We start from the raw sequence: 117,959 nt of genomic DNA, 5'->3' as shown, positions 1-117,959 counted from the left end.
ATGTGGAATCAGTTAATCTGGAAATATGGAGAGCGATATCTAGAATTTCTTTTAGAATTAATTTAATCCAATGTGCATTTTACTTTTAGCTTTCAATCAGGAAAACGAGGAGCTCAAAAACACTGTTGGTCAGACTGTATTATCACAAATGAAACATTAATTATTACATCAATTATTAGGCCTACTTCGTTTTCAGGGTTGGACCGTGGATCAAAAATGTTCAAAGAAACAGCAGTTCTCGGCAACAGAACATTCAAAGTCCTGCCCTTCAGTTTGGTACGTTTAAATTGTGTGAGTTCGGCATGAGACGGACACGAGCCGCAGCGCCACTGAGGCGTGACGACCACAAGCGTCTATGGGCTCCGGGATGACGCGGACGGTCTCCCAGCAGAGCCACGCAGAAGACTTTTAGTTTTTTAACCTGAAAAACATCTGGCTTCCCACGCCAACATCTACGCCGCCACCACCCTCCACATGGCGCTGAAGCGTCTGGGAAACATTTGCGTCTGAATTTAGCTCAGGACTGAAAAGCTGGATAAGGGGTGAAAGTAGGAAACTAACTTTCAATGTATACTTGCTGAAAAAGAATAAGAAGGACCTCCACAGTTATGATGACGGCATAAGATATGATAAAGGAAGTAATATAATATACATAAAGGAGAGTGTGAGTCACATAATGGAGTCTGCAAAAGGTTACAAATGAATGTGAAGTTCGGTAATGTCGATAGAATGAACAGGAAAGCTTTACTTTTGCCTCAAAAGATACTCAAGGAAAAACAGCTAGGAGGTGATTTTTGCCAATATGAATTTATCTCAATGCGAACAATTGTTGAAAACATTTTAAATTATAGTCAGATTATGAGTTTGTGCTCTGTCAAACATACAACTTACCTATTTTCACATTTTGTCATGTGGCAGCCACAAATTACAGTGTATGGGTTTTTTTTTTTTTTGTGCTACCATCAGAAAATACATAATTAAAGTAAAGCTGAAGGAAAATGACACGCGTTTCTTAATTTGCATAAGAAGAAACTCTGAGAAGAGTGGAGTACATCTGCATTCGGAAACGGTAAACGGGACTGGACTAAAATTTGATAAGAGGAACTACAACCTGGAGAGTATTTTCTTCAATGTTTTTGTTTCTTTTGTTTTGGTGACCATCTTCCATGGTGCTGACGTTTGACAGTATTTTCAAGGCAAAAACCTTTTTTTATTTTCTCAATTGCATCAAGCAGACGGCCTTCAAAATATTTTTAATAAATCAAAGTCAATATTAATGCTCATAAGTGGACCAACCTATTATATAAAGAGCGAAACATTTTCAAGAAATGAAAAGGGAGGCTCAGCTCTGATGTCGCTGGCAAATTATTATTGTATGAGACTCAACATACATACATACCAAATAACCAACAATCAATCAAAAATACCGTCGTTTTGAATAGTGTCTCATTCAGCTTTTCACATCTAAAGGGTGAATTTCTTTTGCTAATTTTCTCTACGAGAAAGGTCAAATTGGTTTGGATTGGATTAAGAATGTCCGTGAACCACAATTTTAAAGTCTGGCTACGGATTCTCAATTGCATTTAAGTGTGAGCTTTGACTAGGCCATTGAAGTCTTTCGCAGCTTCCCTGTTCTTGCTAAGAAAATGAACCCCTCAGCATTGTAATGCCACCACTGTGGTTATTTTGGAGATACTGTTTTTAGTGTAAGGTTGTTTCATGTACTGCCATTTTGGACCTTGGAGGAAAAGAATGTTCAATTTTAGCATCGTCCTCCCAGATCAATATCTTCCACTAACTTATGGGCCAGTTCTTGGAGGCCTCAGTTCTACATTTTTTTCAGATGTGTATTCACTACACCTGAATTAAATGCTAAGGTTATTGTGTTTTTCCCCCCAAACAAAGTGTTATGCTCATAGGGCAAACTGTACAATTTTGGTGTTGACTGACCAGAATGCCTGACAAATGAGACTTCTTTTATTGTTTTCAACAATAATTTCCTTCATAAAGCCTAGATTTGTGGCTCCCTGCAGCTCCTCCACAGAAATCCATTGAGATCCATTGGTCTATTGGTTGTCAGTTCATGTGGTGGCAGGCAGAAGATACAGGGACATGTGTATCTTTCCTTTGCAACATTTTTTTTGCATTTCAGTCAATAAACTGAATTGCACTTTGTGAGATCTTCAGACCTTGACACACTGCTTTATAAACTAATCCTGTTTCAAATGTCTTTCACACTATATCCCTGGAATGTCCTCTGTGTCCTTGGTGTTCTTCGGGGTGTTCTCTAGTTTCTTTTAGCCTGTAGCTTCAATAGTAACAAAACGTGAAAAATAAAAGAGCATGGGAGTTGTTTAACTGTCATGTGAGCTAAAGTAAAAGGCATTATCAGGTACAAGCATTTTTGGAAGGGAACTTGTTCTTGGGCTTCAGACGCTTGAACCAACCTCAATTTCATAATGCTTCTGTCACCACATGGACGGAAATTAAGAGTTTTTCTGTTAGTTGTTCAGAAAACAACTAACTGATATTTGTGATATTCTGATATGACAGTGACATGTTGCTCCGTCTTTGTCTCATAAAACATCAAGGAGATGGAGACTCTTCTGAAATGGCGCTCAAACTTTGGAACTAAGTGCCTTTGTGAGACACGGCATCCCTGCTTCCTGTTTTAAAACATCTGTTTTCAGTTGCTTTTGATCAGCTGTGAGTTGACATGGGTTTAATATCGTCAGTGTTCTATTTTTGAGTCTTTTAAGTGTCTGTTTTGTTTAAAATGTTTTAATTTATTTATTTTAAATTTTTTATGTACAGCATTTAGGCAAATTTATTATTTTAAATGTGCTTTATAAATTGGGATTTTAGAATAGATGGATGTACAGTAGTTGCCATTTTAGTAAAATGTCGAAAAATAAATCTAATGGTAGTGCGTCCAGTAATTTGGAGTTATTCCAGACCTATCTCATAAAAATGAAGACCAATGAATATACAATTAAAGTACGTATATTTAAAAACTTTTCGCCGGTGGAAGATTATAGTTTTCTGACCAAATTCTGTCATACAAGCATTCATTGTATAAGAGAAGATTTCCTTATCCAATTTACACACAAAGTAAAAAACAATACAGGATGGAGTTTATTTGGAACATCTAAACTAATTTCCAGACGCTTTGTCACTCTTTGGACCCTTTGTCATTGTTCCAATTTCAAAAGATGAAGCCGTCTGCAGCGCAAAGCGTCTTCCTTGAGCGTCGTTTCCATATGTAGAGGCGGAGAACTTTTTTTTGCGCAGTATTCGATGGCTCAGACAGGATTTGTATGGCCAAGGAAGCCTCGCCAAGCCAAAAGCCAAGCTCCAAGCTCACATCTGGTCACGCACATTTGTTATGTCTTTTTGTTTTTCTCCTCAAAGTCTCCGAAGGTAAACTCACAGCGTCGCATGGGCCTCTCTACCAATAGCTGCTGTTTCCATCCCCGACATCCTTGCGCCTCAGAGCGCGCTCCAGACGCCGTCGGTCACTCCGCTGATGCTGTTGCGCAAGATGCGCGAAAACGGTGCTCCAAACCTGACTGTGGTTTTGACTGTGAAATTCCTGACTGTGCTTCTTTGTGGGTTTTTTGTTTTGTTTTGTTAAATTATGTCTCATATTAGGGGTAAGAGCAGTCCGGTGCGGTGAAGAGCGGTTTCTTAGGAGGAGTTTTCAACATTAAAGTCCTAATTGAGGGGAAATATGAGGGAGACACGAGGACACCACAAGTCAGGGTGAACAAAGGCAGCAGATGGCTTTTTCCTCTCCGCTACATTATTTTTTAAGTCACAGAGACACAGAGGCTGTTAAGAGCTGTCCGAGGGAAAATCAACGGGAGCATGTGTGAAAAGAAAAAAAAGCGACGTAAAAAAATATTCAGGTGTTTTTGAAATCGTAAACCTTTAGATGAGCAACATTAAAATAAATGAAAGCATAAAATGAAAGCAACAATGTTAATGATGTTGCTTTTCAGTGTGTAAAATGCAATTATGCAATTTTAGACTTCTACAATTTTTGTTATGATCGCTATCATAGCTGACGCACAGCCACCCGCCAGATTTGAAACAATCAGCAAAAGAAAAAAATGGCATCATTTATTTATTTTAATTTTCTAAGAAAAATAATAAACCTGATCATGTCGTGTGTTTCTGCGTAAAGGCTCGACCCAGTAGTGGGCGTGGTTTGAAACGGAGTCTCCGCCCACAAAGAGCAGAGTCCCTGTCACTGAGACCCAGAACTCTCGTGGTGTGCAAAGGGCGCTGAATGCAACTGAGACCTGCAGGACACGGACAGCTGAGCAGCGCCGGCGCCACGTCTGGTATGTGTTTATATATATATATATGTCACTTTAATGCAATATTCTGTTTAATCGCGTGCAAACTTTGTGTCATCATATTGCTGGTGATTTGAGTTGTTATAATTCTCCGTACTTAAGGCATACTCACTACTGTTGCATAACATGAGGTCATTTAAGTTTGTTTTTTGAATAGCTACCGATATTGGGTTTTTATGTGCTAACATAACATAACATGTTGAACCACACATATAAGCTGCAGCCTGCCCACTGAATTTTACATGCACATGTTAGCACAATAATTCAATCTCTGATTCTGATTCAACAACCATTTCATTTCCTTACTTATTAAACAGAGACTCTTTTCTCGGGGGTTTTCAGTGAATATTTGCTATATTTCCATGTTTTCCTATATTTACAATTTTACACGTTTTTTGTTTTTTTTTAAAACATGCTTTCTGATGTTGACAAATCGTCTTGTTGTTGTTCCTAATTTTAACTGTTGATGTTGGTTTAGAAATACCACTTGCCCTGTTTCTGTCTGCCCGCTCTTAGTGGGTCTGTCTGGGTGTGAGAAAGTCTGACCATAGTTATTCTCACTGCAGCATATGGATGACCGAGTCGCTGTCTGAGAAGCATCGTTTCTGAAGGGTGAGTTCAAGGACACAAAAGAGGTCTCTGTGTTAGACATATAAATGTCCTAAGATCTGTAAAATGTTTGCTCAATATCTTTGGGAAAAAACGAAAAAAAAACGTAGTCTTCTTTCTTTTTTTTAATCCAGATATTAACTCACTGCGTATCTGCAACAAAATCTAAAATTCTTACTTAAGTTTATTACAACATGTTTGTGAACATTTAAGGAAAAACATATCTAGCTGTAAAACTCCCGTTAGAGCTATTACAATACATTTTTTATTAATTTCATTTTTTTTTTAAAAGGCAACTAAGGTCAGATGTGACGGAGTTTTGAGTGTGGATGAAAACTCATAAATTCGGTTTAATATGGCTCCAATTGAACAAATGTCCTCATGTTGATAAGACAAACAGCTCCAAATCATGTTAATATAATCAGAAATATGTAACGAAAAAAACTGTTATACAAGTCCAAGGAAGGAAGGAAGGAAGGAAGGAAGGATCTTAAAATGTATGTATGAATAAAGAATATTTCTCTTTTGTGTGTCTTTTTTCTGCTCAATAAAACTTGTCTTGTGTGGCGTGATTTCTTTTTTGGACGGATTTATGTTGTGATGTAGTTCCGCCCATTTATTTCAATAAATGGGCGGAAATTAAAAGCTGTTCATTTCCGTCTGTGAGAATCTTGCAGCTTCATGAAGGGTTAGGGTTTTTCAAAACAAATGAAGTGCAATTAGCTATACTTAAATGTTGGCCTCACGCTTACGTATTGCATATTCTCTAACACAAACTAAGATGTTGTCGTGATTTCTATTACTTTCTTCGTATTATATTTACATGGACTATACACCATGAACCCAAAACAATGCATGTCGCACATAAAATCATAACAACCTATTGCTCTGACGCTGATGGACGACTGCACGCACGCGTCTCAGTTCACCCAAGCAAAAGCAATTACTGCGCGGCACGCGCCTGCCAGCTGAGGTTCGGGTCAAGGCGCGAGGAGCCGATATGCAGCAACTCCAGAGATTTACTGTCAGTCTTTCAAACAATTTTATAGCTAGGTGAATTTGACCGCACTCAAATAAAATTCAAAATGAAATCAAATAAATTAGGCAATGTATAGGTGTTAGTTTATGTACTATGATGAAACGTCGCAGGCCTGCTTTAAATTCTGAAATAGTAAAGATTTCAAAAATAATTGAAATGGCTGTGTATCTAACGGCTGGATATAAGTCGGTTTCTAAAGTCTTTATGCCGCGACCAGAAACCACGTGGGTCGTCGAAGAGACCCGAACTTGAGCTGAGAGCGTCCTGATTTGAATGTTCCCGCGCAGCAGCAGATGCGAACGTACAATAGACGTGGGGCCCACGCCTGAATACACGAGTGAAATTTGAATAACAGTCGCGCGTTTGACGCGTGCGAGAAATATCCCAGCTTTCCCAGGCTCATGGCGGCCGGGGGGGAAAAACCGTTGACACTCCCCGCCCCTTCACCCACCACCTTTTTTCCAGTTCAATAGGGATTTAGCTCTTGACTGGTTCAAAGTTTGTGGGAAGCTCTTTGAGGGCCGCTGGGAAAAGACTGCAGTATTAACAACACTCGATTAAACACTAAGTTACAGCAGCCATCAGATGCTGCAGCTGCTCCGCATGCAGCTTAATGCTTGAGTCAATATTATTCTGTTTTAGGAGACAGACTCTGACTGTCAAATATGTACAATGTGCTGTAATACGATGCAGTGGAGAAAAAAAACAAGTATTTTGAACTCGCTGGAAGATTCTAGACTTTACTTTAAAAATCAATTGTTTGAGATTTATAATGAGAGAAAGCATGTTTTGGGGTAAAGATACATAATAATAGAATATGTTAACACTTTAGTTGTTCCTAAGTGGACACATTTCCAGTGCAGAGCAACAAAACAGACGGGAATCTATAAAAAACTCAACTTTCTTTCATAGCTGGATGCTATTGGTTCACAGTTACATTAAAACAAACACAGCAAAAGTAATAAGAATATGAGGAAAACTGAATAAATCCCAGCATCCATATCAGCACAAAATGTACAGTATGTGCAAATTGTGCCTTTTATTTCTGATCCAAAAAAAATATACACATATATTCTAAAAAATACAGAAACCTAATGCAAGGAATAGAAGCTGTATGAAAAGTTAGCTTTCATTTGATTTTTTGGGGAGCAGTGCCGTACTGATGTCTGAACCAACACGTTATAATGTTACTGTTATTAAATGTTCTGTTATTCACAGAAGATTGTGTAAACGCGGCTTATTTCATTCTGGTGCCTCCGCTAAAGCCTGTTAAAGGTCCTTCATCATCCACTTCCTCTGGGGAATTGTAACTACCAGACCTCTCGTGGGAATCCCCACCCCTTCCTCCCTCCACCCTGTTCCTTCAAACTTGCCGCGCGCTGTCTGTGACAGTTGGAGCTGCGCAACAGATGGGATAAGGAGGCACGCGCCAGGCACGAGCCTCTCCAAAAACCCGCCACCACCTTCTCCTCCACCTCCCGTCACGCCCACACGGATAGCAGCCGCATCCCACAGAAGCAGTTTGGGCTGGGGGGAAAAAATCAGACTAATCTGACACTCAGAGGCAACACGAAGAGATGAGATGTTGTTTTTGGTTGCTGTTGGTTCAAATATTGACAACAATTTATCAGTAATTAGCGAAAAGAGGCCAATAATATACTGTTCATACGTTTTGCAAAATGGGTCTAATTTTGCACACTTTCCACAGATTTCACTTTTTAATAGAAAGTCTCAACTCAGTGACGTTCACGCGAGCAAACTGCCTTTATTCTAATGAGAAGGAAATGTGTGTAAACCGATATATTTGACAGGTTTTCAAAAGAAAGTCGGAGTCTCGAATCGAAAAACACTTGCATGGTTCCATAAATTAACGCAAATAGCAAAAATTGTTATAGTAAAATGCTATATAACACAAGAGATTCATTGTGTAAATGCATAAAACAGTTTATTGGTCTTTGTAGTGTTGTTACATCCGTGTTTCATCAGCTTCTATTATTTTTCACGGTTACTTTTTACAACACAGAAGCTCAAAAGCTGAGAAACACCGTGAGGGACCACATCTACTGTCCGTTTCTGAGTTTCCTCATATGCGAGCCATGTGTGAAACGGTTGACAGGAATTAATAGAAGCTAAAATGATGACTTGACCCTCAAACACCTTTACAGGTAGAGGCTGCAGGTGCGTGTCAGATTATGGAGCTCTCCTGCCACCATTTGGTGAGGAAAAGTACTACAGTTATAATTACTTCCGTTACAGCACATAGCTCAAACTTGGGCACATACTAGTGAGTGCCAAGATTGGTTCATAAAAAATAAATACATGTATATTTGGTGCATATTTTAAAGCCACATAACTGTAAAAACATGATGGAATATTTAACATAACGTGAAACTTGGTTGGGGGTTAAATTGTAACTGCAAATAGATTAAATTTAAATGCCTTAAACCAATTATTTGCTGTTTTGTTCTTACCTCTGCAATGTATAGCTTTGCTTTGGTTACAATGTCTTACAAATAGTTTACTAAAGTGAAACTTATTTGAAATTAAATGTTAGGCTTCCTCTGTCTCCCCCGTTGGCCTTATAATGTTACCCAAGTATTGGCTGATAAATTTAACAGTAAGCACATCACTGATATGTATTTATTTACTTTGACAAACACAGAATTCAAATGATGAGATAATTTGGCTGGTAAAGGTTTGTAACAGTTTATTATTTCTGAACCCACCTATAGTCTGCCACTGCAGAGTTGGTGGTTTTTCACAGTTAATACTTTTGATATTCCAATAATGGGTTCATAACATGTTATTTTAAATTCTGGGAAAATTGTAAGATACCATAACTCAAATTACACTAATACTCACTTACTGAAAACAATGGAATAACACCTATATGCAAGTTAAATACTGTTAATGTCAATTTTATATTTCTTAGTTCAGGTCAAATCGGTAAGATATAGTGCACAGAGTCCTGAAGTGGCCTAAAGTAACCAATGAAAAAAATCTTACAGGGTCAGGAGAATTATAAATTGTAATCTGAGAGTCTTGGGTGGAAAAATACAAAGTAAAGAAAACTGAATTTGGCTAAACTATTTTATGTGAAAATATTACATCAGTCAAAATGAAGTAGTGATCTGGAACAGAAAGACAGAAGCATTGTTGTTAATAATAAATAAAATAAATCCAGGTAACTTTTTAATACTTCAGGGAGTTGATTGCTTTTAATGGATGTTATTTATGGATGTTATTTGTAAAACAAACAAATAAATAAATAATAATAATAATAATTAGCCTTCTTCAAACTAGTTCCACAGAAAGCCACCAGGTGGACATCTTCAATGTGGAAATCACGTGTGTTTAACATTTTAATGCAAAATTTACGCTGGTGGAGATTTTTGACACTGGATGCTTTGAAAAACACGCCGGTCTTAAATCAGCATTTAGCTAAAGCTGGACACGCATCCCAGCGGTTCATCCTTTCCTCCGTTGAACCGCCCGGGAATTACCGAACTTCCAGCAGCTTTTCCGTTCTGCTCCTTTAATTTGTGAGCCGATTTTCAGCGAGCAGCAACTTGTTACAGGCTCAGCGGTCCTCCCTCTGCTGGATTATTTATCATGCGCTCCGTCCCATGTCGCCATCTGCTCGAAGGAAGAAAAAAAAAACAAAAAAACAATAGGACTCTTCGAGCCACATGATAGGAGACATTAACCAGGTAGAAAAAAAGTAAACACACAAAATATAAATAGTTTATAGGACTTAGAAGATCTTGTGCAACAGGTGTTCAGGAGAATCCTGCTTGTCAGAGCTGAAGCGGATAACTCATTCAGCAAAGCAGAGGTTAGTTCGTACAGCGTAGGATGCAGTGAGTTTTTTAAATCCAGTATGTAAAAGAAGATGATATCTGTTTATTTCTGGGACGGATTCCGCTGTTTATCGTCGCTTTATAGAGACCCATGGAGCAATAACCGAGCTTGTCCGCAGAATTAACCCGGTGACTGACATGTTCAGAGGCTTTATGGACGCAGCGCTGCTAACCCTGTCCGCCCGGTGAACTGAGTCAGGGAGGGGGAGGGGGTCATAGCAGGCAGCCGAGGGACGGAGCCGCCTAACCCGCAGCCGGCTGCAGCCATGGTGGTGGAGGGCGACAGGACGCTGGCGGCAGCCAGGCAGGGAGACGTGCAGACGCTCAAAACGCTCTTGGCAGCGAAGGTTCTCAGCAGCGGCGTGAAGGATGTTCTGGGGGCTTCGCCGGTCCACCACGCAGCCCGGGCCGGGAAGCTGACCTGCCTGCGTTTTCTGGTGGAGGAGGCAGGGCTGCAGGGTAACTGCCTGGCAAACAACGGGGCCAGTCCGGCCCATGATGCGGCAGCCACGGGCAATCTGGCCTGCTTACAGTGGCTGCTGACCCAGGGGGGGTGTCGGCCGGAGGTGAGTAACCTGAACCAGACCTCTCAGTTATGTTTATTCTGACCTGGCGTTAACTCTATGGGAGACTATTATTACTTTAGTCGCGAAAAGACTACATTATGTTTATATAACAGGTCAAAATAGTAGCTCATCAGCTCCAGAGGTACGCTGCTCTACAATCCAGTTCCATTGTTGTTGTTTTCAAACTTTTTGTAATAAGTTAACAACAGTCGTGGCCTCTATGACTAAGACGTCTGTTGGCTTGGCATGATTGGTTGAACAATGTGGTTTAAAATTTTACTCTGAAGAAAACATTTCCACATTTTTGTAAGCTGAAAAGAGTTAACTGAATAGCCAGATTAGACGTCAGATTCCAAGTGGGAATGTCAGAGGTTCCTAACAAAAACTGACCTCATACTCTATAAGACTTGGTGATTGCAGCAGTAAAAACAGTTTATTTGCAGTTTTTATTATTTGTATACCATTAAAACTTTTGCACACTATTTTATATCCTTAAGCAAACGTGTAACCAAGATTTGAAAGTACAGCTTTGGAGAAACACACTATTATCAGCTTGAATTGCTATTAGTAATTATACTGGGCACAAAGCACATACAGTATGTTAACAAACTCCTTTGACTTTCTAACTTGAACTAGAAGTCACTTAAATTGGTTTAATCCCACACCCAAATTAAAGTTTTAATAGTAAATAGACCACAGCATAAAAATCAACCAGCGATTGCTCCTGGTTCACTGTGGTCCGCTTCAGTTCATACTGGGAATTCAGAGAATTTTTTCCCCCACTGCACTGATTTTGAGACATGACTAATCAAGCATGAGCAATTAGTCTTTATGGCTGGTGGAGCTTATTGTCGATGCTTCACAACAAATTTATCTTACAAAATAATTGATGCCATAGTGATTACCACTAAAGACAGTTCAAGTACCACCAGTGATCCTTGCACCATAGTTTGACAACCATGGATTGAGGACATTGGTTTCAAGTGTTAGAGTGCTTGGTGCTGGTTTGTAGCTTACATGAGATTTTCTATTTATTGCTACAAAAACTACTTATGGCATGCAAGCCCCAACATTCTTAAACTATGCAATTTATCTGCTTCCTGTTGAGAGATCTTCTGAACAACCAGTTGTTTGTTGAATATAAAAAATTACTTCATCAATGCTTTTTTTCTTTGCTCTTGCAAAATATAAATAATCACTGATGAATTATGCAGTAACTGGTGGAGTACTATCATCTTACAAGATGTTTACTTTGCCACACTGACTTTTGAAGGTCACACAAACAACCTAAGACACTAGGTTTAATATAACATATATGAGCCCTTTCACTGGGCAGATGGTCATACTGTAATATATGACTATAGAAGTCCATGTGGGTACTGTTGTCATTTGCAGGAAAGCTAGTTATGCAGCCCTGAACTGTTTTAGATACCAGCCTACTTTGACTTTTAAAATTTTCTTGGGTTGGTTGCTTAAATTGTTTTATTGTGTCAAACATTGTCAAATGTTTATATAAAAGTTCTTCAGCATTGTTGTAATTTTGGTCAAGCACACAGAAGAGCGGCTACCCCAAATGAAAGAAAAAAGAGATTAGAAGAAGAATAAGTTGGCACAGTCAAATTAAATAAAACCAGATTTTTGTGTTTAATGAGGAAATTAGCATCTTTTTTTTTTTACAACTTAAAGGGTTCTAGCTAGGGTTTGTGTCTGCAAGCTCGGTATTCTGTTCTACTCTCTGCAGATCCTTTCAAGCTCGGTTAGGCTGATTGGGTAGTGTTGGTAAACAGCCATTTTTAGGTTTGTCTAGAGATGTTCGACTGGATTTAAGTCTGGGCTTTGGCTGGGACACTCAAGGACATTCGCAGACTGCTCCTTTAGCCACCTCTTTGTTGTCCTGGCAGTTGGATTTGGGTCATAGTTGTGTTAGAAGACGATTGCTCACCTTACTCTGAGTTTGAGATCACTCTAGAGCACGCTTTCTTGAAGAATCCTTGCTGTGTTTGCTGATGTCGTCTAACCCTCTGTACAGACCGCTTCCATAGAAAAACACCAAGCAGTACAACATACTTCACAGGTGGTGTTGCAACTAAAGTCATATGTCTTACAGTGCTTGTAGCTGTTGTTTTTAGTAGGCTTTGTTTTTACATGCACTTAAAGTTCTCTATGTCAATCTTTGTTTCCACTGATAATCATAATTTATTTCCTTTATGATGTCCATTTATTTCGATATTTTCATTTAGAACAAAGACAATCCACCAGACCTCTAGACTAAGAACACTGTTTGCCTCTCCTCATTAGTAACACCTGAACAGAATTATACTTGACCTTAAAGAACACCATATCTGCATCTACCATAATCTGTACGTACACAAAATGAAATACCACCAACTAGTGGTGATAAAGATGGCTCCTATAGTTGAGACGGTGTTATCCTGGTTAGAGCAGGGCCTTGTTTTCTATACACATGGTACTTTAGCACTCTAACACTCAGCTGTACTTCACTATACTGAGGTCCGAGTGGCCGCAGAATACACTCAGTACACCTGAGTATGTTTGAGCCTTTAGGGTTCACTTTTTAAAAAAGTTTCATCTTGGTCACATCGGATCAGAAAACTTGGTTGTTCATTGTCTGGCAATTTTTGAAGTGCATTGTGGTGAAAATCAAATGGTTTAGAATGTACCTTTTTGGCTTCCATCTGGCCATTCTACCATAAAGGACAGATTGGTGGAGTCCATTAGCAATGGTTTAACTATGGTTCTCTGATTGCCTTAAGGGATCAACAGAGCTTCACATTAGTGATCATTTGGTCCTCAATCATCTCTCCTCCCTGACTTTGTTTAGCTGCCAGATCTCAAGAGGATAATGGTGGCTCCAATTTAAAAAATATATTTTTTAGTAGTGGAGACGACCACAGTGCTTTTCAAAGCATTTAATGCTGCACAATCCTCTTGATTTCTTCCCCAAAAGGACTGTGCAGGTAGATCTGGTCTGGTAGATCTGCAGACAATTACCGTACTTCAACTTCATTGATTGGTTTCTGTTCTGATATGCATGGTGAGCTGTTGGAAGTTAGACGGCTGTGATCTTTTTCAAATCATTCATTCAACCAACTCTGTTTGAAAGCTATGTTCAGATCAGTTGTAGTAAAAGTCTGTTTTATAACTACATGTGAAGTAGGGTTAGGGTTTGAATACTTTCAGGTGGCACTGACTGTATACATTCAGGACTAGAATCACATTAAAATATGACCATCCTTCTTTGATTGAAACTTACCTTGTTACACAGTCAGATGTTACCATGGTAATGAGATATGCAAAGTTTGATTTGCATTCCTAATACCCCTTATACAGCACTGACAGTGTATAATGAGGGTCACAAAAACAGAATGTTAGCTCAGTTAGTAAACTATGGAAGAGTGCTTGGAGCTACAGTGGTTAAACCCTCACATGATGAATTAAACCCCATGCTGACTCAGTTATAGCATGTGTTTCCAGTACATGCAAATTAATCCCAGTCAATAAAGAGCGCCAGCTTGGGTTTCCAAGGAGTCTTAATGAATATTGTGACGTAAAAAATATAAGCAAATTCTGCACTGCTTTGCATTGTTCTGAAATAAATAAGAGATCCCAAGTAACATGGAAATAGCTAAAAGTTAAGAGTCAATGTTTAGTCTTGGGGTGCAATGAGATGGCTGTGTACTGAAAACACTGATATTATCTAGACAAGAAGACCAATCCATTCATATGTTCATCATGTGTTCTTTCTAAGCATCTTGTAGGAAACATCACACTGAAAATTTGTCTGAAAAATTTGAAATTACTTGGAAATATGCAGCTAAATTTGGAACTGGGTATCACACTTTCTTTTAAGTTTATCCCGATTACCTCTTTTTGTTCATTATTACTCATCTTTCATAAAGATACAGTATATTTTCTGACATCTTGTATGTATCACTGTCCAGTACTATCCTTTAATAGTGATCTACTCCTTAGCAACCTCCATTCACTATATGCTCTTACTATATTTTGGCTCTATATTTCCTTGTTGATGTGTTTATTTTTCCACTGCCCTTTACTGGGTTTGGATGATTTGATTTGAATATCATCCTGTAGCCAGTGGAGCTCTGATCCTGATGTCACTCAGAATATCCTGAAGGAGACTGCCTGGCCAGCCCTTTGTGACTTTAAGCTGAGGCCTTTTGTCTATACTTTTGTCATGCAGTGGGACATTAATCCAATGGACACCAGCAAATCCTCTGAATGGCTCAGAATGAAATACGTTTTTAGCGTGGCCTAGTCAAACTCTGCGCTTAAATCTGACTGTGATGTTGGATTGTGACACTAAACAGGCCATTCATGTTTATAGATCCTCAAATATGGCTGGACTCCTCAGTGATGTAAAACATGAATTGCTTGTAATTTAAAATGCTTGACGGCAGTTGTTGCTACCAAGGTTCACTGATTGTTATGGGACTAAAACCTTTTCACTTAGGAGCCGGTTGGTTTGGATTGCTGTTTGTACTTAATAAATTAAATCGTGATTATGAAACTGCATTTTGTGTTTAATCATGTTATTGATGACTGGTATTTAAATGTGTTTGATGACCAGAAACATTTAAATGTGACAAAAAAAAAAAAATCGGATTAGATCTGTAAAAAGAACAAATACTTTCTGAAAACCACTAGTTTTTATGCCTATCAGAAGTTTAGAGTTAATTTCCAAAGACCCAAAGTTGCTTCAGTATTTAGGGCGGTATTTACAAAGAGAACACTGAAGATATGAAGGACATGCACATCCCTTTCAACTCGGAAGAAAAGACAGTTAAAATGCCATTTATTTAAATATATAATACACTGTGGAAGGAATTCACAAATGAGTCACAAGTGGTAGCGATGTAGAATTAAGTACCAGGTTTAAATCGGATGTGGGATATTCAACATGTCACATCAATTAAAACACAACAGTCAGAGTATGTGAATCAGCTCTGTTGGAGTGAAAAGGTTCAAAAGAGCCTCTGTTTACTGCCATGTTACAGTAAAATTGTGCCAAACAATGTAGAAATTCAGAGTCAGAGCCATCCAAGACCAGGAAGAATTTTAATTGGAACAGGACAGAGGCTGAACCATTTCTGCAAAGCAACTCAGATATTAGTTCCTTTTTTAAATACCTTGTTTCTCTTCATTACACAGGTAGCTGGTTTCAGTCTTTCTAACAGATGTGCCCTGATCACCTAGATGTTACTGGCTTCCACAAACAGATTATGTTTTGAATAAAAAAAATAAAAAAGAAGACTGTGTGAGTGCATGTCCTTTTCAGTTTCTCCATCTGTTTGGATTTGCAGGACAAGGACAGCTCTGGAGCCACGGTTCTCCACCTTGCATGTCGCTTCAGTCACCATGAGATCACCGAATGGCTGCTGAAAAGCGGTGAAGTGGACCCCGGGGCCTCCACCGACACAGGAGCCCTACCTGTTCATTATGCAGCTGCCAAGGGAGATCTGGCTTCTCTCCGACTGTTACTGGGACACAGCCCAAAGTAAGACTTGTCTCTTCACAGTGTTTAAAATGCTTCCTCTTGACGTTACCCATTTCCTCTCGTCTGTAGTGACTTAATCTGGGCAATGTGAGGGATTCCAGAGATATTTTTAGCAGAGGTTACAAATGACTTTGTTTACAGGACTAAGCGGCCAATACCAGTGTGTGTACGACATACAGCAACCCTCCAAAGAATTACACACTTTTTACCGAAATGTGCTTTTTGAATAAAATGTGACGCTTAGCTATACACAAAAAGAAACAGATGAACAGATAAAGGATTATTTTCTATGTTCATGAAGGTAAAAAGTTAATAGCAGGAGATGAAAAACTATTAATTGATGGCAGTGTTATCTCATGGATGCCCTTCCTTCAGGAAGACAAATTCCAGACCAGATGCAGCATCTATGGAAAGAAACTGAGAGAAAACAAAAAGTTAACAGTTGAAACAACAGCAAATAATGCAAATTGGAGAGCAGCAGCAAAAGAAAGTGAGAAAAAGTGGTCATTGTGCCCCAGTAGCATTCTAAGCTTCTGGCAGCATAACTATAGATAGCTCAGGATAGCCTAAGCCAATTTAACTGTAACCTTTACCAAAAAGGAAAGATTCAAGCCTAGTCTTACAAGTAGAGTTCACTAGCCAGGTTGGCTAATATTAGTTAATAATGTATATATTATGTTTTACATAAAAAGTTGTATAGGTTTGTCTATTTGACTGGTTTATTGGGGCACAAACGGTGCCTAATGGTGACGTTTTACTTGGCCAAACAATGGCCAAATGGTCAGAGCTGCTTCGTTGTCTTTCGCTTTTTTAATCATCTGACCAGATCTAGCGTTTGAAACATGAGCTGCACTGATCAGGGATTTTCTGGCAAATACCAATTTCTTGTTTTCTTTAAGGCCTCGCATGCTGATATCAACTTTGACCAGCTGCACTTTTCTTCTTAAGGAAGAAACACAAACTGAGGTGTTTTAACTCAGTTTGTGAGTTTGTCATATGTCCATTAAGCCATTATCCAACACACTTATTAATCGGAGCAAGAAACAATCACAGGAAAGCTTGCCAGTTGGTTGGTACATTCCCACTATAGGCTTCTATGTTTAAATGGAACATGCAATGTGTTCATTTTCAAATATTTATTGAAATCCAGAATATTTGATGCACAAAATTTACTCAAGGATTTTAGCTGGCATTTAAAACCGGCTATAGTTGTAATGCCTTTTTTTTTTACAGCTTTAGAAGAATAATCACATTTATTTTATTTCTTATTTCTAGTACAATATAACAAAAGCATGACCTCTTACTACAAATATAATACACTGATGCCCTCAGAGGGAGAAGGCAGGTTGTGTCGCGTTTTGCACCTCCAATATTGTGTGGATGCACCCCAGACGGGTACATACCTGCTGAAAATTTAATGCTCCTCAGAGACATTGCAGCTCCCTGATAGCTGGGCTCCATTCAGTCCTCTGCGCCGCCCCTCCCACTGCTGGTGTTTACCATCGTCTCCACGGCGACACACAGAAGCACCAAATGGCGATAAGATAATGAGGGAAACAAATGCATTTGTATGGAGGCGCTGCTTTATAGCCTCCAGCCCTGAATGTACAGTGGAGATGAAGTTTAATGTTCAGACTTCAATATGATGTGCAAACACGCATCCCTGAGTTTTAACAGTTATTGCTGTTTCGTTTCTACCTGGAAGATCACAAAGATTACATGGACTGTCTTGGTTACATCATTGCATTTGTAACAAGCAGCCTAATTATAGTGTAACATAATGAGAGTGTGACTGCAGGGCATAAAAGTACATACACTCGAGGTAGACAACAACACCTTGTTGGTGTTTTCCGTTTTCTGCATTGTATTTTGACTTATGTCTCACTTTCAATCATAACAGAATATCTTAATGACAGTAAAAATGCCAACAAAGACATCATTCTGCAGATTTGACAAGAAATTTCTAGAAAATGTTTGGAGTACTGTAATTACTATAGTTATACATGGTCCTGAAAAAGTATTTGCTCCCCACTGATTTCTTCAGTGCTGGCTTGTTTGTCACATTTTCATGTTTCAAAGCATTGGTGTTAAATGGAAATAAGTTTTTTTATATCGCTATGGAAGAATTGTGGTCAACTCTTTTTAGCAAAAAGTTAATTTAATTCAGCCACTGCTTATGCCAAAGCATCTCAGTCAGATTTATGTCCAAATTATGACAAACCCTTTGGGTTTTTTTTCTTCTTTTTCTTATTTTCTGTCATTCAGATGTGTAACTATTGCTGTTTCTTTGGTTCATTATCTCCTGCATAACCCAAAGTATGATTAGGTTTCAGTTCACCAAACACAACAAAGGATCCTAACCACAACTACCTCTGTGATTGGCTGTCATAATAATATTCTGATTCTGAAATGATGTGTTGGGACAGCAGTAGTATTGTTCCACCGTTGTCTCTCAACATAATATTTTCGCTAAAGTCTTGGGAATAATCCAGATGCTTTATTGGGAAGTGTGGAATAATGGGTCTTTGTTGTCACCTCTGGTTTTCGCTTTGGAGATCTCCAGTGGATACAATTGTTTCCCTGGCTCTTCTTTTTGCTATGATGCTAGTGGCTCTTATCGACAGTAACTACACAGGAAACAGGCCGAGAAACAAGGAAGAATATGAGTTTAAAAAATATAAAAAAACTAAAAACTAAAACCTACGATGTTTCCTAGTTTCTCATCTGTTTTCTGGCCTACTCCATAGTGTCACACAGGTTGTATTTCAGGGATTTCCTGATTCTACGGGTCTGACACAAATAGGTCAATCATCATGTTTCCTCCTAAGGCACCTGGAAAGTTACTATAAACTAATGAATAATTAATTAATCTATTACGTGCCTAACTTTAAATCAGATCATTTTCCTCTCCCATACTAAGATACAATTGTTATTTATTAGAATTATTGAAAAAAAGAAGCATTACATGCTCAGGTTTGCAATTTGTCCTGCAAAAGGAGTACAGGATGTAATTTCAGTTGTATTGTTTTGTTTTACTAAATTGTAGATTAGAATCTTGTCCCCAAATCTGACATCAGTTTGTCCCCAAAAATTCAATTTAAATTTCAATTAAATGTTGCACAAATATTAACTTGCAGCGGAGACCAAAACTTGATCCCACATCCATAAACACCCTTTCTGAACAAAAATCTTAGTGTGAAATAAATGCAGTCCTTTTTTTGTCACATATTTTTCCATATTGTCGTGTTGCAGGATGGGTCATTGCATTTGTGTTTCCAGATAGTTTTGTGAACTACGTCTACATGAGCATTTTATCTGCCAATCTCTCCCAGTGAGCCAAAACAAAAAGCTCAATGTGCTGTGCCTGACAAGATAGCCTCATTACAAAAAGTGGATGAATGATGGTGAAAGACTGAGAGAGAGAGAGAGCTAGTAAGTGGGAAGCTGCAGACGTTTTATGTAATCAATTAGTGCAGATTAAGATCTTTGGCCTCGAGTCGGTTGCAGCATGAAGTTTAAAAGGACATCGCTCTGTGTTGAGATAATCCAGAAAGTTAGCCATCTAAAGCCCCATCAGAAGTGGGGACTGAGAAAACATATCGTCTGATGGCTCCTTTTCTCTTGATTTTTCTCGAAATAGAAACTTAGTTAATTGTAGTTCTTCATAGAGTTGACTTTAAGATTAACAAATTTTACACCCTCCACGTGAAAGTAGAGGATTTTAATCTCTTACATAAAAATTAGTGAAAACAGAGTTCATAGAGAATCTGGAAAAAATTTTAATTGTGTTTCACTATTTTCTAGGTCTGGAAAAATATGAAAGAGTAAAATAAGTGTGTGAAAAAAAATATATATTTTCAGAGTTTAGTCTCTTTCCCATTGTCAAAAAGTTGTGTCCTTCCCTCTCTATGTTTTTACTTTTTTCTGTTTCCCCATATAACTTCTACATATGGGGAAACCATTAGAAGGTACAGTATATGTTTGTAATACTTCACTGTGTCCTGGCTTTGTTCATTTCTTAACAAATTACATAATATGTACACGAGATATGTATTTTGTTGATATTTGGCATCATTCTGCATCATTTGATGTTTTTTAATCTAATCTAAAAAATATCTGTGGCAAAAAAAAACCCAAAGACAAACAACATTTTCCTGCTTGTTCAGGTTGAGGAATTGCTGTGATGTCACCAACAGTATAGAATCAGCTGGACTTCATTAGAAAACGGTTTGCTTTACTTACCACGTGGCATTTAATAAATTACTGGTTTAGATATTAATGTACAACAAATAAGATTGAAAGCTGAATGTTTTAGCATTCAGCAGCTAAAACAAGTGACTTCTCTTCACTGCTGGCTCATCAGTAGGCCTGGATGTTGGTACCATGCATGGTGCTTGTGCAACAAAACTTTACTTTAATTGTGCAAATCTCTATTTATTGTCACCTGACTTGAAAAATGTCCCTGCTTTAGAAAACCTGGGCCTTTAGAAACTTTAATAAACTTTCAAAACTGTGCATTAAAACACTTAAAACACTTTTTAAATAACCAATAAAACAGACACACGCAAGATGCACATGTTGCAAGAACATCCATTTCTCCATCAAAACTCTTCATTATTCAATAGGGGGTAAACACTGAGCTTGTCAAAAGCCTTCATTAGCCAGGAGGGCCATTTGTAGGACATCAATTACATTACTGTAATGAAGACAACCTTGGTCTTTGTTACTGCAGAAAGGAAAGGTACAGTGGTCAGACTATTACCAGGGCAAAATGCTCACTGGAGCTGAAATGGAAATATATCACATGTCTCTGACTCCAGTGTGACAAGTTTTCTGTACAGTCCCTGCTGAGGTGGTGCGCCTTGTGTCGGAGAATGGACTAACCTCTTTCCTAACCCTTTGAAATCTACACTCCTTCTTCAGAAGCACCTTTTCACTTCCTAAGCCTCTCCACTTTGAGGAGTTTGATCCTGGTTGCTTTAGTATGTGACCTTTAGCACAGTGAAGTTTTGTCAATAGGATTAGTTAAAGAAATATACTTTTCTCCTTCTAAGAAAAACATGTGAGCGAAACCCACTTTAGTTACATCAATGAAAGATTCATTAACATGCTCACTTCCTGATGACAGAAACACAGACGACTTCCTTTTCTTGTGTTGAAATATTTATTGTCTAATTGTTCCTACATGGAACTTTTCACTTAATCATTCAAAGAGGCCTTCAATGTTTGTTTTCTTCTAACAGACAGTACATATTTATCTTTTGTAGCTCAGAATAAGACTAACTGATATTAAAACCACTCGTTTGGCATGATTTAACTGCAGCCTGTGCAAAGGTGAGACGTAGCCCTTCAGCTTTCTTATGTAGTGGCTCAGCTCCACTTGCAACATTTAGTTAGGCACATTGCGAGTCAAGCAAAGCTAGTGGGCTGATAATCCTCTTAAGTGACTCATTGCTCATTTGTCAGAGTCCAAATAAAGTACGACCTTACGGGATTTAGTCGGGAAGCACTCGTTTCCTCCGTGACATCCTGCTGCGACAGAGAATATCTGGGACAAAAAGGGACACGAGGGCTGGATAGTTTTGATTTGAGAGCCGGGCTAAGGACCTTTGGGGAAAAAAGAAAACAAGGAATGAGATTCAGTCAGGCTTGCCTGCTTGCCTACTTTTAGCAACAGACCAAGGTGTTTTGCACCTACAGTCAGACCGTGCGTACTCGTCTAAAGCTGAAGCTAAAAATAGGGATTGCATGTTGAAAAGCCTTTTTCCAGCAAGGGCTCGTATCTGGAATAGACAGAATCGCTGAAACAACAAGAAAACACACTTTTCAATTATCCTCCAAAGTGTTGCTTGATGAAATGAAATGTGATTCAAGATTATTGTCTAAAGTATGGATAAATCAGTGCTACTACTCAACAATTGAAGTCCTGACAACAAGTATATAAACCACTGACCTAAGGATTTGATGACAGTCTCTAAATGCAGTGAAACCTAATTGGCCTGAACCATCCCCACTGCGAAACATAGTGGTGGCAGGATCATGCTGCTGGAAAACTGGTTAGAGATTATTAGAGGATGGATGGAGCTAATCCTGCGCTCCAGTTATTTGGGAAGTCATAACTCTGAGCTGAGTTTGATGTCAGACCTGAGATAATTTTAGATTCACTCTGATCCTACTACTGTTGATGCGAGGAGCGGCCATATTGAAACACGAAGTCGGCCTTACAAGTTGTAACCAGGGGTAGATGGAGTTGCTCCTAGTTTCTCAGTGGGAAATCCGACTTCGGAAGGCGTTCCAGTCGATTTTTCTGGCAGAAAAGGCAGGATTTCCCAGTACCTAGTACAACTGGAACATAGCATAAATACAGGAAAATCATGGTAGAAAACTTGTTAAAAGGCAGCTGTCTTAATCCAACTCATTGGCCGTTAAAGATAATAATCCAAACAAATATTTTACTGAATTAAGTTGTTAACATGATGCGGTGTGTCTTCCGATGCATTAGCAGGTCAGCAGATGGATTGAGTGGTGCCAAAAGGAACCAGGGCCTCACTCCACCTCTGTGTGTGAGAAAACATCTGCGGTTCAGTCAGCTGTAAGGATCCTTGAGGATTGGCCAATTCTAATCAGGTTGATTGCCAAAGCTTAGCAGGACCTGCAAATACAAAAAAACAGGCCATCACTGAGGCTCAGCAGTTAACTCGCAATCAAAACGTTGTAGGGCTAGGGATAGTGTTCAATTTCGACAAAGGGTCTCTGGGCCAGGCACTTAACTCTAACTTAGGGTCCCTATGTGTCCTACTGATCTGTGTATCTGTGCATGTTAGTGAGTATAACTTGGTGAATGTGGCTGTCATGTAAAGTGCCTTTAGTGGTTAATGTGACTACAAAACTTTAATATATATTCAGTCCATTTACCAATTACACTGCTAAAGGCTTGAAACTGGTGTGGCAATTCAATGACTTTCATTGACCTAAAAGGTGAAGCTGGAGCAACAACGCAGCTGAAATGATGGGTCTAGGTGGTTCTGTATATATATCAAACATAATATTAAATCAAGGGAGCTGAAAAAAAATGCACGCCATATTTCTTTGTGAAAAATGTTGAAAAACTTTGCTTTCTCTCGATAGATTTCACTATAATGTGCTTCTTTGTTGTGGTTGATGACACAAAATCCCAGTAAGTATGATGCGCCACAGCTGCTCTAAATGTTACAACCAGAACATTGACAAAAGAAATAAAATCACTGGTTATATTTAAACCGATATTCTTTTTAGATGTTTAGACATTTACCAGTGCATGGGGGAAAAGCACAATCTTGTTTAAAATAACTATGAAGTAGTAAAGTTTCCCTGTCCAACACCTTTTTAATGACTTGTTGTTAAAACATTAATTTCAGGTCAAATGTAGCAGCAGTTCTCAGGTTTGCTGTCCATGACTTTTCATTGCTTGCGGGTTTTATTTACTTGCAGTGTCGTCAACTCCCAAACTAAGAATGGTGCCACGCCGCTCTACCTGGCCTGCCAGGAGGGTCATCTGGAGGTCGTCCAATACCTGGTCAAGGACTGTGGGGCAGATCCAAGCATCAGAGCCAACGACGGGATGACGCCTCTGCATGCTGCTGCTCAGATGGGCCACAGCACCGTCATCGTCTGGCTGGTGTGTTGACATGCACGTCAGATCCTTTCAAATTTATTAAACACCCAGCATTATTTGTTTCTTTCTTTTTGTTAACAACATATTCTCATTTACACTAAGAGTAGTGAAAACAATGAACACCGGTGAAGTCTGTTCTTGTCTTCTCACCCTGTAGATGAGTTTCACAGACATCAGCCTGGCGGACAGGGACGGCGACGGGGCCACGGCCATGCACTTCGCAGGCAGCCGGGGCCATGCAAAGGTGCTCAGCTGGCTGCTGCTGCATGGAGGAGAGATAGTCACCGACAACTGGGGAGGGACCCCTCTTCACGACGCAGCGGAGAATGGGGAACTGGAGGTGGGGCGATCAGAAGTTCTCTCTTGAAAAGTTCATTTTTTTCTCATTATGTAAATAACAAAAGAAAAGAATGATCTGAGTATTTAAGTAGAGGATGTTTTCATTCTCTGTGCTCTCTCATCCATCCTGGGTTTTACAGCCCGTCTGTTTTGAATAAATGAGGTATAGCGTACGGTTTTTACCCCCACCTCAGTAACCTGCTGTTTTGACTAAATTTTTTTATGGTCAGCCTCAAAGAAAACTCTGCATTGAAATTTTGCTCTTTCGAAAGTATTCATACCCCGTAAATATTTTGCCATAAACTTCCACGGACATCACATGCTTTTTGTGAGATAGACCAGCACAAAGGCTCTTTCTGCTTGTTGAATGTTCACCATTGTGAAGGATGTAAAGTAGTTCTATTCCAGGTGGTTTATTAACCAACTCCACATCAAGTATACTTAGACAACATGAGCTGTTATACCAGAGAACCAAACTATATCATGTGTGAAAATCTGAGGCAGCTCTGCGCATGTGCGTACCGATCATGACTAAAAGTACCGTGTGCACATTGGGACAACAGGTACAAACTGAGTTGTCTGTCACTTTCACTTTCCTACATTGAGGGAAAGTTAAAAGGATACAGAAATGACTTTCAATTCATTTAAGGTACACAACAAGAATGTGGAAGAAGGTGATGAAAGTCAGTGCGGTGAAGGTTTAGCCTCCAGTCTTTCAGTCTTTAGTGGCATAAAGCTGGTTGAGAGAAATTTCCAAAAGACCTTCACGACAGGACAGAATGGATATGACACGATTTAACCAATAATATGGATATCACACTTTTGGGATTTTTATGTGAAATTTTGCTTAAATAGTGTATCATTTTCCTCCAGTTGACACTTATGATCTGCTTTGCTTTGGTTTAATCACATAAGACTCCAGTGAAATGTATTAAAGTTCATGGCTGCAACATGACAAAATGTGGAAAAGGTTTAACAGCCGTGTCATAATCCATACATACTGTAAGACTGCAAGGTTAGAATTTAAAGATGTTTTAGCTTATTAAAAATAGGTAAAGTGAATGTCAGAATTATCATATTCAGCCATTGTGAGCCAATCAGAAATAATTTCTTGTGATGCGTCTTTGTTCAGAGTATGATTTATTTTCATTGATTTCCTAGATGTTTTCACAAATGTTAGGAGGACAACAGTGGTCATGTGACCATCAAGAGCTATGTACTTATTATCATATCAAATTATTTTTATTTTCAGAAATAACATAACAACTTATTGCTCTATTGTTATTGTATTCCAAGTATCGCAAAATTTAAATTGATTAAATTAATATGTTCTTATCTGTTTTTACATTATTTGTTGCTACAATGAGTCAAGGTGGCAGAAAAGTTTTTCAGTGTAAGAAAAATAAAAAAGGATTTTTTTACATGTTATTTTAATGTATTGTTCATTTAAACACCATGTTTAAATTGACATTTCAAAGACAGTTGTCTCAGTTTGGGAAACTGTAAAAATGTATTGTATTTTTTTTCTCAGTGTCTCTCAGCACTGTGGTCCACATTTAAACCTTCTAGATATTCACTCAGCACTTTAAACTGTTCCCACTGTTTGTGAAAGACCAATTACCTGAGAGGTAATTACATTGATGAGTTTGTCATCAGTAATCCAGACTGACTGAAGTTTTGTTCCTCCTCTAACTGACCCTGTCCTCTTTCAGTGCTGCCAGATACTTGTGGTAAACGGCGTGGACCTGGGCATTCGGGACCAGGACGGCTTCACAGCTGCGGACCTGGCTGAGTACAACGGCCACTCCCAGTGTGCCAAGTATCTGCGCACAGTGGAAAACATGGTAAGATCTGTGGCTAACAAGTCCTGACCCCTGATCCACTGGCGAACCGAGCCAAGCTGTGAGGTGATCTCTCTTTGTCTAGGAAGAGAGGTTTGTAATAAAATTCCTCTGGTTTTCAAGCCTAAACACATTTTATTTTTAAATAATTAAATACACTTTGTGAAACAAACCTCTCAGCAATGATAGCAAGCATAAGTACATGATAACGCTGCTTCTGCTTCAAGGAGCTGGACAACTTTCATTTTAACAAACTATAGACACAAAAGTAATGTAAACTGTTTTGGTAAGAAATTTACATCCATTATCATGGGCACATTTTTGGCTTATTTATTTGATTAATGTTTATTTCTTTTCCCAAGTAAATAGCTATGCAACATAAAATTATTTTTAAAAACAAAAACTGGATTTCAAAGATGGTGTAAATTTCCTCTTATCCACAAAGGACTATCACATTTCCAAAGAGTTGAGTTTGGAGCTCTAGGAACGCAGCATCTTAATACTAACCCAGTTTATGCATACACAGCCAGTCTAGATGTGTGGTTGGAACACCAGATTGTGTCCCAGGTTCGCTGCCTAGCTGCTGATTTGAGAGGAAATTGAAGAAAATCTGACATCTTTCTTATTCCATTCGCTTTTGGGCAAAACAGCCCTCAGCATGATGCTACAACAAAGGTGGCACGATGAAGCTTCATCTTGATTCCTCCAGAATATTTCTTGTCCTTGTGGCCTAACAATTCAATATGTGTTTGTCTGAAAGTAAAACTTTTCTCCAGAAGCAGGCAGTTGCAAATGTCAGGTGAGGTTTAAGGTGTCGATTTCGGAGGAGGGCTGCCTTTCTTTGTCAATACCCCCTCCGTCCGTGGCAACGTAAAACTTGCTTCAGCACGTCACCGTGACTCTAGTGTTCAACAAATTTCCAGCTGGTGTCAGGCGCGGACCTCCGTGGTTCCTGGGTGCTCCTGAACATCTTAACCAATTCGCTTTTCTCTAATGACTGTTCTTTAAAATGTCCATTTCTGTAGAAATGGCTCCAACTAGAATGCTCACAAGTTTCCCAACTTGTGAATGTTCTCAATTCTTCTTCGACATTCGCTATGCGAAGAGAAACTAATAGGGGCTATAAGTCATAATCACTGACCAGATTTTAACAGGCCTTGGATTTTCTAAATTAGAAAATACTTTACATCCTTCAGCGCCACTTGGAGAGGTTTAGTTGAATGTATGTATCTTTTTAGACCTGCATGTGTACTTTTGTGCACGTGTAGATTAGAAGTTTAAAGAACCGTGGTATAAAGACTTGCTAGGAGCACACACTTTTTTTCTGTAAACAGTCTGCTGAAAATTGATGGCTTAATTTTTACTGTACCAGTCTGTAGACTGACCGAAGTTGAGCAACGTTAATCAGGCAAAACACAGCAAAAGGTGAAGAGCGTACTTTGTTTCTCACAGTTTCCACAGCACTGCACTAACCTTCATTCTTTACAAGTACTCACTAAAACTGGGTCTTTAATAAGGGACTATTACACAATAAATGAGGCAGTGCAAGTTCATTTACAGGGCCCTCAATATGGCTGCTGTTACATAAGGCAGTGTCTGCGGTGGGGTACATGTGAGGGCAATTCAAACAAAACAGAGATTTAACTCAGTCAGTCCTGGAACTTTCATTGCATTTAATTTAATTGCAGGCATTCTATGAACCCTACTGTACTTTGTTATTTGTGAATCTGACACAAATCTGTTTCACAGACTGAATAGTCTGTGACACAGACTATAAGAAGTAGCTTTCACTGAACTGACTTTATTCCAGGTTTTCCAGCTAACTACTAACTTACTCTTTGACTTACAGCATCCTACATTGCTAGCAAATTGAAGTCCCAGAGCATGCAGAGTAATTATAACAGTGCAGGGGAGACATATCTCCTTTGTCTCATGTTCTCTGTTCTGTCACGAGGGACATTTAGCCACACGAGTCGAGCACTTTGGGAAAAGACAAAAGCCCCAGAGCTGTTCTGATCAGCTGTGAGAAGTTTCACTACTGTGCAGTAATTAAACTCATAATGCTTTTCTCCTCATTTTAATTCACTAGGGCCTGAGAGGCAATAGGGTGTATGAACTGATGTCTGAACATATGGATAATTCATAATGATGAGAATTGTTCCGTGTTGTAAAATAGAACTAAGAATTAACTTCTAATTAAATGAGTCATATAGAGTTGGGGGGTTTTTTTGTTGTTGTTTTTATGTTACGAACACAAATTTCAGTATTACCGTAATTTGATATAATCCAGGCCAACCCAATGCAGGGAATAATCTTGAATTGTAAGAAAAAAATTATGCATGGTGGTCAGCTCCCTTTAATTTGGTACCCCTAAATAAAACGAAGTGCAACCATTTGCCTTGGATTTACTGGTGTGTAATTGAATCACAAATGAGACAAGACTAAAATTTTCTTCAAACAAAATTCCTTCTGTGGCTGAAGAGTAACACTGCAAATCATCCTAAACACTGTGAAGCATGGTGGTGGCAGAACCGTGCTGTGGAAATGCTTTCTGTTTGCTGGAGCAGAGATTGAATTGATGGAAAAATAGTCATTCATTTCTAGCGATGTGCTTGTGCTGTAATCCGAAGTGTGGTTAAACGCGCTACTTTATGTTGATCCATCACAGACAATCTCAATTAAACCTGTTAAAGTTTGAGTTGGACAAAATCTGAAACAGTCCAACGGGTGTGAGTGCGAGCCGCTGTACAGTGACGCTTTCTTTCATAATCCTGCGACAGAGTGTGGAGCATCGGGTTCTGTCTCGAGACCCTTCGATGGAGCTCGAGTCCAAGCAGCCGGACTCGGGCCTCTCCTCCCCGAACACCACCATGCCTCCAGCCAGCCAGGCAGCGCCCTTCGACATCGGCTCGCCGTCCAGCTCACTGTCCAACTACGACTCTGCCAACTCCAGCCAGTCCAGCACCGGAGAGAAGAGAAGCAGCCTTACAATGTCTCGAGGACCTCCCACCCAGCTAAACACAGTGGCACATCAAGGTCTGTGGCATTTTAAACGACGGGATTAAAACTGTTATTTATTTGTCCATCCATTTATTTAATATTTTGCAATGTTTCTGTTTGGTTACTGCCTTCAATTTACACAGTTGTTTCACTTGGGGACATGTCAGGTGCTTTATATACAGGTGCTGCACCCTAGTGGTGTGTCTACATAAATTTAGTTCTATGTAGTAACTCCAGTCATTTTTCTCAGTCACACTTAAACCGCTTACAAATAAAAGGATCCCCGATCTCAGCTTTACTGTGCAAATTAAAAACCGGTACCGGTGCGTAATATTTGCTTGAATTGTTGTGAGACCGCCATCTTCTTACAGGTGCATCAGAGGCCGCCATTTCAGACATGCAGGCCTACATGGACATGCTGAACCCAGACATCAGCGCCGACACGGCCAACAGGAACGAGATCAGAGCTGATGGTGTTCCCAACCCTCCGCCTCCTCCGACTTATCCTCCTCCGCCTCCCCCTCAAGCTCCTCCAGATCTCCCTCCAGCTCCGAGCTACCCGGCGCCTCCGCCCCCGCAAGAGCCTCAGTCGGCCGAGTTCCTGAAGGTGAAAAGCAACTTGCGGCACGTGGACAGCAAAAGCAGCAAAAAGGAGGTACGAACGGTGTTGGCAAGAGCCTGCTTCCAGTTTTTCAGTAAAATTTCTGGACATCAAAAACAGACATGTCCAAGAAATTATATTTTCATTCTTTTTTTTTTAATCACCAGCATATGCTTTACAGAGAAACCGGAAGAGCCGTGTGTTTGTCATAAATTGGCAATTAGCTGCTCCCCCGCCATTGGGTTTAATGAAATGGACTGCAGCTCTTCTGTAACAGTGGGCCTTCTCCGATGAGCCAACAACGATGTTATTGTGTCAGCACGGCTAACGAGGCCACAGAAGATGCTTGTTAGCGAGCCGGGCCTCTGATCTGACACATTATGAAGCCCGATGTGATGGGTTTGATTTGAATTACACTAATTAATCTGGCCACAGATGACTCAAACGTCTGAAGAGGAGCAGCAGTATTGAGAGGCAATGATATAAATGTCTCTTCTGCTTCTGCTGGTTTGCTTATACAGACTTTGTGGAGTTGTGTTTCTGACAGAGATGTAAATGAGTTTATTTAGCAATGCAGCAATGGTTGATCTGACTCTGTCATGAGAAATGCATTTTCCTGATTGTCGTCATGCCATGTCTGGCACTGTAGTTGTCAGATGAAGCGTTTTACGATTTTTCACTTATTGGTGTGTTACATCCAAAAAGTTCAACATGTCTTATTTAAAATTTGCTGTGGCAGAGCAGAAACCAGAAAATGCGACATTATTTTCAAATTATTTCACATATAGAAATCTGGAGAGCGTTGGTATTCTTTCCTAAAAATTGTCTTTTGTTGAAACTACAGCTGCTGTACTTTTAGGGATCTGCCTTTGGCAGCTTTGCACATGTGCATACTGAACACATCTTTTGTCCATTATTCCTTTCATAACATCCCAATTCAGTCCAATTGGGTAGAGCGTGTCTGTAACCATTAATTTTCATATATCTCTTCACTGTCCAACTACAACTCCAGTCAAAGTCAGTACTTTGACTGGACCATTCTACCAGAGAAATATGCTTTGCTCTTAACCAGGGATGCCAACATACAGTCATGAAGGACATGTGTTCGGTTTGCTGTAGACGTGTCCCTACTTCGACATCACTGATTCAAATGCTTCTAAGTGCGTCTTTATTTTCTGATAACCAACTATCACTTGAGTCAGGTTTCTTGATCCATCTGAAACATGCACTGATCTATCTACGTCTTCCTGTTGAAGTTCTGGTTTTTGAATGCAGGCCAAAGAGTTCCCTGTTGGTCTGACCAGAGGTTCTCAGTTTACATGCAGGGCATGATTTTAAATGAGACCTGGCTCTCAGAGATTTCACCTGGTGATATAAGATTCACAAAACACATTTGCTCAAACTAGTAGGTGTCTTGTCAATTGAGCTTTGGATCTTTACAGGTAGAGTTACCACGACCCCAATGGCTACTTATTTGGCGGTTACCTGGTTTGTCAGTTTAGTTGTATTTTCCTGCTTTGTTTGGCTTGCAGCTGGTCAAGTTGTTTGTATTTTTAGATTATGAATTTAACAGTGATCTGATATTCTCAAAGGTCAGGATGTTATTTTCTAACCTAGTTTTACTTTAACCTTCTTTACAACTTTATTCCTAAAGTGCCTGCAGTTTTCCTTGGATCTCATGAAGCTGTTTGTTTTCTAATATTGTCTAACAAACATCTGAGTCAGAAAAACTGTATTAATACTGAGATTATGTACGTGTAATATTTTGTAGTTAGATTACATCAAATCTTCCATTGGATTTTATCTGATGGTGCCAGAATAAAGAAGGGTGAATATATATTTCCAATTTGCAGATTCCTATTTGTAAAAAAAATATTTGAGAATAATAATCTTTTCCCTTCTACTTGACAAATGTGTGCTGTTTGGTGTTGGTCTGTCGCATAAAATGTTAAAAAAAAGGTTCCATTGAACAATTTCTAACAAAATTCTTGTTCTATATTTGATTTACTGGGTTAATTTTTTTCTCATTTGTACTTGGATAAAATTGTTAGAAACGATACATAGTCTTCGGTTGATAATGACTGATGAATATTTTTATGCAAACAGCAGGAAGCTAAAAGGTTGCATAGCCAGCTGGTTTGAGGGGAGAAAAAATGTGCTTAGGCATTGGCAGGGTGTATGCATCTGCACTGCAAATAGATCACATTGCAGTTATAAATGGTGAGTCAAAGTTTTCCCATAGAATGTATCCATAGTGAGCTCTTTGTGTGTGTGGGTGTGCATGTGTGTGTGTGTTTCTGTGTGACCCTGCAGGGGAGATGTTTAATGAAACTCTAGTGTTGCCCCCTTTCCCCTCCATGCCCAGGTGATCAGCTCAGGGCGTGCCCCGGCTTAATAATTTAGATAAGGTCTGGCTCTCAGAACACAGGCACACACATGTGCACAAAAAGACACACAAATTGGATCTCTGTGTACCAAACAGTGAAAACCAATCCACCTGCATGCTAACACTACAGTGAGCCTCAGGTGGATTTTGTTGACAGCTCCGTGCTCGACTCATTTGTCTGCATTTGACTCAAAGCAAAGGTTTATTGTGCAGCATACAAACCACCCCTAATCACCACGACTGCTACGCCTGTCCGAGTTTTAATTCTTTGGAATGCAACCCATCAGAAGATTTTTATTATGGCAGTATTCCTGCTGCAAGTGCAATTCCCGAGAGGTTTTGCACCTGCACCGAAGGCAGCACTGAATATTCTGATAATCCCAAAGCCTCTCAGGATTTGCGTGTGGCGAAGGCAACGGCCAGAGGAACACATGGGAGTTTGTGTTTTACATAAGCGGAACTGGGCAGGGTCGGGGTGTGGTCAGTCAACGGGACGGTGGTGACATCATAGCCCCTGCTGAGCTGGCCCAATAGGTTATTGATGAGGCCTGTGGGTAAAGTGAGAGGTCCAGGTAGAGTGACAGGCGTAGACTCTGAGCAGAGAGAAGGTGAGGCGCTGGATCTGGTGACAGCTGCTCTCCGTCGGCTCCGCTGGGTTGCGCGAATGTGGCTCGGTCCAAACTAGAAAGCCGCTGAAACAGTGGACTCCTAACAGTAAGGTAAAGTGTGTTTGCTTCTCTGAGGAAATTTTTTCTTTTTCTTTTTCTCCTCTCACTGCAAAGCTTGTCTCCTTCCAATTTGCATATTTCAGCTGTTTTACGTTTGAGCAATAAATCAGACTTGTTTAGTTTTTCCTGCTTAAAACAAAAAGCTTGTTTTAAATTACGCATATACATCGGAAGAGATCTTAGTTTATAACGCAAATTGCCTCCCCGTGTTTGACGACATGTAAACGTGCATATCCGACAAACAGACTGAACAAACTCGATATTGTTCTGTACGCTAATAAAATGTAAAAACATGAGACACATGAACAAAAGCGAGATATCACTTCCTGCTGACAGACAGGTATGTGCGATGAAAGGAAAAGGAGTCGGCGTAAATGAGAGATTGGGGGGAGTTTGGAGGGAGGGGGGGTTGTTGCAAAACACTTTGTACGTTTGCTATTGTCGACCCGTCTCCCCTGGGGACGACGATCCATCTGCATCTCTCCGGGCTCGCTTTACCCCGCCTGCTGATGAGTGCTCAGGGACCGTTTCTTTGACAGCAGACAGGAGTCAACACAATTAAAGAAGCTTGTAGGAACTCGGGAACACAAGAGTGCACAGGAAGAGAGAAGGTCAGGGGTCAGCTGTCAATTATTTCTGCTCACGTCAATGTCAGACGTCCCGACACTTGAGGTGCTGGTTTGGGTTAAGTGAAACAAAAAAAAAAAAAAAAAGAAAAGAAAAGTCCAAGTTGTGTGCCAGCCTTTTGGATGTAAATAAATACAAATCTGTTCCCGAGTCTTGGATTTGAAAGGCAAAGCAGCTTTTTTTGCTTTAAAACTTGCATATCTTTTTCATGTTGGTGTTCGAAACAGATTTTTGTACCTTTAGAATTTTTTTGTATCCTTTTTTTTACAAAACTTTTTTTTTTTTTTTTTTGAGAAACACAGACATGTAAAGTATGGGAATCAGGAACCTTTGTTGCATAGCTATGTTCTCAGGCAATAACTTTATGCAAATTTCAAAGCTTTTTGCATGAAGGAAACATATTCAGAAACCAACAAGAAATAGAACAATTTTTTACACTGGCATGTGAAAATGGAAAATTTTTCCCACTGAAGCTTTTAAGTATGTAAAGCCTGTCAGGTACATTTTGTACGGCAAAAACTGTGATTGAGAATATTTGATTGTCGTGTTATCAGAAATCCAGATTTCTACACAAATTTAAAGCAGAAAGTGACATTCCTATAACGAACGTAGCTAAGTCAGTGATCTGCTCTCTCCTTCACTTCATTATAAAATCTGGACGTGGCCCAACAGGCTGTGGATTGTGAAACATAGAGTGGATGCCAGGGCTTTACATGGGCTAAATTAGAGCCTTGTTCTGCTATTCAAATAAAGCAGCTTTGGTCCCCACGAGAGAGCTAATCCAGCAATAAAAGAGAGTAAATGCACTGTACTCTGTTGGTGTTCAGCTTTCCTCCTGCCACCCCCACACATTCACAAACATGGACTAATTTTTCACACAGTATGAAAAACATCTGGGGAAAAAAAAAAACCCATACATGGGGAGTTTTAAACTGACATGTATGTTTCTCTTTTTAAATCTGTGAAGCACCTGACTCCTGGGGAGAGCCACGAGAAATTGCGGCGAGTGGATTCAAACAGGAAGTCGAGGAGCTTCAACAAACAGCCCAGCACTGGGGACTACTACAAGAGTCTGGGCAACGACACGGCGGAGCCCCGTGGGAGCAAAGGCATGGCGCCCAACGAGGAGGCAAGTTGAAAACATCTAAATGCATTGAAAGGGCCTCAAAACAAGATTTCTCAAAGCTCCACTCATGCGGATGCAGAAAGTCCACGTCATTTCTGTTCACTGAAAATGAAAACATATCTGTTTAGCATGTGTTCTGTCAACGTACAGGGTAGCGTGGACATGCTGTTGCTGCGTGAGGTCAGTTTCGGGTGTGGTTTAGCTGAGCGAATGCGCATCGGCATAAGGTTACAACACTGACGGGCCGTATTTGCCTGAGCGTTACCACTCTGTGTGTTACGTAACCTTTTACTGTCTTGACCTTTTATTTTCCAGTCTCCAACTCCTCATTTCCACCACCTCTTGTCTCCGCCCTCCGTGGAAATGTTCTATACAGCCGTCATTTGCTAAACGAATGACCGCCACTGGAACGATGGGACCTAACATGAAGCTTCCTGTAAACGGCAACGAAAATCTAATTTAAACTTTTTTCTATGAGTAATAATTTATTTCAGTACATAAAAACAAATATAGTTTTATATAGTAGGATATAAAAATAGATTACATAATGGAATGGATCTTTTTTTTTTATTCTGTACAGTAAAATATTCCTAATACTTAAATACAAAAGTGCAAAGTGTATAGTTGTAAAAGTGAACGCATACTGATATGAATTATTTTATTTAGTATTTTAGCTCTAAAATATTGTACAGGTATTATTGATATTGTTATTACTAAATGTGAATTTACACACTCGAAACAAGAAAGAGGCAAATCTGATAATTGCCAAATTTAAAAAAATCTAAATAAAATCAAAGTAACTAAATTTAATAACACATATTGAAAATTGTGCTATTTATTTATTAAAGCCCCTAAACACTGCCTGTAAAATTGTTTTAATAAATTTTATTCCAGATAAATTACACATAGAAAGTAATTTAAAAAACATGCTTCTTTGTCAGGCCTCTGTTTCTGGTGTATCTTTGTGTTTTATAGCAAGAAATCCCATAAAACAAAACAATTAATTCAAAATGACAGGTTCTGGTTAAAACTACACGTATGAATATATGCAGTTCCAAGTCTTAATTTGGGTTCATCGATAAATACTGAAGCATTTTAATAAATGACTGCTTAAACCACCTGTTTGCATCCACATAACTTCACAAGCACAAGAGGATGAATGAATGAAGTCAGCTGGAGTCAATGATCAATGTCCCTGGAAAGACCCGACACTCCCACGAGTATCAGGAGTGGTGGGTGTTTGGGGGGGACACATGCTATAATCCACATTGAGCCAATTAGAGCCCCAGAGGGGCCCCTCCCTGTCTCCGAGGACCCCAGCAGATGGAAGGGCTAATCAAGGGAACCGGCACGTGCCGCCATGACCCATCTGGATGCCGTCCCCCCTCCCAGCTCCTCTCCTCCTCCACCTCAACTCCCCTGGGAGGCCTAGAAAGTGAGGGGAGCAACAATGATGAGCACGCGTCTGAGGCGTGCCGGGGCAGGGGGAGGGAATCCAGTTAGATGTCACAGTCCATTAATTCGCCTCCAGCTGAGTTCCAGCATGGTTTTGGAGCGTGCCGACGCGTGCAGAGCTATCAGTTGCAGTGGCAGATGGTCCATTCGCTCCGTTTTCCATGCAGAATTCCCCCCTGTGGGATTAGGTCATATTAGCTCCTTTATACGTGTGAGGGTATTGTATCTTTATGAGCTGGTTAGGAAACAAGAACAAGGCGTACATCTGTCCCCGGCAGCAGCTTTTGCAAGAATTTAACAGTTTTACACCTCATACCAGAAGTACAGGACTTTCATCATGCAGGTTCAAAATATGTTGATGTTTTTTCACAACCAAGGCATAACTAGTTATACTACTTACTACTACGTACTACTTATTTAATCAATATGAAGAATTTGGGATGATGGGGATTTATCATAGTATTCATCATTTGTCATGATTAATTTCTTATAATACGATTTTATTTAATTGTTGTCACAATAAACTCCAATTAATGATGTTTAGAAACCTCTAAAACTGTCGGGATTGTTAGTTTTACTGTTTTCTCCACTGTTTGTTTGATGCATCAATAAATTTGAAAATATGATTAAATGCTGTTACTCGGCGCAGTTTAGTGACACAAATCACACTGGTGTCCTAAAGAAGTGCATTACAAATGGGAATGTTTTTCAAGGGCCGTCTTTGTGTTTTTGAGGCTATAACTGCTGCCTCAGCAATACACTTACCTGAAAAAGAAATCATAAATAGTTCTTATTGTCACTTTTATTGTTATCGCAATAGTGCCACAAAATGTTGTGATATACTGCAAGTCCATATTGCGCACTCCAATAAACAATCTAACGATATCAGTTCTTTACTAATAAAAATTCAAAATCAGCTTTGTGGCTGTGCCATGAGAAATGTGAAAAGCTGACTGGGAATTTCAATAAGACGCTCCAGGAAACGATGATTACTGAAGATCTTTGACCAACAATAAACCATAGGAAAGTGATGGCTTTAAGGATGTGTCATGTCATTGACATCATCTGCGTTTTCCTCCTCTTTCCTTCAGGGTTCGGTATTATTGGAGGAGCCTACAGAGGGTCCCGCCCCCACCTCTGAAAATGGCACCACAGAGGAATCTGTGTCGCCTCCACAGCCGCCTCCACCGCCTCCTCTCCCCCCCAGCAATCCGATGCCAACGCCCCCTCCTCCTCCTCCGCTACCCACCGGGGCACAAACCACCCAGAACAACGGCAACACCGCCCCCAGCTCCACCTCCACCGACAACAGGCGCCCATCTTCCTCATCAGGAAGTGAGTGCCTCTTTTTGTTTTTCCTCAAGTCTCTCCACTTTTTTGTTTGCATACTTTTACCATGTTATTCCTAGAAAGCGGAGAGTGTATGTGTGCAGGGGTGCGTGTGCGTGTCTGTCAATTTATCCAATTTATCACCCCAGGTGAAGATGGGCGGCGTTCAAACCCAGCCTTCTAAATAACAGATTGTAAATTAACGATGCGGGCGTCCCGTTACCCTGAGATCTGGTTTAGAGTTCAGTTATTTCCTTAAGTGACCCTCTGCCCGATATCGCTTTGTCTCACTAACTCACTAACCTCGCGCCGCTCTGCTTGTAGGAATCGTTAGGAATGAGAAGTTACTAAACCTACTGCTTGTGAACAGTCTTCAGTAGCTGTTGCAGAAATATGAGGTGAAAATCCAGATGTGACACGATGCTCGAATGTAATGGCCGGATGAAGGAAGTAATTCATCCATAAAGCGAACGTAAGCGGAAGAGTAACAAGATAAAACTATCACCTTATAAAATAAAATAAATCGGGCTATGATTGAATTTGTCAACATGCTTTTGCCTCCTAAATATTTCTGTCTATTTCTCTTTCATTACATCTTTTCACTTTCACTGTTTCCTCTGCATGTCTTCGTCTTTTCTTCCTCTCTCATTCCCTGACGCGGTTTTTCCTCGACGCTCTCAAGGCGGGAATATCTCTATGTCCCACCCAGACAGAGGGCCGCTTAGACAGATGAAGAGTAAGTACAAACTGAGACTTTCACCTGCTAAATGTCAGGATCTTCCCAGACCCTTAAATCCACTTTAGTACCCTCATAGATGCACCCATGTGAAAAAAAATTCAGACATTTTTTTCTTGGAGCAAAACGTCTTTTAATTGCATTCGTTCTGCTCATTAAGTAAAACATATGAGCAAAAAAGTGGTTTCTGAGTGGAGGAATAGTTTGGACACCCTAACTTCTCACAGCTGCTGTTGGCCTCTTTCGCTGCGACAACCTCAGGGAGATGCTTCCACCAGGTTCAACATCAACCTGAGGAAACTTTGTTCCACTCCTCACCTTCAGCTGTGAGATGTGTGAGAGTTTTCCAGACCGTTGAGCCCATCTGAAGCAACTTCAGAACATTTCAATTTAATCAGGATCCTGACTCGGTCCAGGATTTTTACATTTATTCATCCTCAGACAGTATTTTGTGGATATACTGCACAGTTTCTATTTATTCATCTGCCTTAAGAACCCTATTCTAGAAGTTCTGCCTCTGAGGTAACTTTCAATCTGGGCCTTTTGTTTTTCTTGGAGAGTAAATGTTTGTTCCTTGTGCATCTTACATGAAACTGCAGTCTGCTTTTCATGTAGCAACAGTTTGCTTCAGGTTCTCTGTTGGCCACTTTGAGGTTTTGGGGATTTGTTTTAGCATCTTGCAGTCTGCTCTCAGGACGAACTTGGGTGTAGTTGCAGTTTTTTCGAATGTTCTCCACTTGTAGACCATTGTCCATATCGTAAAACGTCTGATTTCAGATTCTTTTGGAGAACTCTAAGTCTCTTATCAGAATCATAAGGTGCTATTATCTCCTGTTGGAGATTGCTCTTGTAAATATGACTTGTACAGTTTCAGGGTCAGGAAAAAGGCCACTAACAAATTGTTTTTTATCCTGGAAACAATTTGTTTGGACTTTTACCGTAAGATTAGCGCTTTAGAGTTTTATTTTTAAAAACCAGATTGTTTCCTGAAGCTGTTTCTCTAATGAGCCCCAGTGAAAAAGCATCAGCTAAGCTGCTTTGATGCAAAAATAGGCATATTTAAAATACAGTAACCGTACTCCCCCCCTCCTGCTTTCTCTATGTGAAAAAATGTCACTACGTACAATAAGTGTATGTATACTGTTCCTTTTATCCTTTTTAAAAAAAATTCCTTTAAAGTTTATATATATATGTTGTCTGTACTCTGTAGCGTGAGGAACAGAAGTCAAATTTCTTATTTGTGTGTGAAAACCCTCTGAAAAGATTTTATTCTGATTTTAACTCCAACTTTGAATAGTCAATAGCTGAATCTGTTCCTTGACAGATAATGCATTTTTATTACATTTTGCAAAAAAGCTTCTTCTGGTTTTGTTGTTTATCTATATCACATGATGCATTTCTGTTGAGTATCCAGTGCTAATTTTTTTTTAAAAACAAACAAACATACAGACTGTAATAGAGCAACCTAGTTGTTTTCACATGACTGAATTTATTTATTTATGTTTTGCACTTTTTTCCTCTTGTTTACTAAAACGATCCGACCAGTGTTCCTGACTTTCCCAGTAAATGTGCTGGTTTTATTTTATAGTCACTGGAATTAAATAGTTTTAACGTTTTAGACAAAGAAGCTCCTCAAACTGAATTCAAAAGTTGAGTTGGAAAACCATGTGACAAAATAAGAGCTAGACGGATTGTCCACAGAAGATCGTCAAATATAGAGCTAAATATTTACAAGAAGAAACCATCAGTTTTGTCTTTTTCTGAAGTGATAAATTAATTATTTAGTCATTTTTTTAAGTCATCATCTGTTTTATTCATAGCGCCCTCCACATTTTATTGTAGTTTTATGATTTAACAGAGAAAAAAATAAAAGAATCAAATTTTTTAATTGGATACATTTAATTAATCAGCAGAGGACAATATTCTGTGGTAAAAAATAATTGTTTTATTAATAACTTGTTATTGCAGCATGCAGAGTTAGGAGGACGGTAAAGGAGGTAAAAAACAATGTTTTAATTGTTCAATTATTCAACTTACAGAATTGTAATTTTAATGTGTATAATAACAATAGTAAAGTACCTCAATCTAGATAATTTTTTTTACATCAGACCACTGGAAGTGCTGTATAACGAATAGATTATTTAATAATCATATAAGTCATACGAGGCTCAAACTACTTATTTCATTAATTTATCTATAATTTTCTCAATAATCAATGGGGTTATTTTGCACACTTTAATTTTATCCATTTTATTTAACTCATCTATCACCACAGTTAACAAAAACTTGAGAGATAAATATTTCTCCCATAATGATGTACAACGAAACTATGAAATGCGGTTTTGTTCTAAAACCGAAAGGAAAAGAGGACGTAAAATGGAAATCCTTAAAAGAAGGATGATTTTGAATGATTCCAGCTTGTGAATAAGCACATCTTCTTAAACAAGGATATATTCTTAGCTTTAAGGAAAAAGGAAAACTGGATACCAGCTGCAGTAAAGTGTTAATTACTTGATTTAACATCAGATTTGTAGTACTTACACTTTGTAACTTCCTTCTGTCTGGTCTGACTCGGCTCCTTCTGTTATCCAATAAATTAAATACCCATAAACTGCTTAGACATAAAGAGGGCTGTGTCCCTATTAATGTGTCCTTTCTTATAGTCATAAAATGAAACCATTCCAGATCAACAAAAAGCTGAAAATGACTTTACTGCTTTTCTTGTTGAGGTGATGCGGAGAGGCAGGTGGCTGGCCGGATAGCCTGCATAGTTTGTCAAGCTCTTTTGTTCTGTAGTTCTTTACCGCAGGAAAGAGGGGGACAGTTTTTACACCCTGCATCTTTATCTCAGACGCTGGAAGGAGCAGTGTGGTCTGAGGAAATATAGGATTTGTTTCTAGCCTCTGATCAGACAACAAAAAATGTCACATGGAGGCCATAGAAATGAAGAGCCTTGAATAGATATGCTGCGGCTGCTCTTTAACAGACTAGATGCATATGTTGAATTGCTGCCTTCATCACCGCATGAATCCGTTTCATATTGTAAATGCAAGCGACTGCAACATCTGGTGTCATGTTACGATTTATGTGCCCTGCATTAACCGGTCCGACTTTTGCTGGTCCATAAAAAATTTTGGGTTTTCGTTCAGGTCTGACCTGCCAGTTTTCTATTTTGTCTTTGGATTATAACAGAATATTTTTTATAAAATTTAAAAATATGTTCTGGATGTTCTTTGACAAAGTTTTGAATCCAATAAAAATACAGATTTTTATAAGATTATCTCCATTTAATATTTTCATTGAACTCTAGTTTTGCTGCGTTATAAATAGTATTGAAGATTATGGCCTCTGATGATTGGTGCATCTCTGTCCTTTCTGCCACCTCCTGATAAAATTCAGGCAGATTGGTGGAGGCATTGTGATAATTGAAAAAGACAAACATAGTGAGGAGAATTTGCAATTGACATTGTCATTGTAATGTTCAATGATAGCATGGTAATATCAGATTCATTTAAGCAGAATGTCTGGGACCCTTAAATGGATAAACCATGACTTCCAGTTTGACTGGGCTACATTGAGTCATTTCATTCAAGTGAGGCATTTGTTTGCTCATCTGCTTAGTCCAAGTAATGGCCACTAAAAGGTTTGTCACCTAAACTTCCCCATGTCTACTTACTATGTATTATGCAGATCTAAAGTGTGAGTCTGAAGTGAGAGCAGGCTGCCCTGCGTACCGAGATGTTCATTAGGTGAAGCTGTTTCTCTTACATTGTGCACCTGTCACTCCTCCAGCCTTGTCCACATATCACTCTGACCTGCTGAATCCCCACCCTGTTTTTAAACTGGCTTTAACTGTCCGCAGAGACACAGCTGCTTTATCAAACAGATGCACCAGTGTAACTTCAGTGTGATTTTTAGTGCGTTAAAGCTCACCTTGATATGGACTATTAACGGTCCTGGATCTTTGTAATAACAACCTGTCAGGAGAGGCATAAGGTATGAGGTTTTTGTCATCATTCTTTGTTTTGAATCTATTTATATTTAAATAGCTTAGCATTTTGTCAAACAATTTCTTAGCCTTTGAACATTTTTGCAATTTGTCAAAATACAACCACAAATGTTATTAAGCTTACATTGGATTTTATTTGACAGACCAGCATGAAGTGGCCAAATAGAAAATATTTTATTATTATTACTCTAAAGATTTTTAAATACAAATCTAAAACTTTTGGTGTACATTTGTTATCAGCCCTCATGAGACAAATTATTTGAAATACCAATTTCCAAGCCATGTCTCTGGTAGCTTTGAAAGTCTTAAGTCTAGCTGTGTTTACTCAATTGGATTTAGGTCTGGACTTTACCTGCACCATTCTAACTCACCCAAACACTTTCATCTACACCACTCCACTGAAGGTTTATGGTTGGTATCTTGTTGGAGGGGGAACCTTTCTGGTCTTTTGCCACCTCTAAAAGATTTTCCACCAGTATTGCCCTTTACAAAGCTCATGTTATCTCTGATCAGCCTCCCTCTCTTGGTTGAAGCACTACCACATCGTGAAAACCGATGTAGTGGTGGTTTAGCCTCTCAGGGTTCCTGTGTTAGCATTTTATTCCCTGGTCTTCTTTGAACTCGCTTTTGCAGTGCTAGTTTTAATCCACATATTGCATAATGAACATTTGAAGAATTTCATTTAGAGTTATTGAAGGAAAGTAGCTGAAGAGTAATGCATGTAGCACTTTACAGATTTTTGAAAACCATACTTTTTCTTCTGATTTATGTACTACTTTGTGTTAATCCACCAATTAAGCTTCTGTAAAGTACAGTGAAGTGTATGGTTGTAACTTGAAAAGTTAAACAGATTCAAACACCGTATCAACTCAAATCAGCTGGTTCTTTTATTCCATATTGTATATCCCATGAGATGTAACAAAATGCCAAGTGAACTGTGTGCGAGCTTTGAGAGGATTGGTTTGGCAGCGAGTCGACTGACTAGCCGACGATTTGACGGCCTCTCTGTGTGCGTGTGTTTGTGCGTTAATTCCTGGCCAGCTTTCCAGTGGCTTGCTGTCACTTTCAGTTACTGGTGATTCCTTTAGATTTCCCCCAACTGTAATGATGGGTCTTTAATAGAAAGCTGTTCTCTCCTCCTACATGGGAGAAAGGGAGCGCAAGCGAGCGTGAGGAGGGGTGGCACGCTAGCCAGTCTTTGTGTCCGTCTAAACCATTGTGGTCGCCTCGACAGGGAACACTTTTACCGAGGGACTTTTGTTTTTATCCATTCTGCAAATAGAAGCTGGGTAAACAATGAGGAATTAAGGACATTTCCTACATTCAAGGCTAACGTTCTGTAAAACAGGTGAGGCTGTGACTGGCTCTTTGGATCCTGATAAGATCTCATTCATACTAAATTGAAAGCAGTTTTGAGGCTTAAATGAATTAAAGTGTGCTAAACTAGATATTGGTAAATAAGAGTATTATAATAACCCTTAAATATAGTTAAGGACAAGATTGATTTGATATAATTATTAAATTACAAAAAATGTACAAGAATAAAGCAATAGAAAATCTTTTGTGTAAAAGTTTTTGTTTTTTATTTTTACCATGAATATATCTTTCTCTCACCACAAATGGATTAGTGTCAGTGAAAGATGAATCTAAAGGTTTTTTTTTATCAAGACAACTGACAACTTTACTACACATGCATGTTCTTATAATTTCTATCATAATTTTATTTTATTTTTTTCTGATTAAAGCTAGAGATGGACTGATTTTTGTGTTTTTTTTAAATCTGGCGTTAGTTGAGCTTTGACTTATCAATACTTATTTTAGCTGATTCAAATTTCTCTTTAAAAACTATGATGACCAGCATTCAAAAAATTTTATTTCCAGCCTTCCTGGTTAAAATTTTAAACAGGCTTTAGCAACATATTGTAACAGTTGTGTTTATTCCCTTGAGAATGTAAATTATTACCTCAACTTAGATTTCCAAAATCTAGCTAACATTTCCAAGTCTATTGTGTTGAAAAGAAGCAGAGATTAAAAATCAAATGAATAAACATCTACTTATAATTATGAGATGAGCTTTATCTAGTAAAGTTGTCCCCACATAACTTCACTTGTTTGCCAATTTTATGTGGTGGACAGTTTTTTTTTCCTGCCCGAAAACCTTTAAAAACAAAGCCTGTTTTATTTCTGTGTTGTAGTTTCCTGTTAACAGCTGACATGCCTCTGCTGAAAACATTTCCCTTTTAAACATCTTCTTGCAGCTTTTGTTCTTCCTCTGGTATCTTTTTTTTTAACACCCTGAAAGTGTAAATGGATAACTTTGAGCCTTTTTCTCAACTTCCAAACTAAAGAGCGTTGCTGTTAGCATGGCCTGGTGTGGCGCATTTCCAGACTGAAAACGATAGGATTTTGATGTTTCCAAATGACCTGCCAACGATGTTGGCAGTCTAGTGGAAAAACATCCTATTCTAGTCTTTTTCTAGTCTATTTCTAATTAAACCAGTGCTGTAGCTTGCCCAAAACAATTCATTGGTTTTGTTTTTTTCCACTTTGTGAACCGAATCAAAATCCCTTCTTCAATGTAGAAATACCCAACGTACATAGAGCATGCGGTGATAAAAGAGGGAGGGAGATTAATTTCTTTCTTCGAACTAAAAAAGCATAATAAGTGTAAAACGCTGCTGTTCAAAACAGGAATCAAATAATTATTCGCTAGCTTTGATATCCTTCTTATTAGCATTTCTCTAAAACTCTTTTACAAGCCCTTAGCAAACCGTATGCATTGTATTAAAAAAGGAACATTGTGTAATTTGTAGCTCTGTCCTGATTGTATCCCTTTAGATAAAGGCATAAAGTAAGTTTGTAACCAGGTTTTGTGTTATGGTTGCCTTTTAATCCAAGCTTGGTCCAGCTGTTGCTAAGGCAACAGTGATCTAATCAGACATGTCTCAAGCGGACCCACGTACAGTATAAATGTAAACCTCAGAAAACAAATATGCATGTCCAGCTTATCCATGATGACCCGACTGACCTCCCATCATTGTTCAACATGCTCCGGTTCAACATTGTTATCTGCCTGATTGGATAAAATATTTAAGCACTGAAACGCCACCCAGTGTCTCTTTTCTCTTTAGTGGATCTGTCTCGCTCTCATCCGTCTTTCTACCTGGTTTCACTCGTCCGCTCTCTCCTTTTGTCCGCAGGCACAAAATCTTTCAACATGATGTCCCCCACCGGAGACAACTCAGAGCTGCTGGCAGAGATCAAAGCCGGAAAGAGCCTCAAGCCCACGCCTCACAGTAAAGGCTACACCACTGTGTTCTCCAACACAGGGACGACGGGCAACAATGTAGGTCCAAAGCTTTTTGGCACTTTTGAATTCATTTACAAGATGAATGATACAGAGCCACAGACTCCAGCAGTTCAGTAACAGATATTACAATTACTTTGGATGACTGTGATGTGTAATAAGTGTCTTCATCTCCTTTAAGGGAACCACCACACCTCCAGAAACCCAAACATCTACCCCACCCACCAAACCACCCTCCCCTCCACAATCCAGCCCGCCCGTCACCCCGAGCTCCAGCCCCAGCCCCAGTCCCAGTCCCACTGGTTCCAGGAACATGTCAGGCTCTGCGAGCTACGAGCAGCTGTCCTCCAACTCCATCGTCAATGGGGACGGCGGAGCTGGTGCGGCGCAGCCGGAGTCGGAAAGGAAGACGAGCCTCGCCGACATTGAGGCGCTGGTGCCCATTCATGATGAGCAGGGGAAACCCATCCCCGAGTGGAAACGGCAGGTGATGGTGAGGAAGCTTCAGGCCAAGATGCAGGAGGAGGAAGAGTACAAACGCAAGGTAGGTGTTGTGCCGGACTGCTGTGCCCAGATGACAGGTGTTTTGACGTCTTTCTACTATCCCTTTTGTGGTCTCTTAAATTTGAAATAAAATAAAAAATAAAATAAAATTGGCTTGGCATTTTTATAACTACGATGCAAACGGGATGGATAGTACTTTGAGTGTTTGATGTTTTATGATAATTTTTTTGTTTGTGCATGAAGAGTGTAACTGAATCAAGATAAAAACTACTTTCTTAACACCAAAGAAAAGGTTTTATCTTAGAGCAGAAGTTTCAAACTCTAGCCCTTTGGGGCCACTGTCCTGAAACTTGTGCATATGTTTGTGGTTCAGAAGCCCTGAATGAACTAATTGGTCATTAGCAGGACTGGGTTGGAGCTGATTGCATGCTGAGGACAGAGATAGTTATTTCATCCATGTGAGTTGGACCAGAGAAGCACCTAAAAGCAGCAGAACGTTGACCTGCCAGGGCTGGAAATTGAGAACCCTCTCTTAGGCAGTTAGAAACTTCTTAAAGCAGATTCCAGTTTAAATCATCTTTTCACACATCTCCTATCAACTGATAACATTCAGCATTTATCTTTTTGTCTTCAATAGCTTTGACTTGTGTTACCTTTAAGTATCATTAGACATGGTACTGATTAGAAAGTCATACAGACACAATCTGAACACTTGTTAGGCTCAGATAACATAACAAAGACTCTGGTTATATACAAATTAATTATTTCTAACTTATTAATTGTTAATTGCAAGCACAGGTTGCCACTTTTGCCTCTTGCATAATCCAGCAGGAAGAAAATTCTCTTAAATGTCATTCTGTGATACATGCATTAGAGTTTTTTTTGTTGGGATAGACCAACATTTTATCTTATAAGGTTTAATTAAATAAATCCATATGTGTCTTCTCATAAACATTAAATAAAATACAGGTTAGAGCCTTAACACATGTACTTACCAGTTATCAAAGTGTTTTTTTTCCCCGTTTTTTTTTACTTTTGCATGACTTTTTTGTTACTCATAGACGTTGCTGAGATATTTTGAAGTGAAGTGAATTAAAACTTGGCTACATCAGCTGTCACATCATCAAGACACATGACCAAACTATACACAGTGTGAGCTGGTCTTTTGGTGATGGCCTTCTGTGGCTTCAAGTCCTTACATGCAGATTCAGTGGTGTGATGATGGGCCCCATTCACACTACAGGTCAACCAGTGCCATCAAAGTCCCTAAAAGAGCATTTTGACAATGATAAAATGTTTATGTACAAAAAATGCTTAGTAATAGTTTAAAAGTTGAGGAATGTTGTCTCTTGTTTTTGCTTTCATTTCATTTGATTTTAAGACTTTCTAAATATTTTTACCAAGGTGGCCGATAATACATTGCTGTAGAGTAATCTTTTTCCTTAGGCAATGACCAATACAAGCAGTTTTAACTTTATTGCACTGTTCACACACCTAATACTGTCTTCTCCATTGCTGGGAGGACTGACGTGTCTGTTGTACCTGTAGCAGGGCCCAAATAGGATTTGATGGTGTTAGAATAATAGTTTGTATAGGTGTACAATGTCCCGAAGGACAGCAATAGAGACGTGGGAACTTCAAAGCTGATTTTGAGTTTCTGCAAATATGGTCGGTTCAGCATTTAATTTTGCTGGTTCATTCAAAAAGAACAATGGTTTCTCTGTTTGCTTTGATTCTAAATTACAGCACAGAGTTTAATGCCAGTAATGAGGCTGTGCCATTGCACCACTAAATCCATGTAAATCCTGTGTGTTGGAATGGATTTGCTCTGAAGCGTGTTTGAAACAAGGAACTTCCTGCTGAAGGAAACCCTCCTCCCTTCTTTTTTTTTTCTTCTTGTCCTGTCGGTCTCCTTTGACCTCTGATTTAGTTTGCGTCAAGTGGACACTACCAACCTCAGGAATGGCACTACTCCCACGTCCACAATGCCATTTTAGGGCCGTTTGGGGAGTTGATGACCGAAGCTGACCTAAATCGAATTGAGAAACAAATTGAGAACCTGCAGGTCATGCACAAGATGTCAGAAGTTGAGAAGGAACTGGAGGAACTGGAGCGAGAGCTTCACCAGCTACTACCAGTCTCTGCTGCTCTTAATCAGGAGTATTTCTCAGTCAATCCAAAACAAGTGCATGGACAAGCTGAAGATCTCCCAGCCTGGTGCAGCAAAATCTCCATTCTGCTCAAGAGCATGGCGATCCTCCTTGCCACCCTTGGAGGCAAGGAGATAGACATTTTAGATTTTATTCTTTCCGGAAATTCTCAAGAAGAAGCAAAAAATATTACTGCAGACCAGTGTCAAACATCTGTTGGCACTGGAAATATTGGGCGATCCCAGTCCTTCTCAACAAGAGAAGACGTGGAAAGAGAGATAAAGCAGTGTGGAGTTTCTGTGAAGAACCTGAAGGCCAATTATGAGCTTCAAACTCAGACACCGTCTACAAATTACCCATCTGATAGGGTTTACAAACGCAAAATGTCACTGCCAGTGGTTAGTGAGTCAAGTTATAGTCTAGAGCCAACCAGCAATAGCAGTGTTCCTTCCTCTGCAAATACAGTTCCTGACTATAGAAGCAATGGGCCTTTGCCACCTGTAGAAGAATCTGTCTTACCACTTGTTGAAGAACCAGTTGTTACTGTAGCCTATGTTTCTCCGTTGTATGTCTCCTCTGAGGCAATGGCTCCAACAAATATTAAAGAGTTCAACCAGGTTCTTTCTTCAGACCCTGTTTTAACTGACGATCACCTAAAACGAAGCTTGGAGGTGCAGACTGATCTAAGCTATGTCCAGGAGTGCATCGAAATGAGGAAGGAGAGGATCGTCCTTTTGTTCCTTGAACACTGGAGGAAGTATACCATCTCAGAATCTTATCGGACTAAGTACACAGGCAGGAGGGGAAACTACTTGGATGTGGGCTGTGAGGACTACAGCCAGTTCAATGCTCAAATGGGTGATGAAATGCACAGTGAAGAAGATAAGATGATTATGTTTATGAAGTCAAAGCAAGTGGTTGGCAATCTGATTGGCCACTGGAGATCAATTATGAGCCAAGTCCCGTCACGGCAGATCCGGAGGCTAAGTCGGGCCCAGATGATCTACTGGCCGGAGCACTTCTTGCCACACTTCAACGGCTCCCCTGTGAGCTATGAGAGCTTAACCCTTGACCTCTTCATGCTTGGATACTTCCAGTTACTTGAAATGAACATGTCTCGCAGGGAGCGGAAGTTCCGCCACCTCTTGTGCTACGAGATGTTTGACCGCCTTGGCAGCCACAAGTGGGAAGTTATAAGACAGTTTCACAAGGAAGTGATGGTGGAAATCGAGAGTGGGAAACGAGACTGGGTGGATGGCTTTGAGGACATAAAACTCAAGCATTTCGGAGACGTGGCTGATGGGGGAGGTGTGATGACGGCATCTCTAAATTCCGTATCTCCTGAAATCTCTGCACTGCATGAATCCCTCCCACCTCCACCTTTGCATCCTCCCCCACCTCCACCTACCTGTCCTCCACCCCCAACTCCAAATCCACAGTCTACAACATCTGCAGTGACAACACAACCATCTCCGCCAGCCTCCCAATTAGATGTTCCTCCATCAGTATCACCTACTGCTGCCGAGAACGGTGTGTCTGACAACAGAACTTCATTGGAGGCCAATGCTCCAGAGACTGTGACAACCAATGAGCAGATGCCTTCAAATGAGTCTGGGATTGTATTGGAGAGGGACCCAAAATCTCATGCAAAAAAAGTGGAGGTAAAACAGAACTCCGTGGACACTGCGGGATCAGAACCAAAGAAAGACCTTCTACCTGTGAAAGTTAGATTCACAGAAGAACCACGCGTTGATCAAGTTTCACCCAGAGATGAAACTTCTGAGGATGCGATTAAAGTTATTTATGAGCTCAAAGAGTTCAGCAATGAGGAAATTATCAGATACATCGACCGAAGCTTTGCCTTTTGGAAGGAGAAGGAAGCGGAGCTTTTTGACATCTAACTGCAGTGTCCACCACCAGAGATGGTGCTGGATCTGAGAGGCTAATCTGCACAGTTCAACCTACCGAAAAGGGAAACTAATCGGGAGCGTTAGCATTTAGGCCATGTCACCTAGGGGATTAAACTACAGCAAATAGCCTTCATTTGGTTGTGTTGACATTCCCATTTGTATATGCTTGGATGTAGAGACAGAGCTGACAATTTATTCTGAACTGAGTTCAAGTGAGAACATTTAAATAAAGAGCTTTAAATGAAGCCATGATCTCAAGATAATCTTTAAATAAGAGATTTGCCATTTACAAATGTGATTTGTTTATTCTGTGTTGTGAATAGTTTGTCCTATTGTAGTACTTCCATCAGTCGCAAGACACAAATGCTTGAGCCACCAATGGCCCCTCTTGTTATTCTATCTAATGATAATAATAATATGAAACTTCATTCCTGATAGTAACGCCAAGACCCCAGCTGATTGGCTGACTGCTGAGATGCACTGTCCAATCACAATTGAGAGGATGTTCAGTAATAATCCAGTGATCACATATATGGGAGAAGCTCTGCCATGCTCTATTTTTCAAAATAATCCTTCCCAACATTCAGTTAATCATGTCAGTCATTAGTCTGCAACATGACTAATGAAAACAATTGTAATTTCTGAAATATTAGGAATAACACTCATTGAACACATTAAGTATATATTAGCTCACTTGTTTTACTAAAAAAAAGTCCATAATACAGAACAGCCAAACAGATCATCACCTTGACAGAAATGTCAAATTGTGATACACTATTTTTATTTCTAGTCACAAGCTTAGTTTAAAATAATAGTTTATTGTGTTTGAAACTGTAAGTTGTATTTTCTGAGCTCTCAGCCAGACTTCGAGGATAACCCCCCTGAATTACAAAAAGGAAAATTGCAGCTCTCCAATCAGCCTCAGGTTCAACATCATGTATACATTTAAAATCATAGTGAAGGTCAAGTTGAAGGTATTTAATTATACTTTAGCACATCTGACAGTTTTTTTAATCATTTCACCAATGGCATTAGGAGTTCTTTTTAAAAAAACCATTTGTTAACACGTTTCTTTACTGTTTGAAGTAATAAAATGGAGATAAATACATGTTTATCAGTGTATATTGCTACCAGTAGTTTGCATGTCTGTTTATTTGACTTATAACTAGAATATGATGAGATCTGATGTGGCATCATTTCCAGGTCTGACTTTCAGGACAACAAACAGTATGCTGCAATAAATCCTGAATAAAATCCACCTGCAGAAATGTACAAACCAGGCGTGAAACAATGAGCTGGAGCGACAGTGTAGCCGCAGTAAAATCTGTGTGGTAAAAACTTTCTTTTTTTCATATTGTCCACATCTTTGTGGTTTTGTCTTTTTCAGAAACTCTATCTAAAAATACAAACATTAAGTTCAAAATCTGTTTTGAAATATATATAAAAAACCATATAATTTTATTCTTGATAGAAATTGCTCAATGAGTTGGTTGTTACTTTGACACTCAGATATTATTGTCCAGGTTTAAGAGCACTTTGTGGTTTGTGGTAGGGAAAATGATCTTTAAAATTTGATAACAGATTTCTGTGTGCTAATATAAGAATTTAATATTCAATGCTCTAACTCTTGAAACATTCAAAATTGAAGATTGTATAAATTCCTTAGTATTTATGGGTTTTGGTTTGTTGTTTCTGATATTAAGATGTGTTTCACAGATTTTTTTCACATTCTGGAACTGAATTGTGTTTTTACCTGATTTCTACGTTACTGTCTAAAATAAAGTTTATAGAAAATGTTTGTGTATGTACAGGTTCTAAATTGTTTTCCCCAAGCACTGCCTAGTAGGGGCAAACCTCAGTTCCCTCACAGAACTGAGGTTCTGTGAGGGAACTGTCACTCTGTGACTCCAGTGACAGAGATCTTTTAGACACTCGGTTCCTCCGTGTGAAGTCCTCCAGTGATCTGCCAGTGGCTTCGATATTCTCATAGTGTCTATTCTGTGGCATCAAGATTACCTTCATGTAACCCTCTTAGTGCCACCTGCTGTCATGCTATCCATGGCTTACAAGAGCCATAAGGAGGTTACTGTGAATCTGCATCACCTCACAGCTCAAAAGGAAGTCATTCAGGCGGTCGGCTAAATGCCATTTGCTTTTAGGAGCTACATTCACATTCATCAGTTTGTGTACTGATTGCTTTATTTTAAGGATTACAACGCCTACAGAGTCTGTACTGATAGTAATCCATATTAGTTGGAATGATAAATTGCTACAGAATATTGATTATAGATCGAAGTTGTAGGACAATTATAAAACAGTAGAAATGAGGATTAAAGTGGATCCCTGCCCAGTTACAGCTCACAATTCACTGACTTTTCTGTGGAACGCAACTCCAAATTATTTGCAGAAAATCTGCCTGGTCACAGATATATTTCTTTTTGCAGCACATATCTAAAATGTTCAAAAGAAAATGCAGCTTGGGAAGCTCAAATACATGGAATCAGTCCCACTTGACATGCTAGTACTTGCACCTGGTGGCTGCACCGCCAAGAGTGGAAATAATGAAGACTGTCTTCGCGTGTGCATTAGTGATAGGATAGTTTCCATTGTGTGTTCTGTTGCATGTTGAGGTATATTTTGTGAACTATATAAAAATAGGCAGTTTTAAAGGGGCGTCATGGGATGTTCTTGGATTTTAGTTATTCACAGGCAGCAGTTGTTGTCCTTAAGCCCCATCATTTTAGGGAGCCACTGTATATGTAATCTACATAACAGTTTAAAAACATCTAAAACACTACAACTATTATATGGCATTACTAAGTAATAAATATATAAGTATATTCATATTTCAAGGAGCTACTTAATAATCTTTTAAAGTGGTCCTAATAATTAGATTTTTTTATTTTATTTTTGTCCCCCCTTCACACCAACCTGGGCCCGTATCTCAACAATAGGCAGGCAAACTGTGGATGTTCTCTGAAGTGTCATGGGGAGGTTTCCTTATTTATGTATTGGATCATGAGAGTTCCCTTTTTTGTAGGGTGATCCTTTCATCGTATTTAGCCACTAAAAGGCATGAGGAGAAGAAAAGACCCTACACTCCTCGGAGAAGCATCTAATCCAGGCCAAATTTTCAGCAAATAGATTTTTTTTGTCAGCTATACTAACATTTTAGTGTATGTTCTTATGTCTATGTTTTTCTGTCTTTGGGATTTTACATTGATTCAACTAAAAAAAAAAGGTAAAAATGTTTCAAGTCCCTTAACAAAAGAGAATATTCAACTTCTACTGGATTGGAAATTCTTTATAAAAATAAAAAAAACACACATAAAACAAAAACAAAGACCACAAAAGTCTAGAGAGAATCTTTGAAAGACCATCAGAAAGATTGATTGAGATCAGTTTGAAAAATGTTTAAAAAATAGCCTGTGTTCATGGAAGCAAGATATAAATTTTATTTTTATTTATTTATTTCAAACACAATACAAGTATAAAATCACACACATGAACAAGGAATGCAAAAGATACATTTTGCACCACAATAATCTTAACATGCTCGAAAAGGAAGAAGTAAGAAACGTAAGAACTCCTACCCCATAAACCTGAAGATATGAAGATGTTTTGACTTTGTGTGTTAACCCAAGATAACTGGTGCTCCAAAAGACAAACATTAACATTACAATAGTTCTTGTAGTACTGCTTAAATATTAGAAAGTTAACCCGCTCTTTTTAGTACATGCGGACTATAACTTTATATGCATTTTATTTTAAATTGAACTAATATGAACATCAGAACTGAAACCACTAGCACAAATAAACTGCTGTGTTCAGTCTTTTACACAGCCAACCCAATATTAAATGACCAGGGAGCCATTTTAGTCCAGCCTTAGCACAGTTCACCTTTGACCAATTTATTTTATTTTGATCAAATTCTAAATAAATAAAACAAATTTTTAAAAAGATTTCTAACAGCTTCTTTTTTTTCTTTGTAATAATTCCCTAGGGAATTATTAAAAATTCATGAAGCAGGTAATGTTACCTGGAGTCACCATAGCTACAGCGAAATCCTCGAGTAAAAGGATTGAGAAAGGAAAGGGTAACGTATCTCAGGCGAGGATGAGAAATCTAACACTGCTGCCCTCTCCTCTCCTCCTGTTCCACCCTCTGCTACAGACGCAAAGAGAAAAAAGGATCCAGTTACGTTTATTTCTCGATGCAAACATTCTGTAAAACAGCGATGTGATCCTTTAATAGCCTTTATCGTATTCCGAACAAAAACATGAGAGGAAGTAGACATTGTGAGGTGTGTTTGCTTCTGAAAATTTATCCAACTGTTTAAAGAGGGGTCCTTTGTTGAGTATTGGTCTTTTATAATGGCCCTTTGTTTAGGAAATTGTACTTGGAAATATGAATAGACGTTGGATTCATGTTTCATCACAGTTTCTCCCTGCAGGCGTGTGCCTGCTCTTTCAGCACGGAGCAGGGATTTACCAGCAAATACACACATCAGCAGCACCACTGATAGTCTCACAGATTTGCCTGTTTATTATCACTTTTGATTCTGTTAATTTTACAGCTACATCAAATCTGGAGTTTGTTGTTTTCCTGTTCAAGATGTCCTACTTTCTTTTTTTCCCCTAAGTTTTAGCTACGGCCAAAAACATAAAAAACACGACTGTTTCATAAACAATTGAATGTCACATGTATTTGGAGATTTTACAGGCCGTCTGTTTAGCATGGCTGGTGATCCTTAAAAATAGTTTGGTGGTTATGAGGTATACAGTCAGAGTTTAAACGCCACAACTGACCGATTTGGGTCCCCATTTTTTGCCCCCATCTCGGACCCTCTCTGTGTCCTCACAGGCTGAAGAGGAAGCACAGCGCCTGGCTTCAATGCCAGCCTGGAGGAGGGACATGATGAAGAAGAAAATGGACGAGGAAAGGTGAGTAATAAGGCAGTTGTTTTTTAGTTGTTGTTTTTTTTTTTTTTTTTACAGTGTTTCACACTCTTAAGTTCTGGAAGTGTTTCTAAGACCAATATGTAGCCGCTTCACTTCACTTCACTTCACCAGTTTTCTCATTGAAGTAGATTGCAGCCTTTGTTGCTATGACATCAAACAGCAAAGTCCCATTTTGTTCCCGAGCTCAGCCATCCATTCGTTTGCTTTAATTATTCAGCCGTGTGTTTCTCCCTGTGATCTCAAGAGACCTGGCCAAGATAGTTGCAACACAGGTTGGATACAAAGATCACACAGCTGAGAAATAAATTGCACAGTTTGTACTGACTTTTCTCCAGTGATGTAAAGCTCTGTAGATGAAGTTCAGAGTGAAAATTTTTTCTGGCACTCATGGAATTAGCATTGCTACATTTCCTTCTTTTTCTATCAATAAGAAGGACACACTCAGAATGTTTTCAAATATGAATCACATATCTGAGCCTGAGCAAGTTTGCATTAGCATTAGCAAGAAGATAAGTGAGAAAGCACGGTTAGTAATAAAACACAGTTGATAAATAATATTCAACACGCAAAATGCAGTGAATGCATTTATATGTGGAATATCTACATAGTCAACAAAGCATGATTCTACAAATTTTTGTTTTACATGACAAGAAACCAAGTTTATTTCTCTTCAGGAGTTTTCCTCTCTCTAAAATCCCCATAAGAGCTTAAGCATTTATTAGAATGTTATGAACAAATTCCTTAAAAGGGAAGTTATCATGTAAATAAAAAATATCTTAAGTATTTTAAAGTGGACATCCACTCTATTTGTGAACTATTTCTTTTTCAAATGATTTCAGACAGTGCTGACCGTGCTTTTTTTTTTAAGTTGTGAGAATTATATGTTTTGCTTTCTCTGCATGTAAATGACAAGCTCCTTGATGTTGTTTATGTTATTTATATCCTTGTACCCCGACTCTATTCAAGCAAAACACTCCTGACAATCCTGACCTCATAAAATGTCTGTTTTAAATATCAACACAAACTAAAAAGCAATGATTTTTCTCATTCTCTGGCTGCATTAAGTGTTCGTGTTAAAGCAGAGGAGTAATGTAGTCACTTGTTCTCTTTGCATTGCTAAATTCTAGTCAAATTTGCTTCAGCTTCCCCCTAAGGAGGCAGGAAGTAGAGACGGTGGAAAGCTGGAACTCTGCTTATAGCTCCTTATTTGATGACTAACTCCAGGATGTTCATGTTTTTAGTAATACCTAAAAGGAATTAGGTATTCCTAGTTTAGGAATACCTAATTTAGGTAGGTAGGCACTAGTTAGTGCTGCAGTCATATTCTAATTTTGGATAGAATGACTTTATCCTGCAGCTGTGTCTGTGTGATATTAAACTAGCTTGTATAATTCCTGTTCACTGTTTCAAGATATTTACACCTTTTCTCTTTTGTTTTTGACCTCCTGATGTGACAGGGAACAAAAAAGGTAAGATGTTCCTTTTACTTCACACACTAATGATTTTAACATTCAAAATAAACTGTTTAAATGGATTGAGGTGCAAAACAAATGAAATCCATTTTTTGTTTGCAAATTTGGGTAGACACGTTGAATGTCGAATCAAAAATAATGACCTTATATAAATCACAATGAATGAATGTTACAGACATTTACAAATACTGAGAGAAATGCAGATGTTTCTTCACGGTATAATTCACAACACAAGAAGAAATAATTCAGCTGGTGTTTAAGATGCCAGATCAAATCTGGATCTATTTAAGCACAGCAGGTTGAAAAACTAGGTAAAGTGTACTATTCTTTCAGCATTATGTTAGGGATAGGAAAACAGAGGATTATTACAGGAAATGTTTTTGGAGTGCACTATCAGCTGAATGTCTTAAAGTTGAACAAAACTCTGCCTTAAAGCTCTTCCCTATGTGAACTTTGCAACTTGCTCTGAAGTACACTTGCACAACACGGAGTTGTAGTTTTCTGTCATTTGCAAACTCAGCAGAGGTTTTAAGCAGCCAATTAGAAGGAACTTACAATGAATGATTAATTTAGAGGTCAGCCTGTAAGTTATTGACATTAACATTTATCCATGCATTCATTCTACCTAATGCAGTGCCTTCAAGAGTTCATTTTTGGCTTATGGCTATTTCTTTCGGTCAGCACTGTTTACATGAAGAAGGTTGACAAGAAGGAAATGTGGCCTGCTGCTTTGCAAAAAAAAATGACTCATCCCTGATTTCTTTGTCATTTGCATCCTAGGAGCCAGACTTTGTCTAATTTGCAGCTTTGGGCTGGATCCCTGCTCCTTTTCAGTCCAAAACATTATCGCTACTCATCTGTTATATAACATACCACAGCTGTATTTACACAACAAAAAACATCTTTCTTTAATTTGGATTTTAAGAACATTTCCTGTCACAAAGATGAGATGTGTACACATTTATTGAGTGGCCTTTATTAAAAATACCAAATGGCAACAGAGTTTTGACAGATTCAAAGCAATGAAACAGGACATATTTTCTTTTAGGAAACTTTAATCCTGTGGATGCAAGATACAAAGTAATAATAAACAAAGATTTTAACTCTTAAAGAGTACCTGACGTTAAATATACATTCATAATGTATGCGTACTCTCAGTTTAGTTCAACTCTGTCAAAAGTTGTTTCTGACCAGGGATTAGATTGCTGAAAATTTGTAGCTCGTGTGGCATTTTGGCCCACTGTTAAATCTCTTATATTGTTGAACAAACTTTAATGTTGGCCCATACTAACCTGAGAAAATGCCAAAAACAGTTTTCAAGTGATGATATCATTTATTAAGAAGAAAAACACAACCAACCCAACCCAAATTGGTGGTGGTTTTTTTCTTGGAGCAACACTTACTATTAAGCTGTTACACAACCGTATTATGCCAAATGGTTTTAAATCAGCCACATTAAACATGTTTGAGGTAATGTCACAGCACCTTAATAGTATTTCAATCTTTACTTTGACTGGGTTTCTCCAAAAATTACAATGAATCATTAAATTCAATGTAATTTAATGAATTTAAATTACAATGCTGTACTAAATTACAATAGTACAGCCATGGCAAATACTATTTCCCACGGCTGTACTATTCAGTAATTGTGTAAAACATAGAAAGAAATATGTACAGTATATGCTAGCAATTAGGTAAAATATTGTGCTGCTTTGTTAATCAAAATTACAATGCCATCCTAATTGCTGTTTGTGACCTTTGTAGAAAAGCAGAACAGCAGGCCAAACAGGCAAAGGAGTGCGAGGAGAAGCAGGAGCTGGAGCGACTACGGACCATGGGCTACGATGAGACCAAGCTGGCCCCCTGGCAGCGGCAGATCATTCTGAAGAAAGGGGACATAGCCAAAAAGTGAACTGGACCGTTTTCCCTGCAGCGTTCTGCGCCCTCGCACACTCGGTCCGAAATGTCTCCCTCCTCCATTCTTTAACCCCACGCCGAACGGACAGAGGTGAGGAGAGCTCGTCTCCACCCCCTCCTGAAACTCTGTTGTGTCACTCTTCGGGGCCCCGCAGTAACCGAGGCCCGCTTCTGCGGTTGCTGCCTGGCCACACAAGCTCTGAGACTCGGCTCGGGGAAACACAGCAGAGTTGATCCTACACCTCTTACTAAAAGTCTCATGGACACAAATGATTGTTTAGCAAAGCATTTCTGACATGCACTGACCCTCTTTTTTTCATTTTCTTTGCTAAGGCACTTGTTAAAGACCACTAAGACAAAATCACAGCTGGTGTATACTTACATTTCTACAAAACTGCTAATTATTGGATGATGTGTCACGTAGGAGATTTAAGTTTGTTGGTAGATGAAACAGATGACATATGAGGCTGTTGTTGCTAAGAAATTGTCTATTTTTCAGACTGTAATCGAAAGAGAAGTAGTTCAGATATATAATTTGTAATCAATAAGCACCCAATTAATAAGAACGAGCAGTGTCCCATCGATGTTTCGTCTTAGGCATAAGATTTAGTGTCAAGCTCACAGATGCACTTATTGTGCCGTTACAGGATAGTTCAGCTGTTTAAAGCCGAGGTTTTCTGAGAAGGTCATAAACAGTTGATATCTTACCTGCTTTAGATACCCATCTCATTCGCTTCATTTTGTATAAATCATGATTAGCTGGTCTAGGAGAAGGTACACTATTATACTTTAAATTATCATTACGTTTGGATTAAAAGGTTGTTTACACACAAATGAATGACTGAAGGTAGTGTGAGGCGCCCTGGGGTCCTCTGGGCCTGATGAAGCGCTTTACAATTACAGGCCATTAATTAAACAGGAAGCTGAGGTTGGAGGACGTGCGTTACCAATAATCTTCCTGCTGGAAATCCAACAGAAAATGTAAAGCATCTCTGGTGACATAAAAAGTAATTTTTTAAGGAAATGCTTTGCATGTTCCACGCAGTTCATTTCCGACAGGAAAATCTTTGATAGCAGACCACTTCCTACCTCTGTTTTCCCATGTAAATATTAATCAGATTCTGTTGAAATACCCACTCAATGCAAATAAATAGACATTAATCCCTGTGACTTCTGTGGGCAAGATATTCATTTCTTATGACCTCTTAGTAGAGCCTCCATTAAACCTGAATTATCCCTTTAATATTCTGCCAGTGTTTTGGCAGAAACTACCGCCGGTTGTTTCACTTATATTCCGCCTCAAAGCTAACAGTTTATTGATGTTCATTCGACAAGGTCATTTTCCAAAGAGTCTGGAATAATAATAAATAGTATAATTTTAAATTAACTGCTAGTAGCTCTTGTATCAGAAAAATAAAACCAAGCTCAATTTTATTAATATAATGTTTTAATGTGACCGGAATGTCAAACTACGTTGTTTAATCATGATTGTGAAATTTTTGTGAATCGCTGCATTATAAGAATCAAACATGTTTTTAATGTTTAATAACAAGGATACCAGAAATCTAAGATGGAAACCCATCTCCCCAAAAAATAAGACAAAGCGCTGCGATTTACAGCAGCTGTCTGATCCGAACCCATCCGCTTGTTTCTTGCCTCCGTCCCACTGAGCTGCAGGATGAATCTTTGATGAACAGATCTGCTTACACATCACAGAGTCCACAAGCGGGCTCACTAATGATAAACTACACTGCTAGCTAGCTGAGTTGATGTGCTTCAGCATGTTCAAAATTAACACTAACCAGTCGCATATATAAGATGAGGAAGACGTCTGAAAAAGTACTGTATGATTCACTTTTAGACATTCAGAGATCTTTTGTCCAGCCTGAGAACTATTTCATCATTTATTCCTTTCCAAATTTGAAACTACTTTTTTACAATCCATAAAACATTAGAACGGTGTTAATCTGTTTAAAGCAGTGGTTCCCAAAGTCTGGGTCAGGACCCCAATATGGGTCCTGAAACACCAAGTGTGTGGTCTTTAGATTATCTAAAGAACTTTAAGTTAAACTAAAAAAATAATTATTTGTTCCATTTTTTTTACCTTAAAAGTTATAATAAAAAAATAAAGATAAAATCTGTAGTTGTTAATGGATAAAAAATAGTGTAATAGTTAAGGCTGTTTTGTAGCTACACTCATTAAATGGGTCATTAGTTATGTTTGTGTATATCAAACAGCGATGCGATAATTGTGTGGGTTAGAAACTGAAAAAAAATGGGGTACACTGGTTTGAAGGTCATTAGAAAATAAATATTTTGAAATAGAGCTCTCATTGTTGCATTTACATTTAATGAATTTCTTTTCCCTTTTTGTAATCTCATCATTACAAATAATCTCTTTAATTCATCTGGTCGGGTTTGATTGATCATTTGGAAATATTCTCATCAGATGCCATATGATATTAAAATTTAAAATAATGTACGTCATTGCCATTTAATTTTCTATACATATATTAATATATGAACTCTGTACATAGTGACCCTTAGATTTTATTTTATTTTTTTGTCATTTTATTTTTTCCAGATTTCATGATATTACATGTCCCAGCCTCGCTTGGATGTAGAATGTTGGCTTCTTTTCTTGTCATAATAACTTCAGACTGATAAAAATGAGCAGAATAAACCTCAGATCATTTAAACGTAGCCTGTGTGTTTCCATTGATTTATTCCTCTGCTTGTTGAGATGTTTTTAAAATTTGTTCTGCAAATACATTTAGTTAAATTTATTGTTCTTACAAAGAAACAACAAAGTGCAAGAAAAGTAAAACGCTGCAACATAATTCATCCTCTTGGAACAAAAAAGTATCATCCAAATGCTTTTTACAACACTGTTTCTCACACCTACACTTTCATGCAAGTCTTTTGATTAAAGTATGAATAAATTTGCACATCTGATCCTAACTGTTGGTTGTACAGAAATTTTACTTGCACTACAAGATTCAGGTAATTCATGCAAAGTTAAGCTTTGCATGAATTAACTTTGCATTCATGCAAAGTTAGTTAGTTGCAAAATAATAATAATCAGACGTGTGCCATACTAGAAACCAATTTTTGGATAGTCAGCTACATTCTTGATGGAGAATTAATGTAAAATTAAATGTAAAGTTTAGCTGCTAGATGAGCTGTAGCTTCTAAATGTAAATCTAAACATCTAATCCTTTGCCAAAGAAGGCACAAAGCAAAGTTTGTGTGAATTAGAAACATGCAGTGACAAAGTAGGGACACCAGGTTCAAAAAATATCAGGGAATTACATACAAAAATAAATAATCCAATATATATCGCAGAGGTATCCAAAGAGTGGGCGTGTTTATTAAGATTATTGTTAGATTGAGTTTCTGCAGTGAAATCCTAAAACATAAAAAAAAAAATATGGAGTGTAGTACATGTTATTTAACACCAGGGGGTAACAAAGAGCCGTCTTTTTTACTAGTCAGGTGAGAACAGCAAACAAAAAATAGTATTGACATTTCAGAGGTTAAAGTTAAGACATATTAATGTTATATTTTTGAAATGAGAAATTAGAGTAACTGGAATGAAAGTCAAATTCCATTTTTTTTTTCTCTAAAGCGTAATCCTCATTGTTTGTCGTCAAGTTGCTGGCGGGTTGTCAAATAAGCTTCATCTAAGTTGTCGAAGTTGCTTCCTGTTGGACTTGTTATTAAGAAAAGCGTCGCTCAGCGGTAACTGATTGGCGCTCACCTGGAGTGACGTAAGCAGAAGAAAGGCAGAGGAGCGAAGGAGCAGCGCGGCGGAGGAATACAGCCGCGTATCTGCTCAGTCTGACCGCTACAGCGCCAGCAGCAGCACCGCCGCATGACACACGCTCAGCCGAATAACAGCTGGAGTTTGAGGTGCACCTCTCACAGGTAAAGACGCTTTGTTTTTAACTGCGTGTCAATCCGCATCTATTAACCAGGGGAATGTGAGGCGGACATTTTTTCCCCCTTGCCACAAACTAATCCGTCTGTGTCGCGACATTGAATTTGTAAAGTAAGTACTGCGAGTTAACAGGAATTTCGCATGAAGCTACTAGTTTATTTACTTTCAGGGTTAGTGCGGCATGAAAACTGCGCTCAGATCTAATTTCCAGCTGTATGGTTAAGCATGGCTGTCACAACATGTAAAGAGGTGGGTTGTCTACTTAATAATAGGTTTATGAATCAGTTCCTGGCTGAGCAGGCTGGAAACATTTATTAGAAACGGTGTGAGTTCATTTTCTTGTAACTTTAAGACAGTGGAAGGAGAAGTTTTATATGTGTGTGGGTTTTTTATGTGAGTGGGAGTGAGACATGAGTCACTGGTCAAGTCCCTTCATATGACTTTGTAACTTGTTTCCACTGAAAACTTGGTCAGATTTGAAAATGCCAGAAGGTCTCAGAAATTTAAGTTGAAGATTATTAATACATCTGTTGGTCCATACATTATTTCAGTGGCAATCCAGGTTTAATATCTTACATTTTGTTTTGCTTTTCTTATTTAGATTCCCCCTAATGCTGTAGGTGCTGAAGAACTGAGGAGACCCGCAGGAGGACACCATGTCCCACAGTGAGTCAGACAACTGCACGGACAGTAAGTCCCCTAAAATAGAGACCCTCTTCTCCACAGAACTTCATATATACGAGCCAGGAGATGAAGGCTACCAACCGAGAAGCCTGCGAACACTCCAGTCTGAAACAGCCACCCCACAGGAAGACGAGGTGGACAACCTGGTGGTACCGGAGCAGGTCATTCTGAGAACAGAGACTCCTGCAGCACAGAAGCCTGAGACCCAAAAGTTGATTCTGAGCACAGAGAGCCCTGCAGCAAAGAAGCTAGGTACCCACCAGCTGATTCCCAAGAGCTTAGCGGTGTCAAGCCGACCCAAGAATCGTCACCACACCACCGTGGTGACCTTCCCAGTGGGACGGGAGAATTCAAACAGCGAAAACCACAGCCGTCACTCAGCGCAGGGGCCAGAGGTTTCCTGGGACGACTATGACAGCGATGGAGACGGGTCTGCCTTCAGGAGGAACCGCAGGAACAAGTCATATCGGGCGGCGGTGACCAGCCTGGACATTGATGCCATGACATCCGAGACAGCACCTAAAACCACTCTGAAACCCGTTGATGAAAACCGAGAAAGCAGTCCTGGTCCTTCTCTCAGCAATAGACGCAAGGTAGAGACAGTCAACCAAAATGTTATGAATGAAACAGAAAATGCTTTTTTCCTCCTTATTTTTGCCACTAAGAAGTTCTTGTTAAAACTTAAATTCTAGCCACAACTTAACCCACTAGAGAAACTTTTTATTTACACTGTCTGTCAGCTTACTTTTACCCTAGCAAATGGGAGTTGGAGGTACTGATCTTCCAACAGTCTTGATATTTAAATACTTTTGCTTAGAGAAACTAAAAACTAATGTGACGTTTTATTGCGATTCGGACCAATTCGTCAATTTAGTTTCGCTCTACTCTTCAGTCACAGCCAGAGTCGTCAACAGCGCTTGTGATGATGTTGAATTTTTCATTTCTCACTGGACCAGAGATCCAGAGTTTGTGCACGATCTGGAAAAGTCTCTAATTTAAGTATTTTCCAGATCTAGGTTAGTACAGCCAGAAGTTTTTAGACGATACCCCCCATTGTCACAAGGGACGTATTCTTTAAACTCATGGTGAACTTTTGTAATTCTACTTTAAAATGAATTAAAATCTAAGTATAGAAGGTTTACATAACATGTGGAAACCATATGTATTCTAGCACAGATCTCTGAAACCTGTGCTAGAATAGATATCTATTCAAGTCTGTGACTAAAACCCATAATTCATGACTGAAATAAAGTCTGTGCTGCTGTGTCCACTCTAGCGATCCCTGGGCAGAAAGAGGAACCAGCGTGGATCATTCAAAGATGGTATGTCCACTCATGAGTCACTCTTGTCTGCTTTTTCTAATTCGGGTTCCCGGAAAACAAATAGATTGGGAAATAACTGAAATGTGACGTTTTTTTTGTGTGTAAAACTTGCTCATTGCAAACTTCCTTGAACAGAAAAACTTTCATGGCAATCTGAATTTGGGTTGCCATGAACCCAAATTCATGGGTTTTCAAATTCATGACTTTTCAAGTCTCTGAAAAGAGCTTGAGGCAGCACAGAGGGACAGAACTGGAAAACCGTTCCTGGCATGATAAACACTTGTTTAGTCCTGAGTGGTGGATACTTGACCTTTCCCTTCTGATTCTTCTTTGCTGATTTTAGGAGTTTTAAAAGGTTTTTCATTTTCTAATATACTTTTTGAGTCAGCTGCTCCAAACTAACCGAGACATGTCTCTAAAGAGCCTTCAGAACTGAATTTTATTAAACTGCACATGGCGTAAGTAAAAACATTAAGCTCCATTGTTGTTATTAGCCATCCTACAACTCGTGTTTTGACACTCGTGGCTGTGTTTTTGAAGTCCTTGAGACCTTATGGTTTTCTGCTGATGGCCGTTCCCTCCCCAGCGACACCATGCCTGTACCAGGAGATCAGAGAGCGCGGCCTGGACTCCACCCAGCAGGACGAGCTGCTGGAGGACTTTGTTGTGGTGGAGCCTCCAGCGGAGGACCACGGCATCGTGATGAAGAGCTATAAGCAAGCTCACCTCACCTGGAGCCAGTTACCTCAGGTGAACCTTCAGATTTGCAGAGTAAATCAAGTCGAGACTAAGAACTCTGATAAGAGCTTAACTTAATTACGCATTCTTCTACTTATCAGTGTTTCATATTTTTGCAGAAATGCAAAACAGGTTTGTTTTCTTGATGTCAGACTGTTAAAAATTTATATTTTGACTCGTATTAAAAGCACTTTTATTTGAAAAATCCAGGCAAACGGGCTGGGGATTCACGTCTGATTTCTGCTTGTGTCTTTTAAAGGTGCAAGAATCTGGTATTCTGTCAACAATCACACCTCAGGAGAGAAAGAGGCAAGAGGTGAGATTGTGTCTTAAGTATTTCCTGTACTGCCTGTCCTGCTGCACACAGCGGATGAATTTAGGTGTTACATATTTTCTTGTGCACAAGGCTCTAAAAGGGGACGCGTCATTGTCTCTAAAACGGTTAATTTAAACGTTTTTGATTTTTCTTTTTTACATCGTTCATATATGTAAAATTAGATAACATGAGTGAAACAAATTGCCGTGTTATATTTATTTCAGATTTTTGCAGATATGCATGGGCCAGTTACCAGCATCAAATCGTTTTATGATAACGTATTGTTTTTTTAAAAACGCAAAATTCTTCCCTCATTCTGTAATCAGAGACTTTTTAATGAGGTGTTTAAAGAACGTGTTAAAATGAACAGGTTTTTTTCCCAGAAATGTGGAGCCAATAGAGAGGAAAGCATCTTTATCCATCTGTTGCTGAGCACTGGTGTTCAGCTGGCTGCAAGCCGTTTGGAATTATTTCCAGTCACAAAATAATACACATAATACTTGTGTGAAAATTGTTTAAAGGTTTCGTTTTTGAGTTTAAAAATGTTAATTTTTAAACTGTGAGAAACATCTGGACTCCAGGCTTGTTTGAACCGGCTGACCGAAGCTGTAGATCGACCCAAAAATAAAACTCACAGTGGTAGCAATTGTTCATTTTCTTTTTAAAATGCACAGATTTGTAAAAACCGTACTTGTGGGAAATCTTGTCCGACTCTCGAGCGATATTTGCAGAGTGTCAGATTGATGTTAAAGCCAAAAATAACCGATTAGATCTGTTATCCTACATCTGCAGATAATGTCTGTTGACAGCAAGTTCAAACTTATTCTCGTGGTACCCAAGAAGCACAAAGAAACAGAAGTGGGTAGCCGGCGTTCAGGAAGCGTCTGAGTGAGAACTCAAAACACAACATTCCTCACTAAAGCAAAAGCCGAAACTGTCAATTTCAGCAACGTAAAACTTTGTGTGGGTGGATTTTTCTTTTTTGCAATGTGTCCTCTCCACTAGCCCAAGATGCTAATACCAAGGTCCATATTGTGTGCTGTGCTCTTGCTGAATAAAGCCACACCCTGCCTGTGTAATGGTGCTTTTACAGCCCTCTAAACAGGTGCTTGGTTTGCTGTTTGGGACCTTCAGTCGTCTCACGCGTCCTGTTTTTATGTTGTTTTTGTTAAAGAAATGTGCTCAAAAAGGGCAACCGTGCAAGTATTTCAACTTAAAAAAGTTTTGGCGCATTCCTTTGAGGTTTGAATGTCATTTGAGACAGAACATTAAAATGTCGTCTTTATGCCCTTTGGTCCTCTCCGAGCCACCTGACCTTTAGAAGTAGAAATGTTGACCAAGGTGTGTTAGGAGCATGTGATTTGTCTCCAAACAGTCTCTGTGAGCCAGAGTGCCCTGCAGCTATCTAGCAGCTAAACACCGTTTTGCCATGACCTGAAACATCCAAATGCAGAATATAAGGTTGCCTTTTCTTTAGGCGTTGAAACAGGAAGCTGAGAAAATTGCCAATCACGCAAAAAAAACAAAACAATTAAGTTGAAATGAAAGATTTATTGCAACATAATTTTGGTTTCACAACACTTGGTGTGTGTGTGGTTTGTTTTACAGGCCATTTTTGAAATTATCACCTCAGAGCACTCATACCTGCACAGCCTTGGCATCCTGGTACGTCACTTCAAGAACAGCGCAGCGTTGAAGAAAACGATGACGACGACGGAGCACCACCACCTCTTCTCCAACATATCCGTCATCCTCACAGCCAGCCAACGGTGGGTTGGTCTTCATATCGATTACTGTACTGCATAAGTGCTGTTAAAGACATACTGTTTTCTTCTGCTTCTCTTTTTTTATATATATATATAGTTTCTTCACACTTAAATATATCATTAAACAGATTTTAAGATCTCACAAAATAAAAAACACAACAGTTACAAAATACAGTTTAGAAAATGTGATTTAATATATTTAGAGAATACAAACCTACCTCGCCATATGTGAGAAACATTTCAAACTGAAACCTAATCAAGCCAATAAGCTTTTGTATTAACTGTTAGTGAGACTTTTACATTGCAGAACTTTTGGCCCGCTCCACTCAGTGGAACTGTTTCATTCAGTCACATTGAGAGGCTTTTGAGCACCAGCTGGTTTAATGTCATCCCACAGCATTGCAGTGGGATTTTCGGAGCAGAGTTTGACTCTGTAAATCCAGAACCTTCCTTTCTTTCTGAGGCATTCAGAAGGGGACTCTCCTGGCATGTTTGAGATTATTTTCCAGCAGTGTAACCCCAGAGAACTTGACCTTGAATTCATGAAGTGATGGCGGCAGACTCTCTTTAAGGATTCTCTGCTAGGCAGCAGACTTTCTACTGGTTATGCCAGTAGTCGTCTGGTACCTGAAGCAGCAAAGCAGTTTGTATTAGTTTTATGCCGGATGTAACAATAAGCACACAATCCAGAAAGTTCCACTTTTGCCTTTTTTTTTAGACCCTAAAGCCTACTTCTTATTAGATTTCTTGATCCTACACCAATGAGGTCTAGGTGTGGCTGATGAAGTTGAACCAAAACATGTAGTTTATCATAATTAATGTATGATTTAATTGAGAGAGGTGATTATATTACTACATACAGTAGGCCTACGATGGTTTGGACGGCTCTTATTGCTTAGAAAACTGATAAGTTGATTTACTGAAACATTTTTGATTTGGCAGCGAGAAAAAAAAATCTGAGGAATTTGTAAGGGAGCAATTACGTTGTGATGCAGAATATTTGAAAATGAAGTTGAAGTAGCCGTCAGTTCTCAATGTTCATCAGCGTTCGGATGGCCTGATAAGAAAGTGAGAAACAATAGACCCAGCGAATCATGCACCATTCACTGAGTGATTTTTATGTTCTCAGCTGAGGATATTGTACCAAGATAAAAGGAAAAATTTAAAAAAACGGTTGATTTGAAGTTTCAGGAAAAGTATTTGCCCTCAGCGTGTCTTTAGTATCCTGTAGGCTCCATTAGCGTGTTCAGACACGCTGGCCAAACTAGTTCTGCCGCTCTCACTGGTACTCCTGAGCTTTGAAATGATGATGTTTACACTGGCATGCTTTGTTTGTTGTTTCGTACTTCAAGTTGAATAAGAGTAGAAATTCAGAACATTGTTGTGAATGAGAAGAGAAATACATTTTCTCCTATTTACGCCCTAAAGAGTAGAGCGAAACCAAAGAACAGAATACCTTGGAAGCATCTATGGGGATAAATTAGAGAGACTTCCAGTTTCTGTGTGGGAAACTGTCGAGTAGCTGGGTCCTCGGGTGGGGCTGTTTTTGTCTTGGTGTCATTTTACACATTTTTGTTAGAAGGGACAAGACTGAGAGTTCTGTCTGTTTTTTTAGAAAGCCTTTAACAGATTGTGATTCTGTAAATCTTTTAGTCTTTATTGATGTATCGCAACAACTGTCAAAAACTGTTGTGACCAATGTCATCCCAGCCGTAGCAACAGTACGAGCTTTAGTTGCTAGCTATTCTTTCAAACCAATGTATGTAATATTAAACCTTGAGTTACACAATACATGTTGAGGTTTATAAAGTTTATAACACACCTTGAACTCTTTTACATTTTATGTGCAATTGTGAATGTCAGTGTGTTTTATTTGGAATTTATGTGATTTAAAAATTTAAAAAAGTAGTGCATAGCTGTGCAAAGAAAGGAACATGGTTCATGGTTTTCATATTTTAAAATATATCTACATCACTTTCAGGCTTATCGTTGATTCTGAATTTAACATGGTTATGTTTTTGATCCATGGTAGCTTCAGCTCTATCAAGACTTTCTCGTCCTCCAGCAGTTTTAGTCCCAGGACTGGCTTCATCCATCTTCTCATAAGCTCAGATCCGGGATGGTGCGTTCAGGGTGATCGGCTGCGTCAGTAACATTTTGGTCTGATCCGAGCACCTTCTCCCACATGCTTTCTGTCTCGCCCTCATGGAAGATGACCATATCCTCCTAAACTTGACTTTTGCAAGACATCCTTTGCTCAACACCCAAACCACAGGTCTCCTAGTAACTCATGTAGGCCCTGAAATTTAGATCTAGAAGTGACCAAACCATTAGGAATAAAACTGCTGTGTCATCTGCTCTGCTGATTTGTCTGTAGAAGAACCGAACTTCATTTTTGCCTCAACATTAACCTGCCTCTTTTACGAATTTTAGCTTCTTTACGGATCTTGAACAACGTCACAATGAGCAGCTGGTAATCCGGGACATCAGCGACATTGTTAAGAACCACGCAGCACACCACTTCGCTCCTTACATCGTCTACTGCTCCAACGAGACCTTTCAGCAGAGGACGCTCCAGAAGCTGCTGTGAGTGGCGGAACAACCTCGAATAAGCCAATGACTTCATGCAGCGGCGCATGAATTTGAGCTGAACTTAATTTTCGTTTTTCATTTTTGTGTTTCACAGGAATAATAACTCTACGTTCAAAGACACCCTGAAAGAAATTGAGAGAAATAGTGAATGTGGAGGCCTTCCCATGTTCTCGTTTCTCATCCTGCCCATGCAGCGTGTGACCAGACTACCACTTCTGCTTGATGTCAGTTCGGTCTTTACTTTTGTCGTAATTCTCTAAAACAAGAATTACTGTGCTCTTCTTTTTTATTAGCAGTAGAGCACAAGAAAAAAATACAAAAAAAAACGTAACATGGATGTTAAGTTATGTATAAAAACCATAAAATTAATTTTTTTGTGTGTGAGAAGAAATGATCAACTATACATACAGTACAATTACAAGATTTTTGCACACATTGGTGATGCATTTCTGTTGACAATTCTTGAATCCTTCAATGAACAAAACGTTTTGCATGTTTGTGCATACACTCTTTCTGCACTGATGAAAATTCACTCACTTCAGGCTGAAAAATGCCAAGATATTTTTATTATTATTTATTTAGCCACAGTCAGGTTGGTTTGGATCATATTTCCCCGTATAATAAATGTAATTATCATTTGAAAACTGTTTTTTTGTATTTATCTATGTTACCTTAGATATCATTTTTTGGGGGGACTATTTCTGTCATTTTTTCTAATAACCCAAATTTTGGGAAAGGACATCTAAGTTTTTGTATTCCACTGTAACATATGTAATTTGACTATGAAGCATTTTATTTATTTTCTTCTGTTTGTGTGCTTGTTCATCCTCAGACAATCTGTCAGAAAACTCAGGACCAGACGGCGGAGTACTTTGCTGCCGTTTGGGCGCTGAAGGCCATGAGCAAGGTTCGCATGCTAAACCAATTCAAAGAGCCACCGGGTCCACGCAGGTTTATCCGTTTTGACAGGATTCTGATCACTGTTTGTGCTACAATTATCGTGTGAACAGTTGGTCACTGAATGCAACGACGGAGCAAGGCGGATGGAGAGGACGGAGCAGATGTACACCATCCAAAAACAGATGGAGTTTGGAAAAATAAAGGTCGGACGTTCAGCCATCACTGTGTTGTGAGCAGCTCGATTCGGATAAGTGTATCCATCGTCGTCTTGTCCTCGCAGCCATTTCCCCTGGTGTCAGCATCGCGATGGTTGAAGAAGCGCGGCGAGCTGGCCGTCTCCAGCGAAGAGCTCAGCTTGTGGAGGGCTTTCACCAACAGGAGCTACTACCTGTTCCTCTTCAACGACGTGCTGATCGTCACCAAAAAGAAGTCGTGAGTGGCAGTCTTTTACAAACACAAAGCGTCTTCGAACCAACACTCGTAATATTATTAGCATACATTTGGAAACTGAGTCGGAAGGTGTAAAAAGCTTTTCCAGCAGCCGAGAAAACACAAATCACAAATTTACGTTAAAATCCTAAACATTCATCTATTTTGTCTGAATTATGAGTGCTGTTCCTACAAAAAGTAGCAGAATATGTGAAGTGAGTTTAAAAATTATTTTACATAAAAAAATACAATAAAATCACAGAAGTATGACATGAATTTGATGCCCCTAATTGAAATCCTGTGGAACCAATTCATCTAAGTAGTTTACAAAGTTGAGCTGAGTGTAATCTGGCCTCAGCATAAACACATCTATTGTTGATAGGATAGGTTACTATTAGCGATGTGCTGCACAACTCTGCCCCTTTGTCACAAACTAAATACAAGATGAGTGAAAAGATGCTTTGGTGAGACCAAAATTGTCCACCTTTTTGGCCAACAGGCTGAGCGCAAAATAAACTGAGCTAAATGGACATGGAGCCACAGCTTCACTTGAGTATTTTAGATCAAAACAAGCGTGTTAGAATGGCCTACTTAAAGTCCAGTCAAATCTGACTGCAAATTTGTGAGAAGACAAATGCTGTCCATCCTTTCTGATTGAGCTTGAGCTTTCTGGAAAAGACAAATGGGCAAAAGTGTCTCTCTAAAAGTCCAGAGTTGGTGCATCAAACACCTGGAAGGGATGCATAAAACTGTGCACTATTTCAGAAACTTTTTCTTTTTGCTTTTTATAATTTAGCTTAATTATGTTGGTAAAATCAAAGGAAAGCACATTGAAGTTCAGATTGTAGCAGGACAAAATGTGTAAAAAGCAGAATAAGCACTTGTTAGCTCTGTGTCCCACAAAGTGTGGATTTATGAAAAATACACTTTGGTATTTTTTTTTTTTTTTGTATCAGAAATTGACTCTTATCACACCAAACTACAAAAAAGTGGAACATATGGAGCAACTAAAGGCAACATTTTAAAGCTGATAGTCTTCCGTGGATGTTTTGGTTGTCTTGGTCCCCTGTGGCGAGTTGAACAGTTCCAGCTGCTTCCAGGGAACATCGGGAAAGAGGAGAGTAAAGGGACAGGGAAAGGAGTGCGTGCATACCTCAGATTCTTTATTCCTGCATTCAGCTTGTCAGCTTGACTGACTTCAGCTGTCTGTTTTGAATTAGGGAGGGAGAAAACAATGTGAGCTCAGACAAAGAAATTGCCCACAACACTGCAGTCATTAAAATGTCTTTAAGTCATCTCTGTGACATCTGTGTTCAGGAGGGAAAAATGTACAAGTCAAGGCTTTTTAGGAGAGTCGAGAAAAATGTTGCTTGCGCCACGCTGTGTCCTGTCTGACGTTACTGTTTTGCAGTGAGGAGAGCTTCGTGGTGTTGGACTACGCCACTCTGGATAACGTCCAGGTTGAGTTTGGGGAAGACGCCGATGTACGGACGTCGCCCAGCAAAAGCAACTCCAACTACCTTTCCTTTAAACTGCAGATGAGCAAGAACAGCGAGGGGAAATTAGAGCAGATCTCTCTGGTGGCTGACTCCAGGTACTGCAACCCTTATGATTTCTTCAACTCCTGCTGATAACCAAACTTTGGCGGAGGGCCTTCTGAAATTAAGGCCATCGTTTTATCCTAGAATGATTATCCACAGATCTACAGAGTGAATAATACCGATAATATCAGCTGAACAATTCCTTATACATGTCCACTTGTATTTCTTAGAAGCCACATATTTTGTCTTTGGCTCCCTCTGTTGACAACATAGTAGCTGCAGTTCGAGATAGTGTAACATCTGTGGTTCTTTTTTACGAGAAACAGACTTCATTGTTATTCCTGCGCTCTCTTTTGCCAAGGGTGGACCGGGCACGATGGATCACTGCTCTTAAAGAGCAGAAGCAAGAAGGGGTCTTCACTTGCACAGATGGTAAGAATACATGCTTTGATTACAGATGGGAATTTTAATATATAAATATACTTTCCAAGGAATCCGTGTGAAGTTTCAGCAGATGATTAGTCTGTTGTTATGCAGATTATGAACCCCTTAAATCCTAAACAGATGGGTAATATGCTTTGCCTCATGGAAAGAAAAAAAAAAGAGTTGCATTCATAGCAAAATGATTGTTACTCAGTTCCACTTCTCCCAAGCTCTCCGCTCCAGCATTACGTCTGCTCCCAGTGGTTTTGGTGTTGGTCCTTTTATTAATATGTATTCATTTTAACGGGATGCTTTTATTATATCATTTCAATGCTGTTAATGTTTTATGGCTGTCACAGTGACACTATTTCATCTTTGAAACATTCTTCCCTACTTAAAAAAAGATTACAATTAAAGATTAAAAACTATTACACTAGACTATTATGAAGGAAAAAAATAATGCATAAATGTTTGGCTATGGTCGAAAAGAAAAACTAATGAGATGCTTTGTAGAGTTGCTCTTTTTAGTTTCCAAGGATTTCCCAGCTGCTCACACTGCTAAAGGTGTCAATACAATTTATTGACCAGAGCATCACTGTGGATATCAAAAAAAAAATTAAAATACTGGACTAACTTAAACCCAAATGGTGCCAAGAAGAAACGAACTTCAAACAACTGAAAGCTACTATTAAAAGGAGCTGATTCTCTCTGATGTCCTCCATTAATGCAGTAATTCATTCATAAGAAGCTTCAATGTATTAAGTGCATATATATAAATATATATGCATATATGGACATATGTTTCATTAGTGTGACATTACTGTATTTAAAATCCTTGTTTATTTAGTTATCTAAATTACCCCATATAAATCCTGAAAGAATCTATAAAATACACTTGTTTCACTTTTTCAATTAAATTGCAATAGAAATGCACCTGCTAAATTGATTCACCATCAATCAATGAGTCATTTATCTCATAACGGCTGACATTCCTGTTCAACGGGAATGTGTTTCAGGTTTGCCGCAGTATGAAGTCACCAAAACGCACATGCCTAAAGAACCAGACGAACTCGGCCTGCGACAGGCGGAGGTCGTCATTGTTCTCCAAAAGGAAGAAGGTGAGGCCGTTGCAGCTGGGCTCGGTCTTTACGTCGCCTTCCGCTCGTGTCTTTTGAAATGAACACAAACATCTTGATTTGCCTAGAGTGGTGCTATGGGGAGAGGATGCGGGACGGAGAGAGAGGCTGGTTTCCTGCCAACTGCGCCACGGAGATCACAGATCCCACCGCCATGGAGAGCAACGTGCAACGAATGAAGCGTTTGCGTAAGGAGACCAACGTCTGAAGCGGCTGCAGCACGCCACTGGAATAAGACGCTGTTGAAGGCTAACACACACATACACTGCACTGCTGACGAGTTACTCTAAGCCCTGGAAGTCCATTATCACAGACATTCTGTTCCCTACGTAGCATAATGTGCAAACACCGACCTCACACGAGATGTTGGGGTTTGTTCCTCCATTTTTCTGACATTTCTTCAAATGGTGCCAAATGTGGTTGAGTATAAAGGAATGAAGACAAGGTCAGATCTTACAAAACGTGACACTCAAATTTAAACATCTACTTCATGCTGTAAAAAAAAAAAAAAAAAAATCTGATAATGTTCATAGCCTGTATACTTGTGAAAAATAAAGAGACTCCAAACAGTTTTCCTGGTTTCTGAAGATTTATTTGAGCTTGCATTTTGTTAAAATGTCTGAATACATAAAAAGTTATTTAAAAATGTCAAACTGACCAGATATCAAATTTCATTTTTTTTTTTCATCTTTAAAAACCATTTGGTGTAAAAACTTAGGACATATTTAGAAAAACATTTGTTGTTTCCCCAAACTGTTTTGTAGCTGTCACATAAAAATAATGGGAAAAGAAAACACAAGTCTGCATAGATTCTGCAGGCAATCAGTGGTAATCTGGTCAAATGCATGGTGCAAGCTTGTGACGGTCTTAGAGTCAAATCTTTATTGCTCAGATCTTGGTTGATGTTTCTTCTTGTTGACAAACAAAAAACTGTAAAATAAAAAAACAAGAACAGGAGGCAGAAACTGAGTCCAACAAGGGCTGCACAAACATTCAACATGGTTGACAAATGTGTCAAGTGGAGAAAAAAATTAGAAAAAGAAAAGAAAACTCACCCGGACGATGGTACAAGATGGTAGGTGCCGGTGTGCAGGTCTTTTCCTACTCAGCCCCACCCTGCTGGGCCTCGGGAGCGGACGTTTTCTCTGCAGATGGGTCACCTCCTGTCTTGGCCTCTTTGTTTTCCTGGCCGGGTTTGCCACCGGTCTGTTGGCGTCTGCGGCGGTAGTTGTAGTTACGACGGTAGCGCCGCTGGCGGGGCTGTTGATTCTGGCCTCCTTCGCCGCCCTGATTCTCCTTGTCTTCCTCGCTGTCCCGCACTGGTCTGGGACGGGGGGGACCCCTAGGTTGCGCAAGACAAAGTTAAATGTCAAGTAGAAAACCCCCCCCCAAAAAAACAACACCACACAGTTACACGAACAGCATGCAGTTCTAGAGACATGTACAACACACAGCAAGCAATTTCTGACGATAATGTCGCTTTTCTGGTGACGTGCGTCGTTTACTGGCAGCTTATGTGAGATTCTTTAATGTCATTTTTTTTGTTAGTGCAATCAAACTTAACACCAGCACATGCAAAGCGTTTCAATCCTGTTACCACCATCCTCTGCCAATAAAGCCCACATGCAAACCTTGGTCTGAACCTTGGTCGGAAGCCTCTGTAGTAGTTCTGCCTCACTGGTTTGTTGCCCTGGTCTGGACCTCCCTGGCCTTCGTCACCCTCACCTCCCTGAGGGGCACAAAGAAGAAACCGAAACAAAACAAAAAAATCCTTCAGAACTTTCAGAGGAGAACATGGTGACTTTGTAATGAAAATGTGGAACTTTGTGTCATATCAATTTTGCGGAAATGTAGGGCCTATTTGAGAGCATCCAAGACCCCCGATACACCAAGATTTGTTGATCACAACCACGTGATTGTTAAAGAGGAGAGGGTGGAACAAAAATCAGGAGTTCAGACTTAAATTATTGATCAACTGGGTGCCTGCTTCAGGAGAGTAGCCCTCTGGCGGCGTACCTCAGTCATCTCTCCGCGTGGTGCGTTGGTGTACGGGGGCCGACGGCCGTAGCGTCTACGTACAAAGTATGGCGGGTAGCGCCGTCTGCCAGGGTAACCTGGTCTGCGCTGCTGTTGCTGCGAGTCTCCTTCGGGGGCGTTCTCTCCCCCCTCTCTGCTCTTGTCGCGTCCTCCGCTGCCGGGCTCGCCTTCGTCGCTCTGGTAGTTCTCTGGGTAGTCTCCGCCGCGGGGAGGGCCCCTCCTTCGTGGATAGCGCCGATAGCGATTCCGGTCTGCAGCGTACTTGCTTCCCTGGACTGCGACACCTCCTGGGCCAGTGACGTTAGCTGCCTCTGCTCCCTGGATACATTGGGACACATTTTTTCAGTGATGTGATGCTTTTTTTTCTATAAGCAAAGGTATCAACTCTACATTTTATAGAGAAATAAATAAATCAAAGAAAAGGTTACCTTTTCTCCCTCAACTACGTCAAATTCCACAGTTTCTCCATCTCCCACACTGCGGAGATATTTCCTCGGGTTGTTCTTCTTAATGGCCGTCTAAAAAAATAAAGAGCTTGGATGAGAACTTTGTGTAACTGTGAATATATATGTATATATCTATATTTTTTTAAAGGTAGAAATAAAGAAGCTAAAACATACCTGGTGTACAAAGACATCCTCCTTTGTATCATTCCTAAACAAAACAAAACAAAAATCATAGAAGTTAGTGTCCTGTTGAGCCACACAATGCAATGTCTCTGTAAACGGACTTGAACTAAGCCAGCAAGGATTAATGTAGTACTGTAGGTGGCGACAGTATGGACACAAGCAGAAAACATAATCTGGTCAGCTCTGTGAGCAAAGCAAAACTCTAATAGGATTGAGAACAATCTTTCAGCCACTCGTAGGCATTATATTAGAAATCTCTTGGAAGAACGGGTGGGTGGGTGCGGGCGGCTCTCGCTTACCTATTGATGAAACCATATCCATTCCTGACGTTGAACCATTTGACGGTACCCAAGACTTTTGTTGCTGCAGGGAAATTAAAAACAATCTAGATTATTAGACAGCCTGATCTTCTTCTGGCACAGAGTTAAAATACACCTGCTACTTATTGAGTCCAATTAAAACATTTTGATAACAGGTGACTGACTTATGAACAAACCTAACCAAGGCCATGCATTATGTGAACGTTATATTTAACTCCCAACTGCCATTCTTATTATAGACCTGGATGCTTGGGAATATCCGGCACCAGCTGCTCTTGGAGTGAGGCATGAGCCTAAGTTTGTAGAGGGAGAACCCAACATGTGTTCATTTAAGGATGTAATATTATACACACCTTAGTTATGGGCTGTTTAGTGAAGCATTTCAGTGACAGACTAATACTAACAGCCATGATCGCCAAGTGTTGACCAGTGTTACACAAGAGCAGCCACGTTTCAAAAAGCAGAATATCTACTTTCACTTCTCTTCCCCCCTCCATAGCTAACATTTTATATATCCAGATCTTTACCACTAAAATAGACTTTTAAGAATAATTTATTCTATCAAAAATAGATCCTCCACCTCCCCTCCCAGCTGCTTATAAATATAAGACTGGATAACTCGCCTTCAAATGTTACCGATTTAGTCTAATCTCTTGCCTATTTACATTTTATGGGCTAAGGAGGACCATATATGGAACATACACACTTATTTATGTGTTTAATGGTGTCTAATAAAATATATTCAAAATGGTCCCGGAACATTTTCTATTGAGTCAAGTATAAAAAATCTTATATCTTCCTAAACATTGCCTTGGGTTTAAAAGTATTGTCAGGGTGCCTATATTAAAAGAGTGTGCGCTTTTATTTATTTTTGTTCTGGTCCACATGAAAATGATCAAATCTTTACATCTACTTTACATTTCCTCCAGTCTAGTCGTGTTCACTCGCACATTATTGTTTAATTGTTTGGTCTGCCGTCGCCGAGCTAACGTACCCTTCTTGTTTAACCTGATCTAAACACAACCCAGGATCTGAGTGGTCACACGTGGTAGAACCGTACCCGGATGTGTTAGCATAGCAATGTAGCTGAAAGAGGCTTTGAACCATGTGGCTGGAGTTGAGCCAGCAAACAGAAACTAACATAACAAGCAAGGCAACTTATATTTGGGCCGACTTTTTATTTAACAGGTAATAAAAGCGACTCGATATGTTACGCTGGTTTGAACGAAAACACCACCAAAGGGGGAAATAAGTGGAAACCCACGGCGGACATCTTTTGGGGGTGGCCTTTAAAGCCTAGAAGGTAGCTGCTATTAGCCGGCTAGGCTAGGGATAGCATCTTTAGCTCGGGTGATGAAGTATGTAGGCCAGACTGGTAGCGCAGAAAATCGACCTAAAATGACATGACCGTTGACATATATACATATTTATATACGTTAGTAAACTGCTGTTAATCTGGCATTCTGACCAGTTGGAAGGAACAAATTTTTGTGTCGTGAATATTTTTGGATAAAATAATTCAAAGTGAAACCAGCAGGCTGTTTTTCGAGTGAACAAAGGGATGGTTAAGCAGCTAACATTACTAGCCTGTGTAGTCGATGTGAAATAATAAACACAAGCTGGCAAAATTTACTTGTAATTATCTGCAGCCGTTAAGCGTCAACCTCCGGGCCGTTAGCCCGCAGAACCTAACGTCTGCGAACCGTGTTTCCGTTTCCACATGAACACGTTGAGCTCTGGTAACGGCTACAAACGTTTCCCAACGACCGTCCATGTGACGGCCGACTGGATGGACGAGTCTGCCGAGCGGATATCTGACGCAGGGAGGCCGACGAATGCACGGCTCGGATCCTCGAACTAAAGCGACGAGCTCTCGGACAACTGACAGTCCTCTGAAAAATGTTGCAACAGATATGTGTCAAACGGCTAGTTTCAGAACTCGGAAAAGATTTTCATAAAAAAAAATAAAGCTACGGCAAATGTAACTCTTAAATCTCCCCCGACACTGACGCTCGGCTACTACACGAAAAATATTTTTGACATCGCCGAAGAGGAAAATACAAAGACTAATATGATGCCAACATTCTAAATAAAACAGGAAAAGTAGAAAACGGTGGTTATGTTCGTTACATTTCTGACCATTCTGTTCGGTACCGAGGAACTTAACGTTTATGTCCCATTAACGTTACATTTAACGGCAGTCTGTAGTGGTGACAGTGGGGATCGCCCTACTGTAACAGAATCCACGTTAGCAGCCTAGTTAGCTCCACTAGCTTTGGCAGCCTTACCGATGACCTTCTTATCCCCCGCTGAAGCTGCGGCTGCCGGACTGGATGGGCTCTCCACATCCGCAGCAGGCTGCGGAGGTTGTTGTTGTGTCTCGGCCTCGCTGCTCATGCTTACTACTCGTTGGTAATGGCTTCAGCCGGCGGCGGCTCTCTGCTATTTTTCCCGGTACTAGATGGTAACCTGGGCCGGCGGTGGTGGGGGCTTACTGCCTTCGGGCTCTCAGCTTTCCTCTTTCCGCTCCCGTTGCCGATCGAACTGGGCAGAACGTGTAGATGTGCCGGGGAATGATCACCGTGGAAGTCCCGCCCAACTCTTCCTCTGATTGGCTGGAATGTGTGACGACTAACATAAAGTGTTTTTAATTGGCTAGTACAACTGTCATGAAAGGGTTTCCTAAAAGGAGATTATACTTGAAAGTTTTCCAACACTCCCTACATATACAAATCAGGTAAGGATGGCAATAAGGAAGTGTCTGTCAGGTAGTTTTGCAGCGTTGTTTATACGTGGTACAATAATTGCCCAAACTCTTAAACTCTTGGGATTAAGTGAAGCTACTAACCACATTTAGAAACAGTACAAAACCAGACATTGCATGCACAAGTAACAGAGAAAACAATCTGCACAAAAGATTTTAAAGTCCCTTTAATTAATGATAGGATTTACCATCTTATAAACAGCCCTTAAAATTAACAGCTATGCAGCATTATGAAGCATCTAACCACAATACAGCCAAATCACTTAAACTCAGTATAAACAAACTATCAAATTTATCACAACCCTTGAAGTTTACATTTTGTCACATTACCAGAAACATAAATGTATTTGACAAGGATTTTATGTGGTAGACTGACACAAATTGTTAGCAGGGGTTCTTAAATATTTCTTTCAACAACCTATTTTGTTTTTTACACTCTTCTGTAAAGGCCAGATTTGTGGAATGCACCATTAATTATTGTTCTGGGGACCGATTCTTCTCACATGAGCTGTGAATATCTGCAGCTCTTCCAGACTAACCGTGGCCTTCTTGGCCAGCCAGGTAAGGTGAATGGCAACAGTTGAGATGTTCAAAGCATTTGATTTTTCCCCCCTCAGAATTCTGCTTTAACTCCTCCACCACTTTATCCCCTGGCCTATATAGTGTATTCCTTGGTCTTCGTGTTAATGGTTAATCTCTGATGCTCTCTTAAGATTTTTTAAGCCTTAATAGGACAAATTATAATTAAACTCATATTTGGAGTACAATTTCAAATTAAATGACCTCTAAAGGCAATTGGTTGCACTAGATTACATTTTGGAGCATGGGAATAAAATGGACCGACTGCTGTGTGCAGACTTCTCTGATTTCTTTCTAAAGAATTGTAGAAACTTTGCAAATTAAAGAGCTTACTAACGTGTGCTACTTTGTGTGTGGCTTTCATATAAAGTACATTGAAGAGCTTGTAACAAGACAAAATGTGTAAAAATTCAAAGGGTTGTGAATACTCTTACACGACACTGTAGCCACATTCATTCATTCATTCATTCATTAACAGACTGGAGTTGCTCAAGATTTTCAATCCATAAATTTAGTCTGCAGAACATATTCAGCCCAGGCTGAATTTTTGCATGCTGCTTCTAACATGTGTTGTACTTTCTTAAATCTGTTGTAGTGATGTCTTTGACTCCAATGAAGTTCCTAACAGAGAAATGGGAGTACCCATCATAAGAGAAAGGCATTGCAAAAGTAAACAAAAGCTGACATAACTCAGAGTTGATAGAATGACTTAATGACTTAATTTTTCCACTCAGTATAAATGATAAAAGTCAGCCATCTTGTGTGAGTTGAGAAAACTTCCTTTTTCTCTAGCAAAGAGTGAACAGCCAATAGTACCCGCTTACCCTCCCACCCCTTCACAAACATTGTCATGGTAATTAAAGCTCCACTGGCACCATTTACAAGCAAAGGCCGACGTGTGAAGCTCTGCTGTAAACTGCAGAGCTCCGCTCTCTCTCCCACACACAAAAATGAGCCTCAGAAAGCCTCCCCATGGAGAAAACCTCCTTTCAAAAAAAAAAAAAGAAAACCCTCTTCCTGCCTCTATAAGAAGAGAGTCTCCATCTGAAAGGATCCTTTTGTGCCAAGAGAAAGATGTTCAAGAGGAGTATGGGGGAGGGGGGCTTGAAGCTTGGATTTGGCTGGGATAGAAGGGGTAGCCATAAGTTCAACAGAGGATTGCTTGGCACTGGAGAGCGTGCTCTAATTTGCTCCATGGATAAGGTTGACATTAATCCCGCATCTCCTCAGAGTACAACTTTACACCTTTGTGTGCAGCTACATATCACCCAAACACCGAGATCAAGTTCATAATCCACCCGGGAAAGTTTTTATATTCCGATGAATTATAGATGTGAAAGAAAAACTGCTTTGAACAGATTAACACCATTCTAATGTTTTATGGATTGTAAAAAAAATATTTTAAAATTTGGAAAGGAAGAAATGATGAAATAAACCAGACAGAACATCTAAATTAGAAAAGTACAATTTATTGCATTTTTTGTGTAAAAAAAGAAAAAAGAAAAGAAAGAAAAAGCTCATTGGGGCTCACAAAATGTATTTTAAAATTAAACATCACATTTCTCCACACTGAGCGATGAGGATCGGCAGTTTTGGTTTGTTGTTGGGTCCAGTGGGGACGTTCTGTTTGAGGGGAGAATAACAAACTTAGAATTAAAACTAAATCTAAAAAGCGACAATCAGCATCAATAATCGGTGAAGAGTTTGTGCCTCAGAATCATCAAATTCGTCCGGGACAGAAGGAACATTTTGAACGTTTCAGCGAATCTAACGTCTCATTTCTACAGTTCGCTATTTTATGGTCGGCATATTCGGCATGGCTGGAAACCTCAAATTTTTCTCTAAATAGTCAGAATAAAGTAATTATTTTCTGCTAAAACAGCTTCTGGTCTAGAATCATTCAAAGTCACAAATAAAAAAAAAACATCACTAAAATGGAAGTAAAAGAGAATTACCATGAAAGTCATGAAAATTATTTATAATCCACCCAAGATGAATTTCAACAGTTTGAAGGCAAACAGTTTAACAGTTGCATGTTTGTTGTCCAATAATATTTTCACATTTATCAGATCTCAAGTTGGCCAATTAAATAATTCTTTGGAGTCTCGTTATAACTGAGAATGTATGATGTCATCTTTTCATTTTAGGTAAACCTAATTTCACGGGTTTGATGAAATTCATAAATTTTCATTACTTGGACATTATATTTGAATGACTGAATGACCTGGCACCTCCTCCGATTATGTGAAGAAAATGTGAAACTGAAAGCGTTCCAGCAGATCTGCTTTATGTTTTATGTAGTTCTGTTAAGGTAAAATATTGTCTTCCATCTCTCTTTGTCAGAGGAATACTAGTGAGAAAATTTATTGTAAGCGTAATATGCTTCAAAAACAACAGCTGTGTACTCAGGTCTTTTTTTTTTTTTTTATATGTGTGCATTTTTAAATTGCTCAGTGATTCTGTTGTGACATTCCTTAAAAGTAAAATTAGTCATTTTAGCTCTTTTTTTCTGTGATAAAATTATGTAGTGCAAACAGTGCTTTTGATCATGCAGATGCATTGGTATGGGCACTGACACACAACACAGCTCTTATTGGCCAGAAACTTGGCATATTTACGTATGAAATCCAGTATTTAATTTAAAAAGATGAAAGACAAAAGGCACAAAAGTGAGTAAGTATTTTGTGAAGTTTTACCTCAATTTTCCTCATGATCAGAAGACCATCCACCACTTTTCCTAAAACAATCAAGAATCTGGTGTAAGCCTGACTGGAATTATGTTTGTGTAAAAAATGATGAGCGCATAAGTGTTAATAAGTAAATTTTGTAAATTGACTCACCAAAAACAACGTGCTTCCCATCCAACCAGTCACATTTAGTGCAGGTAATGAAAAACTGGCAACCATTTGTCCCCGGTCCACTGTTTGCCTGAATTAGAAATCATTTGAACAGAAACATTACCTCACTTAAATGCATCAAATTAGCTTTTCTTTCTGCAGAGGATGGAAAAATAGTTTAATAGCATTCACCAACACACATACCATGGATAGAAGTCCAGGAGCAGAATGTTTCATTTTGAAGTTTTCATCTGCAAATGGACCCCTGTAGATGCTGCAGATACCGGTACCATCGCCCTTTAGCAAAGGACAAACAGGAACTATTTTAGAAGTCTGTCTAGATAAAAAAAAAGTGTAATTCATTCCAGAACCACAAGAGGGAGACAAATTTCTTTTATCCAGCTCAGACCGAACTGTCCTCTTTCTGTCCTAAGAGCAATCTTTATTAATTAAGTTGTAATCGATACTGACTCTAGATGGGTCCGTTTCTGGAGTAAAATGTGACATTTTAGCAAATCTTCTAACAGAGTGAATACAAAATGGGAGTAGTTCTTGATATTTTGATTCTGTAATACAAAAAAACAAGAAGAAAATTGGTTGAGTTTTCTCAACCTTTCAAAAAGTGATGTTACTGATGAATTTCAACTTTTATATTTTTAGATTGAGTAAGTTAAGCTTAGCACACATAGGCTAAAAAGGATTCAACAGAAACTCAGTGAACGTAGGTCAATTCAAAGACATATTCTATATTACATACATGACAACTATGACAATTACTATATGACAACAGTTTTCCCAGTGGATTATACACAAAGTTGGGGTATTACTAAAGGAAATCCCATCGACACGGTCAGGGTTATAATAGGTTTTACATCAATACTCTAGTAATGAGCACAGTGGAAAACAAAACAACAGAAAGGATAAAAACCTGGGGTTACTTATGCCTTAATTAAAACCTTCCACACAAAATGCAAGGATTTTGAACCAGAAAATAGCAAGTGTGTGCATGTACTTACATTTACAAAGTCTCCACCTTGAATCATGAAATCTTTGATCACCCTGGAGGTAAACAGAGAAAAATGTGTACTAAAAAGGTGAACTAGGTTGAGCTGCTTGATTCAAAGAGCCTTCAGTCAGAAAACCAATGACTATGACTGTAGATCCGGAGTGAATGTGAAAAATAAAAATAACCAAAAAGATTTAAATTTAATATTCTCAAACTTCACTTTGTAAGACAGCTTAGATTCCCAATGAATACATTGAAAAAAAGCATAAGAACTATTATAACCCAATAAGACCTGGGTGCATAAGCCTGAGGTGTGGTCTTTTTCTTCTGTTTCAGTATAGTTTAACCAGCAATCATTTGGCTCTGTCACATACCTGTGGAAAGTGCAGCCTTTGTAGCCAATTGGAACGCCATCCTTCCTGCAGCGCAAACGATGGAGAAAGAAATGTAATTTAAAAAAATTCAGCCAGAGTGGTCCAAAATATGGTTTCGGTGCCTTTTGCAGCTGTTTGAATAATTTTGTGTGAGTCTGCAAACTCACAATGAATTATTATGGAGCTGATATTATCTATACCATTGTGTCCGTTTATGTTGAGCTGGTAAAACTGAATTTTTTTTTTGATGGGAATGAAGATACTTGATTGTGTCACAGAAAAGTCAACAGGATCACTATCTTAAATCAGACACTTCTTACTTCACAGTTAAATACCTTACACTGCTGCTCTTTTTGTTAGGAGTTTCTGTATTGTGTCTTAGGAACATTCTTGTTATATACGACGTTTGAAAAAAAGGCAAATTAAAAAAGTTAAATTAAACTTCAGTAACCTCAAGACACAATTTTTGAACATAATCAGATTATTAGATTATCTGATGAAACACTGTTTGTTGAACAGGATTCATTTGGTGAGAGGTTCTTCATTTCTGTATTGCCTTTTATATTAAATGAAGCCAAAGCTACATTGACTATAAATATACGTATACTATTATTCTAACCCAAAGATATCTACTGGTTAACCAATTGTTTTTTGAGGATGATGAAAGAAGAAAGTAGAAAATGCTTTTTCCCTGGCATCAAAAATAAACGTGTTGAGTTGCTAAATGCTCTGGGGACTGGAACTGTGCTTTTTTAGTACCAAATACTCCAGGTGGGACTGTGTGCTCTATGGAAAAAGCAGTTGTATGAGCATTGACAAACAGGGATAAAAAAAGTCACCTTCCTAAAAATAATGATTTAAGTCATTTTTTGCCAAAAGTGAATTTGGCCAAAAAAATAAAAATAAAATTAAATATCAGATTTTCAAAAATGTTCACCATGAGAGCCTGCTATTTTAATAAAAGACGAATTCCCTGTAAGGCCTTTTATATCATTTACCTTTAGAGTTGCCAATGAATGCATGCAGAACCACATGGATGTGGTGTTGTGTCGTGTGCGAAGCTGCCTTACCTGAACTCTCCAGTGCAGAACTGCCTGTGAGGAAGGGATGAAAACATTAGCAACAAGTTTAAAATCCACTGCCTGAATTTTGTTCACATATGTTGTATACACCCAAACCACAAGCAATGAATTACAGGGGTGATGTGTTACCAGCTTGTTCCTTACCGAAAGTTCTCAGCAGTCTTTGGAACCACATCAGCAAACAGCTCTACCTTCATCCGTCCGACATCCTGCCGCACAGTTGAGATAATGTTGAGTGAAAGGATGAGACAGCAAATAAAGCTATGGCATTGAGTTTCAGTGGATCTCAAAAGTGTAGATATATCCCCTCCATCTTGTACAGGTCAACTGAAAATGTCGAAAACGCAGGTATAACCCAGCCGTGCAAATCGGCAGCCATTAAACTCTGCAAGTCTTGATTACAGCAGCTTTTGATTTAAGTTCATTTTTTATCTTTTCCTAGGTATACTGCCAACATCTATTATAGTTAATCTGATTAAGTTCAGCTACCGAGCAGGTTTTTCAAATATTTACAGCCTTTTTCTAAAGTCACAGTTTCAGAGTAGTTACAATGGATCAAAGTAATCTCGCTACACAATGTTATCAGTAAGAAAAAAAAAGAGCAGAAAATATCCCTTCACCATGGTACCGTGAACACAGCTATCAACAATTAGATACAATATTGCACAACAGGAACATTATGAATGCTTCTCTAAAACTGATAAAAAAACATCTGAGAGAGGTGCCATAGTGGTGTAGGGGTAGAGCACAACCCGCATATGGAGGCAGAAACTCGACAGAAACGTGATACCGTGACCTCGCTGCTCAGGTAGAAGACTGCGTCTTTGAAAAAAACCCTAGATCCAAAATTAATTATTTGGCTTGGTTTGTGTATCCAGTAACTGTGGCTGTAAGTAACTCTGAACCTGGTTTGTTCACCTATTGAAAGAAAGGATTGGAACGAGCTACAGATTCCCAAGAAGTCTCTGATAATGTTGACGAAGGGGTTGCTCCTCCACTGGCCTGAGAAGACAACACAGGAGTTGCTGCTCCAGGCAAACTCTCATCTCAACTGCAAGACTGAGAGCGAGTGTTTTTTTGTTGTTGTTTTTTTGTATATGTGTGCTGGACTTGTTATACACATATACAACAAGAATGGGTCACTCCTTTATGTATTGTTTTAAAATACAACGCCTCAACAGTCAGGGAATCATTAACAGGGGTGGAGCTATCTTTCTAATAATCGGGCGGTGCCCTAACCTATTAATCATTACTCCGAATTACTAATTCGGTTAACAATTGGCTTTGGCACTTGATAATAGTTATAAAAAAAAAACCAAAGTAAATTTATTGTGGCACAACAAACCTCCTTCTCTCAGTAAGAGCAGTGAGGATGAGTTGTGGCTGGATCGTTCAGCGTGACAATGACCTGAAACCCAGAGGGAGGGGAACTAAGGAGTGGCTTTCTAAGAAGCACTTTGAGTTCTTGGAGCAGCTGAGCCCGTCTCCAGACCTGAATTCAATAGAACATCTTTGGAGGGAGCTGAAGCTGAAACTGCTGCCAGCCTGCTTTTTTACATTCTGTCTCTTACATTTCCTTCAATGAAAGATTATTCAAAGATTATTATATCCCCCCACTGTGACTGAACATGAGTTCGAAACATGACTGCAATATCCTATTTTCTCCACTTGTTAGGACTTGGCAGTGGCCAAACAGAAGCATCTTCATGCAAAGAAAATATCCAAGTTGGGTTAAATCTTACAAAGCCTTGTTGAAATGCATTATAGTCTAAAATTAAACTTTTCTCCACAATTCCAAAAGGTACGTTGAACAGAGAAACTACACTATAGATCACCAATAGAGAACTGTACTCAATAGTGCAGTATGGTTGTGGTATCATCATGATCCAGGATTACTTTTTTCAAGATTGAAGTGGGGTTTTTTGTGGAGGTATATGACTCTGCAAACAATCAATAACGTCTGATTAGAGCCAAAACTTTTAGATGTCTGCTAGAAAGCTAAAGATAAGAAAGGACTTAATTTCTGAGCTTCACGGTAATTCAGAGTCTAGAATTAAACCCAACAGACAAACTGGATTCACTTGGGGGAAAAAAGCTGTGGACAAGAAACGTCTTGAAATTGTGATAAATTTGTACAATTTCTTCAAAGAATTGGGGAGAAATATTGCCCTGTGAAGAAGTGAGATGGAACTACTTCCGATTCAAATGCTGAATTTCAATCAGAAACTCGACAAAATACTTTGGTGTGCAAACTTAAACAACCAGCTTATTGAAGAATTTTAAATTTTGACCTTCTACCAGATTTGTTTGTCATACACTAAGTGTTAAAAGTACAAGAACTAGTTGCAGATACCGGCCGCCGCAATTAAAATGACATGTAGGAGAATTGATCAGTTCTGATATAATTTACAAGCCATAACCGATAACCTAAAGAACACGTTACTGAAAAAACCCAACAGTCTTGACGTTAAACTTTAAAACATAACATATTTGTTTTACTTTTTTGTACATGTGTGTAGAAAAAAAGCAAATGTATGGGGCAGCGTAGTTCTCTCTTCCCCAGGAAACTGGACAATGCAGGACAGCCATGGACATCCAATACAATGTGTGTGTCTGTGTGTATAAATAAATTCACACAGAAGTACGAGCACACAAAAAGAGATTTGTCCTGACGACATTGGTGACAACCCTCTCTCCACTAAATGCAAATAACTCAGACAAAAAAGCTATTTGATTTCCTACTGCTGCTGTTTAGACTGTACAAAGCACTTTAACGCTCAAAGGCAAACGCATAAAGCAGATAAAATGTCGAGACGGAACGAATGTCAAACACGGCGCTTCTGATCTGAGTGAGGATTTTTCTGACCACGGTCTGACGTCCACAGAAGGTAGGACTTAGTCACCTTACATTAAAGACAGTTTTTTGCTTTAAAGAAAGCCGATCTTCTGACGACAAAAAGAATTTCAGGATGTTCTGTCTCTTCCTAGAAGTAGGATAAAAGGAAAAGGATGAATTTGAGAAGAGGCAGCAGGTGTGCTGTACCGAAGGGCGAACAAGAGTTTCACCTATCATGCTGCAGAACTCAAACTCCAGGAATCCTGCCATAGTTGCGTCCCTACTTAACAACGCTCAAAGCAAAACAGGTAGATTCCCACAGAGAGCAAACAAGACACACAGAGCAAAAACAACTTAAGGCAAAACTGTTGGGACAACAATATTTCAAAGAAGCAACCGCAGGCTTCCAATATTCAAAACTAGTCTCCTTTCTAGGAATTATGTTGTAACAATAAAGTAATTGTGCAATTGAATGTGCACACAGGGAGTGACTTCAGCCAGGTAGTTATTTTTGATGACATGAGCTACAAACTACAGGAAGAAAAAAACAATCATAATAATAGAGGAGCTACTTAAAGCACATTTAGAAAATGGCAGGCTTCCTTGAACACCTGAAAGGTGTGTCCCTGGATCTTTTGCAGCAAAAATGAAAAGGTGGAGCCACAGGAGGAGCAGTTTTCAAGGAAGCTACTCCACTCGAGGACAATATTCACAGAACAGCATGAACAGCATCCTGCTGGACGGGCTTATCTGCTGAAGTTCACTGAACTAAAGAAAGAATAACCCTGGACAGAAAGGTACTCACCATTTAATTTTATTATGACATTTATTGCCTTTCATAAAGCGTCTTGAGTATTTGCTCTGCATGAGGCAAAGGCTAAAATTTAATGTGTGTACAAGACAAGTATTGCGATACTGGTGTTAAGAAAGGATTGAAAGACTGTATCCAAACAGCTGCAACAGGGAAAAGTATAAACGCAATAAATGCAGATCTGATGGCAAGGGACACTGAAGGGCATTTTACATGCATAAAACTAAAGAAAAGTCTGATTAATTTTTTTTTTATTGTCTCAGCTAGTTTCCAGTACAACAGGTTTAAAAAGATAAAAAGCAAAAAAAAAAACAGTAACATCGTTTAACAGCTTGAAGTCAGCCAGGATGTTTATTCACATGCTAATAGCAGATATTTTCTAACAGAGGAGGAAAGGTAGGATTTCTGCAAGTTAAATCTGACGTTCTAAAAAATTTCCGGACAATCGTGGTATGACTTTGTAGCCTAAAGCAGGGGTCTGCAACCTGTACAATCCAAAACTAAATAAATGCCATTCAGAGCTGCAAGTGATACATGATCATTTACAGAAGAAAACTTTTACTTTTTGACAACCGTGAAGACATTTGGTCAAATACTGTTAATTAGTTTAAAGTGGAAATAAGTTACTCCAATAAGCTGGTAGTTGAGTTCATAGTTAGCTAAATTTATGACTAATTTCATGCTAACCATGGTTAAAGTTTGGGGGCTTTAAAGTTTGATCAGTGAGACACATGTATTAAGAGGGGTCTTTGTCATATTGTATTTGCACAAACATGATTGAGTGAGCACTGTTAGTAGCAAACTATCTTTACTATCAAACTTAATTTTTCTCTGGTAACCTTGCAAGCAAGAATTTAGGCAGTTAGAAAAAAGTAAACAGCTCACGAACACTGGATGTACTTTACATCTAAGTATTTGTTTATTTGGAAGACACATAGACATATGTTTTTGGTTAATAAAATAATTTTTGAGTGTATCATTAAGATATGGGCATCAGCTAATGAATTTTCCTTTCTTCTATGTCACAATTACAAAAATGTTTAGAACGTGACATTATGAAGAGTGTATTAGCTAGTAATATATTTTTCTGGCTGTTATATTTACAGAAACAGGAAGGCAAAACAGGGCAATGTGTTGGTACAAATTGATGAAGGGATTAACTGAGCAATTTTAGAAAAGTAACCATTGATAGCAACAATCATAATGGCTCCTGGCAATAATGTTTCATAGCAAACTACATCAAATAGACATTTTGTTGAAGGAGTCGGTGAAAGTGTGCTTTTTAATTCCCCACACAGGCAGTCTCTTTTCTTCAAAGAGATGTGAGAACAGCTGAATGGCTAGCAACAAATTCCTTCAGACATGGCTGCCTGCCAACCTGCATCACATACGCATAACTCTCAAAACAAAACAAAAAACATCAGCAAAAAAATCAATGGAGATAAAATCTTAAGAGGCAACTAAATAAAATTGAATACCTATACTGATGGAAGATTTAGGCATACCAAAATAATTTTACGGCCTAAATTTGAGATGATTAAATCCAGGTTTTTTTTAGGATTTTGCTGTAAGTGTATGCAAGCAAAAAGTTAGTCAGAGCCAATCTTAGGGAGCAAGTTGGTTTTACACTAATTTCTCGTGTGTCAGCAGGTCAAGTGTACCACAAGACTGTCGCAATGGTTAATCACAACCTGTCTTAAACGGTTGTGGTGAGGAACGCCCAACAAGCAGCAATCCAAGGACCACGGACTACAAATGACAAATGTATCTGATAATTTAGGGCCAAAAGAGACCTCTTATATTTGAGACGTGAAAAGTCAAATTTCAGTTTAGATGGAGGGTTTGGTATGAGCAAAGCATCAGAATCAATATTTCTTTTGGACAGCTGCAACGCTTTCTATAAATTACTGAAAAAGTTTTTAATATATAATAAGGTATCAGATGAATAATCCTGTAAATCCTGATTATAAAATTGTAAAGGATGCTGGTTAAAAATTTATTTAAAAAGTCAAATAGGGGGGCGTGCCGTGGTGGTGTAGTGGATAGCGCGACCCATGTTTGGAGGCCTTGAGTCCTCGACGCGGCCGTCGCGGGTTCAACTCCCGGACCGGACGATATTTGCCACATGTCTTCCCCCATCTCCTTCCCCGTTTCCTGTCAGCCTACTGTCATATAAGGGACACTAGAGCCCACAAAAAAGACAAATAGGGAAAAATCTTGGGCTTAGCAAAGAAATACCCTGAGGCTCTCTTGCTATAAATAGTTTGTACAGAATAATGCTGCTGTGTTGTGTAACTCAAAGTGCTATACAGAGATTAAAAACAGAAAGACATTTAACCGCAAGAGAAACGGAAAGAAATTATCAGAAGTGTACAATCATATAAACAGACAGAAAAACTAATAATTTAGAATCACGAGGAATTAAAAGTGAAAGGTACCAATCAATAACAGAATGAGGAATTCAATTACTGCATTAAAGAAAACTCACACTGTAGGCATCAAAATTATTGCCTGTTTTTGGAATAAATAAAACAAATCAAATTAAACGTTCACGCAGAAAATTCTTCCTGAGAATAAAAACACTGGATCGGTAATAAAAAAGACAGATCTTTACGTCTCTACTGTTTATAAATGATCAGTTTTTGTTGCTTATGATCTCCATTAGACTGTCCTTTCTGACTACGACATAGAATAAAGTACCTCTAACTCAACAGTATTTTAAGTCTTAAATTCATGAGAAATGCATCTAAGGATTCTGTTTTGTCCTCTGCAGATTTTCTTGGAGCACCTTTACTCCAGACTCGTTGCATAAATGTTTCCGGAGTCTTCCTCGTCTTTGGAGGACAGTCTAACTGCGAAAATGTTTGCCATCATCGAGCAGTGGGATGAGGCGTCCAACCAATACACAGACGTCACCAAGAAGTACTTCATGCTTTTGCTCATCAAGTTTGGACTGGAAACAGCTGTGTTTTACTCATGCAGCCCGAAAAAGTATATGTACTTTTTAAGCGCCTGCAGCCTGTCCGTTTTGCTGGCTGATTTTCTTCTTACATTGTTAATGGGAGCTGCCTGGTTTCTCGGCCCAGAGAAGTCATTGCCGTCAACCTGCTTCCTGTTGGCTACAGCCTCAACAACATACGGAGCTCTGCCACTCCCTATGTTGATCCTCGGCTTTATTGACTACTGCTTAGACGACACCTTTATGAGCAATGTCTCAGTGTTATGGAAAACATTTAGAAATGTAATCTTGACCATGGTGGTTTGGGCGGTTGCTATTCATAACTCACTTCACTCTGATTATGCCAGACTGGTGGAACTGGATTCTTCGGGGGAGATAAAGGTGCTTCTCTGTAAAGTGACAGAGTCAACAGTGATCACAACCTTTACTTTCGGACTTTTCATGGCATGCCTACTGACACTGGTGCCATTTTGGTCCAGAATTCCCCAGTGGTTGAGAGAAGTCGACAGGATGCTTGAAGCACGGGAGCAGCAGCAGAACATGAGGAGCGATCTGCTCCTCACTTCTACCTGGAATCCCAACCCAGAAACAAAAACCAGACTGGAGGAATATCCCGAGGAGAACAGCCTGACGAGGCCTCCTCTGTGGTTCAGCATAACACTTGGCTTTATATTGTTCTGGATGCCATATCTTGTGATGTCTGTCTCTTGCCTGATCTGCGGACTTGGAGTACCCACACACCTCGGAGTAAACCTTCTGTGGTTGGAGTGCTCCAACAGCCTCCTGGTGGGTTTGGTGTTCTGGGCAAAGAGCTACACAAAGGGGCCTTACAGCAGTCTACCAGAGGACGTGTGCTTATGGCAGGTTTACTGGCACTTAAGCAAAGATATACGACGGTCTCTGCCACCTACCGCTGTGTTTAAAGCACCATGTGAAAAGAAGAGCAGTTCATTTCATGTGTAGAAAAAAATAAATAAATCGCCCAACAACACAGCAATGCAGACTAAATGAAAGTCCTCCGGCATATGAATCGATCAGTGATCGGACTCTGTGGTTGTTACTCCATCCTGCTCGTGGCTGAATGTTACAAAAGCTAGACTCAGAAACGAATCTCCACAGATCGTCCTCTCCAGAAGCCAAGAGGTGATAAATTGCAGCTTTAAATGAACTGTTAACTTTTCACTGCATGCCTACTGATACTGGTGCCATTTTGGTCCCGAACTCTGCGAAGTTGATCTTCGCAGCAAAATGTTGCAACTGTTTACTGTGCACGGAGGGAAATTTGCAATGACTACAAAATGTAGCAGATCACTTTATCTTCTTTTATTTTAACTTTATGGACTCTACTGATACATGTTTGTCAAAAAATAATAAAAACATTTCTGAAATATTGCCTCTTTTAGTTATATTTACCATAGCATACTATTTATACTTTAAAAGGAGTATAAATCATTTCTGCTAACAGATTAAGTTTTGCGATGCAAAAAATGAGCATGAGGAATTTTGAAATTTTTTGCACCTTTAATGAAAGATGTATCCTGTATAATTCAACTGAAAAACAACTCAGACCGAAAGGATAAAACAAAAAATAGAATATTAGGGATTAACAACATGTGTGCTTTAACAATAGTATTGGACAATATTAGTCATTTTTTAGCATGCAGGTGTTGGTTCAATAAGTAAAACTGGATTAATATTAACAAGCTATCTTTTTTTCCATCTTGTTGCCATTTGCCTTTGAAGGGAGAGGCTGAAGGTTGGTCATGTGGCAGTGATGCAACATTGAACTGCAGCAGTGATGATATCAGCAGCGTGATTGTTTTTTTCAAGGTGTCAAATGGGTAGTAAAATATATGTAATAACAATAAATACTGCTTATTGGCCACATAAGCAATATTATACCAAATAGCGGCTCATGTTTTTATGTTGGCTCATAAATATATAGAAAAAGTTGCAACAATTTGGTTGCAAAAATGTGCACAACCTTAGCACCTTTTGATTCAACTTCAGTATTCATCTTATGTCGTAAAAGGCTGTACGTCCCACATTTTAATTTGGCAATACCTACTACTCCCGCTATCATGCGAAAGTTCTCAAAATCTCTATTCAGGTGAACCTAAAGATTCTCTGTCAGATTTACTTCTGAACTTTAGCTCGGCGATTCCAGAGAGGTAAGCTTTCAGTCATGAAGACGTTCTTCTGTACATTTAGATGTAGTCTTGCTACGATGCAGAAATGTAAATGTCCTTGTTGCCACAAGGACCAGATGATACCGCTCCTTGTTAAGAGCAGTATCATCCCTGCCACTCTCAACCACAACGGAGAGCGGTAGGGATGAGAAACAGTCAGAAAGCTGCACTTTTCTGGTTGAACAGGTTTGATATATTTTATGTTAGGTGTGTACCCAAAGGTTAAAGATTATAATTAAAAGAAAAAGCGGTTATACAAAGTCAGGCTGTGCACACCTATACTCCCAGGCAATATTTTATATTTTTATTCATTTCTCTTGATAGATTTTTACTTTTCATTTGACTTATACTAGACAAATTCCACATTAAATTTATTTTAAAAACCAAGGGTTTTAATGGAGGGGAGTGTACATTTTGATAGACACTATATTTTGGACTAGATATTACTGACAAAATAAACAAAAAACAATAAGGGAAAAAAACACAGTGCTTTATGAGATTTAGATACAGTTTGAAAATGGTCTACAATAAACTTTGACAGATCCTCCAATAACTTTTTATGTTAGTGTGTGTTGCTTTTATCCCTCATCCAGTTATTAACTCCACACTGTATTGTGACAATATACTGTGCAAAATGTAAAGCGCCGAGGTAACAACTGGAGGTCTGGACTTTTCACCCGACTCAGCAATCGTCCAGGTAAGTTTGGGCGGAAGTTGTATTGTTGTGCCCTGATCCTAAAAGTGTCACCAAAAGGTCAAACGGCTGCTACACAATGTATCTTATATATCCCAAGTGTCAAAGTAACTTGGAAGCCAAAAGTTAGCCAAACAAAATACTTCATCTCTAAATAGAAATTTGCAAAATCCCTTGATACCATAAATTCATTAGGAAATCAAATTAACAGTTCTTTTTATGATACATAAACTATATTTTAATGCGTAGTCCAACTTTTCATATATATGTTTAGAACACAGTGATCTTAGTGCCAGACTTTATAGAAAATTGTTTTCTTAAAATAGTTGACTTTAAAATAAATGAAAATAGATAGAATTTAGTTTTGTGCAACTGTGAAAATCACAAAATGACTATATTATAGATGAACTGATAAGGCTGTTCATGGAAAATACCATTTTTAAAAGCGGTATAGCCATTACAATGGAACAAAACTGTGCTGCAGGTTCTTGGACTGTTCTGTTTTGAATCTCTCAAAACAGAAACTGAGGAATTACAAGATTAACTTCATTTATGAATTAAACAATATCTCCCAAGCAACAAAAGTGAATCAAGGTGCAAGTGGTAAGTTGGTGCATATATTACCAAAACTGTAGGAGGTTTCCATGCATATATTGAACAAGGACAAACAAAACTAAATGTTTCAACATTTAACCTGCCCATCACCAATAAGAGAGAATCATCAGCCGACTTGATTGGTAAATCTCTAGCTGATTATTAATAATGTTCGCTCTAGTAGTAATTGATCTTCTCTTACCTGTTTATTTGAATAAACCTTAATGTATACATGCATTACAGGGGATTACAGTGACAAAGAACAGGGCAATGAAAGCTACTACTAGCTAGGGTGCTGTATAGCGACTCACAGGTATAGTGTCTAATAACACCTTGGAAAGCACATTTACCTTTGAGGCAAAAGTTAGTAGAGCCTCCAAATGTCTCGTTTTTTCATGTGTAACTATGGACACACAACTATAGCGCTGACTTTGTCTGCTTCACACAGCTACATTTAGCTCAGCAGACGAGAAACTGCTAGAGAAAGTATGTCGGGCTCTCGCTAATTGTTGCAAAAATACGCATAGAAACTGAATTAGAGTAATTTGGACGCATTTAACGCAGACTAAAAAAGCAGCGTTTCACAACTTAACGTGTGAAAGTCACGTTAAGTCGAGGCCGGTGAATAGCAGTGACGTCGACTCAACGTTAGCGGGGAACTTAAACTCACCTGTCCTCCTATGGTGATGTCGAAGAAGACAATCGGGTTGTTGGGGTTGGAGGGTTGAACAGACATTTTTTTGTGCTCTGCTTGCTTTATTAAATTAAAAAATATATATGAAGTTCACACATGAATCATTTGAACGGTCCGAGTATACAGCGCATGCGCAGATGAAACAGACGGCAGCTCACGAGAGACAGTATAAATACTGCGACTCAAGAGACGAGCGCGAAAGCGAGCGCTTTGCACCAGGGTGCCCTCTAATGGTCACATAAGGTAGCAAAAGTAAACTTAAGGCAAATACACTTAGTAATTTTGGGGAAATCTAGAAGCACTCTTTCCAAATAAAACTTAAACTCCATTAATTTGAATTAAACTTCATATTATTCAATAGTATTTACATGACATAACTGCTGGGGTTTCGGTAAAAATACATAGTTTGGTTGCAGTTCACTTTGAACTCACCAACTTGATTATCCCTCTGCCTGCAATTTTTAAAAAATATTTAAAATGCTGCATGTCTTTCCCCAGCTTTCTCTCCCAATTTCCAATGTTGATCAAAAATAAAAAAGGAAATTAAGTAAAACCAGATGCAGTGGACATATTCTCTCACAAGTGCAGTTTCACGCAAGAAAGGAGGTTGTTCAGGATAACTTCTTACACATGTATCTTCATTTGATGCTAGATGAAAACAATTATGATCATAACAAAAGGAAGCACTAAATGTATTGTCAGTGTATTGTCAACATCAAAGATTTTAACTTTTGCTCTGTTTACATTAAAATGCATATTGGGTTTAAAAGCAGTTTCACCACTCAAAAAAAGATTGTATTTTTTTTGGAAATATTTTTATTTTCATCATAGAACAAAATTCTACAATTTAACTAAATGCAAAGGAAGCTTCACAAAAACTGACAAGCTTAAGATTTTATAAAGCTGTACCAAACCATGGTCGAAAACATTTGTCAATAAAGCTGGCAAAAGACTCTAGGAGGCTAGCAGGACACTCATTGCTAACAACAATCAAAAAGGTCTATGAAATGAGTTCTATGTGAAGTAATAAGGTTTCTTGACATTCACGCCATATTCAGAAAGGGCAAGTGTCAGGTCCTCCATTGTCAGTGTGTACTTTTTATCCTATGGGACAAAAAAAAAAGGAGAAAAAAAGAGGAGTCACAAAACAGCCATCAACATCCTCCATCAGCATCATTGAAAATCTTAAATTTTAAAGTGCTACGTTGGGCCTCACCTTTGTCTTACTCCTGGAGCTTCCGGAAGCAGTTCCCTTCATTTTGCAGTACTGCAGGGCATCGTTGGCAATGTCTGAGATAAACTTCTGAGAAGCAAGGGAGATCAGGCGGATTCTGCAAAGATACCAAAGAAAATCATTACGTTTTTTTGCTAATCCTTGCCTTCAATGGTTAAAAAGCTCACAGGAGTTGTGTTCAAAAAACCTCAAAGCTCACTGCATATTTAAAGACTGAGAAGAAGTTTGTAAATCCTTTGTTTTAAATTAATCAAATCTAAAATTGGAAAACAAATGGTTTAGGAGTTTTACAGTAGAAAAAAAATGAAATAACGTGATGTATGGTAAATATTTTGGGAAAAAAAACTTTAGAGATGTGTATTGTGTCTGCTTTTACTTTAGATGCTAAATTAATTACTCCAGAAATACAACTCTTGAGGGATGCAAAGCTTCTCCAATGGCAACTGTAGGTGACTACAAATAGAGAACTAAAAACTCTACAACCATATTATTTTAGTTCCACTAATCATTTTTTAAAAATCAGATGGTAAATTCCCAATTTTCATCTAATACAAAAACTTCTTTAGCAAGCAAATTTACTGCTGACAACAGCAGTAATAATTGTTTTGGGTTTTTTTTATAATGGAGCTCAGGCCTTAAACCAAGAGCCTGAGATCTGAGTGACAAAAGATGCAGCCAAATTCCTGCAGGGAATCCCAGCGTATTGTACTCACATTCTTGGATCAGAAGCTTCAAAGCCTGCCCTGTTGAGGTAGTATCCTGTAACTGCATCAGGAATCTAAAACCAAATGTACAAACAACAATTTAGCAAATGTATTTACACAAGACCTGAATGAATTTAACTTATGTAAAAAACATGACAATGATCACAGGGTGCATCTTCTCAGATGGGATCATGAATAAATAACCATTGCTGCATGCTGTTACTCTGCCATGATCAGCCCACAAATCTGCTTGGTTTTGACCTTTTACGAGGATGTGTGTTCTCGATAAAAGCCGACTGTCTTTACCGTGGGAGTGTAATCCTCCAGCTGCATGAGGAAATCCGCCAGAGGTGTGGTGGAGATGGCAGGCCTTATGTCTCCATTAGTGATTCCGCTCGGAAGGTAAACCCCGTTAGAGACCGATGAGTCTGCGGACGGCGTCGCCACAGCGGCTGAAGCTCCAGCTGGAAGTTAGAAAGTTGAAAGAAATATTTCAGTTTTATTTTTTCTAAAGAAGCAGGAGGAATCTTGAAAATCAGCTCTTTTCATGTCACAATTAGCAGTTGGCCCTTTTTAAAGTTTATTTTATCCACGTTTAACACATTTAACTTTACTATTTGAATTTGCATCTTATCACTTGTAACTAGCTTTTTACATTATCCATTTAGCCTTTTTTTTCCTGCAAAACTTGTATTGATGATGCTGGGACTTTTTGGAAATATTGATCTCTAACTGTATACAATTATGGAGCACAATGTTTTACTTTAGATAATTTTTTCTTGCAAATGAATTTGTTATACTTTTATCACCAATTATTATGCCAAGAAATTCACTCCATCAAAGCACACTTCATGCTGAAGCTAATTCATTGCATTCACTTTGACATGAGAGACCATTTCACTGCCTCAAATTAATCTGGAGCATAGTTGGTCAGAACTAGTTCAAAGTCTAAAATGCTTAAAATGGTAAGACTTGAACTGAATTCTTTATAATTATGAGAGATTCTAGAAAGTAAGTTTATTTCTGAAACTTGCTATTTTGTTGTTTGATTTAATTTTTCCCCCTTTCATCTATCTTACATGGGGTCCAGTTTAAAACCAAAATAGCTAGAAAGGTCAAACCTGTACTGAATCTTTCTACACTCAAGACAGATACAATGAGACATTTTGTGAAATCTTTTTAGGAACTCGTCAAATCTAAAATGATACTTTCTGAATATAAAACCACAATACTTAAATATTAGTAGAAATATTCTAGACTCTCAGATTCTATAAAAGACTGAATTATTAAACCCTTATTCGATTTGTAATAAACTCAAAATTTGCTATGGAAAGTTTCTTTGGGCTTCTTATCTTAAAAACTAGAATTAGAACAAAAGTTTCAAAATGATCCGTGTGGACTGTGTAGTTTTTCCAATCTGGACGTTGTTCAATTTATTTTCAAGCCAAGTGAAGTACATCAAAATAGTAAAAAAAAAAAAAAAATAGAGAGAGAAAGGTTTTCACAAATCCCACATTTCTAGAATGTTTATAAAATTCTTAGTTTCCATTTAGATGATTCATTTTCCCTTTGTAATTTAAAATTGTTACCTTATTTCAATCAGACTTATTCTACTTCAAGTTGATATTCTGAGCGTTTTAGATTTCGATATGTAGGACAGTTGTTGGAATAAATTCAGGTTTCTGTAAAGCTAAATGACTTCACAAATACATCCAGACTGATAAACAAACCCAGTACAGCACAGACAACATAAACATTAGCTTTAGTTACGAAACGTTACCATTACTCGTCGCTGAAGGGATGCTGCTGACGTTCGTCGTTGCATTGTCATTTGCGATGCAGTTACTTGAAGTTGAAGAGGTCGTAGCTGGGACTCCACTTGTAACAGACTGATTTACGTTGTCTATATTCATGTCGATTTTTGCTAACTTGCTAGCCCTCGGTAAGCTAGCTCGGGAAGGCGTCTAAAAACAGAAAAAAAACAACAACTCTGTGCTATTTAGTTGCAACCCTAGTTCTTTATTAAAGTTTAAGAACTGAAGAAAAAATATTTGACAAAATCAAAATAACATAAGCCAGGTCTTAAATAGATTTGTCTGCTGCTGCCGTTTATCCGAAAGCTGAGGTCATGCTACAGTTCTGTCACGTGACCACCCAATTAGCATTTGCCGGAGAAACTCGAGGTTTTGTCGAATTTAGCCGAAGCTTTCTAGAGGTTGCGTTTGTGGTTGTAGAAATCTTGGCCTCTTCCACTTAATCTATTTGTTTTTGTTATAATATATATATATATATATATATATATATATATATATATATATATATATATATATATATATATATATATATATATATTTATATTTATAAGTTACAAATAGCGTTAAAAGTAATTTTTTTTTTTATCATAATCCAATAGATTTTTGTACATCTACGACCAAAAAAACAGAAATTTCATTTTTAGATTATTATACTCTTGTACAGTGCATGCAGCAGACAAATGTCGTGGACAAAGTAGGTGGCGTCAGGAAACAAACGCCAGGAAGTAGTAGGAGTGTTTTGTCCTTATATTTTCATAGTTGTGTCCTTTATTTGCAAATGTGGACCAACGCAGAAGAAATCTAACAGGACCTGAAACTTTTATGGGACAAAACAGGTAGAAAGACCAACTTTGTGTTAAATTAACAACATACCAGAAAATGTAGTGTGTAATTTAACAGGCTGCGGATATGCCTCACTTCCTCCTGCATTTGCCAGCAAAGTTTTAATTTTTTTTTTTTACACTTTCCTACAAATGACAACCAAGCTAAACAGTAATGTAGTTAGCAGTAATAGTACCTTTGTAAAGATTTGGTTCGTTGGTCATTGGATCCGTTCATTTTCATACTGCCGGCACTTAAGCTAGCTAGTACATGTATAATGACGAAAGGCAAGTCAGACTGGGGGGAGGGGTCGCCTAATTTTTTTTTGGTCAGTAAGGGAATCATCAGTAAATTAACACACAGTTGTATCTCTTTGTAATCAGACCCGCTAAAATCATTCGTGCAAGTAAGACTGCGTGAATCTTTGTTGGACGAAACAACAGGCAAGGGTGGAGGTGTTTGCAAGCTTTGCTGTGTGTGACAGTTCACAGGTGTCCAGTATGTATTCACCTGTCCATGTGATCGTGGTGGGAGCTGGTTGTCGAGGAGAGAACTACGCCAAGTTTGCTTCCATTCATCCTAAACGCATGAAGGTGAGGAGAGAGCCTCTTGTTGACTCATTGTTTGGTATTAGTGTTTAATAATAAAGAAATTTTAAAAATTGAAACTTCTGAGAGAAAGAAAATGCCTTAGTAGCTGCAGTAACATTGAATATTAACTTGACAATGAAAGCTGCTCTTGTAAAAACAATTTAGAAATGTTTATTGATAACTACTGGCTTCTGCTGTTTGATTTTCTACTTGTAACAAATAGGGGAGGGAGGCGGGGAGGATTCATTTAATTTCACTTTATTGTCCAAACTCGTATAGACATGCACAGAATTGAAATGGTCCAAACAGCAATTTACATAAAAATCTAAAAATGCAGTAAAAACAAAACACGGAGAGAAACGCAGCTCTTCAGATAAACATAGTATTGATATAATAAGTAATGTAGTGAGAATAAAACAAACAGTATAAAGAGTGTGGCCTGGTATTTAAACTGTCCAGTTAGTGTCCAGGGTTTTGGAGGGCAAAACTCAGATAAGGAAAAAAGGGGAGAGCTGGGAGGGAGTTCCTCATTCTCCTTCCAGAGGGCAGGAGACAAATACGCAGCTGGTAACTTCAGTTGTCTCTGCACCACCAGGCCAGTAGACTCACCTAGTAAAGCAAAGTAAGGTATAGTAGGGGGCCGAGAACACATCCTTGAGGACACATGTTCAGATTGATGGTACTTTTTTGCCGAATTGGACAACCTGTCCGGAGGTTCAGCAACCAGTTACATAAAGAGGTTTTCAGTCCCAAACTGTCCAGTTTCTGTATCAGCTACTGAGGGATGATAGTGTTAAATGTTAAAAAGCATATATAGAACTGGAAATATGTTTGAAATACATTTCTGATTTGAAACCTAGTAAAGAATCCTTCTTCTCTGGTCTACAATGAAACGTTTAGGTTGTTGCTGTGGCTGATCCGAGAAAGTTTGCCCGCACCAAAATGCAACAGCAACACAAAATTGAGGATAAAAACGTGTTTGAAGGTGAGTATTTAATAAATCTGAATTTAAGGGATTTTTTTTATGATAATGAAATTTACCATTGTTGTTTCCTTTTTAAAAAAAATAGACTGGAAAAGCATAGTTGAACGAGAGAAGTTTGCAGACGCAGTGTTAATTTGCACTCCAGATCGCATTCATAAGGTGTGGATACATTAGGTGTGTTTATTTGGAAAATTTCTCTATCATCCATGGCGAGGTTTTTGTTAACAAGTTTGTGTTTCATAGGATCCTGCTGTTGCCTTTGCAAAAAAAGGCTACCACATTCTTCTGGAAAAACCAATGGCAGTAAGTGTTTATTAACAACAATAAATAAATAAAAAGGTCTGCTTCATAGCCCTAAATTAAATATTCAGTCACTGTGGATGTGTTTATAGTTTATAATTTTCATTGTAAAATAAAATTGCCACTTATTTTCCCCCCTACATTTTAACTCTTGCTCTCATTGTAAACCTTTAGACAACTGCAGAGGACTGCAGAGCCATAGTGGAGGCTTGCACTCAGGCTGATGTGATGCTGTCTGTGGGTCATGTTCTTCGATATGATCCACTCATTCACAAGATCAAGGTAGTTTTGTAATTAAAATATGGGAACTTTAGCCCATTCAATCATTTATAGTTTTTCCTGTTTCTGCTTCTGTTTAGTTTTGTTGAACAATATACATATTTGTAAAGGTTTTAAAGTAGTTTTTGAAGGTTTTTGATTTATTTCTAGGAGCTTATAGATGCCGGAGTTGTTGGGGACGTGATCCACATACAGCACTTAGAACCAGTAAGAATGCAAACACTGGAGAAATATTCCCAATCCCACACAACCACATTTCCACACTGTCACCTATGTACTTTGTAGGAACATTTGCGAATAAGTCAGGAGTCACCTAATTGCATGATGGGTAAAGATCAGTGTGAAATTTGGAATACCTTTTGAACTCGTTGGCTTCTTTAGATTTTAATAAAAGTAATTTAAATCTCTGCTTTGCATGTGGCACAAGAAGACAAAAGCATCATCCGTTTCAAAAACTCTCATTCTAGGTCGGGTTTTATCACTTTGCCCACTCATTTGTTCGAGGGAACTGGAGGAATGAAGCAGAGAGCTCTTTTGCTCTGCTGGCTAAATCGTGCCATGATATTGACCTGATTCACCACTGGGCTGGAGCCCGCAGGTAAGCAAAAACCAGTAGTCAATGATAAACCAGGGTTTTTTGCTGCTCAGAACATAACACACTTTTGGTCCCCTAGCAAATTGAGCAATATACTGACATATTATAATATATTAGATGCTACATTTCAAGTTATCTTGTCACTATTTACACCACTTCAAGTTTGGGGGCTTCATATCTTGAAGATAAATCATTACCTTTCGTCCTTGACAGGTGTGCAAAAGTGACATCTTTTGGATCTGTTAGCCACTTCCGGAAAGAAAATAAGGTGTGTCCACTCTAACAGTAATTGTGCTCAGTTTATATCTCAGTTTATATCTTTATGTCTGTTGTGTTATCTCTCTAAAAGCTGCTTATGTAGAAAGCAACAAACCCTGTCAAGCTTTTAAAATTGGCGCACTTCTAATCTGTTTTTCTAAAACTTTATTGATGATTTGTAGTTCAATCTCTGTAGACTTGTTTGTGTTCCATGTGTATGGCGTGTACTTTCTTTTTCCTGATTAGTTCATCTGGTTCTTTATACTTTTTCTCCCTTTACTCTTTTCTTGATGTTAAGCAAAAGTTTTGAGTTCTGTCCCTGACTCCTTCCTGTTTAAAATGAAACAAACTGTTTCTTTAGCATTGCAGCTGCTGTGTTCTGTAAATACCAGTAAAATTAATCTTAGCTCAGTCATTTTTTTCATCAGCCAACAGGTGCTGGAGATCGTTGCGTCGATTGTTCAGTAGAAAGAAACTGTCCGTACTCGGCATGCAAAATCTACGTGGACAGAGTGAAACAGGTAAACATAATTCACGAATAGCTTACTTTATTATTGCAGTAAGGAATTCTTCACTCTCTGTGCATGTTCTAAAAAAAGTGTACGTGTATGTATTTGTGCTAGGGTCACACTGGCTGGCCGGTATCAGTCATCTGCCCAAACTCACTCCCTGACGTCGAGTCAGTAAATGAAGCACTGAGGAGTGGACCATATGGCCGATGTGTCTATGAGTGTGACAATGATGTTTGCAGTAACCAGGTTGGGGAAACTTCTCATTTCCATTTAACATTGTACATTACTTTCCCAGTATCGCCTATCTAAAATATTTTGTTACCAAACTCCAGTGTCTAACTGGACTCCTACATTTTGAAACCTCAAAAATTGTAGCAAAAATGTTAGATAACTTGAGTCCATCCATCTTTTATCTCTTACTTTTGTTTAAGGGAGAGACAGGATTGAATATTGCGCAACGTATCCCTGTATTTCTATTGGGAAAAGTCAGAGACTAACATAAGCCATGCCGAAAAATCCTTCCCAGACATTAGAAGCGCTCAGGCAGCAGGACGGTTTCCAGAATCCAATGTTTTTTGCGTGGCCTTTCAGACACCAATTTTTCTGCTAAAACCAAGATTAAATGAAATCTTAGGGACATAATTTTACCAAGTCAATAACCAAATAAAATCACAACCCATTTTAAAATTTTTTTTTTTTTTTTACCCCTCCAGGGGGTCTTTTTTTGTGGGCTCTAGTGTATGGAGTGAAAATAGTGTCAAAAAGATTAGTGTGTGCGTAAAATGATTTGTGCGTGCGTAACAGGATTTGTGCGTGCGTAACAGGATTTGTGCGTGTGTAAAACGATTTGTGCGTGCGTAAAAAGATTTGTGCGTGCGTAAAAAGATTTGTGCGTGCGTAAAAAGATTTGTGCGTGCGTAACAGGATTTGTGCGTGCGTAAAAAGATTTGTGCGTGCGTAACAGGATTTGTGCGTGTGTAAAAAGATTTGTGCGTGCGTAAAAAGATTTGTGCGTGCGTAACAGGATTTGTGCGTGCGTAAAAAGATTTGTGCGTGCGTAACAGGATTTGTGCGTGTGTAAAAAGATTTGTGCATGTGTAAAAAGATTTGTGCGTGCGTAACAGGATTTGTAAACCTTAAAAATAAAATACATGTTGAAAAAATACACACAAATCACCTGGTACGCACACACAAAACTGCAGTTACACACAAATCCGGTTACGAGTGCACAACTATTTTTGAGACTCATTTCACGCCTCGGTGGAAGCTCCAAGATTTGTGTGTAGATGGTGCGTTTACATGCTAGTAAAAGCTGGGACATCTGAGTTTTCTTCGGAACTGTTTCTTTTTTCCACAGTTCAATACATATTTCTCTCTTTACTTGTCTCGTGGCTTAGACATATTTTTGTGAGAGAAAAATACATATGTCATTACACCCACGTCTACTTTTTAATACTATAAGATTGTTTATATATGAATCCGCATTTGGGACCTATCCATCCATCCATCCATCCATCCATTTTCTGTTCACCCTGTGTCCCTAATGGGGTCGGGAGGGTTGCTGGTGCCTATCTCCAGCTACGTTCCAGGCGAGAGGCGGGGTTCACCCTGGACAGGTCGCCAGTCCGTCGCAGGGCAACACAAAGACATACAGGACAAACAACCATTCACACACACACCCCTAGGGAGAATTTAGATAGACCAATTAACCTAACAGGCATGTTTTTGGACTGTGGGAGGAAGCCAGAGTACCTGGAGAGAACCCACGCATGCACAGGGAGAACATGCAAACTCCATGCAGAAAGACCCCGGCCGGGAATCGAACCCAGGACCTTCTTGCTGCAAGGCAACAGTGCTACCAACTGCGCCACTGTGCAGCCCATTTGGGACCTATTCAACTGTAATTACTTGGGTAAAAAATTCAACCACTAGGTGGCGGAAGTTTATTCCGCTCTGACTGGGAAAAGCCTTCATTCAAACTGAGAGAAGAAACAAGAGAATGGCGGGTCAGCCGAGTGATCGTGTTCGTGGTTTACCGTCCGAAGTTAGTGGATGTTAAAATTTGCACGTTTTCCTGACCGTTGTAATGCGTATTTGTTAGATTATTTCAGATTAAGTTTTACTTTTCAAGTAGTTCGACCCAAAGTTCTCGCCCTTCTATAGCAATAGCTCATGTCTACGTTAGCTAAGCTACTATTAGTCCTCGATTAGCATCGGTCCAGTTTAAAACAGAATCTTCCTGGCCCATTACAGCCATGTCTACGTTTATCACCATGCTCAGCTATTTTTATGATGCCGACAATAATGTAGGCTTAGGTGACGTCTTTTATTATTTGAAGGATTCATCCCAGTTCTCCTCACTAATTGTAGTTTTTGATTTAAATTTTTTTTTAGTTCTGCTACAGACTTATGTTTCGTCTATCACCTGTATATTTTATATCTTACTGTAATCACTTAAGATTTACTCTTCTCTACATTTCTTCCTGGAATATGATGGTCATTGCTTTCGTACCAGAAATAAATACGTAGAACATCTCTTAACAAATGTACAAATGTATTCTATGCCATACAGATACATCTGCACCGTTTTTTATATTAGATTCATGCAGATCATCAATATTTCAAATTTTGAAAATATAACCTCATCCAACACTGAAGCCTTTGTAAGCAGCTGAATATAAGTGTAGTAACTCGGCTGAATCTTTAAAATATTAATATTTCTGTTACTTCATTATGAGCAAACCACATTTCTCATTACTTCCATGTGATGACTTACATTTTTGGACAGATAATATGTTAAGTTGTGCTTCACATTAACTAAATTGTAATTGTAGCCATCTAGTGAAATTATATTTCTATTGTCCCCAAAAAGTGCTAATAATGTATGTGTTTTCCACATTTCAGTCAGTGTTCAATTTTTCACTTTATAAATTGCATAGTTGAAAAAGGACATATACAAATTAAATATGGAATATTTTATTAATTATCTGCCAGATAATTAATAAAATATAATTATAATAAATTATAATAAAAGACGTCACCTAAGCCTACATTATTGTCGGCATCATAAAACTAGCTGAGCATGGTGATAAACATAGACATGGCTGTAATGGGCCAGGAAGATTCTGTTTTAAACTGGACCGATGCTAATCGAGGACTAATAGTAGCTTAGCTAACGTAGACATGAGCTATTGCTATAGAAGGGCGAGAACTTTGGGTCGAACTACTTGAAAAGTAAAACTTAATCTGAAATAATCTAACAAATACGCATTACAACGGTCAGGAAAACGTGCAAATTTTAACATCCACTAACTTCGGACGGTAAACCACGAACATGATCACTCGGCTGACCCGCCATTCTCTTGTTTCTTCTCTCAGTTTGAATGAAGGCTTTTCCCAGTCAGAGCGGAATAAACTTCCGCCACCTAGTGGTTGAATTTTTTACCCAAGTAATTACAGTTGAATAGGTCCCAAATGCGGATTTATATATAAACAATCTTATAGTATTAAAAAGTAGACGTGGGTGTAATGACATATGTATTTTTCTCTCACAAAAATATGTCTAAGCCACGAGACAAGTAAAGAGAGAAATATGTATTGAACTGTGGAAAAAAGAAACAGTTCCGAAGAAAACTCAGATGTCCCAGCTTTTACTAGCATGTAAACGCACCATCTACACACAAATCTTGGAGCTTCCACCGAGGCGTGAAATGAGTCTCAAAAATAGTTGTGCACTCGTAACCGGATTTGTGTGTAACTGCAGTTTTGTGTGTGCGTACCAGGTGATTTGTGTGTACTTTTTCAACATGTATTTTATTTTTAAGGTTTACAAATCCTGTTACGCACGCACAAATCTTTTTACGCACGCACAAATCCTGTTACGCACGCACAAATCTTTTTACGCACGCACAAATCCTGTTACGCACGCACAAATCTTTTTACACACGCACAAATCCTGTTACGCACGCACAAATCTTTTTACACACGCACAAATCTTTTTACGCACGTACAAATCCTGTTACGCACGCACAAATCTTTTCACGCACGCACAAATCCTGTTACGCACGCACAAATCCTGTTACGCACGCACAAATCCTGTTACGCACGCACAAATCCTGTTACGCACGCACAAATCTTTTTACACATGCACAAATCTTTTTACACACGCACAAATCTTTTTACGCACGCACAAATCTTTTCACGCACGCACAAATCCTGTTACGCACGCACAAATCTTTTTACGCACGCACAAATCTTTTTACGCACGCACAAATCTTTTTACGCACGCACAAATCTTTTTACGCACGCACAAATCTTTTTACGCACGCACAAATCTTTTTACGCACGCACAAATCTTTTTACACACGCACAAATCCTGTTACGCACGCACAAATCCTGTTACGCACGCACAAATCTTTTTACACACGCACAAATCTGTTTACACACGCACAAATCGTTTTACGCACGCACAAATCGTTTTACACATGCACAAATCCTGTTACGCACGCACAAATCTTTTTACGCACGCACAAATCGTTTTACACATGCACAAATCCTGTTACGCACGCACAAATCTTTTTACGCATGCACAAATCCTGTTACGCACGCACAAATCATTTTACGCACACACAAATCTTTTTGACACTATTTTCACTCCATACTAGTGTCCCTTATACGAAAGTAGGCTGACAGGAAGGGGGAAGGAGAGGGGGGAAGACATGCGGCAAATGTCGCCGGGTCCGGGAGTCGAACCTGCGACGGCCGCGTCGAGGACTCAAGGCCTCCAAATATGGGTCGCGCCATCCCCTACGCCACCACGGCACGCCCATCACAACCCATTTTAAGTAGTAGTGTAATATCTCCTCAACTTACTGAAACATTAGTAATGACCAATTTTGATGATTATTTTTGCAAAAATAAGTATTTCTCCTGTACAACAGATACAATTCCCTCTGTTCATTGAGAGACAAAAGTAGTTCAGCTAAATTTACTTCATAGGGACTGTATGGGTTGTAATCTTATTCCGATTAACACTACTCCTGGTGTTTTCTTAAATTTGCTTATGTATTTATTTTTTATGTTTATCTGTGATGTCCTTGCAGGTAGTAAACATGGAGTTTGAAGGGGGCTTGACGGCTGCGTTCTCTATGGTGGCTTTCACTAAGGAGATCTGCCAACGAAAAACAACTATATATGGCAGCAAAGTAAGATTATAGTCCTCCTTATGAATATGTCATTTTTCCTAAATGTCAGCTGCACCCTTGAAAGAAATGAACTGTATCAATAGCTATTGGTTTGTTATTCAGAACATTTGTTGTCAGTTTTCTCTCTGATCAGTTTATTGTGCTTCTTGGTCGGTTTTCATGCTGCTGTTTATTCATTAATGATTTCTAACACACCTCAAGAGCCTTTACTGAACTGCTGGATTTATGCTGAGATGAGATTACACACAGGGGAAGTCTGTTTGCTATTCAGGTCATGATGGCAATCAGTTGTGTTGTCAAAAGCTTTGGATACCATGCATACTTTTGTGTTGGATTATCACAAGAAATGTCCAAAAAATATTAACATAACAAAAAGAAAAAGTACCCAACTATTGTAACCAAAGTGACGTTTAGTCTGCTTGCAAGTTAGTCTTGAAATAAAGGTGTTTTTTTTTTTTCTTGCTGTCTGATAAACTGTGTCCTTACAGGGCGAGATGTCTTATGACAGCGATGAAATATGCGTGTTTGAATTCCTGACCCAGAGATCCACAAAGCACACAGCAAGCAGCGAAGCGCTCGAACACTACGGCATGAGTGGGCATGGAGGAGCAGACTACCACCTCATGAACGCTTTTATTTCCGCGGTGGCTGTGAGCATCGTTCTCATTTTTTAAAATTCCTCTTCAATAAAAACCTCAGCTTTCAGAAGGAGCTTGTGTTTCTGTGGGTACAAGTCTGCGCAAACTTTGTCTCTAGCGTTTGATATTTGCTTGTGTTTGTAGAACAACGATCCGTCCATGATTCGATCCGGCCCCGAGGAGACTCTGATCAGCCATTTGCTTGTGTTTGAAGCGGAGCGATCGAGGGTGGAGGGCAGGGTGGTGTACTGTGGAGACAGCGCTGGACTGTGAAACGGCAGTATGTCACTGTTCAGTTCTTATAAATAGAACTGTTACAAATTACTAAAAGAATTTAGAGTGAAAAGGGTCCAAATCGTGTGTGGAATATAACTTGAATATTTTCTGTTGATTGAAATAGAATCTACTGTCATAAATGGGATATTTTGATATTCAAGGAATGAACACACAACTAACAAAGCTTTATGTGACTGAGGAAGTAATTATTTTTGCTTTGTTATTATATTTTTAATTGCTGTTTTCTGAAATGATCAGGGCAGGAATGTCTGTGCACTTTTCACAATAAAATTTCAGATTTTACATTTTATTTTTTGCCATTTGTCCAGCTTCTGTATGAATGTTCTGGAAACTGAGTGATTATCTTGGCTCATAATTGTATTCATGTTCTACAGAAGCTTTTGGAACAAGTCACTGTTTACAACGACATCAAACTTTTTTTCTGCTTGTTTCTTGGGTTATCTTGGTAATAGTCTTAGTATTCTGGTCTTTGATTATTTTGTAAAATTATGTTAAAGTTTAAAGAGAATTAAAAACAATGAATACATTATGGCCAAATAAAATTGACTCGGGTGTTGCATCCAAGTTGCGTGAGTGAAATTAGATTTTTTTTTTTTTTTTAACAAAGGGTATAAACTGTTTCTGCAGGGTTTAAATTTGAATTGTTTCGTTTTTATGCCCCGATATCCACATTTCCCACAAAGATTTTAATCTCATTTAATTTAGTCTTCAATTTGTACTCTTTTTTAATAGTTTCTCCATAATTTTATTTTATTTTTTTAAAGGTCATTCTTACTGATTTAGTTAGGACACCCTATCCTCTAATACGTGGCTCTGGTACCAGTCTATGCCTCAGTCTGTGGAAATGTTATCCAACCACACCATCACAACCAGATCAAGGTCTGGGCTTTAACTTGGCCCTGAACTTTGCATTTCCTAATTCTCCATCCATCCATCCATCCATCCATCCATCCATCCATCCATCCATCCATCCATCCATTCATTCATCCATTCATTCATTCATTCATTCATTCATTGTCCTTAGTGGGGTGAGGTGGGGTGCTGGTGTCTATCTCCAGCTAACACCCTGGCCAGGTCGCCAGTCTATGCAGTTCCTAATTCTCACCCAGTCTAATCAATGTTTGCTGAATAATCTCTAAGGCTTACACTCCAACCACTAGGTGTCACTATTGCACTTTACATCTCTGAAATCGACGAGTTGAAATTAAATGCGTTGACAGTGGTTTGCTAAATTTGACCAGAAAAAAGTGGTGTTGTGATCACTAGAACCTCTAAAAAAAAGTGAAATTCATCACATGACCCAGACTGGCAATAACATTGATGTATAAAACAGGAGAGAGACAGAAATGCAGTCAAACTGCTTTAATGCAGCATAGTCAACACACCTATCTGCTCACAGCAGAGAACAGAAGGCTTAATGACCTTCTGTTCTGTGTAAATGGGTTTCTGATTCATATCTTATTTCTTCTCATTAAGTCAACCACTCTACTGTAGGATTAAATTAAAAGGGTGTACCTGTTTTCCGCCCAGTATTCTGTTTTAACTTCTATGTATTCAGTACCTTTAATGTACAGTGTCCGCTAAAGTTTTCATGACTTTTGGACTTTTTTCCCCATATGCTGTGGGGACACTTTTCTACAGTAAGGAGGGGTCAAGAGGGTGAAAGTTGGTATGAAGATGGATAAACCTAAATACAATCCTGGCAACGAAATCTGTTTAAAGGCCGCAAAGACTCGGGATTATGATGCTCCGTGATCAACGACCCTCATCACACAGCCAGGGGAAGAGTGGGATGGTTTCAATGAAAGAATATTGATGTGCTCTAATGACCCAGTCAAAGTTCAGATCTCGATTCAATCAGAAATTTATGTCAAAATGAAAGTAGCTTTTTACAGACACTCTTGAGTTCAATTGAAATCTATTTTGCAAAGAAAGGCAGAAATATTTGTCTTTAGATGTGCGAAGCTGGTCGAGGTATACCCTAAAAGAGTTGCAACTGTACTTGGTTCACAATTATGTGCCATAAACTATTTTTAAAAATCAAAGCATTTCAAATGTATGAATACTTTTGTAAAGCACGCTGTTATCCATGAGATGGTGAGCTGTATCACTTAAATTCTCAAAGTAAATTATAACACATCAGCACAGAAATTTGGCACATTTCCCAGAACCTCCAGCTTCTCAGATTAAACCTCTTAAACCTCTGGGCAGGGATTTAGTTCAACTTAATGTAGGAATTGTTCTGACTCTTCTTTCATACCACTGCCCAGCATTGTTTTATATATAATTTCACAGCTCAGTTGTATTACATTGCAAGAACTTTTACAGCAAAGGTTTTACATGTAAAATGTAATATCTAAATGACTGTAATCAGCTGATCCACAGATTCTTGTTCCTAGTTGTAAATCATACCTTTACTAACAATTGTATGGTATTACAAGCAAGATACACAAAAAGTGCACAAAGTGGGAAGCTGTCAGTTTCTCATGGTAAATAAAGCATTAAAAACCTGATTCTAAAGTGAATTTTCACTAACCGTGTGTAGTTTGTTTTCTGTGTGACATGTGGGATTGAGTAATATCCTGTTTCCAGCAGATTCCCAGCTGTGCTTTGTTCCTTTGTCCTGTCATTTTCCTTTGACATTCCACAATCTGAAAACATGACCCAGTCAGCAACTCCAGAAAGGAAATCACTTGTTGTAATTGTGTTGCATTTCAAGGGAATCTGCATCTAATTTTTCAAAGTCCCCACTCCAGTTTATTCCTTTAAAAATAAAATCAAACTTAAATTCTTCCAGTTAAACTAAATTTAATATTTGACAAAGATATAACATCCATAGAGAAAATAAGTTAAACCACTGATTTAATTAATTTATTAAAGGAAATAAGCTGTCCAGACCAGTCAAATTATGTGTGAGTAATACTCTTTTGATGTGATCTTACCACACAGGTCTGATTACTGTACAGAATCAATAAATCACTTAGACGGAGTCTGTCTAAGAACATAAAGTAGGTCAAAATAGGTCATTAAGCCCTGATCCACAGAAATTCAACAACAGGTGAGAAACAGAGTCAGTGTCGAAGGTTATCACTTCTTCTGCTTTAATGACTCACTGTGAGGGACAACATTGACAAACTGAGGAAACACAGGAGACTATTGAACCGTCCTAGGAGTGGCAAACAGAAATTGTTCCGAGAGCACCAAAGACTCATCCAGGATGTAAAGGTCTGCAGTCCTCACTTGCCTGAGTTAAGGTCAGTGCAATAAGATGGAGATAGGGCCTCCATGTAAGTCAACCGCTGACTTGTGTCACATTTGGTTAAAATTTAACTAGCTTAGTCAACTCAATGTACGGTATTAAGTTTAAATACTATTTAAAAACGTAAAAATGTGTCTTAAATGAATTAATGCAGTGCTAAATCCTGAACAGACTGACTTCCCAATACATGTTAGTAACTTATCTCTGATTGCTTTTGTGGAACCTATTGAAAGTTAGTTAGTTAGTTAGTTAGTTAGTTAGTTAGTTAGTTAGTTAGTTAGTTAGTTAGTTAGTTAGTTAGTTTTAAAAGTTTTCTTTGGTGTAAAAGGCATATTAAATAAATATGATAGTCCAGCTCCAGTTGAGATGTCTTTAGGAAGCAAAATGGACTAAGCACCTTATACATGTAATCAACATAATTTTATATTATAATATAAGATAATAAGGTAATTCAATTGGGTGGTGTGGGGCCAAGTCTATATCGGTTTCATTTTTCAATCTGTGTAATCTATTGAGCAAATATACCCTTAAACCTCCTAGAGTGATTTATACTACTGATATATGTTATTCTTGCACATCACGATACCATTGAATGGCTTCTCAGATTGTTATCAGGACGTGACATTGCATTATGGAGGGAGGTGTCCTTAATTACCCTGTCAACATCATAATGTCAACAGCAGCCTTTCTGGACCTTTGCAACACAAGCAGGATGACTAACTACATATTGTATCCCGCACTCTATATTCATGGAGGGATCATAATGTGTTGAAGATTGTATTGTCCAGGTTATAAGATTACTTTGGAAAGAAGGGTGTGTAGAGAAATGTGACGAAATGGTTGAATCAGAAAAAAACTTTGACCTGCTGCCAGAATGGGATTACAGGAGTGATGTGAACAGACACGCCTTCAAGTGGAGAATTACTTTTCCATTTACTGTGATTTGCTGGAAATTTCGAGAAATCTCAGAGTAAACCAAAAAAGACCACATTTCTGACTCATATTTGAGATTTTATATCTCTCTCTCTCTCTCTCTCTCTCTCTGAGGTTTTTATAGATCTGGTTGAAAGAATTCCCTTCCATTGCTAACAGGTTACACACAACCATGGTAAAGATATTGTCCAGGAGACAAGTTTGCAAACTGAGTCAGCAGCTGCATTTTTCAGTGACTCAACCCATCCACCTCCAAGCCTTTTCGTTTCCCTGTGCCCTGCCCTCCCTCAGCCCTCCTTCACACACAGGCAGGCCATTAATATGTTTAACACGAGCTCCAACCCCACTACATCATCACTTCCTCCTACTTTGAAACGTCTTCCAATACACACAAGCAGAAAGTGAAGGTCTTCCAATTCAGTGAACAGGCTTTTTGGATTATTGCTGCTTTTTTCACTGCTCCCCGTCTTCTTTTTTTTTTTCTTTTTTTGCCTAAAGCTAAATTTTTTCCCACTGATGACAAAGGCTAATGACAGGTTGTGACGAATGAGGTGGTGATTTATCTGCAGAGCTGCGTATCCTATAATTTTCCAAACAGTTTGTTTCATGAAACAGTACCCATTGCCAGGAAGATGCAACCCCCCCCCCCCCTTTCCTTCTGGCTGCTTCCAGGCAGCGATTTCCACTCGACGTCACAGTTCCTCTGTGTGAGAGAGGCACCGTGAACGAGGAAGTGTAATAGGAAAGATTAGAGGGGCGCAGTAAGCTGTAAAACATGGAACAGTCTGGCTCCGGCTGTGACTCAACAGGAAGCGGCAGAGCTGGAGTAAGTGAGGTGAGAGACGGAAAGGGGAGGAGGAGGGCTGGAGTGGGAGAAGAAAGGAGAAGGAGTTTGAAAGATTGTCTGTGTCATGCTTGAAGACTTTGGGTTATTGAGTGCTGTGCTGACCAGTCTTTTTCTAGAGAAATCAGTGGGCTTTTACCATACCATGTACCAATCATGACACAGACACGCTGTAGATAAACATCAAACAAAGACATTATCGTGCATGATCTGCTGTCCTGAAGTAGACTTTGCGTGTCTTGGTCTGATTCAACCAGACTTTGCTCTCAGGACACAATGTCAGAACTGCAAATGTTTCAAATATTGACTTTTGTCTCATCCCATGTACTCTGACAGGAACAAGTTCAAAACACAGCTGGATGAGCCTTGCTTCATAAAGGCCAAATAAACAACATCTTACTTAGAAAAAGAGGTGAAAGACCAAGAAAGTCCAAATTACAATCTAAGTTCAATTTCCTGGGACTGTAGACAAGTTTTGTTTGTCGGAATTAGAGTTCAGATGCCCAGTGGGATTCCTGGACCTTTAGTTTTAAATTTCAGGTTATGAGATGATCTTTTCATGCTGCTCTCTGATGTTCATTTTACCTTCTGCACATTACAACAACAAAGTCCAATGTATTTTAATATGATTTAAAACATAACCAGTTTTTATTGAAGTTTCAGTTTCTGACATGTCTATGAGCTCAGAAAACATGTCCCTTTTGACCAGAGCCATCTTTAAAAAAATCGTTTTTTATGTACACCCATTCTGTAACTTAAAGTGTGAAAGTTGTGGTCAAGATAAGACTAACGTATCCTTACAGCCATGCACAACGTGGTGAATTTTAACTTTAGGTAAAACTAAACAAACAAGACAAAGGTGTGCATCATTCCTCCCGGAGGAAAAGAAAATGTCAAAATCAGCAAACAAAAAAATTACTTAACCTTAACCTAATTTGTGTTGTACAATGAGAGACATTTCATAAATCAGTAAATAGTTCTGATGTGACCTGCGTAGGAGAGCGTGTGGGTGGACTCGGTGCAACAGAGCGGTTTCACAGGACAAAAAAAATCAGTTGGCGTTGCTGATGCTGGCTTGTTTCTGAAGCCTTCATGTCGTAGTTGACCGGTTGTGTTTGTGTTTCCTTACGCAGACAGAAGCTGAAGGACAGCACAGAAAGGTGTTTTCCTGGAAGAAACTGGAAAGTTGATTTGTTGATCTGGACCAAACAAAGCTTCAGACTTCGAGCCATTGGTATAAATAAATCCTCAGGGCAACAGACACTCCAAATATGGAGCTGGATCAAAGCACCCTTAAAAGTGTTGGAGAAGCATCAAATTAAATCCTCCGATCATCGCTGCTCTATTGCAATAGCACTCTAAGTACGCCCATATAAGGTCAGATAATGACTGAGGACCTAAACCTGTGTATGCAATGTAAATCATAACCCTACACAATGCATTCACCACATGCTGTTTGGAAATCTGGGTAGGCAATCACCCACTGTCCCAGATGATGTGTTTGCTCAAAGGAAGACTCATAGTTTTATAAATTTGACTGACTTCATGTTGAGCAATGAGATGCGTGGTTGGACCTGTGACCTCGGTGTGACATAGTGGTGAAACTGCTCCGTTTTTTTCCCATTGGAGCCCCAAAGCTTCTCAAACACATTTTGTCACCTCAATGTGTTTGAGATTTTCTGCTGGTTTCCAGCACTTTCTTTCCTCTATATGACTTTGGCCAAACTCCAAGGAGGAGTTTCGTGCAACATAGGTTGTCTTCTGGCAAAGAAGTACAACTCGAAAGTCCCAGCTAATAGCTGTCCTGTTCTGTTCTCACAGATGAACTATAGGTTTCAGCAGATCCTCCAGAGCAGTTACTTGGCTGCTTCTCCAAGTGATGCCCTCCTCGTCCCGCCAGTAGAAAGTAGATAGTCTGGTCTTGGTGTGTTTGAGACCTCCAAAACGTTCTCCCTGACCTGTTGGCTGTGCTCGAATGTCGTTGTTGTTTCTTCACTGATGTTTTTTTGTTTTTGTTTGTTTTTGTTTAACAAACCTTCACATCAAACCCCAATAAACTACATTAAGGATGGTGGTTGTAATATGACCAAAAAAAAAAAGTCAAAGGATATAAATACTATTGCATTCCTCTGCACGTATTTGTCTTCTTAAATTTAAAAAAAAGCATTCATCCTTAAAAAATGTGCACAGTTATTTCTCAAATGTCATCATGTAAAGATGATTTTGAATGTTTTCCACTTTGACCGGTGGCCTCCGTGTGCGCATGTGGTGACCCTGGATTCTGAAAGCTGTGGGAGTCGTTGTTGGAGTGAGCCAACCTCCCAGGGCAGAGGTCAAATCATTTCCTGCTCTCCCAGATCTCCGTCTCTCACAGCTGTCAGTGCTGTAAGAAGCCCACCTTCCACATCTGCAGCACCTCCCACCACCGCACTTATTATTATCCCCCAAACCTTTTAAGGACCAGTTTGACCGAAGA

At 38.9% G+C, this 117,959-nt stretch overlaps 8 protein-coding genes across 17 annotated transcripts; 5 read left to right on the top strand and 3 right to left on the bottom strand.

Moving 5' to 3' along the window:
* The first annotated feature begins 9,465 nt into the window (after positions 1-9,465).
* Positions 9,466-60,726, top strand: espn (espin). 4 transcript variants are annotated; one of them, XM_028024128.1, is made up of 15 exons: positions 9,466-10,435; positions 15,778-15,971; positions 23,442-23,628; positions 23,783-23,965; positions 25,677-25,808; positions 28,586-28,841; positions 29,177-29,460; positions 34,115-34,276; positions 36,820-37,063; positions 37,740-37,793; positions 45,003-45,148; positions 45,291-45,653; positions 54,537-54,616; positions 56,092-56,103; positions 57,871-60,726. In XM_028024128.1, the coding sequence occupies exons 1-15, from the start codon at positions 10,136-10,138 to the stop codon at positions 58,016-58,018; spliced, it is 2,745 nt and encodes a 914-aa protein (XP_027879929.1). In that variant the 5' UTR covers positions 9,466-10,135; the 3' UTR covers positions 58,019-60,726. The 4 variants fall into 4 exon arrangements, with proteins under 4 accessions (XP_027879929.1, XP_027879921.1, XP_027879941.1 ...); XM_028024120.1 differs by having other exon boundaries at positions 9,467-10,435; positions 56,083-56,103; XM_028024140.1 differs by lacking the exon at positions 37,740-37,793 and having other exon boundaries at positions 9,480-10,435.
* On the top strand, positions 47,326-50,143 carry LOC114148706 (espin-like protein). Its single transcript, XM_028024153.1, has one exon. It carries the CDS (start codon positions 47,628-47,630, stop codon positions 49,662-49,664), a length of 2,037 nt encoding a protein of 678 aa, XP_027879954.1. The 5' UTR covers positions 47,326-47,627; the 3' UTR covers positions 49,665-50,143.
* Positions 60,727-61,812: 1,086 nt separating the features above from the next.
* Positions 61,813-74,382, top strand: arhgef16 (Rho guanine nucleotide exchange factor (GEF) 16). Of its 3 annotated transcripts, none has more exons than XM_028023470.1 (15): positions 61,813-61,950; positions 62,565-63,240; positions 63,924-63,969; positions 64,556-64,719; positions 64,967-65,023; positions 66,632-66,792; positions 69,223-69,375; positions 69,476-69,605; positions 70,214-70,288; positions 70,392-70,484; positions 70,562-70,713; positions 72,122-72,304; positions 72,613-72,683; positions 73,691-73,792; positions 73,879-74,382. In XM_028023470.1, the coding sequence occupies exons 2-15, from the start codon at positions 62,620-62,622 to the stop codon at positions 74,016-74,018; spliced, it is 2,148 nt and encodes a 715-aa protein (XP_027879271.1). In that variant the 5' UTR covers positions 61,813-61,950; positions 62,565-62,619; the 3' UTR covers positions 74,019-74,382. The 3 variants fall into 3 exon arrangements, with proteins under 3 accessions (XP_027879271.1, XP_027879281.1, XP_027879291.1); XM_028023480.1 differs by having other exon boundaries at positions 61,946-62,074; XM_028023490.1 differs by lacking the exon at positions 61,813-61,950 and adding an exon at positions 62,101-62,212.
* On the bottom strand, positions 74,381-79,364 carry ybx1 (Y box binding protein 1). 4 transcript variants are annotated; one of them, XM_028023514.1, is made up of 8 exons: positions 79,085-79,364; positions 76,776-76,839; positions 76,468-76,501; positions 76,276-76,365; positions 75,827-76,165; positions 75,442-75,539; positions 74,866-75,152; positions 74,381-74,740 (listed from the first exon to the last, which is right to left on the bottom strand). In XM_028023514.1, the coding sequence occupies exons 1-7, from the start codon at positions 79,191-79,193 to the stop codon at positions 74,912-74,914; spliced, it is 975 nt and encodes a 324-aa protein (XP_027879315.1). In that variant the 5' UTR covers positions 79,194-79,364; the 3' UTR covers positions 74,381-74,740; positions 74,866-74,911. The 4 variants fall into 4 exon arrangements, with proteins under 4 accessions (XP_027879315.1, XP_027879324.1, XP_027879330.1 ...); XM_028023523.1 differs by having other exon boundaries at positions 75,454-75,539; positions 79,085-79,363; XM_028023529.1 differs by having other exon boundaries at positions 75,890-76,165; positions 79,085-79,363.
* Positions 79,365-81,586: 2,222 nt separating this feature from the next.
* On the bottom strand, positions 81,587-96,369 carry ppih (peptidylprolyl isomerase H (cyclophilin H)). Its single transcript, XM_028023549.1, has 9 exons — positions 96,192-96,369; positions 85,583-85,647; positions 85,427-85,450; positions 84,357-84,401; positions 83,993-84,035; positions 83,181-83,273; positions 82,980-83,067; positions 82,836-82,876; positions 81,587-81,762 (listed from the first exon to the last, which is right to left on the bottom strand). Exons 1-9 carry the CDS (start codon positions 96,255-96,257, stop codon positions 81,694-81,696), a joined length of 534 nt encoding a protein of 177 aa, XP_027879350.1. The 5' UTR covers positions 96,258-96,369; the 3' UTR covers positions 81,587-81,693.
* LOC114148308 (uncharacterized) lies at positions 88,203-93,432 on the top strand. Its single transcript, XM_028023500.1, has 4 exons — positions 88,203-88,326; positions 88,427-88,582; positions 88,916-89,071; positions 91,859-93,432. Exon 4 carries the CDS (start codon positions 91,898-91,900, stop codon positions 93,005-93,007), a length of 1,110 nt encoding a protein of 369 aa, XP_027879301.1. The 5' UTR covers positions 88,203-88,326; positions 88,427-88,582; positions 88,916-89,071; positions 91,859-91,897; the 3' UTR covers positions 93,008-93,432.
* A 645-nt stretch (positions 96,370-97,014) lies between the features above and the next one.
* taf10 (TAF10 RNA polymerase II, TATA box binding protein (TBP)-associated factor) lies at positions 97,015-100,328 on the bottom strand. Of its 2 annotated transcripts, none has more exons than XM_028023460.1 (5): positions 99,940-100,328; positions 98,460-98,617; positions 98,163-98,227; positions 97,432-97,546; positions 97,015-97,319 (listed from the first exon to the last, which is right to left on the bottom strand). In XM_028023460.1, the coding sequence occupies exons 1-5, from the start codon at positions 100,064-100,066 to the stop codon at positions 97,230-97,232; spliced, it is 555 nt and encodes a 184-aa protein (XP_027879261.1). In that variant the 5' UTR covers positions 100,067-100,328; the 3' UTR covers positions 97,015-97,229. The 2 variants fall into 2 exon arrangements, with proteins under 2 accessions (XP_027879261.1, XP_027879252.1); XM_028023451.1 differs by having other exon boundaries at positions 99,934-100,327.
* A 311-nt stretch (positions 100,329-100,639) lies between these two features.
* LOC114149030 (putative oxidoreductase YteT) lies at positions 100,640-111,011 on the top strand. Its single transcript, XM_028024581.1, has 14 exons — positions 100,640-100,803; positions 101,274-101,382; positions 102,280-102,364; positions 102,450-102,523; positions 102,608-102,667; positions 102,839-102,946; positions 103,094-103,150; positions 103,411-103,541; positions 103,752-103,806; positions 104,225-104,317; positions 104,420-104,554; positions 109,411-109,512; positions 110,001-110,162; positions 110,295-111,011. The coding sequence occupies exons 1-14, from the start codon at positions 100,790-100,792 to the stop codon at positions 110,421-110,423; spliced, it is 1,314 nt and encodes a 437-aa protein (XP_027880382.1). The 5' UTR covers positions 100,640-100,789; the 3' UTR covers positions 110,424-111,011.
* The last annotated feature ends 6,948 nt before the right edge of the window (positions 111,012-117,959 follow it).

The sequence above is a fragment of the Xiphophorus couchianus genome, chromosome 1 (assembly GCF_001444195.1).
Source record: "Xiphophorus couchianus chromosome 1, X_couchianus-1.0, whole genome shotgun sequence".
Taxonomy (NCBI): domain Eukaryota; kingdom Metazoa; phylum Chordata; class Actinopteri; order Cyprinodontiformes; family Poeciliidae; genus Xiphophorus; species Xiphophorus couchianus.
Note: the sequence above shows the minus strand (reverse complement) of the source record. Positions and strands in the feature narration are given on the sequence as shown.

Bases quoted from the DNA above. Each gene is read 5' to 3' on its own strand.
- LOC114148706 (XM_028024153.1), top strand. From the start codon at position 47,628: ATGACCGAAGCTGACCTAAATCGAATTGAGAAACAAATTGAGAACCTG.
- LOC114149030 (XM_028024581.1), top strand. The intron at 102,668-102,838 runs GTAAGTGTTTAT...GTAAACCTTTAG, and splicing joins TTCTGGAAAAACCAATGGCA to ACAACTGCAGAGGACTGCAG. The intron at 104,555-109,410 runs GTTGGGGAAACT...ATGTCCTTGCAG, and splicing joins ATGATGTTTGCAGTAACCAG to GTAGTAAACATGGAGTTTGA.
- ybx1 (XM_028023514.1), bottom strand. From the start codon at position 79,193: ATGAGCAGCGAGGCCGAGACACAACAACAACCTCCGCAGCCTGCTGCG. The intron at 76,840-79,084 runs GTAAGGCTGCCA...ATTTCCCTGCAG, and splicing joins GGGGGATAAGAAGGTCATCG to CAACAAAAGTCTTGGGTACC. The intron at 76,166-76,275 runs GTAACCTTTTCT...CAATGTATCCAG, and splicing joins ACGTAGTTGAGGGAGAAAAG to GGAGCAGAGGCAGCTAACGT.
- espn (XM_028024120.1), top strand. From the start codon at position 10,136: ATGGTGGTGGAGGGCGACAGGACGCTGGCGGCAGCCAGGCAGGGAGAC. The intron at 37,794-45,002 runs GTAAGTACAAAC...TTTTGTCCGCAG, and splicing joins GCCGCTTAGACAGATGAAGA to GCACAAAATCTTTCAACATG. The intron at 56,104-57,870 runs GTAAGATGTTCC...TGACCTTTGTAG, and splicing joins TGTGACAGGGAACAAAAAAG to AAAAGCAGAACAGCAGGCCA.
- ppih (XM_028023549.1), bottom strand. From the start codon at position 96,257: ATGTCTGTTCAACCCTCCAACCCCAACAACCCGATTGTCTTCTTCGAC. The intron at 84,402-85,426 runs GTAAGGCAGCTT...TTTGCGCTGCAG, and splicing joins TTCTGCACTGGAGAGTTCAG to GAAGGATGGCGTTCCAATTG. The intron at 81,763-82,835 runs GTAAAACTTCAC...CCCCTCAAACAG, and splicing joins TGATCATGAGGAAAATTGAG to AACGTCCCCACTGGACCCAA.
- taf10 (XM_028023451.1), bottom strand. From the start codon at position 100,066: ATGAATATAGACAACGTAAATCAGTCTGTTACAAGTGGAGTCCCAGCT. The intron at 98,618-99,933 runs GTAACGTTTCGT...TCTAACTTCCAG, and splicing joins CCCTTCAGCGACGAGTAATG to CTGGAGCTTCAGCCGCTGTG. The intron at 97,320-97,431 runs GTGAGGCCCAAC...TTTGTCCCATAG, and splicing joins GCTCCAGGAGTAAGACAAAG to GATAAAAAGTACACACTGAC.
- LOC114148308 (XM_028023500.1), top strand. From the start codon at position 91,898: ATGTTTCCGGAGTCTTCCTCGTCTTTGGAGGACAGTCTAACTGCGAAA.
- arhgef16 (XM_028023470.1), top strand. From the start codon at position 62,620: ATGTCCCACAGTGAGTCAGACAACTGCACGGACAGTAAGTCCCCTAAA. The intron at 64,720-64,966 runs GTGAACCTTCAG...TGTCTTTTAAAG, and splicing joins CCTGGAGCCAGTTACCTCAG to GTGCAAGAATCTGGTATTCT. The intron at 66,793-69,222 runs GTGGGTTGGTCT...TACGAATTTTAG, and splicing joins ATCCTCACAGCCAGCCAACG to CTTCTTTACGGATCTTGAAC.